At 40.0% G+C, this 128,553-nt stretch overlaps 2 protein-coding genes across 4 annotated transcripts; one reads left to right on the top strand and one right to left on the bottom strand.

The window, feature by feature from the left end:
• KLHL15 (kelch like family member 15) lies at positions 4,287–46,531 on the bottom strand. 2 transcript variants are annotated; one of them, XM_021080521.1, is made up of 4 exons: positions 46,001–46,531; positions 45,196–45,395; positions 30,712–31,423; positions 7,987–13,265 (listed from the first exon to the last, which is right to left on the bottom strand). In XM_021080521.1, exons 3-4 carry the CDS (start codon positions 31,414–31,416, stop codon positions 12,156–12,158), a joined length of 1,815 nt encoding a protein of 604 aa, XP_020936180.1. In that variant the 5' UTR covers positions 31,417–31,423; positions 45,196–45,395; positions 46,001–46,531; the 3' UTR covers positions 7,987–12,155. The 2 variants fall into 2 exon arrangements, with proteins under 2 accessions (XP_013841468.1, XP_020936180.1); XM_013986014.2 differs by lacking the exon at positions 46,001–46,531 and having other exon boundaries at positions 4,287–13,265; positions 45,196–45,669.
• On the top strand, positions 45,787–78,960 carry EIF2S3 (eukaryotic translation initiation factor 2 subunit gamma). Of its 2 annotated transcripts, XM_021080522.1 has the most exons (14): positions 45,815–45,884; positions 62,136–62,235; positions 62,642–63,093; positions 63,639–63,702; positions 64,946–65,073; positions 65,164–65,285; positions 67,693–67,787; positions 69,220–69,378; positions 70,440–70,574; positions 72,139–72,233; positions 72,648–72,792; positions 75,803–75,972; positions 76,352–76,524; positions 78,363–78,960. In XM_021080522.1, the coding sequence occupies exons 3-14, from the start codon at positions 63,025–63,027 to the stop codon at positions 78,424–78,426; spliced, it is 1,419 nt and encodes a 472-aa protein (XP_020936181.1). In that variant the 5' UTR covers positions 45,815–45,884; positions 62,136–62,235; positions 62,642–63,024; the 3' UTR covers positions 78,427–78,960. The 2 variants fall into 2 exon arrangements, with proteins under 2 accessions (XP_003135028.3, XP_020936181.1); XM_003134980.6 differs by lacking the exon at positions 62,136–62,235 and having other exon boundaries at positions 45,787–45,884.

The raw sequence follows: 128,553 nt of genomic DNA on the forward strand, positions 1-128,553 counted from the left end.
TCAACGGGTGAATTTTCTATAACATCCTTTCTATTCTTTACTGACTTAATATGGATTTTAATTCTCCTGTAGCCTTTAGAATTTTCTTACAATCTTTGAGTCAACTTACCTTTTCAACTTTTGCTTTTCATCTACCTATGACCTTTTGCTTCTCATGCACAGAAGTTATTATTATTTGCAGTCTTTTGAAGATACCAAATAATTTGACTTTTTTCTTCTGAATCTGAAAGCAAATAATATCCCACAAGTGTTTCTCAATGTGAAAATGTAAAGACAGTGGGTAGACTGAGGGGTGGGGATGGGGGCTGGAGGTGTCAGAGGACACAGGGGTTTGGGGTGAGGGCTTTCAAGGCAAGGGGCAAAACTCAGGAACAAAACTGCCTATCTTACAATGTAGCTCCTTGGAATCAAGAGAGTAGCAAAGGCCCAAATCTCTGAGTTTGGACACGGTTGGTAAAGCAACAACAATACACATTTTTAAAAAATATCTTTCTCCACTTGCCCTTGTTCATGAATGGAAGCCTGAGTATTTCATAAGGTAAGGTATGGATCTGTTTTTCTCAGTCTAACTGCATTTGCCTTAAAATTATTTTCAAGGCTGCTCACAATTTTATATCATGTTGTCTTTCAATCATCTTAATGGTTTTTTATTCTTTTCTGTAAGGTCATGGGATATTTTAGTGAAAAGTTGTGAGAGGAGTTTCACTGGAGGGTGATAATATCCAATTTTTCTCTTATCCTCTTTCAACAAAGAACTCTGCAGATCTGCAGAATATTCAAGAATATGATTTTTTTTTTTTTTTTTGCTTAACATCTGCTCCCATAGTTCTGTCAGTGAGGAATTCATCATTCCCAAAGCATTCCATATGCTTTTCTACTCTGCATTTACCCATGCAATTTCCCCTGGCACAAATCCTCTTCATTTTTTGGCCTCTAGCAATCCAAGAACAGGATGTTTCGATCCTATTCTTGCTGAGCCTGAGGACACTGTGACTCCATGTTTGTGAGTACAAACATTCTAATCAGAATCATGCCAACATTGATGAAATTTAATGAAGAACATATTTTCTTGAACAAACTCAAATCATTTTAATTCCTTGATATCATTTTTCTGCATAATGTAGGTAAAATGTTTCTAGTATATATTTTTAATTTTTTATTTGCTTTTATTTTACTTATTTTCATCGAGAAGATTCTTATTCATAAAAATGTCATCATGGGGAGTTCTCTGGTGGTTCAGCAGATTAAGGATCCATCATTGTCACTGCTGTGGCTCTGGTTACTGCTGTGGCACAGGTTCGATCCCTGGCCAGGGAACTTCCACATGCCTCGGGTGTAGCCAAAAAAAAAAAAAAAAAAAAAAAAAGTCACCATGAAGATTTGTTTTAAAATTTGTCCCACTAAAAATATTTGGAAATCCCACTGTGGCTCCTGTTGTTTCAAAGGTTCTGGTTTGATCCCTGGCCAGGTGCAGTGGGTTAAAAGATCCAGCGTTGCCACACTGCAGCATAGGTTGCAGATGCGTCTCGGATTCAATCCCTGGCCTGGGAACTTGCACATGCTATGGTGTGGCCATAAAAAAAATTTTAACTTTAGCCTCGTACAAGTTAGTATACTTGTAAGGCAATAAGTCCACCAATTTCCTGAGTTGCAAATTTTGTGGCCCTAGATTTTATCAAGAAGGTGTGATTCTTCTGATAGTCTTTTTTTTCCCCACTTTTGCTTTTTAGGGCTGCATCCACAGCATATGGAAGTTCCCAGGCTAGGGGTCAAATCGGAGCTGCCAGCCTACACCACAGCCACCACAATGCCAGATGCAAGCCAGGTCTGTGACCTATACCACAGTACATGGCAACGCCGGATCCTTAACCCACTGAGCAAGGCCAGGGATTGAACCCACATGCTTATGAATACTAGTAGGATTGCTTATCACTGAGTGGCAACTGGAACTCCCTCATTCTGATAGCTTTGAGTCAATAAATGTAGCAGATATTAGTGGTGGCCTTCTTCATTCCCTTTGCACTCAACCCTTCAGTACACCTGCAACTCCCCACCAGAGGGCCTACTCTCAGCTAGACACCCCAGGCCAGAAGTGCTGGGGAATTAATAATGTGTCTGGGAGTAACCTTAAGCCAATGACATATAGCAGTTGGAGGATAAATACCCCAACTTCCTTGTCTTCTGGGGGATGACTCAGGATTGTTCTACAGGATTTTTTCCCCAGTAACCCAGGGAAGAAGGTGGGATTGAACCCAATCACCTCAGTGAAAAACTGCCTGGTGATATGACCTTTCCTGGCTCATCCCCATCCGTCTCACTTCCCTTCTCACTGCTAGATGATTTCTGGAATGACCTTTCAGATAACATGTACTCTCATTCTTGTCTCAGATGGAGTTAGCTTCCAGGGAGCCCAACCTATAAAGTTTTTGCCATTGTCAGTTTTACTGTGTTGACTATGTCTAAATTTTCCATGGTGGGTTTTTTTTTTTTTTAATTCTGAGAGATAAAATAATTTTAATAGTTAAAATAAATAAGCCATTAAATTAAAGTGCGCCATTTTTTCATTATAACAAACTTTACTAGATGCTGTTCCATGTTGATTATTTTTACCAGTACTAGAATCCACTTGAATAGAAAACTGATGGGGAGTTCCCTTGTGGTGCAGCAGGTTAAGGATCAGGCATTGTTACTGCAGTGGCTCAGGTCCCTGGTGTGGCGCAGGTTCACCCTCTGGCTCGGGAACTTCTATATGCCACAGGTGAAGCCAAAAAAGAAAAAAAAAAAACAACAACCAAACACAAGAACAAAAATTAAACCAAAAATACCCCTGATAGATTGGATCTGGGTGTATGCTTGTGTCGAAACCTCCTGCCCAGTGCGACCTCCTGGGCTTTTTTGCATATCCTTGCTTAAAAACCCTCTTTCATATTCTCCACCTAGAAAAATCCAGCTTAATCTCTATGACCAGGTAGAAATGCCGACTCCTCCCTGAACCTTTTACTTATTCTCATCAGCAGTAACTTTCTGAGTTCCCACAGCATCCTGCTTTCTATTTAGCATCTTCACTTGCCTTAAGTGATCTTAAGTGTTTATGTTTCCTCATTAGATTGAAAGCAGAGTGGATCTTTTCTTTCACTCCCACTAGCACCCACATAGCAGGCATTCAAAAAAAGTTTGAATGTATTTTTCCATTACAGAAGATGGAGCTCTACAAAGGAAATTCTCATACCCCAGATCTAAGAAGAATGCAGTTTATTAACTTTTGAATAGGGTTTCTTTTGAATCTGTTAATGTATACCACTCCTTTCTTAGTATTTATATCAGCTTCTCTCTCTCAAATATATTTGATTCTTAATCATTTTGTTCCATCAGTATACTTTCCATCCTTTTGTTTTCTCTACATTGTTTTATTTGCTTTCCACATTTAATGAAGTTTTATTATATGATTTTTAATAATCACCAATAATTAAAGATACCTAGTCATCATTTGAAATAGTATATTCAAGTGTGACAGAGTTGACGAATCCTTCAAAATCCATAATAAAACACCAAAATACCACTGAAATTGCATAATTGACATGAACAGGAATTCACAAAACATAGGTGGCAAGTAGACATGTGAAAAATTACTCAACACTCACTATAATCAAAGAAATAGTAATTAGAATACAATTTTCACCTATTAGATTACTAATTTATTTATTTCTAAGTACAAGGTGTGGTACTAGAGAAACTCATGTTCATTGCCAATGTGGGTTTAATATTGTACAACTTTCCGGAAGCTTAATCTAGCAATATATGTCAGGGACTTCAGTTCATTTTTTTTATTCCATCTTACAAAACTACATTAAGGAAATAATCATGGATATGAAATATATAAAATAATCAAGTTCTCCTATGACACAGCAGGATAAGGATCCAGTGTTGTCACTGCAGCTGCTTGGGTCTCTGCTGTGTTGCAGGTTCGATCCCTGGCCCAGTAATTTCCACATGCCACAGGTGTGGCCAAAAAAAAAGAAAAATTTTAAATGTAGTATGGTCTCACAAAAGGGCATGGTTGGATAAATTACAGTATAGCCATATTATGGAACACTAATAAGAAATCACTACAAATATTATTTTCAAAGAAGTTTTAATGACTTGTGAAATCGTTTCTAATAAAATTTTATGTGAAATACAGGATACAAAACTAATCTCACTCATCTCTGTAACACTCTGATCCCTGAGACAGTTTTCTATTGACTCCTTGTTTTTCTGGGTATGGGTCATTTATTTTTGTTTTTTTGTCTCATAATTTTTCATTGGAAATGGCATTTTAGAGAATATATTGTAGCAACTCTGAATTCTGTGTGGTTGTTTTGCCGGTTTTTTTTTGTTGTTGTTGTTGTTGTTGTTGTTGTTTTTGGTTTTTGCTTTCTTGTATGTTTAGCGACTTGCCTGGAGGAATTCTGTGGAGGCTATCCCCAACCTTCTTCCCCTACCCCATCCACATGCAGCCACTGATGTCTCAGTTTTTTGTTGCTGTTGGTTTTTTTTTTTTTTTTTTTTTTTTGGTCTTTTTAGGGCCGCACTTGCGGCACATGTAAGTTCCCAGGCTAGGGGTCGAATTGGAGCTGCAGCTGCAGGCCTACACCACAGCCACAGCAACGCGGGATCCAAGCCGTGTCTGCGACCTACACCACAGCTCACAGCAATGCTGGATCCTTAACCCACTGAGCAGGGCCAGGGATCAAACCCGTGTGCTCATGGATACTAGTCGGGTTTGTTACTGCTGGCCACGGGAACTTGGCTATTTTTTTTTTTTTTTAAGCTTGGATTCCCAGAGGTCACCCAAGTCAGCATAGCTTCGTAGTCAGCCAATGACTGGTCGGAAGTTACTCTTAAATACCTTAAGCTAGGTAAGGCTTCCACCCTTTACTAAGCAATTTGTGTGTGGCCTGGGGAATGTATTCAAAGTCTGAGCAGTTTCCAGGTCTATTCTAGCTTTTATTGTCTGTGTTTGCACAGCCTCACATCCAGCCAGGGACAAGTAGCTTGCTAGGACCCTCTTAGGTGTCCTCTTAGGTACACGCACAGCCTTGTCCATGAACACAGCTTCCTGGATCACCAAGGTTAAAGTAGCTCTATCTCATTCCCAAGATCTCCTGGTCTGTCTGCTAGTCTATTTCTAAACCCAGTCACTACTTAGACCTCAGGTTAGCTGCTGTGTCATGGGATTCTCCACACTCCACTCCCAAGAAAGGTGGGCCTTTCTGATGGCCCAGTAGAACTTCCATGCCCCAGAGCTGGGGCAGGGGAGCTGGGATGGGAGCAGCCTCAGACTAAAACATCACAGACTCCCATTATTTTAGGTTCAGTATATTTTGTTGAATAAATGCTCCTCAAGTTGTTGTACATCTTTGGTCAATTTGAGTTTTTATATTTTTTAGACAAGTTTGTTCAGTTTTATCATTGCTTTTTAGGGAGAGGATTTGCTGAGCTCCTTACTTGGCCATTCTGGAAGTCCTGCTCCTTAAAGTATACAAGTTGTATAAATCAATTATACAAATTCATCCTACTCCTGGGAGGGGTTGGGGGAGAAGGTGGGACTTTCCTTGGGATGTGAAATTCCCAAGGTAATGTCGCCTTGGCAAAATGGTGACTTGAGCCTGGAAATTAACTGGAGCTGCAGGAAGAAGTCCTACTTTGTAGACCAGAGTGCCTGAATTAGTGGTCCTCTGTGCTTGTTTTCTTTGTTGCTCCTTAGCCAGGCTTTTTCAAGAGCATTCATGGATCATATATTCCATGCAAAAAAAACTCAGTGGTCAAATGTTCGATTTACACTGAGCTAAACAAAATCAAAATGAATTTCAGGACTTCTCAGAGCCTTTAATATGCTAATGTCTGAGATTCTCTTAAGAGAAATGATGTAGTGTTTCTCAAATTATCCTGACTACTCAACACTCCCCCCACAGAGCATTTCAGACAATTAAGCATCTGCAAAAAACCCTGTGGTCTTGTTTTACTTGAAATTTTCAGCCTGAGTCAGAAATACTGTATATTAAGCGAAGAACTGTTGACAGCTCCAATAGGTATATGCATAAGCCTTTTAGACATGGGAGCAGTGGTAGTGGAAACTGAATGGAAGGAAATTCCTCAGGGAGGTTAATTTTGGCAAACATTCAAGCTAATACAGCTGCCCTTCCTCACCAGTATTTCAGTGGTGACCTTCCAAGTTTCTGGGTTCTATTTTTATTATTGAAGACTTATCATGTGCCAGACATGAAGTCAGACTCTTGGAAAATAAAAAGACAGTATCTGTCCTCAAGGAAGAGAGTTAAAGGTGGAATACAGAAGAGCTATAATCAAGTGTCAGAGGAGATGGGGTCTAGGTATCCACAAGGCGCTATGGTGAGTGCAAGGTGACAGTTAAGATGACAAAGACCATGATGCCTAGGCTGGTTCTGGAAGGCCAAGAAAGGGTTAGCCAGGAAAGGAAGAGGGGAAGAGCATGTGCAAAGGCAGAGAGGCTAGAGAGAACATGGCTTGCATAGCTAGAGAAAAGGGCACAAGAGACTGAACAGGTACAAAGGGCATGCTAGGGAGTTTGGATCTTATTCTCATGGTGAAGGGGGGTTATTAAAGGCTGTTGGACCTCAGGATTTACCTCTTGAAAGCCCGCTGTGGCAGCAGTATAGAAAATGGATTGCAAAGGTAGAAGATCAAGAAAGATCCAGGAGGCCAGCAATGGATGGAGAGATGAGGGCAGTTGAGAGTTTAAAGTGATAAGAGTGGACTAACTAAGATGTTGGAATGAAGCAGAAGAGAAGCATTGGTAGAGCCACACAATACAGGGAATAGAGGACAAGGGGCAGATTTGGGGGGAGAAGATAATGTTTTCAGGTTTGTACTTGTTCAGTTTGAAATTCTGATAAAACATGTGAGATGTTCAGGAGATGGCTGGAACTCTAGGTTGAGAAATACAGATTTGACAGGTATCAGAATAAAAGTGGTAGGTGAAGCCATAGATGGCTGGTCAGGGAGTATGTAGACTGAGAAGAAAGCAGAACTCTTTCTGGGGAACTCTATTAATGTCCCACTTCCAAATGTCTACAGCATCTTTCTGTAACTCATATGCAATTTGTTACCTGCTGCAATAAACATTTAGCTCAGTGCCTATCACATACAAAAGTATTATGCTAGATATGAGGGTACAAAGGGGAATAACAAGGTTCCTTTATTCAAGGAGACTATGATCTAGTTGTGGAAGGAATTATACCCGACTAGTATGCGAAACAATGTAAGAGCTATAAGTGTGTTGAATATAGAAGAGACAACTCAATGGAAGAGGTAATAGGTTTCAGGAGGGGAGAAGAGCAATTGAGTTGGGCTTTGTAAAGTAAGTGGATTTTGCAAGTAGGAAGGGGAAAGAATAAAAGTGATTTGAGGCTGGAATTTAACATACAAAGATCACAACAGAATGGGGGGATGGAAGTGAAAAAAAGAAGCTGTAAAGGTGCAGGATCCAGGGAATCCTGCCCAAGTTTCTTAGGAATCCATCTTTAAAAAGGCACACACAAGCCTAAGAATATCCAAGTGTTCGTGTTGCAGCAGATTTTCTGCCTGTTCCCTAATTTCAGAAATGCCTTTAAGAACAATGAATCAAAAATGTTGAAGGAAATCTAAAAATCACAGAACTAAGGCTTGAAGGCTTATAAATGCTTTTTCTTAGTTCTCTGTTTCCATTCTGCAAAACTCTTGTTAGTGGAACTTTAATTACATGGCTTCATTATAAAATTTCCATTGCATCTAAGTGTAAATAATTTCACTCAAATGCTCTAATTTCAATCTGTGGCTAAAAGCATCGGTAGAAATCACATTTTTGTGGCACTTCCTTGGCACATTGAAGGAAAACAAAATACTGCTAATCAAGTCATGAGTGACTTTGAAAGTGATAGATTATATATAGTAAATAATAAGAGATAAAGAAGTATATTTTAAAGATTAAAAATATTTTATTTAAACTTTTCTTCATAAACACTTTTAACATTTTTTTCAATTTAAAAACAGGATGGATAGCATAAACATGTTCTGAATAGATTATATTCACGGCTTGGGAAAAATTACCTGACAAAAATGTAAAGGCTTTTAAAACAGGCATAAAAGGCAAACAAATTATTCTAAGATTTTTAAATTGGCCCTAGAATTATTTGACTTCTAGCCCAAAATGTACCTAAAGGTCAAAATATTTTTCTATAGACAAAGGATGCCCAAGAGGTATAGGGCATATACCAGTTAGGTAGAAAATAACCTCTCTGATCACCTTACTAGAACATTCCTTCAGAAAGCAAACACTTAATCCTTCCCGATATACTGATTAATAAGGTTTTTAATGTAGTTGTTCCCAAAGATGTAAAAAGAAAACCCAAGAATATTAAGGGGGAACAAACAAAGCTGATGGCGTTTTCTCAATGTTACTCGTGTAATATCGAAGTTATACTGGTATACTGAAAGGATAAGACTTTCATGAGTTTACCTATTCCTGCCTATGTCTATTGAATATTTGACTTCATAAACTCTTGATAAACTAATTTTTCAGGACTTTCATTTTAAGATAAATCTCTTTTTAGAAGATATTTATTCCCAAACCAACTCTAATCTGATAGAATGTATGATCCCTAAAAATGTTCAGAGTACAAAAAAAAAATAAAAAATGTACAATAGGCAAACAGGAAAAATGGCACTAGCAGTTTTACTGCCATATAGCCCTCATTTATATCTAATTTACACTATGTATCTATGTTGTGTTTTACTTCAGTCTAAAACTTTAAATTATGTATTCTCAAAAGAGCTAGTCTTTTCTGAGAGATAGCTTATAAACTGAAATAACAATTTATATTATAAACTGAAATGTTATGACCTACAACCACATATACATATATAAAAATAGTCCCACTGAACGTTTGACATGTTTAGATTATGCAGCTCAAATAATTTGTCATAAAGTATTTTAAAGCTTAGTTTCATGTAATTAAGACAAAATTCTCCATTTTTACCACTTCTCCCCACACAAATCTGTGTGTCCTTTACTATGACTCGAGCAGGCTTCCCAGAATGAGGTGTCCAAAGGTGCTGCTTTAGAAAAGATAAGTGAAGGGCTCAGTCAATATTTCACAAATTATAGCAACACTCACACAGAGCAGAGTAATGAGGACACAGAGAAAGCTGTCTCAAGAAAAGCTAATAATTCTATTAAGCTTTGCTTTTTAAAAACCAGTAGTATTTCTTCCAATACAAAACCTTCAATGTGAGAATCTTGAATTTTATGAAATGGTTGTAGTGCAAGGATTTTCTTTAAGCATATTAAAATAAAAACTTATTTATAAGGTTGAAGACATGGAGGAGAACAAACATTTCTAATTAGGATGCAATTAATAAAGATCAGCTATTTTTGTAAAGTCTGGCATTTAAAATGTAAAGTGAAAATTAACACACAAAGATTACAACAGTTATACTGTAAATTTTAAGTCTCTTACTGAATTTTAAAAAAACTATTATTTTGGGCACATACAATGTATATAAACAAAAATGGTTCCAAATGAAGCACACAAAAAATAAACTTGAAAAAAATTCTATGAAAAAAATTTCCATAGTTTAGTATAACAAAAATAAATCTCTTTCAGCAATTAAACTATAATTTTAAAAGGGAATGTAAATTAATCATGGATTTAAAATAACCTAAATTAGCACTACATATAAACAGAAGAGTTTTCTCATACATTCGGAACCCAAGCAACAACAACTATTCTTAAAGCTCAAAATAGATTACAGCTAACATCAGGTCAGACATGACTTAACGTGTGAAGCTGAACCCAAAGTTAAGTTCAAGTTAAGATTTCACGAATTTTCCAAGACATGAACTTTGACCTTGGCCTTGTGTTTTTACAATGGAAGACCAAGAATATTCAATTGTTTGCCCAGATCTTACCTTACCTAGGGCTATGAAGTCATATCTAAGCAATTAAAGAGACCCACCACTGGAGTATAAAAGCCTGTTAGGGGTACCCTGTCTCGGTCTTTTCCAGCAAAAGACAATGAGGAAAATAATGAAGACATTATTGTTATTTTCTTTAAAGAAAGACAGCACACATATAAAACTCTAAACCAACTAACATATCAGAAAAAGAATTAAATGGCTAACCTAATTCCTAGTTTTCAAAAGTAAAATGACTAAAAATGATTTTTAACATGTAGAAAAAGACTTTTGCCCATATTACCATGGGAAACAAGATAATCAATCTTCAATCTTCATTTTAGAAACTGAAAGTAAATTATAGGACCACTTAATAAACATTTAAGTCGCATATACAAAAGAATATTAACTTGATTTTTAAAACCAATCCCAATATTTGGCTTTCTAAAAAACTACTTATGTACCTGTTTTTTAAACTCAAATGCCTCCAGTTGTGGAGTTTTAAAATCAGGTTTTTGTCATAGTTGTCTACTTTAATTGCAAAAATGAAACAAGTCTTCACATTTCCATGACTTCAGTCTTTCATTTTATGTTCAGTGGTGGCAGCAGCAAAAAAAAAAAAAAAAAAAAAAAAAAAAAGTGAAACTAGAAAATTTATACAATAGCCATATAGAAGGCATTGCAATATTGCACCAATATCCTAAGGTCTGGCAAGTTTTGCCAGTGTAGATCTATTCTGTATCAGATATAGACTCTACGCAGGAGAAAATAGCATCAATTTGAATGATTCACTCCCTGGTTATTCTTGCTTAATTTTGACAACTTTATGTTTTTCCTTCGAGTTTCAAGAGTTGAAAGGTGCGGCTAATCCTAACATACTTAATTACAAATGCTTTTAAACAGTTACTCTTGATCCATTCTGAACTTTGAGGTTACTATCCTTCATGCTAGTAGCTTTCAGTAAATAAAACAAAAGCTGAGGGCTTACATCCCCAGTGCTGCTAAATCTTTTGTTTTAACTAATAAACAAGTAGATATGACCAACAAGATTATAATTCTATTCCTTACCTCTAAGTCAAAACTGAGCTCAAATTTTCCATAAGTTGCTACTTTCCATTCAATAACAGATGCAGCAGCCTTATTGAATGTAAAGAATGGGAGTTGCACTTACTTTTAAGGGGCCTTTATTTAGGAGTCTGGTATTAACTAAATTCTCTTTAAAAGTGCTTGTACGCTGCAGGGCCAGGGCTTGTCATAAACCACTCCGATTCTCACTAAAAACAGGGTTACATGAAACAGACTGCAAAGAAAAACATTTTCAAAAAGAAGACATACATTGATAAGGAACACTAAGGTTTACTTTTGAAAATAAAATGTTAGTTTTCATAAATCCATACATGTTTCACGAATATAAGGAATTCGAATATTACTGAATCAGTATGGACTGAAGATAGGCTACTCTGATACCAAACAAGGACTCCAGTTATTTTAACTTTCTAAAAATGTTAATACACGAAAAGACGTTACATCTAAAATACAACAAGTATGGCAAACCGTTGTGCAAGTGCACTAGCTTAAAAATATAGAATCCTAACCACACATAAAAGGGGGTGTGCCTTATATATTCATAGGATGTATGCAAGTATGGATATGCTTTCACTAACACAATGCAGATAAGAGAAGGCAGCTTAGAAATAGTGTTTTGAATATAAAAAAGTTAATCTTGTAGAAAATTTATATTTTTGCATTTTCAGCAAAAAAGCCATGCAAAAAGGTCAAAAATCAAAAATCCAAACAGACTGAAATACACTGAAATAAATGTTCAAAAAGATTTCAGAGAGAGATAGGAACTGAAATTACATCCAGTGACACTTATCAGGTCTTCTCTTAGAAGATGCATGACTCCTACACTGACATTTGAAAGAAATGTTTAAAGCATAAATTCAGCTTCCCAGATAAGTGGATTGTTCTATTAAACTGCTTCTGAAAGTAGTTTCAAGAGCTAGTGCTTAGAATTAACTTATTGCATGAGTTTGAGGCCACAAAAAAAAAAAGATGCTAGCACAGAATGAAAAAATTTTTACGATATTAGACCAATGGCTTTGATAGTAAAACTGGTGAGGTTTTTCTTTATGTGTTTTAATTAACTACTTTGCTGCAAACAAATTTTTTGTTTGGCTTTTCTGAAGGGAGAAAGACGTCATTAGTTGCAACGTCTGACCTCGTCCAGTATATATTCCGGAAAATGCAGGTTGCATACTTGTAAACCATCCAGCTTGCAGGGCATCCGTGGGTACTCATCTTCCTTCCATTTGTTTTCGTCTGGATCAAAAGTGAGAATGGAATCGCTGTAATGACCGTTGTAGCAAAGGCCTCCAAGAACCATTATTTGTTTGTCCAGCACAGTCACACCATGGCCACTTCTCCCAATTGGCATGGATGCCAAGATGGTCCACTGATCAGTCTCTGGGTTGTACACTTCGGTGGAAGGGCATCCCTGAGACTCAAAAGAGGCCCTCAAGATCACACAGACACCACCAAAGACATAAAGCTTGCCGTTGTAGGAAATCATCTTGTGAAAGCATCTTGCGTAATTCATCTTGCTCTTATTCTCCCAACAGTTGGTAACTACTTGCGTTCTTCTGGTCCGTTGTTCTATGGTCCCTTCTTTACTGGGGTCAAATACGCATACTTGTTTGGAGGTGGAAGATGAGGTGATTCCACCAGTGATAAACAGCTTGTTATTGAGCACTGTCCCCTCATGTCCATATTTGTTAACTGGATAAGGATCCACAAATTCCCATTTATCATTAGTGATGTCGTATCTCTCTGTTGAATAGAAAGTCTCATCTCTGGTTCTGCCTGCTACAGCGTAAATAAACTTCCCGATAACACCAACTGCAAATTCTGAACGTGGTACAGACATATCTGCCATCCGGAGCCAAGAGTTTTGTCTCGGGTCATATCTAAACACTTTGGAAGAAGCATGGAATTCGCCATCTGGCCCCAGTTCTTCCCCGCCCAACAAAAACACGAAGTTATTGACGATAGCAAGGCAGTCCGGGCGCAGAGGTACTTGTGGGCCCTCTAATTCCCACCACACTCTTGGTTTCTTTAGGAGAAGTATTTTACTGTTAACCATGCTATGTCCAATCATGCCTCGGAATACTGTAGTTTGGGGTTTGGCAGAGCGGATGCGGCTTGATTTCATGTCTAACAGAGGCTGCTGGTGAATGTTCTGAAAGTAATTCAATGCTTGGTCAACTTCATAGCGCAGTTGTCGCGAGTATCTATAAAATTCTGATGTCTTAACCTAAGAACATAAGTAAAAGAATTTAACAACAACAAAAATCAATGACAATATCAACGTCCGCTAAGATGATTAGCTTAAGATTTCAGACTTACTTTACTAAAACTGCTTTCCTATTAAGATGAATATGTTCTATTATATTTTTAACAGTTTTTATAATTTTTATTTGTAGTAATTTATGCACATTCCCAATCTTTTTAAACAAGTTATCTTCCAGGCACATGCTAAATTCCTCTAACAAAATGTATTAATCACCTATTATATGTCTGGCCCTGGGCTATAAGAGGTAGCTAATCACCTATTTTATGTTAGGCCCTGGGCTGTAAGTGGTGGCTATACAAGTAGAGGTTTCACAGTAGAAGAAACTTCAGCCATGATTTTCTTAACCAATGAGGAACACGGTAAGAACAACCATGACTGAATAATTTGGGGAATTAAGTTAGTGAGTTAGTAAAATTTAAGTACACACAAAATTCTCAGTTTTTGACACAAAAACTTGGTCTGAGATCATCAACTCCTACAGTAATAATTCAGTCGACAAGAAAAGGTCAAACTTTTTTTCCTTTTTGTTTTTGGAGGTGGAACTACTTAATTATAATGACTGCTACGATCTTATGAAGCACTTTTAAGTAGTATGCTAATTACTGTGGGGAGATTTTTAAAAATGTGGTCTGTTTCCTCAAAGAACTTAGAATACATGTGGGGAAATGAAAACAAATACACATTTACTAGTAAGTAAATGAGGCAACTGACAGCTAGGTATGAAGCTGTACGGCACATCTCTGAGTGCTATGGAACTTTAGATACAGAACATATTAAACTGACGTGGAATCTAATATATGGCACAAATGAACCTATCTACAAAACAGAAAGAGACTCACAAAGAGAAGAGATTTGTGGTCACCAAGGGGGAGGGAGTGGGATGGACTGGGAGCTTGAGATTAGTAGATACAAACTATTATTACATTTAGAATGGGTACACAATCAGGTCCTACTATGTAGCCAGTCTCTTGGGATAGACCATGATGGAAAATAATATAAAAAATAACATATATATGACTGGGTCACTTTACTATACAACAGAAACTGGCAAAACATTTAATAGAAAAATAAATTAAAAATTAAAAAAAAAAAAGAACATAGCAAACTGGCCCCAAACACTCAAGGGATACTTTGTCAAAGAGGTAGGAAGTTGGAGACCAAGCAGAAATGGCCTGTATCATAATGACAAGGATGAGATAAGAGGGTCTTAAATTTGGATAGTAGAATTAGATACTGTAGAGATAAAATTGACAGAAGTACGTAACTGATTTTAAGTAGGGATAGGGTGAAAAAATGAGAACTCAAATGTGATCTGGGGATTTAGAATTGAGGTGACAGGGAGAGTAGTATTAATAAGGCAAACAGAAGAGGCTGGGACAGGCATTCAGCTTCACAGATGACAGCTTGGGAGGGGGTCAAAACCAGGCAGATATATTTATGAGCTTGCTTCCTCCTTCTTCACGTCTCTCCTTTTTCTTCCCTTTTATCTTTCTCATTTGCTCCCCACCACAGTGCAAGAAAAAATGTATCTGAAATAGGAAGCACTGCAAAAGTATTTTAAGTATTTTGATAACTGTATTTCAATGTAATTGGCTTCCTTTGTAATCCTAAGTATTTTATTTTAAGCATTAAAATCATTATTCTGGAGTTCTAGTCCTGGCACAGCCGTTAATGAATCTAGCACCCATGAGGACGCAGGTTCGATCCCTGGCCTTTCTCAGTGGGTTAAGGATCTGGCGTTGCCAGTAAGCTGTGGTGTAGGTTGCTTACACAACTTGGATTCCGCGTTGCTATGGCTGTGGCATAGGCTGGTGATTGGACCCCTAGCCTGGGAATCTCCATATGCAGCCTTAAAAAGCAAAAAAAAAAAAAAAAAAATCATTATTCTGAGAGGGGGTCCTTCCGTGGGTATTGCCAGACTAGCCAAAGGGTAAACGGCACAAAAAAGGTTGAGAACCCCTTTTTTAACTATGTAAAACAGAGAAAATTGACATTATTGCTGCATTGGGTGCTTTATATGCGCATCTCATGTTAAATTATTCCTCCTGTGAGAGAGTAATAACCAGTTTCCTCATGAGAAAACTGAAGCTTAGACTGTTAAGTGACTTGCCCAAATTACTGACATGACTGAAACTAGTAGAGCTGGGATCTGAACCTTGAGTCAGGATAGTCTTGCTCCAAAGCTCCATCAGTTTCCAGTATGTTACCACACAGCTTCTATTACTCTTAGAAAATTCTTTAAATGACAGACTCATTTATTAAAACACTTAACGTGGAGTTCCCGCTGTGGTGAAACAGGGTCAGTGGTGTCTCTGAAGTGCCAGGACGCAGGTTCAGTCCCCAACCCAGCACAGTGGGTTAAGGATCCTGCATGGCCCCAGCTGCAGTATAGGTCAAAACTGTGGCTCAGATCTGATCCCTGGCCCAGGAACTCCATATGTTGAGGGATGGCAAAAAAAGAAGAAAAAACAAAACAAAACAAAAAGAAACCACTTAACACATTCAGTGAATTAGCCTAATTGCCCCTCTAAGTGAAAAGATAGTACAATTATTCTTTTTTTTTTTTTTTTTGTCTTTTGTCTTTTTGTTGTTGTTGTTGTTGTTGCTATTTCTTGGGCCGCTCCCGCGGCATATGGAGGTTCCCAGGCTAAGGGCTGAATCGGAGCTGTAGCCACCAGCCTACGCCAGAGCCACAGCAACGCGTGATCCGAGCCGCGTCTGCAACCTACACCACAGCTCACGGCAACACTGGATCCTTAACCCACTGAGCAAGGGCAGGGACCGAACCCGCAACCTCATGGTTCCTAGTCGGATTCGTTAACCACTGCGCCACGACGGGAACTCCACAATTATTCTTAATACAAAGAATCAGTCATATGGAACACAAAGACTGAGCATACAACGTAATTCTTCCTAGCAAGAAGAAAAGAACTGAAATAAGTCACAGTGAATAATGAATAGTAAACAATTTCAACAAAGAAATGTGTAAGATCTGAGGTCTTATCCTTTACTACTTTTACTTCACATATAAAAAGTTAAAAGTAAAACAGCTTCAATCTCTTATGAGAAACAGTAAAATATTACACAACTATTAAATGTAACATCAGTGAGTATTAACATGGAATGATGGTCACAATATATTCAGTTTTCAAAAAGCAATAGTGGAGTTCCCCTGTAGCTTTGCAGGTTAAGGATTCAGCATTGTCACTGCTGCAGCTCAGGCTGCTTCTGTGGTTTGGGTTTGATCCCAGGCCCAGGAACTTCTGCATGCCACTGGTACCCTCCCCCCAAAAAAGCAACAGTATTCTGGTATCTCAATTTAAAAAAAACAAAAAAACAAAAAAAAACCAACTGTGTATGCTGCCTCTTTTCATAGTGATTATTTCTGGAATTTTACATTTTTGCATTCTTTGTTTTTCATGTGTCACATTTTTAAATTTTTATTATAGCTGATTTACAGTGTTCTGCATGTGTCACATTTATAAACAGGTTTTCCATTCAAAAAATGGGTCTCCTAAAACCATCTCTTTTTTTGGCCACTCCCACAGCATGCAGAAGTTCCTGGGCCAGGGATCAAACCCATGCCACAGCAGCAACTTAAGCCACAGCAATGACAATGCTGGATCCTTAACTGCTGAACCCCTAGGAAACTCCAAAGCCATCTTAAAGAGGTTTGATTAATAAAAAATGAGCATCTTTTCATATCTTCATTTTCCATTCATTTCTTCTATGAGCTGCCTAATAGTGTGCCTCACCCATTTTTCTCATCTTTTTCTTATTGATTTGTTAAGAGCTAAAAGGCAATACCCTGGAAATCAACAAGAAACATAAACCTCAAATTAAATATTTAAGTGCCTACTGTGCACAGCCAGTGGTCTGACAGCTACACAGGTTCTGAAGTAACAGAATCTTGTCCAGCATGGTAATTAAGCACTGAGCCAAGAAGCCCAGTACTGTGATTAAAAATTTGATTTAGGAAATATCTGACTGTGTCACTCATAAGCTGCTGTGTGATTTTGGGCAAGTGACTCAACATCCTTAAGCCATTTTCTCATCTGTATTATTGGGACAATAAGGGCACCTACACCTCATAACCCTAAGGTAGGAGATAGGCAAGATAATTCTACATGGAAAGGACTTGGTATGGTGCCTGCCATGTGGCAGTGTACAAAAAAATAACAGCTGTTATTAGCTATTATTACCAACCAGGGGACATCTGTGGAAATGTCACACAATTTACCTCAATGCATCTGATGCTGTACTTTTGGTTTGTGTGAAAATTCAGTCTCCGAGAAAGTAGAGGAGAAATGAGAAAAACTGTTAGTCTGAACCTAATCCTCTCCAGTAAAACATGACTGGTGACATGTAAGTAGGAGGAAGCTTTAGAGAAAAGCAGCCGTGTTGTTTGGAAATCAAGAAAGGAAGGGGAAGGCTGCCCAAATTGGATAGGCAGATTTCAAGATTTTCAAAGGAAAATTAGGATCAATTCCAAGATCAGAAACTGTGTAAAGCTCGAGAAAGCTTGGAGGCTCTCAAAAGCATAATGCTGACTACATAATTGCAAAACACACTGATGAGGGGAAGAGAGGAGGAAAGTATCTAAAAAATCTGATGTGCTGCAGAGAGCTTTCTGGAATTCAGATGTTAATAAACCACTTACGACAGATGGTTAAAAAAAAAGGAAATAAAACAAGTTATTATAAAGAGTAAAAGCTAAAGCCTAAGGATAAACTGTGACTTTACAAAATGCCGGATAGTAAAGAAATACATTTTAGAGGTTAAAGTTAAAAAAAAAAAAAAAGTAGAGGAAAAAGTGAATTCCACCCTGGATGGGGTAGTTAACGTAATATTAAGAAAGACAAAAAGAAACAGCCTCCTATTCTATTTCCATTCTCAGCTAAGAATACTATATTCTTCCCAATCTGAAGGTCAAATACAATGAGTAAGAAGAAACTTAAATCCAAGATGGCTGAGGGAAAAAAAAAAAGAAAAACCGGCTAGATATTCTGAGTTCAAGTTATTTGATCTCACAAATGAGTTCAAGGGATCCTAGGAGGCTTCACAGGTAAGGCTGCTTAACTGCTTTCTATAATCTGTGTGGAATTATGAAGAATGAGGGAGAACTAGAAACCAGATAGATTTCTGAACTACAGACTGGTTAGCTGAGGGTGATCCTGGATTGCTAAAAAAAACAAAAACAAAAGCTAGCCTTTGCATGTAAAAATTCCCTACAAACTAGGAGGCAACACAGACTCACCAAGTAATGCCAAAAATAATCGTTCCTAGTTTAATTTTTCATGATGTAACAACATTGCTAGAGAATGAGAACCTATGACTTAAGTGAAATAATCAACAAAGCCTCGCCATCAAGAAAAGAAAAATTCTGGGGACCCGTGAACCACCTGACATTGAAACAATAATTGTGTTAAAGCATTTGGAAGGGTGAGGTGAGGTGAGGTGAGGTGATGAAAAGTCCACTGCTTTTATCAGATGCTACAGGGATCCACTCTCCAAATGTAAAGCTTTAAATGATTCTATCCTCACTAGGAACTAACAATGTGGTATGACATTCTTATGAGCTAATAAAATTGTGGACTAAATTAAAAGGACATACAATCCCACCCTTTCTGTTCAGGTGAAAGCACAACTAAGACAGTGCTCAGCCCCATCACCGTACTTCAGATGACAGAGCGGATCACGTTCAGAAGGCAGCAAAGCGATCCAAATCACAGGAAGAATGAGCAAAAAGATGAGGGATGTTTCAATCTAAAACTCAGGACCAGTTTTTAGGACCAATAAGTAGAAGGAGAAAGATTTTAGGCCAGTATAAGGAAAAGCTTTGTAATTAGGACTGTCAAGATAAGGGATGTTCACTGCATTATTTGTAAAGCACAAACACTGAGCACAACTCAAACATCTATTAACAAGACACTGGTTGAATAAATTCTGGTATATAATATATGCAAGTCATTAAAAAGAATGAGGTTAGGAGTTCCCGTCGTGGCGCAGTGGTTAACGAATCCGACTAGGAACCATGAGGTGGCGGGTTCGGTCCCTGCCCTTGCTCAGTGGGTTAATGATCCGGCGTTGCCGTGAGCTGTGGTGTAGATTGCAGACGCGGCTCGGATCCTGCGTTGCTGTGGCTCTGGCGTAGGCCGGTGGCTACAGCTCCGATTCGACCCCTAGCCTGGGAACCTCCATATGCCGCGGGAGCGGCCCAAGAAATAGCAACAACAACAACAAAAAAAGAAAAAAAAAAAAAAAAAAAAAGAATGAGGTTAATCCATACGCACTAACACAGGCATTCAAAATGTCAAATGGCAAAACCTGCGGAACTATACATACGATATTCTTGAAAAATAAAAATGGAATGTTTTACACAGTTGGCAGTATATGCAGGGGAAGAATGTATATAATATATGTACAACATATAGTTATCAGTAAGCCTTTGGGGAACCTGACATTTTTAGATTCTATATAGGTTTACAATTGGCTTTTCTATAGAGACTAGAGTAAAAAGGGTATGGGTACATGCTCCCAAATTTAAAAACTCTACCTTTGGAGTCTGAGCATTCTGCCACTCAAGGTAGTCCAGGTGTGACCTGCCATCAGTAATGCTATCAAACTGGGCCAACTTAATGGATTCCTAGACTTTTGTTTTATCCCCAACCTTCTGGTCCCTTCATCCTTTCCTTATTCATCGTATTGTGCTCCTTAGACATCTGGGTTCCAAGGGTCTACAAGAATGACTTCAACACCATGTTAAAGTCTCAATCAAAGCTATATTTATACCCAATTTGTTCTACCCCTCTACAATAATGGAAATTTTGCCTTTTGAGATAGCTATTGTATCACTAAAGATCTTCTACCCAAAGAAATTTAGTTCCTACTTCTCTCTGCCAAGGCTAGAAGTTCTAGATCTACCTTGCCCTTTTCCCAGGGCTACTTATAGCTACAATTTTTTTTCTAAAACCACACAGTATCAGTAAGCATAACTAGCTTCTCCTTCCAGTAGAGAAACAGGAAATTAATGCCTCTGATAATACTAGACAAAGTAATTACAGGTAATCTGCTTTAAAACAAAAAGCATAAGGCTGAAACCTTCATAAATGGAATCACTGAAAATGTGTTAATGAAGGAAGCTATCCAAAAAAGAAACATGTGTCTCATTTTTTCACAGAGAAAGCATTTCTCTCATCACTTGCTCTGCACATAGCAGTTAAACTATCTGTATATCAGGTGCTCTCAAAAAAAAAAAAAAGATATGGAATGATATTTCTTTCATGTTCTGAACTACTTTTCTTATCCTTTCTAGGATTTAAAAAGCTGTCTTGGAGTTCTCTGGTGGCTCAGTGGGTCAAGAATCTGGTGGTGTCACTGCTGTTGCGCAGGTTTGATCCCTGGTCCCAGAATTCCACATGCCATGGGCGTGGCCAAAAAAAAGCTATCTTGTTTTAAAGCTTGGAAAAAATTACTGCTTTGAGACTTTAAAAAACTATCACAAAAAGCATTTTGAGGAGTTCTCATTATGGCTCAGCGGTTAGCAAACCTGACTAGCATCCATGAGAATGCGGGTTTGATCCCTGGCCCTGGTGGGTTAGGATCTGGCGTTGCCGTGAGCTGTGACGTAGGTCAAAGATGCAACTTGGATCCCGAGTTGCTGAGGCTGTGGCTACAGCTCTGAATGGACCCCTAGCCTGGGAACCCCCATATGCTGAGGGTGCAGCCCTAAAAAGACAAAAAAAAAAAGGCATTTTGAAATGAAAGCATTTATTACCTTTTAAAAACTGTGATCTGAAAACTTTAAATTGGCCATTTTCTCCTCTAACAATCTTTTAGTTAATGCAATTGTGTGCATGCATATATGCATGTAAAGCAGAAAATGTGAGAAATTAATTCTGAATGTTCTCAATATATATAATCTGTATTTAGGGTTCTTCTAAATATAGATATATATATATATATATTCAAAGAAATAGCTAGCCATTACTACTGGGTAAGAATTCCATGATTTCTCCCTCAGTGTCAAAATGTTATCTAATCTACTGATTAAATTTTAATCTTTAAAGGTAATTTGGGGTTTTTTTGTTTATTTTTCTTTTACGGCTGCACCTGCAGCATATGGAAGTTCCTAGGCTAGGGGTTGAATCGGAGCCGCAGCTGCTGGCCTACACCACAGCCACAACAGATCTGGGCTGTGCCTGTGACCTACACCACAGCTCACCACAACACTGGATCATTAACCCACTGAGTGAGCCAGGATCGAACCGGCATCCTCATGGACACTGGTCAGGTTCTTAATCCACTAAACCACAACAGGAACTCCAAAGGTAATTTGTTTATATCACTCTTAATGTTGAAAGAATTAAAATGAAACTGGCAATATAATTGAAACAGGCATTTCCATAGAGCTTACTACTACCTTTATGTGATTAAAAATTTACAATTTAAAAAAATCTACAAAAATGGGCTATGGTCTAAAAAATCATTTCAGGCTTTCAGCCAGCCAATTTAAGGTACTATAAGCTGTTTCACCCTCAAGAGAATTTTTCACATGCCCAACGTTCTTAAACTAAACCAAAGAAACAATTTTAAAAAAGGCTAATTTCTTTCCAATTTCAGTACAATAATAATAAAGCACTGCTAGAAATTAGACTGCACAACCCTAAGAGGTAGAAACTAATGTAATTTTTAAAGATTTAAGACCATTTTATCACCTGATTATACTAATATTTAGACAGCACAACTAAGTTCTAGAATTCACAATTTTATTACAATTTTTCCTATTTATGGAAATACTCTCAACTGTGTAAATATTTTAATTTTATTTATAAATATGTAAGAGTAGAAGGAAAGGTTTAATTCTAAAACTAACTCCTGAATGAGCAAGTCTTACCTATGACACATATAACATTTTCTGGGTAAATATTAAATTTGAAAATTAAAACTTTAAAGCCTTAATATTCCCCCCTAGATCCTTTCCTGCCCCTAATCATTTCTCCAGCCATTTTCTCTTTCTTTCTCTTTTCTTCATCTCTTGCTCACGGTTGTGGAATGTGTAAATTCCCAGGCCATGGATTGAACATACGCCACACTTGTAGCCTGCACCTCAGATGCGGGAACTCGAGTCCTTAACCTGCTGTGCCACAAGGGTACTTCCTTTCTAGTCATTTTCTGACTTCTCTGATGTTTTTTGTTTCTCTCCCTCTCTTTATTGTTCCCAGTTCATTAAAAAGGTTTTCTCCTTTTACAAGTAAACCTAACTGTCCCCATTTCACGTCTTCCTTTCCTTTTACTTCAGTTAATTTCCAATTCTATGCTTTTGTTTTCATCTCATTTGTATTTAAAAGGAAAATCAGGAGTTCCTGTTGTGCCACAGTGGAAAGAATCCGACTAGGATCCATGAGGATGCAGCTTCAATCCCTTGCCTCACTCAGTCAGGGATCCAGCTTTGCTATGAGCTGTGGTGTAGGTCAGATGCTGGGACGGGGACGCAGCTCAGATCCTGTGTTGCTGTGGTGTAGGCCAGCAGCTGTAGCTCCAATTCGACCCCTAGCCTGGGAACTTCCACATGCTGCAGGTGTGGCCCTAAAAAAGGAAAAGATCTATCAGTTAATGGGTTTGCTTTCTGAATAGAAATTTTCAATCAGTCAAGTGCTAGATTAGTCTAAACATTGTTATAGTGCCTAAGTGAAGGAATCTTGAAGAGTACACAGCACCTAACTTTACACAGATGTGTCCTTGCTCAGATAATTTCATTACCAAGTGGGTTGTGCCTCATCACACAACCCAAGCATGACACATTAAGACTAAATTTCCTTCATTGTTAACACTATATAAACTAACTTTGCTGATAAAGAAATATTTGGAAGATTATCAGTGTTTTGTGAAGAACTGTTGCAACAACCACTATGTTCTTAGGAAGTTACTAAAGGTCTTATTTAGATATACTTGGATACTGAATTTGTAATTTGATTTGAATACTATCAGTTTCAAGGTGAGTCCACGATACATTATCCCCATTTTATTTTATATTTTTTTTGTCTTTTTGTTGTTGTTGTTGTTATTGTTGTTGTTGTTGTTGCTATTTCTTGGGCCGCTCCCGCGGCATATGGAAGTTCCCAGGCTAGGGGTTGAATCGGAGCTGTAGCCACCAGCCTACGCCACAGCCACAGCAACGCGGGATCCGAGCCGCATCTGCAACCTACTCCACAGCTCACGGCAACACTGGATCGTTAACCCACTGAGCAAGGGCAGGGACCGAACCAGCAACCTCATGGTTCTAGTCAGATTCGTTAACCACTGCGCCACGACAGGAACTCCCATTATCCCCATTTTAAACTGTAGCTTTTAAAGCCACAAATTCTGCTCCTTACATAAAAGACATTTTTTAAAAAGTATTAGGCCTTTCTGAAGCATTAATTTTCATTATAATCCTAGGATTAATATTCACTAGTAATGAATTTATCTTTTTAGGAGACTATCAAAATTATCTCAAAGCTGTAAATATCCTTACAACAACAAACTTATAAAATGCAGCTATGATTTGTTAAATCCAAATATATTCTCAGCAAAAGAGAACTAACATCTTTTATCATTAAAACATAAGCTTTGCTCTTTAAAAGTTATATAAACCCAATTTTGGGGGGATATGATGAATTACATTTAACAGATTGGGAGGGAAAGCACATAAGAATGTCTGAATATAATGAGCTAGTTTATAAAACAAAATATTTAGAATAAAACAGAATCCATCTATATAATCTGATTCCTTAAATAAAAGATTTTCTTTCCTTTTGAAAAATTTTAAGATTTTATGACTATGATTAATACAATTTCTAAGGGGATCATTGGTATGCTAAATCTTACCTTATACATATTTATGATACTGAAGATGCCCTGGGTTCAAAAATATTAAAATGTCACTTTACTAAAAAAACAACATATGGGTATTTTAATGAATAATTTAACAATTTTGCTAAAAAGCTATTTTCTGTACGAAAAAGTATAATATGCATTTTGCCAAATATACATTTACCTCATAAAATGTTTTCAATAAAGCAATAATTATTTAAAAAAAAAAAGAGCAAAAAGAGCAAAGTTTAAACTATTTAAATCTTCAAGTCACTGAAAGTCAGAATGACAAATGTCAGGCCTTATCTCTCTTAACAGATGCAAAGACCATTAGAGCAAATGCCACAGACATTTGCATTAAGTAAAAGCTAAAATTGATGTCTAGTTTTAAAACTGGAAATCCATTACAAAATGAATCATAAGAATACCTACATAACTATGTCAAAAGGACAAAATCCTTAAGTTCATTTTCAGCCTTCCTTGATTATACAGTGAAAAACCACAGAATCATGCTTTCACATCTTATATTTTTTTCAATGCCATTAAACTTCTTAGGCTGTTTCATTCATGCAAATGCATGAGAACTCAGAACTCTGCAACAACCTCCCAACCATGGCCACAGAGTTAACTACATGCTTCCTCACATCAGGGTCCTCGCTCTACCCAAGTGGCTTAGACTGAGAAGCAGGCAGACCCAAGCTCCTGTCTGGACAGTGCCACTTATTCTGGGATTAGAATAGATTCCTAACCTTTCTGAGCATGTTTTCTTATCTGTAAAATAGAGATAACCTGTAGATTCTACCTATGTGAACAGCACTCAGTGCATGGCCTGGCATAGACGTGAAAGGTGTTCAGAATCACTGCCTCTAAGGAACCTGGTGAGGAAATCTGAAAGTCTTGGTCTCCTGGGTGATGATCCTGTCCCACAGGGTATTCAGTACAAAAGTTAAGACAGTCTGTTTTCAGATGGGGAGAAAATCCAGTAGAGGACTAGGAGAGAAGATACCACAGAAGAATAAACCCAAAGATTTTAGCACAGCTGGAGGGCATTTTCCAGGTTCCTGGAATCAGTGAGGGCTATTCCTTGGGGAGAGGCAAAATGGCCCCTTTTGAAACTACTGCTTAGATCTGATCATTACTACTAAAGGAAGAATTAAAATCTCTAAAGGTTCCTTCACCAATCACTTTTGTTCAATCACTTTTTCTTTTCCTGAGACCAGGGAAAGGATCCTGACGAAGAGATGCTATACCCAAGTTATCTTCATCAGCTATTCCACAGAATAGTTAGGCAGGTAAGTTCACTTTAAACTGTACAGAGTATTTCTAAAGACTAGGAATCCCGGATTGCTGACTGTATGCCTATTTAGCAAGTTTCTACAGCACAACTTACTTCTTGAACTTCTAGAGTAGCGCTGTGCAACACAAACAGAATCTGAGCCAAAAACGTGAGCTGAAGATGTAATTTTACATGTACTAGTAGCCATATTTTAAAAAGTAAAAAGGTGAAATTGATTTTAGCATATTTTATTTAACCCAATATATCCAAAATATCATTTCAACACATAATCAATGTAAGTATGATGTAATTTATATCCTTTTTGTCATCCTAATCTTTGAGGTCTCAAATTAGACTTGTCACATTTCAAGTAGTCAAAAGCCACAAGCAGTGACCTTATTGAACAGCGCAATTCTAGAGTTATAGATATACACTACTTTTTTTAAGAAGAAAGAATAATCTTTTGACACTTTGATTTTTGTTTGCTTGCTTGCTTGCTTGTTTAGGGCCACACCCACGGCATATGGAGGTTCCCAGGCAAGGGGTCTAAATTGGAGCTGTAGCTGCCGCCCTATGCCAGAGCCACAGCAACGCCAGATCCAAGCCATGTCTGCAACCTACACCACAGCTCACGGCAACACCGGATCCTTAATCCATTGAGCAAAGCCAGGGATTGAACCCACAACCTCATGGTTCCTAGTCGGATTTGTTTCCTCTGCGCCACCAAGGGAACTCCCGACACTTTAGTTTTAATTCCAATAAATTGAATGGAAGGGCTCCAAATTTTTTTAAAAGGAGGGAAATTTTACGAATCTAAAAGAAATCTAACACAGAATAGTGTGAATAACTCTTGATTTTAGTCATAAGATTGGGTTACTTAGCCTAATACAAAAGAGAATGGCAAATGCTAAGCTTAATCAGAGTTGCTAAATGGTTTTCTAAGACTTTCTCTGGAATCACACCAATATTTTCCTGTGATTGTTTCTGAAAATACATGATGGTAAAAAGTAGATGTGTTAACAGGAAATATAAAGAAGAGAGAAACTAAATTAATACCAACACAAGGAAATCATCTGAGAGAAACTAAATTAATATCAACACAAAGAAATCATCTGATAAATCCAGAATGTGGGAATACACCAAGACCATGAGTAATCTGATTTTTCTCAAAACAAAAAGTGGGGGACTATTTTAGATTAGGAAAGATTAAACAGACATAATAGCCAAAAGCAAAGCATAAACCATGACTGGATTCTAAGGAATTTGAGGGACAAGTGGGAAATTTTGAACATGAGCTAGCTATTATATAGTATTAGGATTTTACTGTTAATCTACCTGGGTAGAAATGGTATTGAGCTTGGGTAGGAAAAAGTCTTCATTCTTAAAAGAGGCATGTTAAGTATTTAGGGATGAGGTGTCATGATGTTCTCTATTTTTAAAGGTTCAGCAAAGGGAAAAACATCTACATAAGCAAATATGGTAAAATGTTAACAGTTCCTGAATTTAGGTGATAGCTATGTAAGCTATTTATTATATATACTATTCTTTCAACTTTTTGTATGTTTGAGCATCCTCAACCAAAAACAGGAAAAAGAAGAGACAATTCTAGATTAAGAGAGACATAATAGGAGTTTCCGTTGTGACACACAGTGGAAACGAATCCAACTAGTAACCATGAGGTTGCGGTTTCAATCCCTGGCCTCACTCAGTGGGTGGTGTGAGCTATGGTGTACGGTCACAGACACCACTTGGATCCAGTGTTGCTGTGGTGCAGACTGGCAGCTGTAGCCCGAGTAGACCCCCTAGCCTGGGAACTTCCCTATGCTGCAGGTGTGGCCCTAAAAAGCAAAAAAAAAAAAAGAGAGAGAGAGAGAGAGACATAATAACCAAATGTACTATATGAACCTTGATTAAATCTTTAAAAAAAAAAAAGCTTCAAAAAGACATTTTTGGGACACCTGAGAAAATTAGAAAATGGAGTGGATATTACATGATATTAAGGAATGACTGTTACTTTCAATAACTGTATTATGGTTATGCAGAATTTCCTCACTCTTGGGAGATGAGATGCATGCTGAAGTAGTTAAGGAGAAAATGTCCTGTCTACAACTTTCTTGGAAATGGTTTGGCAAAAAACCAAAAATTTTACATAAAGGCACACACCCTCTTTAACCTACCTAGCTAGCTAAATCCAGTGTGGCAAAATGACAACTACTGACCTTCAAGATTTGTCTATGAGTGATCATTCTACTATTCTTCCAGCTTTTTTTTTTTTTTTTGTCTTTTTGCTATTTCTTGGGCCACTCCCGTGGCATATGGAGGTTCCCAGGCTAGGGGTCCAATCGGAGCCGTAGCCCCCAGCCTACGCCAGAGCCACAGCAACGCGGGATCCGAGCCGCGTCTGCAACCTACTCCACAGCTCATGGCAACGCCGGATCGTTAACCCACTGAACAAGGCCAGGGATCGAACCCGCAACCTCATGGTTCCTAGTCGGATTCGTTAACCACTGCGCTACGACGGGAACTACCCGGCTTTTTTAATATATTTAGAAAGTCATATAGTAGTTTTTAAAAATTTAAAGCTAAAAATAAAAAATGCATATCAATATTCCATTTTACTAAATTTCAACAAATAAGATAAAACCACAAATCAAAATTACCTATGCTCTTTTCCTCATACAGATCTTTGTAATTAAAAAGGACCAGCACAGATGTACTGTCTTCATTTCTGTGCCCCTTCTGGTTCCATGCATATATAATGGATATTAAAATGGCCTTGTTTGAGACCTGCAGAATGCTGAGTACAGGAAAAATAGATGGGCCCTATTTTCAAGGAGCTCAAAAGAGTATGGTGTAAAATAGTCCAAATTCTTATTTCTCAACCAAATTTTTCATTTTAGTTTAGTTTCTGAAGTTTAATTTCTAGAGATAAGGTCTCAAATCTGCCTAACTTAGGGTTTTTCAACATTTAGAAAGCAGCATGATAAATACCTCTCACATTCCACCAAGAATCACAGACTACCTTCTCTTTCATTTATCTTACCAATATCACCAATAAAATTTGGAGATTTATATTTTCAAAACTGGCAGGGTGTTCCCGTCGTGGCGCAGTGGTTAACGAATCCGACTAGGAACCATGAGGTTGCGGGTTCGGTCCCTGCCCTTGCTCAGTGGGTTAACGATCCGGCATTGCCGTGAGCTGTGGAGTAGGTTGCAGACGCGGCTCAGATCCCGCGTTGCTGTGGCTCTGGCGTAGACTGGTGGCTACAGCTCCGATTTGACCCCTAGCCTGGGAACCTCCATGCGCCATGGGAAGTGGCCCTAGAAAAGGCAAAAAGACAAAAACAAACAAAACAAAACAAAAAAAAACTTGCAGATTTCACTGTGGCCAGGGCCTTACTTGGTTTTCCTAAGAGATTATTTAACTCAAGATGGAGGCCTTAATGACATTTTTATTCTGATGAAATTCCCAATACCTGGCCAATAAGTAATAACCACCTCCTATGTTATATATGCAAACAGAATCCATCAGAAGATACAACTGATGCTTTATATGATTTACAAAATTACTCCAAGGTGTTAACTTTCAGCCACTGTCACTACTGACCACCCTGAACTGATAGTTGGAAAATAAAAAGGCTCTCTAACTCAGCCCTTAAAAAATCACTTGCTGCTAACAATTATCTATCACGTTGTCCTACAAGAGGGAAAATTTTATTTTCTACTGCACAAATACTTCCATCTAGACTAAAGTTGGGAGGGAGGTTTGTTTTAGTAGTGGGGAAGCACTTGCATCTAACATATAAAGACAAAACAGGATTTCCCACACAATGAGAGCAATAAAAACAATATTAAGGAAAAAAATCAAAACCTAAGAGACAAATGATTTACATAGTTGATGAGGGGCTGACTATCACTGAACCAAAAATAATTAAGAAATGTATTCGCAGACGTGGCTCAGATCCTATGCTGCCATGGCTGTGGCGTAGGCTGGTAGCGGCAGCTCTGATTCAACCCCTGGCCTGGGAACTTCCATATGCTGTGGGTGCGGCCCTAAAAAGACCAAAAATATATATATATATATATTCTTTAGCTTAAATTATTTCTGCTCTATCAGTACATTCTGAGAATAAAGGATAAAATCCCACAAAATTTAGTTATCCATTAAAAGTATAAGTTAATGCTATTTCACAGCATTTCAGGAGGAAAAAAAAAGACATGCCAGGCGGCTGTTATCTGAAGGTGCAAATCTGTTTATTTTTCAAATGGTGTAAACAAACCTCCTTTGCAAACACTGTATTTTTATCACCAGGTCTGGTAACTAAAGCTGAGGAACTACCTCACCTGAAGGGTGTCGACCAAAGCTGTAAGTATGCTTTCTAGAAAGAAGAAAAGATGCAAGAGGTAAACAGAGCCCCAGAAATAACCATGTGATTAGAAACCAATTAAGTTAAGCAATTACTGAAACTGCTTTCTCCTCTTTGGGCAAGAAATGATCACAAGTGAGAGTCTGATATAAAAATGAAAAATGCTTATACGCAAAAAGGTCAAGGCAGTTTTGGAGAAAGACAATTTTAAGATAGCAGAACTATTACACGGTAAAATGTGCAAGGGGATGTTTGATCAATGTAGATAGGATTTATAGTCTGTTAAGAAATGCCAAAACAACGGTTTTAGACATAAACATGTTTTCATGGTTAAACTTAGTTAGTATTCACAGTGAAATGGTGGGGGTGGGGTGGGGAGATGGGAGAACTAGGTAAGAGAAGGGAAGAAAATAACCACCAGAGCCTGCTGGTTTTCAAGAGCTATTTTACATTTCCTTACTACATTTTAGAGGAATACGAAACTGTGTTAATGTTTTTCATTCAGAACTACGAAACTTCTCTCAACTCTAATTTCAGCATGTATCACTTAAATTAAAATTAATTTTTAAAAAGAGAGCTAGACTGACCCAGTTCAGATTTAATTACTCTGTGAAAAGAAAGAAAAGTTAAAGCAAACTTATAATATTTTGAATTAAATAATTATGCTTCAACTTTAAAAGTGCTTTTAAAATGAAACTACTCTACCACCTACCTGGTTCATCTTTTACCCATAAAATGTTTTAAAAAAACGTAAATGCACAACAAATTAGACTTCTTACACATAAACTATTCTTAAAAACTATTCATTCTCTTTTTGGCTCCTGACCAAGCCTGGGAATCTTATCTATAAAGACACACTGCCTTATTACCTAAATTGTGAGTACTGTCTATTGCTTTCAAATGCACTAACCTTCTCAAAAACACTGGATGGGGTCATCAAACAAAACCTGATGTTCTGAATGATGGTATCGGTATGTCTCCAGCGTCTTCTATCATGCCGCAGCCAAGACTGCACAGCCTCGTACAGCTCTATCTCTGGGAACCTGCTCAGATGATCATTATCCAAGTAAGACATGAGCTTCTCAAAGCTCAGATAAGACAGGAAGTCAGGCCTGGACATGAGTGGTACAAAGTTGTCTAGCAGAAAGGCGTCCAACTTCTCCCTGACTCCCTCGATGTTTACACCGAAATCATCTAAGAGTCTCATAATTTCTGCACAATTTTCTAAGCAGATTTTCGCTAATAGAAAAGAGCAGCAGAACTTCACCACTTCTATAAGCTGAACATACATGGCAGCCTGAAGAATCTCATGAACAGTACTCATACTCAGTTCTATAGTTCCATAATACATAAACTGAAGGACGTGACTGAAACCTGTAGCAGTAAGACCTTTTAAATGAATTTTGTCCTGATCTCGCTCTCTCATGTCTGCAGTAAACATAATTCTGAAGTAATCACTCTGGGTGGCCAAGAGTGCTTTATGGGCTTGGAACTGATGATCTTCAATAACCAGAGTGACATCAAGAAGCAATCCCTCCTCATACAGTGCTCTGAACCCAGCAGAGACACTGGTGTCATGGATGGAGGAACAGAATCCTTCCACGTCCCCTGCCATGAATCACCTGGAAAAAAAAGTAATCAAAGAAAACTGTGTTAATCATTTCCATGCATTCTGAAGACATTATTAACTTAGAACTTAATTTTTATAATTATCTCAATTCCACTGCCTAGTTCCTACATGTATAAACTATTTGGGAGAAAACAACTTAAAGGTTTGCAGGCTAATATTTTTAGCTTCGCTACCTGGGGAAAAAAAATCTATTAAATATCTACACAATAATGGTAAATTCTTAGTTTACAAATATATGCCTATCCCAGTGACTTTACATTGTTTATCAAATACATTTAAATATGTCCCCAAATTATCAACCAAAATAGATTTCCCAAATACTAAATGATGAGAAAAAGAGACAAAAAAGAAATTAAACCAAAAAGTACACTGTTGTCCTTGAAAACTCCTAGAAACTTGCCCAAAGGAAACAATCAGATAAATCTGTCAACTTGCACACACAAGAGTTTTCTTTCTAGCCTTATTTATAACAAAAAACTGGAAACTATTCAGAAGCCCAGTGACAGAAATAAATATGGCGCAGTCTTATAATGGATTACTGTAACAACTAAAAATGATGGCAGCAATCTACCTGCTTTGACAAAGGATATTTATCAGGTATGGTTATGTGGAAAAAAAGCGGACAACTGTACCATACTCAGTATGTTTTTAAAACTTAAATACACACATATATACTTAGATGAGGAAAAAGTCTAGAGGAATATATACCAAAATGATGTCTGAGTAGTGGGATTTCAGGAAATTTTGTTTATTTTTCCCTATTTACTTACTTCATTAACATTATTTTAAAAAACAATGACCAGGAGTTCCCATCGTGGCATCAGAAACAACTCCAACTAGGAACCATGAGGTTGCTGGTTCGATCCCTGGCCTCGCTCAGTGGGTTAAGGATCTTGCGTTGCTGTGAGCTAAGGTTTGCAGCTGTGGCTCGGAGCCTGCATTGCTGTGGCTATAGCGTAGGCTGGCAGCTGTAGCTCCATTTAGACCCCTAGCCTGGGAACTTCATATGCCGAGTGTGCGGCCCTAAAAAGCAAAAAATAAATAAACAATGACCATATATTACTTATACATCTAAAATACAGGAGTTCCCGTCGTGGTGCAGTGGTTAATGAATCTGACTGGGAACCATGAGGCTGCAGGTTTGATCCTTGGCCTTGCTCGGTGGGTTAAGGATCCGGCGTTGCCTCGAGCTGTGGTGTAGGTCGCAGACACAGCTTGGATCCAGAGTTGCTGTGGCTCTGGAGTAGGCCAGCGGCTGCAGCTCCAATTAGAGCCCTAGCCTGGGAACCTCCGTATGCTATGGGAGCGGCCCTAGAAATGCAAAAAAAAAAAAGAAAAAAAAAAGACACAATAAATAAATAAATAAAATACAAATATGTAATTTTTAAAGGAACTGAAAAACGTACTTTTGCATATCAGAGAAATTAGGCCAAAATAGCGGAATTATAATACATCTCTTGGAGTTCCCGTCGTGGCTCAGCAGAAATGAATCTAACTAGTATCCATGAGGATGCAGGTTCGAGCCCTGGCCTTGCTCGGTGGGTTAAGGATCCGGCATTGCTGTGAGCTGTGGTGTAGGTTGCAGACTCGGCTCAGATTCCTGAATTGCTGTGGCTATGGCATAGGCCAGCAGCTATAGCTCCAATTTGACCCCTAGCCTGGGAACCTCCATATGCCACAGGTGCAGCCCTAAAACACAAAAATAATAATAATAATAGATCTCTTAAGCAGAATAAACTAATTCAGTCTATTAGACTGTTTATGAAGCAAAGTAATTTTCTTCTTTTCAACACCCCACCCCGGCTCAACTATCCATCCTCTCAACTCTCATCTTCACACAGCTCTGGGCATCCTCTCCACTGACCCATCCCTCCATCCAAGAATTCCCTCCCAACCCTTCCACTGTGCCCTGTGGAACCTCACTTTAGTGTAAACAAACTCCCCTATAGGCTCTTGACAGTCAAAGTTTTCTCTGCAGTCTAATTTAAAAAAGAACAAACAGGGAGTTTTCACTGTGGTTCAGCAAAACAAATCCAACTAGTATCCATGAGGATGAGGGTTTGATGCCTGGCCTTGTTCAGTGGGTTAAGGATCCGGCATTGCCATGAGATGTGGTATGTAGGTCACAGACACTGCTCAGATCCCACGTTGCTGTTGCTGTGGTGTGGGCCAGCAACTGCAGCTCTGATTCAACCCCTAGCCTGGGTACTTCCATATGCCGTGGGTTCAGCCCTAAAAAGCAAACAAACATACCTCTTCAATGTTGTTCTTAGAACAAACTGCTCTTCTATAGATTATAATCTATGTTCTAAGCCTTCTCTTAGCTTCCTACTGTCCTTTTTCTGAAATATGGCCTTTCTCTTAGATAAAAATCCATCTTCTGTTGCTCCTTATTACTTATCACATACACATATCCTGATCTCTCTCTCTTACCCTATGTTCACTTATGACGTTGGTACCTGGCTGAAAGTAATTTTCTTCACCTCTTCAATGTTCACATAAGATCACTCATCCAAAAACTTGATAGGCCAAGTTCCCTTACCACCTCAACTCCTACAACCACCCCCTTACTCCATTTTATGTTTTTCTTTTTTTTTTTTTTTGGCTACAGGCCAGGGATCGAACCCGTACCACAGCTGTAACCAGAGCCACAGCAGTGGCAACGTGGGATCTTCAACCAGCTGAGCCATGAGGGAACTCCCCCTTTATTCCACTTTAAAACCTATTCCCAAATCTGCTGGGCCTTGCCACAATTCAGAACTGATCCACATCTGAAATCTTAACTGTCAACTTTCCACTCTCTGGCTTGACCTCTCTTTTTATTTGGTTTATCATCTCCAAACCTTACCACTATCCTTTTCCAGCTTAGACCTTCTGGTATCAGACCCCAATTCCCAAGCTCTTTCCTTTCCCTGACTGAGTGTTTGAATGGTCCCGAAGCCCTCCAGCAAAGCAGCTGGCACCCGTCACTGCTGGCACCTGCTCTACCTCCTTCTTTAGAGAGGCCATCATTGCCATTCTCACCACTCTATCACCAGTGCCTTCCCCTTTACTTGCTAAACGAAGAGCACTTCTGCGTGCCAGACTTTATCTTATAGAGGTATGTGCAGTTGCCAAGAGTGAAAAGGCAGCTTCCATGGACATACTAAAATACATACTCTCCACTCTTGTGAGTAGGCTATCACTAGATTTTCCTACTTTGTTTGATACTCTAGTTTAACTTCTTGACATATTAACCCATTTATTCAGTCGTTATCCGAGTCCAAGGTTATCTCAAAAAAAAAAAAATCCAACCAAACACAGAAAAACTTTGTTAATAAACAAGAAAAGAGTCTGAAAGGGTAATACACCAAATGTTAAAAATGGTTATCTAGGGATGGTGGAAGAGCAGGCAGGTTTTTTTTTTTTGTTTGTTTGCTGATCTGTGTTTTCTAATCTATCTTCAATGAAAGTATATTATTGCTTTTATTTATTTATTTTGTGGCACATGGTAGTTTCCAGGCTATAGGTCTAACTGGAGCTGCAGCTGCCAGCCTACCCCACAGCCACGCCAGATCCTAGCCACACCACAGCTCATGGGAACGCCGGATCCTTAACCCGCTGAGCAAGGCCAGGGATCAAACCTACATCCTCATGGATACTAGCCGGGTTCATCACTGCTGAGCCACAACAGGAACTCCTATTATTGCTTTCAAAATGCTCATTAAAAAAAAAATCTAAAAAACCCTCTAACTGTCAAATCCAAAGGTAACATCCCAGTCCCTATTTCTCAGAATCCTTCTGCAGCATGACTTATTCCCTTGGCTCATCACTCTCTCAGCTTCATGACATTATTTTCCTAATCCTCTTCCTATTCTTGGGCTACTTATTTCTCACTCTCCTTCCTGGGCTTATTTTTCTTAAGCTATCTCTTAAACACTGGTGTTCCCCAGGATTCTGTTCTTGCACCTTTTCTCTCTCATCTGAACACTGTATTTCCCTCAATGATCTCCTCTAAACCCATGGTTTCTACTGATAACCTACCTTTACCAGTGCCTTGACCATCACTGTCCCAATCTCTATCCTTACACTAGTACTTACATAGCATATCTCCTATTAGATATCTCTAGGTCCCCCACAGGCATCTCAAAATCATCATGTCTGAACAGCATCATAATTCTACCCTCTTCCCAATCAATTCTTTCTTTTGTATTTTTCTTATCAAGAGGCATTCTAGGTGCCTCTTTCTCCCCATTTGTCCCTAACTTACCTCTAAGTCTTAATGATTATACCATATAACATGTTCACTTACCTAAGACAGCAAAGTATGCACAAGATGAAATTAATATCAAAATTTTTATTAGCACTCCATTAACCCAAAAGCTATATACTTTCATTTTGGAAAGGGAAAACACAAGAGGGCTGTCTACAATTTGGAAAATAGATATAAGATATTTTAGACACAACTACGTTTGGCAGAACTACTTTACTAACACATTCAAGATTAAAGTAAGCTATCAGATCTTATTTCCTGAATTATGTTTAAAGACAAAATTAATGAGCTTAGAATTTCCCAAGTGATACAAGGCATATGTACACAAATACATACTGGGAACAAAAGGAACATCACACAGTATGATATCTGAATAATCAAACATTCTGGTTAGTAGAGGGCTATCAACATCACACTATCAATTTTCAAAATAATTAGAATAAAAAACACAAATTAAAATGGAGGAAAAATTTTGATATTTCATTATCTTTCTCACAATCATTATGGAAACAAACTATTACTCTGGCTCATCAAGATTTTACTGGTCACATTAACGTAGATTTAATAATAGAAGGTTGTGCATCAGCATTCATATACTTGAGAGAGAACTGCTTTGTTTCACTAATCTATTATTTTGACAGTGCCTAAAAAACCATATTATTTCACTTCTTGTCGAAGTAACCCTCTCTCCAGGAGTTCCCTGGTGGCTTAGCAGTTAAGGATCCAGCATTGTTACTGCTGTGGCATGGATTTGATCCCTGCTGTGGGCATGGTCAAAACAATTATAAAATAAAAATATGGGGCGTTTCTGCTATGATACTATGGGCTAAGGATCCAACTGCAACAGCTCAGGTTGCTGCAGAGGCACAGGTTTGATCCCAGCCTGGAGCAGTGTTAAGGATTCAGTGTTGACGCAGCTGTGGCTTGGATTCAATCCCTGGCCCTCCCTACCTAACAGTTATCACTATCTGATAAGGCCTCAAACAGCTAATACTCACTTTTCCAAAAAAAAAAAAAAAAAGGTTCCATCTAAAGGAAACTTTTTAAAGGAGATACTATACTTTCTCCAAAAAAGTAATCTAGGTTCCAGATATTTAGCATGATGGAAATATCATAGGGCTAAGAAGCCAGGAGGGGAAAAAAAAGGAGGAGGATTGGTAAGATGTGAGGCAAAAGACCCTAAAGATACATAGTAAGGACAGCACCCACTTCCCTCTGGGCACCCAGCCCACCAAGGGGGATTCCTAGCAGGCAGGCTTCTACCCTGTGATTCTGTCCCCAGTCACATATGATCAGACTGGGGTGAGAAATATCAATCAAAATGAACAAGAACTTTTTAGAAAGGAGAGAAAGAGAAAAAGGGAATTTCCTGGTGGCCTGGGAATTGAGGATTCAGTGTTGTCACTACTGCAGCACAGGTTTGATCCCTGGGCCAGGAATTTCCACATGCTACAGAAGCGACCAAGAGAGAAAGAGAGAGAGAGAGAGGAAGAAAGAGGTGGGGGGAGGGAGACGGAGGGAGAGAGGGATGCACTGACTATGTATGACTGGAACTAGAACATGTCAAAGAGCAGCTGTGGCACCAACTTCTGCCTGCCACACAGGCTGAGGATCAGAGAAAGCCAGTCAACTGAGATAAAAGAGGAAAGCCAAGAGGAGAGGACAGGGCGTGCTCCCTGAAGCCTTCATTTTTCTAGTTCCTAGGTCCAGCTCTACTCCTGCCCTTGGGTTCTGAGAGAATCCTTACATGCTCAGAATAAATTCCCTCTTTCTACTCCCTTAGGTGGGGTTTTCCTACATATAACCAAGGTCCCTAACTAACACAGTTTTAGAACAGAAATAGCTATACTTTGAGTGAATTACTTTTTTTGGTCTTATCTATGCATCTGTAAAATAAAAGCATTCAACACGATGATCTCTAAAAATTTTTAGTCATAAAACTCATTTTTTCTACTTTTTATATGATTTTACAGATGTGTAAAGCACTATAAGTGCTATCTTTATAAAAGATATACAAAGTAAACAAATTAAAGCTATTTTTTAAATCTTAGCAATGCAATACTGAAGTTCATCTGATCTAAACTACTTCTAAAACTAATCTGTGATAGCTGGGAAATTTGCAGTGATTTTTTGTCTTTGTCTTTTTAGGGCCGCAGCTGTGGCACATGGAGGTCCCCAGGCTAGCGGTCAAATCAGAGCTGTAGATGCTGGCCTACACCACAGCCACAGCAACTTGTGATCTGAGCCATGTCTGCGACCTACACCACAGTTCACGGAAACACCGGATCCTTAACCCACTGAGCAAGGCTAGGGATCAAACCCGCATCCTCATGAATACTAGTCAGGTTCATTAACCACTAAGCCATGACGGGAACTCCTGCAGTAATTTTCTTTTCCTTGAAAAAGCTTGGCACATCTATCAATAAGACTAACAGCTTTAGAGCAGCAGCAGTATTTTATACTTTTATGGGAAACATGTATATAAGTAGAAAACAACTGTGATTAACCAACCAACATGATATAGCCTCTAAATGGTTAGCGAAGTAAGAGTACCAATCTGGAGTCAGATGCCTACATTTGAATCCTGGTTCTTATTAGCTCTGTGACCTTGGGCAAGCTACTTAGCTTCTCTGTGCTTTAATGTCCTCATCTGTAAAAAGGGGGATACTGATATTAATAGAACCTACCTCATGGTCTGCTGTGAGGATTAAACAAGTTAAGACATGTAAAGATTTAGAATGGCATAAGGCCCTTAAGTGTACCATAACATTAGGGCTTATTATTATGCCCCTTCATTTAGTGCTATTGGAACCAATAAAATAAACCTGACCCTTTGACAATCCTGTTAATTCTGGAGAAAATCCTTCTCCTTAGCAACAGCACCTCGAACCCTAGCCCATCTTCTCAGGAAAGTCTCTCAGGACCGAGGCCAGCTCAGCTTGATTGATGAAGATACTAATGCCCACAGGTGAAATTTTTCTTCAAGGTCATACAACTAGTTAAAAATAGAGTTAAGACTAGAATCTGATTTACTTACCATTAGTGTGACCTGGAGAAATTTAGTTAACTCCCTGACCTCAGTTCCCATCCATATATTAGGAATAATCATCATCCATTATTACTGAGTTGGGCTTGTGATGATAAAATAAATCAATACAAGTTAAATGTCCAGCCCACCGGAGGTCAATCAATGCTGCCTTCCCTGTTCAACTCTTACCTAATGTTCCATCACCCAAAAAACTATAGGAACTTAACACCCTTCAAATTCCCCTCAACAGACACCGCACCTCCCTAAGGTTAATCATAAAGCAAGTTTATAGGAGATCAGGAGGTGTACTGGTAGTCTAAACACTGGGCCCCATTTCCAATAGCATTGTTTTCCATTTTTCCTCATCACACGGGTATAATTTTCTAGGTCTGGGGGCTCCTTAGGCTTTTCTGACATAACAAGAGTAGCCAGTGACCCTTTATATCTGTGCTGTTCAATATGAAAGCCACTACTAATGGGGCTTTTGAATACCTGAAATGTGGCTAGACCAGAGAAGTGCTTTAAGTATAAAATGAACACCAGATTGTGAAGACTTAGTACAAATAAGGTAAAATATCTCATTATATAAAATTTTAATACTGATTACATGTTGAAATAATATTTTGGATATACTGAGTTAAATAAAACATCAAAATTAATCTCACCTGTTTTTTACTTTGTAAAACTGTGATTATGAGAAAATTTTAAATTGCATATGTGGCTTGCATTATATTCTATTGGACAGCACAGATCTATCACATCAATGTTTACGGCATCGAACACCACACTTACAAATGAACATATGAAACAAAACCAACTTGTTCACAATCCATACCCTGGAAGCAATAAAGAAAAGAAAAAAAAAAGTGAGGCTTAGATGAAAATAGAATAAAATAAAAATAGCACAAAAACACATATAAGCAAATAAAATAAAAAAGGTAATAGGAGTTCCCATTGTGGCTCAGCAGAAACAAATCTGACTAGCATCCATGAGGATGCAGGTTCGATCCCCTGGCCTTGCTCAGTGGGTTAAGGATCCAGCATTGCCCTGAGCTGTGGTGTAGGTTGCAGATGAGGCTCAGATCTGGCGTAGCTGTGGCTGTGGTGTAGGCCAGTGGCTACAGCTCTGATTCAACCCCTAGCCTGGGAACCTCCATATGCCGCGGGTGTAGCCCTAAAAATACAAAAAAGCAAAGAAAAGAGGTAAAAAACAAAGAAAAGGCTAAGCGTAAGAATACGAACAGAAAAATACATAAAATCTGTTAAGATGGGAGAATTATAGCAATTTAAGTAATAAATTAATAATTATAAGAACTAATCACTGTAGATGTAAACAAAATCAAGTAATTATAAATCAGTGAGGGCTGGGGGAAAATTCTGTTAAGGAGCTTTGAGAAAAGATATGTACTGACATTCAAAATGCTCAATGTACAAAAATTTTGTATCCTCACTTTTCAAAATAGATAATTAGATTAAGAGAAATCATGGTTTACAAACCTATATACTCTTGGCCTTTTCACTTCTGTATTTTATACTTAGCCTTCAGAATTTCAAATGGTAGTTTTTTTTCTAAAGGGGAGCCAATTTAAACTAAACGATAAGGCATACTCATACTACTAGGAAAGAAATACTGGAGTTTGTCCTGTTCCATAAACTTGGCACTGACTAAAGAAAAAAGAAAGCCTCACATTTTCTATGCATGAGAATGATCAGTATAGCAATTCTCAAAGTGTGGTCCGGGTAGAATTGGGGCCCTCATCTCCTAAGAGGACTTCACAAGGTCAAAACGATTTTCATAATAATAATTTAAAAAGTGATTTGTCTTTTTTACGTTCTTTCAGTGTTTTCTAGAGACTGCATGTGATATCATAAGATACTAAATGCAGAAGCCGATAAGAAGCCCATTGTCTTATCAAGACAGACTTTAGAGAGATTTGCAAAAATGTAAAACGATACCTCTTCTCACCAAGTTTTTTGTTTTGGGAAATAGTTATTTTTCATTAAAAATGTTATTTAAACTAACATGTAATGGGTTTTTGGAATGAATTATAAGTAAGCATTTTTTAAATGTCCCAGTTTTAATTTCTAATATGGTCAATATAAATAGACACAACCCACATGAACAAAAGCTCTTGAGATCCCAATAATTTTAAGAGTATAATGAGATCCTGAGATCAAAAGGTTGGAGTACCCTGATAACACACACATATACAAAACAACCTCTTCTTACCTCTGCTGTGAAAGACTATTACTGCTATTTATATCACAGAAATTTCTAACAGTTCAAACTCTCTAGTGACCAGTAAAGAAAAGTCTGGTGGGGGTAAAATTGGACAGGAAATTAAAGGCAAAGAAATTAAATACTTCCTTTTCAGTCAGAAGGCCGTCATTCTGATTGGAAGGCAAAATTCTAGGCAATTAAGAAGATGTTTCAAAATTAACTAACCTCCATGTTTATGCCATAAACAATAATTTAATGCTTTCACATTCCTCCCACAGCTGTTTGAGCATTCATACAAAACCCTCATTTATTCAGAACAAAAGCTAGATGTTCAGAGGTTGATATACTTATCTTCAATGAAAAATTTAAATTATTTCATACTACCTATCTTCCTCAAACTGTTAGTCTACCGATCAATGTTGATGCCTATGCAGAAAATGCCATACTTGCATACTAAAAAGAAAATGCAAGGTTTACTATGGGTAAAAATGTAACTAATTTCTGAGTCATAAAATTTCTCTCAATTTCTGTAACTTATAAAGTAAAAAGTCTTTTATTCAACAATCTCAAAGCAGCCAAATTCTCAATCTAAAAAGGAAGAAAAATTTGAAAACAGACTAACTTTATTAGCTTTATCAGCAGTCATTTTACCCTTAGATACACTACTCAAACTGACAAACAACTCAATCTAATATTTGAGGAAAGGCTGTCTAGGTTAACTTTAATTTGTTTAGTACTGGGAATTCTTTCTTTTCCATCAAAATGTTTTTATAACTCAGTACCAACTTGCAAATGACCATTTAACTAAGCTTTTAAGAAAGCTGAGTCCTCCAGCCTCCTGGTTGGCACCTATTATCTAAATTACTTCACTTTTCAGTTATGTTTAGCATTTAGTCATCCTATAATACAAGAAACCTTATTAGAAAAAGGAAAAAAATTGTTTCAATGCTATTTTTTCATCAGAAGGTTTTTAATTTAATGCTCCTCTGCTTATTCCTCACTACGAGTAGTAGTAGTCCAAGAGTGATGTCATGGAAAACAGCTTCCCTAGCCTTTAGAGACTGGATCCAGTGAGAATTCTAGGAAAAGCCTCTATTGGGGAATAAAACCAAAAATCTTCTAAGTCATATCCTAACATGAAATCATCAATACTATCTATGCTAACATCTTAGTTCTGCATGTACAACTAAACTAAACCTTTTGGGAGGTCTTGATGTTATGATATAGATTCCCTGCAAATCTTTAAATGATGCAGAATCATTAACTAAATTCAATGATCTTATCAGAGACAAAGAATAAGTCTTCTATCTATTTGTATTTGATTAGGCCTTCCACTTTCGGACTAGTAGCAGTACAACATATACCCATGGCAAAGATGAACTATGAGTTCCTCCAATGATTCCTAAAATGGCTATAATAATTATCTCCTAATTTCTCCCCCTTGTTCACCCTTTCCCAGATATACTGGCCTCTTCGATGATTATTGAAAAACAGCCACACACCCACCTTAAGGCCCTTGTACTTGCCATTCCCTTTGCCTGGACCACTAATTCCAATATACACGGCTCCCTTCATGTCTTTCCTTCAGCATCTTATCTCAGTGAGGCCTTCCCCCGAACCCTTTCTTTAAAATCTAAAATTCCCCCCTTTTCTGCTTTATTTCTCTCCATATTATATTAAATGGAAATATAGACTATTTTCTTTATTTAGTTTACTTTTTTTTGTTTTGTTTTTTGGTTCGTTGACTGTTGTATCCCCAGAATCTTTCTAGGAATGGTGCTTGGCACATAAGTGTTTAGTATACATTTGTGGGATGAATAGATAAATTTAAAACCCTCACAACCCTAACTATCCCTGATTTAGAGATGAGAAAACTCAAAACTCACAGAGGTTAAGTAACTTGCCCAAGACTATGATTCTTAGTAAGTGGTAGCATTGGGGTCAGCCTGACTTTGGAGCCTTGATTCTAACCACTATTCTGCAATGCTTCCCCAATAACTGCCTTTCATTTCTCTTCAATAAAAAACCTCACACCAGCTACAGCATTCCAATTCAGTGGAAATAAATGCTAACAAATTAATCCAACCCCTCAAAAGCTACATATTTATTCTCCTCACAGTTAATATTATTTACTCCCAAAATTTCTACAATGGGAAAGGGCAAGTTTGACATTAGGCCAGCTACATAATTTTCGGGGCCCAAGGCAAAAATGAAAATGTGGGGCCCCTTGTTCAAAAGCCCGGAAAAAAGTGTCATTAAAGGTACTAAAATACACTAAAAGATACGTCGCCTTTCTTCGGACGTATCTCTCAACTTGTGATTATTTTTTAATGTTATTTAATGCATTCTAAGTAAAGAAAAATTAAAAATTTAAATTATCATGAATTTTACTGTTCACCTTTATATTGTATAATGCCAGTTTTACGTGAAGAATATTAAAACAAGTTTGGGGCCCTTATGAACACCCAGGAAGGCATGCCAGCCCTGGTTCCAAGATTTTAGCCCCAAGCAACCCAACTCAAGGCAGAGAGAAGGCCAAACCCTGAAATTCCCAATAAAGCACTAATTTGCCAAAATTTTATCTTCAGGACAAGCGATAAGTCCAATGTATAAAAGCTAGCACATTAAAGTAGGCTCTTCCTTTTACTAATTTAATCTTGCCTGCCTTATATTATTCTGTCTTTTTACAAAATGCAAAAGCATATTCTGAAAGACAACCAGTATTAGATTATAAATTTAATAAAACATCTCAGGAACAAACTCAGAAAACCATTTGTTAGCTAAAAATAACAATATACTTTTAAAAAAGCTTCTCTTTCACTTTTTGTGGATAATCTTTAAAAGCCAAACTATACAACATTTCTGATGTGCCAAATAAGAATGATTCCACATTGATCTGTTACATGTATATATTATAAATTCTGACAAATCCGATTTTCAAACCACAAATATTTATGATTTATATATCCTATTATGCCCCCTCAAGTAAGTCGGCAATACAAAGTGCAAATTAACATCCTTTACCACTGAAAAACTGGTTCTAAGCATCTAATTGTCGTGTTGATTAAAAAAGGGAATTAAATTACATAAATATTGCATTAAGTGTCAAAAAGTTGAAATTTTCTACACATTTCTAGGTCTATTAAGATTTAAAGAAAACCGAATGAATTTATAAGCTCTCCAAAAACAATTTTCAAATTAGTAGCTATTCAGGCATCTTGTTCCCTAGATACGAAAAATAAGCATTAATATTATATGTATAACTGAATCAGTGTGCTGTACACCTGAAACTAACACGACATTGTAAATCAACTCTATTTCTATTTTAAAAAGAAAGAAAAATAGGCTTTAAAATTAGAGTATACATTTTAAAAGCATTTTCTAGATTACAATTTAATCAGATTAACAAAAGAAAATGTAAATTCAAAAAATATTAAGACTAAGCCAACGTAAGGTGTTTAATATTCCGAGTAAGGAAAAGGGCATAAGCGGCCTAGAAAAATGAAAAGCAAAGCACCACAGTAACGTTACATTTGAATTAAAGAATACCGTTATTTAAATAAGCAGTTAGCATTTCGTAGGAAGAAGGCCAGGCAACGTGACTATTATATATCTAGTCGAGTCACAGCACTGCTTCGCTATTCCGTACTTACTGCTTATACTTATAATATAGAAATAAAGAGGCAGCAACAGTTAGCCACTACAACATTAACCGCTCTGGCGAAGGTTACTTTAAAAATCGCCTTGCATTTTTACAACACTTTACAGCTATAGATTATTTTCACATATATGACCTCATACAGTCCTCACTATCCTGTGATGTGGCTATTACTGACTACATTTCATAGATAGGAAACCGAGGTTCGGTAAGCGATTTTCTGAGAGTCACCCAGTCGAACCCAGACCTTCTGATTCCGCGTTTTCTGCCTCGCATTTCGCATAGTTCTATTTCAGGCATAAACAGAATTTTTAAAGGGAAAGAATGGGTTAGGGAGAAAATAATCATGGTACCTGCAGCTGTGTGCTGCAAAAAATGGCTGAATTATGCTTCTTCCCTTTTTTTTTTTTTTTTTTTTTTTTTGGCCTGGAAAAAAATTAAATTTCAAACAATTTTAACTAAACTCAAAGATAAATTAGATCCCGGCGTTTACCAAATGTATGACTGAGGTCGGTGCAGAAAGGGCTACCGAATCCGTGCCTAGCGCGGGGCCGCGGACGAAGCCCGGGCTCCCGGAGGCCGGAGGGCCAGGGGCGGCTACGCACCTCGGGGGTCTGTCCAACCTCTAGTGGACGGCAGTCTGCATCAGGAAGAAGCGGGCCGGCTGGCCGGGCGATGGGCGGTCGGGCGCCGGGACGGCACTCGGCAGGCTTCTCGAACGTCTACAAGGGGCCGCTCCCGGGCCGGGCCGGGGCGCTCCGGCGGGGGGCGAGTCTGCGCGCCTGCGGCCCCCACGAAACCAGTCCTGGGAAAGAAGACAGCGCTGAGACGCTAGTCAAGACAGTCGGGCTCGGCGCGAGGCGGCGCGGCGTCGGGGCCGGGCCCGGCCTTGGCAACGCCAGGAGCCTCGCAGCGCCCTGCGGGGTTCGGCAGGAGGGCCGATTCGGCGCCTCGGGTGGAAAGAGGGGCTGGGGGGCCGCGGGCAGCGGCAGAAGCGCCGGCGGGCAGCGGCAGAAGCGCCGGCGGTGGCGGCGTCAACGACGGCGTCTCCGGGCTTCTGCCCCGAAGCGCGCGGAGCCTCAGGATCACCCACGCCGGGGGTGGAGGAAGGCGGGAAAGGGGCGGGAAAGGGGCGGGAAAGGGGCGGAGCGAGCGGGGCCACGAGCCAGGGGCCGCTCCGGGCCGCGCGCCCCCTGTGGGCCGCGGGAGCCGCCCGGGGCCCGCCCAGTGAGGCGGGGCCCGTCGGCAGGGGGCTCCATGCGCCGTCGTCGCAACGCGGAAGGCTGCCACGCGGGTAGGGAGGTCGAAGGGTGGGAATGCGAGAGTTGGAGCGCGGGCCCGTGAGGCGCCCTGGGCCCCAACTGGCGCCTCGAGGGGGCCCGCGAGGGCCGCGGCCCAGAGGGTGTTTACCTTCCCCCTGGTCGAGCGCCAATGCCGCCATCTTTCAGCCAACGCGCGTCACTTCCGGCGCCGCGGGAGCGGGAGCGGGTGTGGGAGTGAGGTGGGGGCAGGGCTGTCCCACGCCCACGGGGCCCCACGTTCTGCCGGCTATGCCGGCGGGCCTCACCGAGGGGAAGGCGGCGCAGCGTTGCGGACGCGGGCTCGGCCAGACGCGGTTTCCCCCGCGGCTTAGCCGTCGGGGCTGGAAACTCGGCAGTGCTAGTCCCCGCGCAGCGGTCCTTCTTCGCTTACGCGAGCGGTGGGCTCGAGCCACTGCGGTGTGCCCACCCTAGACAAGTTGAGGGTTAAGAAACCCGGAAAATGTCTTTTTGCATCTTCCACACGGTGGGGGTGGCGGAACAGGGACGACGTGGAGGGGGCTTTGGCGTATCTACCTGTGTTGTAAACGTGACTGCATCTGCGCCAAATGACATCATTTATTAAGGCAACTTGCAGGGGATTGTTGCGTCATAGGGTTCCACTTGGCTAGTTGCAGAACAATTACGCGTTTCAGAAATACATTTCCCAGAGGTGAGAAAATTCATAGAAAACGGCTTGTCTGCACCACACAGAAATGCCGGATCTGAAAACGCTGTTCTGTTTCTATTTGTGTCAAAATCAGATGGCAAGAACGAACATTCAGAAGGCAGTGGTTTTTTAGTTTTTTATTTTTAACAAATCGATTCTAGAATCGTAGCTAGTGCCTTTTACATACCGCGTTTTCTTGATTTAAGAATTTAAAATTACATCACAGGACTGTTTTGTAAATGTGTCGTTTTGAAATCTCTGTAGGAAAAGTGTAGATGACAGAAAAACACATTTGGAAGCCAATGGTTCTCCTGTTAACCTTAAATCATCCGTTGCCCATTTCTGATCCTAAACTGAGAAATTTCTCCTGCCCCCACTCACTGCCGCCATTTTCTCTCTAGACCTATATCCCAAAGAACTTACAGAGATGTGTGGCTGACAGCGATCATTATCTCTTTCTAGCAATCTTGAATATGTCACGTTTCCCAAGAGGCCAAAAAAGCACACGGTGGTACTGTTTTGCTGAAATACACTACTTCGTGTGAAGAAAAAAAAATAGAAAATCACTTTAATCTTCTGAAAATGGGGAAATTGCTGGTTTAAACTATAAAACAAGCTTTAAAAAACAAGCTTTAAAAAACTAAATAAGCCTTAAAATAACTTTAAAACGGTATGCATTCGGAGTTCCCGTCCTGGTTCAGCGGTTAACGAACCTGACTAGCACTCATGAGGACAAGGTTTCGATCCTAGCCTTGCTCGGAGGCTTAAAGATCCAGCGTTTCCCTGAGCTGTGGTGTAGGTCGCAGATGCAGCTGGGGTCTAGCATTGCTGTGGCTGTGGCACCTGCGGCTACAGCTCCAGTTGGACCTCTAGCCTGGGAACTGCCGTATGCCCCAGGCGCGGCCCTAAAAAGACAATATATATATATATATATATATATATATATACACACATTCAACTTTGAACATCTGAGTTTTCATATATTATTCTTGAACATCATCTTAAAGCACTGAATTTTTATTTTTGTACGTTAGCAAACATACATTTTGAACTATGCGTTATGTGTGGCACTGACCCGTCCAGAGAGAGACTTCAGTTCCTTTTTCAAGTGGGAACTGAAATGTGTCTGTGTTTTGAGTAGCAGGTGTATATATATCTACAGTGAGTGATGTCATGAGCCACTGTGATCAGCACATGCCTTATTATGTCTGCATGGTCTCATACGTGACATTTCATTAACTCCAAAATTGTGTGTATGTGTGTGTGTGTGTGTGTGTGTATTCGGTTTCTGAAACTGGGCTGTGTCTTTCCACCAATCTGTGTATTTACTATGTAGAGCAACCGCTCCCCGCCCCCCGCGAAAAAAAGTCATCTTTAATCACTGATGCCTTCTTCACTATCAGTTTTTTTTTTAATGGGTTAATTTAAAAAACAAATTTTAGGAGTTTTTGTCGGAGCGCAGCGGAAACGAATCCGACTAGGAACCATGAGGTTTTGGTTCCATCCCTGGCCTCGCTCAATGGGTTGGGGATCCGGTGTAGCCGAGAACTTTGGTGTAGGTCGAAGACGCGGCTTGGATCTGGCGTTGCTGTGGCTGTGGCATAGGCCGGCAGCTGTAGCTCCAGTTAGACCCCTAGCCTTGGAACCTCGATATGCCGCGGGTGCGGCCCTAAAAAGACAAAAGACAAAAATAAATAAATAAATAAATTTTAAAGAAATGAGTGTTTTATAGGAGGGTCTAGTGCAGTAAAAAGCATTCTGCTTCTCCGTGACCAAAGAAAACCACATCATTTAAATAAACTAACTCCTGGTAATTCCTGTCTTCAATTACTTTTCCCACCAATTACTGGAAAGTAATGGGAGTTCCTAAATGCCTTGAGGGCATCCTTTCACATTGATAGAGCCCCATGGGACAAAGGGAAGCTGTCTTTTCCTCGCCTAAGTGTTTGAGAATACAGTCCTCAAACCCGAGGTCTAGCAGTGAAGTCCGGAAGCAGCTAGAGGCTTGGGGCTGGGATTGGTCGTGGAGTTGGAAGGAAGTTCCTACCCAGGGGTTCTGAGCATTTAGGATACTGTATGCCCTCCCCCCACCTTTTTTTAAATAAGTTAAGGCTTTTCAGAAATTCAGAGTCTGGTAATTATTTTGGTAATCATTTTTCATGTAACTCGCCTCCACCGCAGTCTCAGGCAATCAAAGAGTTATACCCTCAGCAAACTAATATAGCTGCATGTGCATTTTCTTTCCTCTTGAAAACTTTAGCCAAGCGCTCTATAGCGCTTCAGGGTTTTTAAAAGCGTCTTGTAGGGTCCAATCCATCTCAATCCCTCACTGTCCACCAGCACCCCCCAAATCAGTACAGACTTCTTCTGTTTGTCCACACCAAGACCTGTACACTGACACATTCCAACAAGATGGTGGCTGTCATCCTAAGCATTGTTTCCTGGTTCCTATTCCAGATGGAGCCTTCAAAATACAACCTGAGGGTCCCCAAATTTTCTAGCTTTTAAAGTGTTTTTTTTTTTTTTTTTTTTCTGGCCATGCCCACGGCATGTGAAAGTTCTCGGGCCAGGGATGGAACCCGAGCCACAGGAGTGACCATGCAGGATCCTTAATCCAATGAACTCCCAGGAGACTCCCTAAAGTTTGTTGTTTTAATAGCCAAATTGAATAACTTGAGCCTTTATGTTGTATGGCTAGTAGGAAATCAATGTCTTCATAAATGTTGGAGGATTCCTGGTTAATGCTTACAACATTGTAAGTCAACTCTACTTACATAGAAATTTTTTAAAAAGCCAAAGGTCTTTATATGTTTTGGTCACTGATAGATCCACGGTGCTTAGGACAGGACTTGGCACATAGTAGGCAAACATAACTATTTATGGTATGAAAAAGTAAATTAGTATAGTAGACTATAAGTGAACAATTTATGGAATTAATAAGCAGGAGTAAAAAATGCAAGTGTGAAGATCATTTAATATGTAATCAGTATCATAAAATAATACAGTGGAAAGAGCATGGGCTAAGAGGCAACAGAGGAGGGGAGAAGCCCTGACTGCCAGCCTTCCTGATTTTTTGCTTCTTTTCCCTCTCCCCTTCGTGTCCTACTGAAACCCTACTAAATTTTCAGTGGTTCTCTAAATAAAGGTGCTTCGCTGCCTCTTCCAGGACTGGAATGCGCTGCCCTGTAGGAATGCCTTACTCTTCCTTTTCCCCTTTCCTTCTTCCCTTTGGACTGAACTTAGCAATCACTGCCTTCAAGAAGCCTTGCCTGACCTGCCAGATTACATCCCCACCTTTAGGCTTGCTCACAAAGCACGCTGTGTTGTCTAAACCTCTCACAATGTGTTGGTGACTCTCAAACCACTCCTGGTTGTTTTTGAACCCTTGTTGCCTGGCCGCAGGTGCAAAGCAGTTACTCTAACAACTGCTGGCAGAGAATTGTTTCCTAGAGTTTTAAGGATGGACGTGAAATTTGGTTCCTGGAAAAATGACTGTTGAGTCCCCTTGACCATAGAGCTATAAGTGACCACTTCATTTTCCTTAGAGTAGCTCCCCACATTGGTGAAATAACACAAATTTAAATATTTCAGACACACTCTGTTTCATGGGGGAAGTGCCCTTGGAAGGGCCTTTGCTCGTTTTTGCATCCACATCCCTTTTGGATGTTTAGGGATTTCATGTTCTCCTAGCTGGGGCCAGGGGATGGACTTGGGGGCTCGTAAGACTGGAGAAGAGAAAAGATGGGAGAAACAATTGATGTGCTTAAGAATGAGTTCTCGGAGTTCCCGTCATGGCGCAGTGGTTAACGAATCCGACTAGGAACCATGAGGTTGCGGGTTCGGTCCCTGCCCTTGCTCAGTGGGTTAACGATCCGGCGTTGCCATGAGCTGTGGTGTAGGTTGCAGACGCGGCTCGGATCCCCCGTTGCTGTGGCTCTGGTGTAGGCCGGTGGCTACAGCTCCGATTCGACCCCTAGCCTGGGAACCTCCATATGCCGCAGGAGCGGCCCAAGAAATAGCAAAAGGACAAAAAAGAAAAAAAAAATTAAAGAATGAGTTCTCACCGAATACTCAGATTTGATTTAGGGATGACCTGAGAGAACAGCCCTGTGTCAGGATCTCTAGAAGCCAAGACTTTTTTTTTTTTTACCTTTTATGGCCGCAACCGCAGCATATGGAAGTTCCCAGGCTAGGAGTCTAATCAGAGTTACAGCTGCCAGCCACAGCCACGCCAGATCCAAGCCAAATCTGCGACCTACACCACAGCTCACAGCAATGCCGGATCCTTAACCCACTGAGTGAGGCCAAGGATCAAACCCGAAACCTCATGGTTCCTAGTCGGATTTGTTTTTGCTGCACCATAACAGGAACTCTTAGAAGCCAAGACTTGTTTAAAGAGATTGAAGTTTCTTTGTGGTAGCTTTAGGTTTTTGCTTTGCTAGGAAGGTGGAGGGGGAATTAAGTTTGTGAGTCAGGAAGTACAAAGAGAGAGTTGGAGAAATGTGGAGAGGTGGTGACAGACCAGAAGGCCAGAGGTAATAGGGGAGATGCTAAGAAGAGCCATTCCAAGTGACCGATGACTAGTGATTCCCTTTTTTTGTGTGTGTGTGTGTGTCTTTTGTCTTTTTGTCTTTTGTTGTTGTTGTTGTTGTTGCTATTTCTTGGGCTGCTCCCGCGGCATATGGAGGTTCCCAGGCTAGGGGTCGAATCGGAGCTGTAGCCACCGGCCTACACCAGAGCCACAGCAACTCGGGATCCGAGCCGCGTCTGCAACCTACACCACAGCTCACGGCAATGCCGGATCGTTAACCCACTGAGCAAGGGCAGGGACCGAACCCGCGACCTCATGGTTCCTAGTCGAATTCGTTAACCACTGCGCCACGACGGGAACTCCTGATTCCCTTTCTTATATTCTTTTCCATCGTGGTCTATCCCAAGAGATTGGATAGAGTTTCCTGTGCTATACAGTAGGACCTCATTGCTTATCCATTCTAAATGTAATACTTTGCATCTACTAACCCCAAACTCTCAGTCCATCCCACCTTTGCCTTCTTTTTTTATTTTTTTATCTTTTTAGGGCCGCACCCGCGGCATATGGAGGTTCCCAGGCTAGGGGTCGAATTGGAGCTGTAGCTGCTGGCCTACACCACAGCCACAGCAACGCCAGATCCCAGCCATGCCTGTGACCTACACCACAGTTCAGGGCAACGCCGGATCCTCAACCCGCTGAGCGAGGCCAGGGATCAAACTTGTCTCCTCATGGATGCTAGTCAGATTTGTTTCTGCTGCACCCTACAGGAACTCCCCACCTTTGCTTTCATATAGACTACGTAAGTCAGGAAATAAACAAGCAAATTATGGAGTTTCTGTCATGGTGCAGCAGAAATGAGTCCGACTAGGAACCATGAGGTTTCAGGTTCGATCCCTGGCTTCGCTCAGTGGGCTAAGGATCCGGTGTTGGCGTGAGCTGTGGTGTAAGTGGCAGACCCGCCTCAGATCCCATATTGCTGTGGCTGTGGTGTAGGCCAGCAGCTGTAGCTCCTATTGGACCTATAGCCTGGGAACCTCCATATGCCACGGGTGCGGCCCTAAAAAAAAAAAAAAAAAAAAAAAGACAAAATAAATAAGCAACTTATATGGTCTCTTAGAATGTGACCAGTGCTTTGGATAAAGAGATTATCCAATGTGGATTAAAGAGTGTCAAGGGGGAGAGGTCTTCCAATTTTCAGTGGGATGATCAGGTAGTCATTTTAGCCTTGACTTGAAGGAGGTGAGGGACCAGACTGTGTAAAGTTTCATAGGCCATTGTAAGGTCTTTGGCCTTTGAGAAGTTGGGAACCATTGTAAAATTTTGAGGAGTAATATGATTAATACTCAGGTTTCTGTGTGAAAAATAAATTTAGACATAATGTAATATAGAACATGACGACTATACACTGGTTAACGCTGATGTGTGGCATATTTGCAAGTTGCTTAAAGAGTAGATCCTGGAGTTCTCTTGTGTCTCAGAGGGTTAAGAATCTGACGTTGTCACCACTGTGGCTCTGGTTACAGCTGTGGCGCAGTTTCGATCCCTGGTCCAAGAACTTCTGTATGCCATGGGCACAGCCAGAAAAAAAAAAAAAAAAAAAAGGTAGACCCTAAAAGTTTTCATCACAAGGAAAAAAATCATTTTTTCTTTTTGTTCCCCTTGTATCTGTATGAGATGGTGGATGTTAACTAGACTTATTGTGATGATTGTTTCACAGTATATGTAAGTCAAGTCATTATGCTGTACGCCTAAAACTTATTTAATGCTATATGTCAGATACATCTCAATAAAACTGAAGAGGGAGAAAAGCATTGAAAAGGTAACACACAAACATTAAAATGGGCTGTTCAAAAAAGAATTAGACAAGTATGGAAGCAGGGAGATGGGTAAGGAGACGGATTGTTCTAACGGTGGAGCGGAATGGAGGCTACAGTGGACACAGTGACATATCCTGAGATTGGAAGAGGGAGCAGGTTTGAAGGCAACAGGGAAGAAATAAGGTGCAAGGCCTGGGCCCTGGGGCGTGCCAAGGATAGGGAGCCATCCAGGAGAACTTAGGGAACTGGGTTGGGAGACTAGAGTGTAGAAGGCTGCAAGCCTAAAGAGACAGGTACTGTAAGTTGCTAAACATCCGCCATCAATAAAATATGCAGTGACGGAGTTCCCTTCATGGCGCAGTGTTTAGCGAATTCGACTAGGAACCATGAGGTTGTGGGTTCCATCCCTGCCCTTGCTCAGTGGGTTAACGATCCAGCGTTGCCGTGAGCTGTGGTGTAGGTTGCAGACACGGCTTGGATCCCGGGTTGCTGTGGTTCTGGCGTAGGCCGGTGGCTACAGCTCTGATTAGACCCCCAGCCTGGGAATCTCCATATGCCGCTGGAGCGGCCCAAGAAAAGACAAAACAAAACAAACAAACAAAAAAAAATGCAGTGAATGTCACTATTTTAGCTGAATATATTTACCTTGAACGTGGGCTTTTTTTTTTTTTTTTTTTTTTTTGGTCTTTTTAGGGCCACACCCACGGCTAGGGTCGCATCAGAGCTGCAGCTGCCAGCCATAGCCAACAGCCACAGCAATGCCAGATCCGAGCAGAGTCTGTAACTTAAAACACTGCAGCTCACGGCAACACTGGATCCTTAACCCACTGAGCAGGGCCAGGGATCAAACCCGCTTCCTCGTGGTTCCTAGTCCAGTTCATTAACCGCTGAGCCACAAGGGAAACTCCTTTAATGTCGCCATTTTACCTGAATATATTTACCTTGAAATACAGTGTATAAACAGCAAGTTCCTATTGTATTAACAGTGTACTATATTTAATATCCTGTGATAAACTATAATAGAAAAGAATATGTAAAATAATATATATACTATATTTCAATAAAATAAAAAATCCACCCTTTTTAAGTACATACACAGTTCAACAATTTGTAGTAAATTTACAAAGTTGTGCAACCATCACCACAATCCAGATTTTGAACATTTCCATCATCCCAAAGAGATTCCTCCTGTCAATCCCATTTGCAGTCAATCCCTGTTAACCATCTCTGGCGCCAGGCAACCACTAATGTTCTTTCTGTCTCTATGGACTTGCCTTTTCTGGACATTTTATATAAATGTAATCATACAGTATGTTGTCTTTTGCTTCTGGCCTCTCTCTTTTAGCATAATGGTATTGTGGTTCATCCATGTTGTAGCATCTATCAGTAGTAGTTAATTTCTTTCTATGGCTGAATATAATTCCATTTTATGGACATACCACTTTTGTTGACCCATTCTCCAGTTAATAGATATTGGGATTGTTTTCACTTTTTGGCTACTGCGAATAATACTGCTATGAACATTTGTGTATAAGGTTTTATGAAAACATGTGTTCATTTATCTTGGTAAATATCTAGTTGTGCAATTGCTGAGTCCTGTGGTAAGTCTATGTTTAACATTTTGAGGAACAGCCAAATTTTTCCAAAGTGGCTGCATCATTTTACATTCCCACCAGCAACATATGAAGGCTCCAGCTTCTCCATACCCTTACCAACTCTTGACATTGTCTCTTTTCTTTGTTATAGACATTCTACTAGATGGGGATTTTTTTTTCACGGCCACACCAGTGGCACAGGGAAGTTCCCATGCCAGTGATTGAATCTGAACCACAGCTGCAGCATATGGCATAGCTGCAGCGATGCTGGATCCTTAACACTGTGCTGGGTTGGAGAAGGAACCCGCACAGCCACAGAGACAATGCTAGATCCTTAACTAGCTGCACCACAGCAGGAGCTCCTTAGATGTGGGTTTATTTATTTATTTGCTTTTTTTTTAGGGGTGCACCTGTGACATATGGAAGTTCCCAAGCTAGTGATCCAATTGGATCTGTAGCTGCTGACCTATGCCACAGCCACAGCAAAGCCAGATCCAAGCTGCATCTTCGACCTATACCACAGTTCATGGCAACACTGGATCCTTAATCCACTGAGCAAAGCCAGGGATCAAACCCACATCCTCATGGATACTAGTCAGGTTCATAACCCGCTGAGCCACAAGGGGAAATCCCTAGATGCGAGTTTAATTTGCATTTTTCTCATGACTATGTTGAGCATCTTTTCATGTATTTATTAGCCATTCATATCTCTTCTTTGGTAAAATATCTATTCAAATCCATTTCATTTTTTTTTTCTTTTTCCATATGCTGCACCTGTGGCATATGGAAGTTCCCAGGTTAGGGGTCGAATCAGAGCTGCAGCTGAAGCTGCATGCCTAAGCCTCAGCCACAGCAATGCCAGATCTGAGCCTTGTCTTCGACCTAAGCAGCTTGTAGCAACACTGGATCCTTAACTCACTAAGTGAGGCCAGGGATGAAACCCGCCTCACTTGCGTTCTTAACCTGCTGACCCACAATAGGAACTCCTACTCAAACCTTTTTTTTTTTTTTTTTTTTTTTTTTTGCTTTTTAGGGCCGCATCTACGGCACATGGAGGTTCCCAGGCTAGGGGTCTAATCAGAGCTACAGCTGCCGACCTACACCACAGCTCACGGCAACACCGGATCCTTAACCCACTGAGCAAAGCCAGGGATCAAACTTGCAACCTCATGGTTCCTAGTTGAATTCGTTTCCGATGAGCCACCACAGGAACTCCTCAAACCTATTTTAATTTGGGGTGGCTTACTGAGTTGGGAGAGTTCTTCGTGTAGTCTGAATAGATTTGCAAATCTTTTCTCCCTGTCTGTAACTTCTCTTTTCATTTTCTTAATGGTGTCATTAAAGAATAAAAGTTTCTAACTTTGATGAAGTCCATTTTATTTCTTCTTTTATGTAACTTGCTGGGTCAAATTTAAGAACACTTTGTCTGGAGTTCCATCATGGTGCAGCGGAGACGAAGCTGAGTAGGAACCATGAGGTTGCGGGTTCGATCCCTGGCCTCGCCCAGTGGGTTAAGGATCCGGCGTTACCTTGAGCTGTGGTGTAGGTCGCAGACTCGGCTCGGATCTGGCATTGCTGTGGCTGTGGCTGTGGCCGGCAGCTGTAGCTCTGATTCAACCCCTAGCCTGGGAACCTCCATATGCCGCGGGTGCGGCCCTAAAAAGACAAAAGACCAAAAAAAAAAAAAAAAAAAAAAAAGAACACTTTGCCTAACCCCAAGGTCATGAGGACTTACTCTTACGGGTTTTTTTTTCAAAGGTTTATAGTTTCAGCTCTTACATTTTGGGTCTATAATCTATTTTGACTTAGTTTTTATTTAGAGTGTGAGGTAAGGGTTTAACTCCATATTTTTGCATTTGGATACCCAATTGTCCCAGCACTATTTGTTGAAAAAATAAATGGATGGATTGGGGGTTTGGGATTGTCATTGCACACTTTGTATACGGAATGGGTGGTCAACGGGACCTGACGCACAGGGAACTACTCAGTATTCTGTGATAACCTATACGGGGAAAGAATCTGAAAAAGAATGTGTATGTATATATGTATAACCAAATCACTTTGCTGTACAGCAGAAATTATCACAACATTGTAAATCAACTATACTTCAGTAAAACTTTAAAAAATGGAAAAAAAAATTTAAAAAAGAAAAGACAGTCCTTTCCCTATTGAATCGCCTTGGCACCTTTGTCAAAAATAAATTGACCAGGAGTTCCACTTGTGGTTCAGCAGATTAAGGACCCGCTGTTGTCTCTGTGAGGATGCAGGTTTGATCTCTAGCCTTGCTCAGTGGGTTAAGGATCCGGCATTGCCATGACTGGCATAGACCTCAGCTGCAGCTCCAATTCGACCCCTGGCCCGGAACTTCTATATGTCACAAGTGTTGCTGTTAAAAAAAAAAAAAGGAAAAGAAAAGAAAGATAAAATAAATAAAATAAAAATAAATTGACCCTGATTTCCCTTGTGGCACAGCAGGTTAAGGATCAGGCATTGTCACTGAAGCTGCTCTGTTCACTGATGTGGCGCCGGTTCGATCCCTGGCCCGGAGACTTCCACATGCCAAGGATGTGGCCAAAAAATAAAAATAAAAAGTAAATTGACCATAAAAGTGCTTATTTCTGGACTCTCAATTCTGTTCCATTTATCTTTATGTCTATCCTTGTTGCCAGTACCACAATGTCTGATTTCTGTAGCTTCATGGTACATTTCGAAATTAGAAAGTGTAAGTCTTCTAACCATGTGCTTTTTCAAAGCTCGTTAGGCTCTTCTAGAGCCTTTACAGTTCCATGTATATTTTAGGGTCAGCTTGTCAATTTCTGAGATAACAGCCTGCTAGGTATTTGAAAGGGATTGTTTTAAATCTGTAGATAAATTTGAAAAAATCACCGTCTTCACAATATTCCCAGAGGGCCATCCTGCCTGACCTGTGTTTAGCATTCCAATGCCCCTCCCGAGTCACCTCCCGCGACAGCGTGACGCTGAGCCATCCTTTCAGCCAGGCTTGGGCTCCAGTTATTCACATGTGCCTCCTGCTTCCAGTTCAGCTACCCCCCACCCCAGCACTGATTTACCAAAAGTCCCTCTCTGTCCTGTATTGACAAAGACATTTTGTCCCGAGAGAGCTATGTAATCACTGTTTTTTGGGGTTTTTTTTGTTTGTTTGTTTGTTTTAAGAACTTAGTTTTAGAACCAGTAAATAACCTCAGAGCTAGATTCAATCCCCTCTCTATCCTTAACCACAGTCTCCAAACCCAAAAGCTGTGCTTCTGGCAACAGTAATTTACTGGAGGCTTTTCTTCTTTCATCAGGCAAACACCATATAGCGGCTCTTCATTGCTCTCACTCACCTCAACTCTGGCGCTCACACTTAGGATGTGTGTGTGTTTGCACGCACATCTGCTGATGAATACATGGCTTGTATCTTGAGGTTTCCAAAGCATAGTGTTCTTTTTCATTGGTTCATAAAGAACTTAAAAATGATTAACTTTGGGGGAGAAGTCGTTCTTTTTAACATTTTCATTTACAAGGGGGCATTGTCTCCACTGTGTTTCAAAGTAAATATATTTCATTAAAATGATGACATTTGTTTAATCTTTGATTGATAGTGGATGTTTAACAACTTACAGTACTTTTCTGGCCAGCTTGGCATACCACACTCTTTGTTTTACTTTTATCGCACTGGCTACTCCTCTGTATACTTGACAGTTCTTGATCTTCTCTCGGATGACTCCCTAACACTGTAGCGCCCCAGAACGCAGCCCAGGCTTTTCCCACCCTCAGCCCCTTGGTAATCTCCCAAACAGCTCATGAATATGCGGCTTGCATGCTGCGGCTTCTGAAGCACAGTGTTGTGTTTCACTGGTTTGTCAGGAGCACAAACATGATTAATTTCTTTTAAAATGCTATTCTTTCTAATGTTTTCATTTCAAGGAGGCACTGTGTACACTGTATTTCACCTTTTTTCTAAATAATTATTGAAATATAGTGGATTTACAATGTTGTGTTAGTTTCAGGTGTACAACAAAGTGATTCAGTTGTTTTTCAAGTTTTCTTCCATTATAGGGCATTACAAAATATTGAATACAATTCCCTTGGCTATACAGTAAATCCTTGTTGCTTATCTATTTTATGTATAAGTAGTTTGTATCTGTGAATCCCATACTCCTAATTTGTCCCTCCTTCCCTCCCTCCCTCTCCCCTTGGGTAACCATAAGTTTGTTTTCTATGTCTGAGTCTGTTTCAGTTTTTTTGTACACAGATTAATTTTTTTTTCTTTTTAGGGCTGCACCTGTGGCTTATGAAAGTTCCCTAGATAGGGGTCGAATAGGAGCTGCAGCTGCCAGCCTGCACCACAGCCACAGCAATGCCAGATCCTTAACCCACTGAGTGAGGCCAGGGATTGAACCCACATCTTCATGGATATTAGTTGGGTTTCTAACCCGCTGAGCCACAATGGGAACTCCTCATCTGCATTTTTATTTAAAAATGTTTTTTAAATAATAGTCCAGGAGTTCCTGTTGTGGCCCAGTGGTTAATGAATCCAACGAGGAACCATGAGGTTGTGGGTTCGATCCCTGGCCTTGCTTAGTGGGTTAAGGATCTGGTGTTGCCATGAGCTTATGGTGTAGGTCGCAGATGCAGCTGGGATCTGGCGTTGCTGTAGCTGTGGTGTAGGCCGGCAGCTGCAGCTCCCATTCGACCCCTAGCCCAGGAACTTCCATATGTCACGGAAAGCGTCCCTAGAAAAGGCAAAAAGACAAAAATAAATAAATGAATAAATAAAATAAAATTATAGTCGATTTACAACATTGTGCCAATATCTGCTGTACAGCAAAGTGGCCCAGTCATATATACACACATTCCCTTTCTTATATTATCTTCCATCATGGTCTATCCCAGGAGAATGGATATAGTTGTGCTATACAGTAGGACCTCATTGCTTATCCATTTTAAATATAGTAGTTTGCAGCTACTAACCCCAAACTCCCAGTCCATCCCACTCCCTCCCCTTCTCCCTTGGCAACCACAAGTCTGTTCTCTATGTCTGGGAGTCTGTGTTTTGAGGATAAGTTTATTTGTGCCATATTTTAGATTCCACATGTAAGTGATATAATACAGTATTTGTCAATTGCTGACTTACTTCACTTAGTATGAGAATCTCTAGTCGTATACATGTTGCTGCAAATGGCATTATTTTGTTTTTTATGTCTGAGTAGCATTTCATTGTATATATGTACCACATCTTAATGCATTCATCTGTCTATGGACATTTAGTCTCTTTCTATGTCTTGGCTATTATAAATAATGCTGCTATGAACATAAGGGGTCCATGTTTCTTCTTGGATTATAGTTTTATCCAGATAAATGCCCAGGAGTGGGATTGCAGAATCATATGGTAGTTCCTTTTTTTTTTTTTTTTTTTTTCCGCTTTTTAGGGCCACACCCGAGGCATATGGAGGTTCCTAGGCTAGGGGTCTAATCAGAGCTACAGCTGCCAGCCTACACCACAGCCACAGCAATGAGGGATCCGAGCCACTTGTGCGACTGACACCACAGCTCACAGCAACGCCAGATACTTAATCCACTGAGCGAGGCCAGGGAATTGAACCCGAAACCTCATGGTTCCTAGTTAGATTTGTTTCCACTGTGCCACGACGGGAACTCCCAGTTTTAGTTTTTTGAGCAATCTCCATACTGTTTTCCACAATGGCTGGAACAATTTACATTCCTGCCAGCAGTGTAAGAATGTACAAAAAGGGTGAATTTGGAGTTCCCATCGTGGCTCAGTGGTTAACGAACCTGACTAGTATCCATGAGGACTCGGTTTCAATCCCTGGTCTTGCTCAGTGGGTTAAAGATCCAGTGTTGCCATGAGCTGTGGTATGTAGGTCAAAGACGTGGCCAGCAGTTACAGCTCCAACTGACTCCTAACCTGGGAACCTCCTTATGCCACAGGTGCAGCGGTAAGAAAACAACAACAAAAAATGGTGAATTTTATGATATGCAAATTTATCTCAGTAAAACTATTTACTTATTTATCTTTTTTTGGCTGCCCTGCAGCATATGGAGTTCCAAGCCCAGGGATCAGATCTGAGCCACATTTTGGGACCTCTGCTGCAGGAGCTGCTTTAACACCAGATCCTTAACCCACTGTGTCAGGCTGGGGATCGAACAGTCCTTTCATAACTCCAGAGATGCCACCTATCCCATTGCGCCACAGCAGGAATACCAAGTCAGTTTCTTAAAAAAGAGTACACTTGTATTTGCCTATGAATCCCAGCTCTGCTACTTATTAGCGGTGGAATTGTAAGCATGTTAGCTAATCTTTTTAAGACTCAGTTTCTTCACCTGTAAAATGGGAATAATAGTATATACCTCATTAGATTGTTGTGAGACTTAAATAAAAATTAATACTTGTTAAGTTCATGTCAATGTTAATATTATTCTTACTAATGGCATGATTTTCAGTGACATTTATACTCCCAATAAGTTTCCAACAGTAAAGCATATTATGTATTATTACCAACAAATTTTATATTTTTATTGATATAATTCGCATACCATAAGCCACCCTCTCCCCCCTTTTTTTCTCTTTGAAGCAGAGAAAGGACCAAGCAAGAACAACAGGTGGCACATGCTCAAAAACCCTGAGCTCCCCAATTGTTTGGGGGGGGGGAGAAATTTTTATAGGCAAAATATGGGTTGAAGGCTGCAAGGTATGTGACTACCATCAATCAGTGGTGAGGTAGTAGGGTGGTACTTTAGGAATCTTGTACTCAGCCATAAGTAAGTTGCCATCCTCTACCTAGGTGGGTGCCTTTGTTCTGAAGTTCAGGTTCTTTATGTCTTTATGTTTATGCCCAGAAAGAATTTGGCAAGAGGCAAAGTGATAAGTAAGAAGTAGATTTATTGAGAGAGATAGAGTGGGTGCCATCTCAGAAGGCAGGAGGTCAAGATTCTCACACACACACACACACACACACACACACACACCTTTTTATTTTTTGGCTGCCCAGCAGCATATAGAGTTTCTGTGCCAGGGAATCAGATCCTAGCAGCAGTTGGAATCTACACCAAAGCTGTGGAAATTCTGGATCCTTAAACCCACTGTGCCTGGCCGGGGATTGAACCTGCTGCATCCTAGCATTGCAGAAATGCCACTAATCCCATTGTGCCACAACAGGAACTTCAAGATTCACCCTTTTAAACAGTACAATTAAAAAAATTTTTTTAAATTACATTTGCAGTTGTGGAACTATCACCACTAATTCCACATCTTTATTCAACGGGTTTCCTGAATTGGCTGGTACCATCTAACTGTGTAGAATGTAAGATAAATTCTACACTTAGGAACTTAAAAATTTAGAAGTTATATTTCCATGGAGGCATTTAGTTTCTAAATTACCAATTATAAACTTAGGAACTACATGCCTCCACCCAAATGCAATATACTGTACAGTTTCTACCATCACTTAACTAATGAATTATTGAAATTTTACCTATTTCAGCTAAATTGCTGTACCTGAAACTTAGGGGATAGAAAACATATTAATTTCAACCTTACATAAGTATTCAATGACCACAGATAACCTAAATTCTTATTCATCTCTCCTTACGTTTTTTTTCCTGTCTAGAAATGAATACCTGTACATGATAGAAAATTTGCAAAGCGTAGAAATTTTCATGGGGAGAAACGAACCTTACTGGAATTCTTTTTAACAGGATTAAAAAAGGGTCAGTATCAAAAATTCAAAATTTTTAAAATACCGATTTATTGGTAACCTTTCCAGTTAAGAAGTGGGTTTGCTCGGTCGCCTCTTTAAGATACCCCTTTGGGCGCTCTCATGACATTCAGCTTCTTTGCCGTGCTAACTCCATTAGCGCCACCATGGACCACCTCCCTGGCTCTAGAAACCTCTCTGAGAACAAGTTAGACTTTGCTTTTCCCATCTCTGGGTTGAACGTCCGCGCGAGGGCGCCCTTCCTACCGCCCGCCAGCTCAGCGGGCCCCCACCTCCGGGCCCAGAGCCCCAATCACAGACCAGCAGGACCCAGAGCCGATCTCGGCTTACTCAATCATAGAATGTGTAAAGAAGGACTTTCCCACTGTCTATCCTCACACCCCCGATAAAATTCTCAGGTTCCGGGCAACTCTTTGGACCACCCCCACGAGAAACGGATATGGTTACACCCGCGTCCGCGCGCGCGCGTCGGTTGCATCACCCGCCAGCAAGGGGCCTCTCGTGCGGCTGCCCTCAGCGTTGCCTGCACAAATATCCAACAGGACGGCTACGAATAGATCCCGAAACTTCGCCTGGTGTTTTCTAGTCAGCCTGCTGGCAGGCACAATATAAATTCATCAAGATAGAAGTCTAAGCGGCAAGGCCTCCGCTGCGCCGACCATCCTCCTCTCCCAGGCCTGAGCCCTAGTCGGCCTTCCTGCCTCTGCGGCCCCGCCCCGCACGCGGGGGCCTGCTCACCGCCAGGCCGCCGTCAGGGCCACTTCCTTCCTCTCCGGGCAAGATGGCGGGGGGCGAGGCTGGTGTGACTTTAGGGCAGCCGCATCTTTCTCGGCAGGATCTCGCGACTTTGGTAAGGCATTGATCTGGGAGGATGTGGAGTGTGCCCGGGAGTGGGGATGACCAGGCCTCCCGGGAGGGTTTTGAGACAAGGCAGTGCCACGCTGTCGGAAGCGTGGATTTGGGAGGGAGCCCCGAAGCCCGGCGTGCTCGCGCCGCCCCGGGCGCCTCCACCAGCCTGCGAGCTGGGCATGGGGCTGTAAGGTCGTGGACCTGGAGCCCCCCCGAATGCTTGGGCTGGAAAGTCACGGTGTTTTTCACTTCGGAAGGTCTGGGAAGGGAGTGTCTGCATTGTCTTTAATGCAAATGCTCTCAAGGTTGGGGGGATCTCGAGCCTTCACATTTCCCATTGTCAGTGGAGGTGTAGTCTTGTGTAACAACGAAGGACTTTTAGGGCTTCCCAGTCGTCACTGTCGGAGATTGCTTGCACAGGAAAAGCGCTTTAGAAGTGGAAGAGGGCTATTCAAACGGTGGCGAGATGTAGGTAGCAAATGTAAATGTCAAAATTGTGATTCGTCCCATGTTCAGCGATTTAAAATGAAAAATGTTTGATTGCAGGATGTTACCAAGTTGACACCACTTTCACATGAAGTGATCAGCAGGCAAGCCACAATTAACATAGGTAAGCTAAGAATAACTTGGAGGCCTGACTGGATTAATCTCCGGCAAATAATTTTAATCTCTCTCTGTGTGTGATTATCTGAATTACGTGAAGATGCATATATTCAGGTAATACATGTTGAGTTGTTGTGAACAAAGTACCTGCTACATTTTTTGGGGAAGCCCATGTTGCCCGTGCCTAGCTTTCAGACTGGGCAAAGAAGAAAAGATAAAGACATGAAAATTTTAATAGCATAAAGCGATAGATAGTCATGTAGCAGTTTAAAGAAGAGAGAGAAATGTGACTGTACTTGCCACACAGGGTTATTGCAAGGGCAGAGTTTGCAAAAGTTTTGTTTGCTATATAAGCTGTTATTAACTAGAGTATTTTTTCCCTTAATTGGCACCTAGAACTTGAAAGGGGAAGTTAAGTTGACTGAGTGTAAATTTTGCGTATTTGAGAGTCTGTATAAACAACACAGTAAAATCTAGTTAAAAGTAAGGTTCTGCCATGAGGCTGTTAAAAAGTTACATGGTATGTGCTACTCTTTACCGCATTACTCTAATTAATGCTGAGTTTTCTTGTTGTCATGGATTCCTTTTTGCTGTGCCAGATTTACTTATACACATTTACTTTACCCTCACAATGCTGGAAAATTTTCTCGGTACCTAAGATTTCATGTGCTTTTTATCAAATGTTTATTTTAAATGGAGGTGTTCTTTTTTCTTTCTTCCTTCTCTCTCTCTCTCTCTCTTTTTTTTTTTTTTTTTTGCTTTTTAGGCCCGCATCTGCAGCGGCATATGGATATTCCCAGGCTAGGAGTTAAATTGGAGCTGCAGCGGCCTGCCACAGCAACTGTAGAACCCAAGCCCGGTCTGTGACCTACACCATAGCTCATTGGCAATGCCAGATCCTTAACCCACTGAGTGAGGCCAGGAATCGAGCCTGAATCCTCATGGATACTACTTGGGTTCATTACTGCTGAGCCACAACAGGAACTCTGAAGGCACTCTTTTCTGTGATTGAAAACAAGATGGATAGTGTTTATTATGCTGAATATAGATTTTAAACAAGGTAGTCAGTTACATAGAAAGTTCTCTTCAGTCCTGTATCAGATAGAATATAGAGGAGGACACTGAATTCACTTTTGGTTCTGTATCGATGTTTATAGTGAGTTACAGCTTTGAGTTTTCTCTCCTAAAACTGAAAAAATATGTGGTATAACTGAATGCATATGAATTAATTTTTTGTACTTTGTCTATAGGTACAATTGGTCATGTAGCTCATGGGAAATCTACAGTCGTAAAAGCTATTTCTGGAGTTCACACTGTCAGGTTCAAAAATGAACTAGAAAGAAATATTACAATCAAACTTGGCTATGCTAATGCTAAGGTAAGCTGTGTACAGTGAAATTAGAAATTGACTTTAATGTTGAATGTGCAGATAACAAATCCAGTTCTTTTTTTTCATTGAAACTTTTAGATTTATAAACTTGATGACCCAAGTTGTCCTCGGCCAGAATGTTACAGATCCTGTGGAAGTAGTACACCTGATGAGTTTCCTACAGACATTCCAGGGACCAAAGGGAACTTCAAATTAGTGAGGTGACCTCTTTTGTGCTAAAAACACTTTACACTTCATATTTTGTTGTCTTGTGATTTGTGCTTTTTGAAATATTTAGCTGAGATGTTAAACAGTGAACCAAATTGTTAAATGGCTTTCTTTTTCTATTATTTTGTTTTTATTCTTAGTAGTGACAATAAGTTGAAAAGTCAGGTATTTAAACCTACGTTAAATTACACACATGGAAGTTCACCAAAAGAAAAGTATCACATAAGCAGAGTAAAATAGAGGGAAACACATTTTATTGGATGTAAAGGATTCTTTTCACCAGGTTTTCTAAATTTTTCTGTTCCTTAGAGGAACAAAGCCATTCTCAGTCACCTCTCTTACATACCCAGGCTTGTTACCCATCTGTTTTCTGAATATGATTGCATGTAATTTTTTTTTCTTTTTGCCCGAGCCTGGGGCTTGTGGAAGTTCCCAGGCCAGGGATCAAACCTGTGCCACAAGAGAACTCCTGCATGTACTTACTCTTTATCAGAGGATACTGACATCCACCTAGAGATGTTTATGCGGGTTGGGGATGTTCCACAGGGAAATTTTAGATCTGGGCAAATCTGGGACTAGGGATAAGTAAATGAGACATAAAATTTAAAGGGAGGGAGAATCCTAATAAGCCTCAGTAATCAAGTCAAGTAACATTTTAATATGATTTTTGAAAGTAATGCAAAGAAATCATAAACAGTATCATTTAAAAAAATAAAGACAGGCTCAAATTACTTTTTTTTTTTCTCTCTTTCTGTGGGTTTTTTGGTTTGTTTTTGGCATGGCATTTTTGCTAATCCTGTTTTCATTTAAATTTTTGGTAGTTCTTCATGGATTTTTTTTGCAAGATTTTTTGTTTGTTTGTTTGTTTAAGTATTAAATTTAAATATTATTTGTCTTGATCACTGGGATTTTGGGGCACCCCTTTAAATTTTGCATCGGGAGTGAGTGCCTCACTTGCCTCACCCTAGTTGTAGCCCTTATCAAGGATCAGAAAACTTTTTCTGCAAAGGACCCAATAGTAAATACTTTCAGCTTTGCAGGCCATAGCTTCTCTTTGCAACTACTCATTTCTGCTCTTCAGTTATGAAAGTAGACGTGATTTACATGAGTGGTTATGGCAGTGAGCCAGTTTGCTGACCCCTATTTTAGATCGTAAGTGTGAGCATACAACTATTAAAAATAATATTTCTGAATGAGTAGCATAATTTTGGTAAAATTGTGCTGCCATCTCCACTTCAGATTGACAATTTCAGCTTTTCAAAATACTAGTGAAATATTTGGCAAATTTTTTTAGATAGCAGTGCCCATTCTTTTAATAGTGTTTGTGTTTTAGCTTTCACATCAGTGACATTCCCAGTATACACTGTACCACATTTACTTGTATTGGATTTGGGAGTTTCTGTCTCTTCAGGTATTTCTACACATAGCTAATTTCATTTGCTTTGTAATGATCTACAGTGATTTTACTCTCAGCCAGTAGGTAATCTTTTGTTATTCTTTTCATACTTTTTCTTCCAGTTTTATTGAGATATAATTGACATAGAACACTACATAAGTTTAAGTTATTCAGCATAATGATTTGACTTACATCATCAGGAAATGATTATCACAATAAGTTTAGTGAATATCCATCATCTCATATAGATGTAAAATTAAAGAAATAGAAAAAGAATTTTTACTTTTGATGAGAACTCTTAGGATTTACTCTGTTAATGACTTTTATGTATAATATACAGTGGTGTTAATTATATTTATTATATGTTACACCCTAGTACTTGTTTATGGTATAACTGAAAGTTGGTAACTTTTGACTGCTTTTATCCGATTCCTCCTCCCCCCAACCCCCACCTTTGGTAACTGCAAATCTGATCTCTCTTTTTTTTTTTTTTGTCTTTTTGCCATTTCTTGGACTGCTCCCGCAGCATTTGGAGGTTCCCAGGCTAGGGGTCGAATCGGAGCTGTAGCCACCAGCCTACGCCACAGCCACAGCAATGTGGGGATCCGAGCCGCGTCTGCAACCTACACCACAGCTCACAGCAACGCTAGTTCCCTAACCCACTGAGTAAGGCCAGGGATCGAACCCTCAACCTCATGGTTCCTAGTTGGATTCATTAACCATTGAGCCACAACGCGAACTCCAAATCTGATTTCTTTTTTTATGAGTTTTTTCTTTGGTTTTGAAGTATAATTGAGCCAGTAGATCATCTTAATTTCTAAGGTCTAGAAACACCAAGTCCTGCTACCACTTGACTTCATAGAAATAAGAATTATTTCCATATTCTTAGTGCATATTCGCATGTAATATTCGTATTCTATATTTAAAGGGATTTAATTTTAGGAAATCTTGAATATCGAAGCATTGATTAATTTTAGGACTGATTGTTATTTCTCAATTGTTAGACATGTTTCCTTTGTTGACTGTCCTGGCCACGATATTTTGATGGCTACAATGCTGAATGGTGCCGCAGTGATGGATGCAGCTCTTCTGTTGATAGGTAAACTCAGCAGAATTGGTTTGGATGTGGAGCAAGTCCAAGATGGACTATTTAGAGGGAAACTAAGGTCTTTATGGGCCATATCCAGTACCTACAGGTGGCACAAATGGGAACTAACATGTCATCTGGGATGACATTCTTTAATGCTGGCTATCACAAAATACTAAACAAGATAGACCTGGGGTTCATGTCTTGTGAGAATTCTTAATGGTGGTATATATTTGAAAAAGTCGGTAGTACATTTTCCCCCCTTAGATCACGTGAAATGATTTATTATTTTAGTTTGTATTTACATGTACATGTATTTATGTGTGTATCTGTGTCTGTCTTTGAGCTGTCTACTGCAGCATTGGTGTGTAATGGTTTTATTTAGATGCAAATGTGATTCATAATAAGTGCTGAAGTCTAGATGAATTGGGGTTTTCAAGACTGGGGTTGTGCTGCCTTCCTTACGTGAGCTGTCAAGGTTTTGTTGCTTTGGGATTTAATTTTTAAAAGTATGCCAAATGGATATAGTACAGGACACTTGAACATCACTAGTTGGGGATGATGGTTGTTGGAGTGCCCAATAACACACGCTTATTTCTTTATAATACCACCATTATTTTTAGTGTTTGTCCCTCCCTTTGTTAGGGAGTAATGTCTGATCAAAGTTGAAATTCCTGGTCTGTATTAAGTGTTGTCCCCCTTTGTTTGGTAAATGGCTGCACCAGCAGCCTATGGAAGTTCTGGGCCAGGGATCGAATCCAAGCCTTAGCTGCAGCCTATACTACAGCTGCAGCAGTGCCAGATCCTTTACCTGCTACACCATAGCGGGGACTCCCAAGGGTCTTCATTCTTAATTACTCTTCTGCCTCTTAGGAGCTTGACTGAGCAAGAACATAACTAAGACTGAATAGAGCCAGAGGGCTATACCTTATGCCTAAGCAAAAGCTGAGGGCAGACCCTGAGATGCCAGACTTGTTGATTCCAGACTTCTTGCTGAGGACCAGGAGTGAGAGCCAAATGAACAGGAGGAGCTAGTGAATGCAGGCACAGAAGGTGAAGCAGGAGCAAAAGGTGGATGCTTGGCAGTGATCCAGGACTTTGGCCTTGAATAGAGCTTAGGCATTCAAGCGTTTCCTTTATTAGATAGCAGCTAAATTTTTTGGTAGTTAAATACACATAAAATTTATCATCTTGTCTGTTTAAAGTATACAGTTGAGCGACATTAAGTACATTCACAGTTTTGTACAAGCATCACCACTATTTAGTTCTACAACATTTTCATCACCCCAAAAAGAAACCCTGTGCCCATTAAGCTATTACTCTAATCCCCCTCCTGTCAGCCCCTGGCAACCACTGATCTGCTTTCTGTCTCTTACGGATTTGCTTATTACAGCAAATATTTCTAGCTAATTCTCAAACATCTTTTTTATTCTTCATCATCTAGCTGGTAATGAGTCTTGTCCTCAACCTCAGACTTCTGAACACCTGGCTGCTATAGAAATCATGAAACTGAAGCATATTTTGATTCTACAAAATAAAATTGACTTGGTAAAAGAAAGCCAGGCTAAAGAGCAGTATGACCAAATCCTTGCATTTGTACAAGGTAAGAAGCCAAGAAGTCATAATATCTAATAAAAATCATCCGCAGTGACAGTAACATAAGTAAAAGCATTTTTTAAGAAAACTTAAGCCTTAAACTGTTTTTTACTAAACTATTTTTTTAGAGTAGCTACTTTCATAATTGGAACTGATAGTGATGATAGTGATTTATTTTATCTCTTAGTGTTCCTTTCTTTTTTTTTTCTTTTTTTTCTTTTTTTTTTCGCACTCTTTAGGGCCTCACCCATGACATATGGAGGTTCCCAGGCTAGGGGTCAAATTGGAGCTGTAGCCACCGGGCTACACCAGAGCCACAACAACGCAGGATCCAAGCCACGTCTGTGACCTATACCACAGCTCACAGCAACGCCAGATCCTTAACCCACTGAGCGAGGCCAGCGATCAAACCTGCAACCTCATGGTTCCTAGTCAGATTTGTTAACCACTGCGCCATGATGGGAACTCCGAAAACATTTTATTTTTGATACTGGTTTCTCTCTTAGCCTTTTTTTTTTTTTCTTGTTAGAAAGGTTGACTTCCTATGAACCCAGTTCTCTCATCACAAAAAAAAAAGAATAAATCATTTTGATTAAAATCTCATTATGTTTGGTCCCTTTCTTTGACCAGCCTGTTTGACATATAATTAATAAGGAGCAAATATTATGTGCCATTAGTTTTTGATTAGCACTCTGTAATTTTATCTTGACATTTATTGGGAGGTTAATTACATGTTACTAAAAATCTTTCAACTAGTAAATTGCTCTTTCCCAGGAGTGTTAGTGTTTTATTTCTTTAAAGTTTTATTATTTTGCTACATTAAATATATATATTAACATATTTTGACATTTTTTTTCCCTTAAACGCAGTAGTATTCATTTTTAGGAGTAAAAGCAAACAGAATACTGACATTTTTCTTAAAAGAGTTAGCATTTTCTACCTGTTGCTGGCATTTGTGTGGGGATGTTCAGGCATCTATTTTAATAATCTTAACTGTTCCCTGTAACATGTAAAGAAGAGGTTTTGTAAAACTGGAGAATTTTGATCTTTCTGAATTTTGTTGTATAGGTACAGTAGCAGAAGGAGCTCCTATTATTCCTATTTCTGCTCAGCTAAAATACAATATTGAAGTTGTCTGTGAGTACATAGTAAAGAAAATTCCAGTACCTCCAAGAGACTTTACTTCAGAACCCCGACTTATTGGTAAGTGATAGGATATGTGTGATCTTTTCCACATTGGTGATTCTTCTTTAAGGGTGTATAATAATATTTCTTCTTTCTGCAGAGATGATAATAAATTACAATCTCCATAAAAATTTTTTTTAAATCACTTAATTCTGAAATTGTATTGGCAATGCTAGATGAGAGAGAGTCTTGAATATAGAAAGAATTTTTAGCCTTTTTGTGCTCAGTCTGTGGTATATTACATGATTAGATGGGGTAATACAATATCTATGGAATTATGTTTTAGTTAGCAACAAGAACTCCCATACAAATAATTTCATTGTAATTAATGAAGATATTCACGTCTTTCATGCATTTAAGTTCATAATACCAGTGTTGCTCCAATTTGATCATCTAGGCTTGTTGTTTCTAGATAAATGTAGGAGCCTTTTCAGAACAGACGTTTGAACTCCTCTTGGCGTTCATCCAGGACATCTGTGTGTTGTGGGTGATTCTCACACTTTCTCTTGGGTGATTGTGATACGTACCCCTTGTTAATAGTCACTGCTCTCAGGACTGAAGTTCAGGTCACATAGTCCTAGGGTTGTTTTGAAGTTTTTGTTTTTGTTTTTTTGTCTTTTTGTCCTTTTAGAGCCACACCCACAGCATATGGAGGTTCCCAGGCTAAGGGTCTAATCTGAACTGTAGCCACCAGCCTATGCCAGAGCCACAGCAGCACCAGATCCGAGCTGCGTCTGTGACCTATACCACATCTCACAGCAACGCCAGATCCTGAACCCATGAGCGAGGCCAGGGATTGAACCCACAAGCTCATGGTTCCTAGTCGGATTCGTTTCCCCTGTGCCATGACGGGAACTCCTGTTTTGAAGTTTTAAAACTAAATTTTTATTGCAGGGGTCATATAGCATAGAGTTACATGGAAAAAGGTCCACAATTTCCCTGCTTGCCCCTTATCCCTGAAGTAACCAGAGGTAACAATTGGCAATTGGTGTGTATTATTCCCATACCTTTCTCTTTATTTATGTCATCGTGTCTAAACATATGTGTTTCTTGTTTTAGTTTTTGTTTGTGGAAGGGGGGCTCAAACTATGCTTTACTAGTTTTTTTCTTTTTTCCTTAACAGCATATGAAGGTTTTCTTTCTTCCTTTTTTTTTTTTTTTTTTTTTTTTTTTTTTGTTGCCACACCTGTGGCATGGGGAAGTTCCCTGGGCCAGGGATTGAACCTGTGCCCCAGCAGTGATCCAGGCCTCTGCAGTGACAACACCAGATCCTTAACCCACTGCACCATAAGAGAACTCCCTCAGATTCTTTTTTAATAGTTTCATGATACTCCATACAATGGATGTAACATAATATGTCTTTTATCAGTGAACTTTTTACGTTATTTCCATTTTTTCCATCATAATTCAGGCTGCAGTAAACTTAGTTGAAACAGTAGTATTAGATTTTGTCACAAAGTCACCCTTGTGTAAATCTTGTGTCTACTGTTTTAGAAAGGTTAACTTAGAAAATCAAGTTTTCCTGAAGATAAAGTGAGTAGAATTGATTTTAATTTGTTTTTGGTTTTTTTTTTTCTTTTAGTTATTAGATCCTTTGATGTCAACAAACCTGGCTGTGAAGTTGATGACCTCAAGGGAGGTGTAGCTGGTGGTAGTATTCTAAAAGGAGTATTAAAGGTAAACTGGTTTTGGATGTTGTGTTTTTGTTTTGTTTGTTTTTCCCTTGTTTTAGGAAAATAGTGTGGACATTCCAAATTGAAAAATAGTTTTTTCTTCATGGTGTCTAGTACTTGATACAGATTTCTTTTTTACTAACTATTATGTCTTTTGAGTTTGTCTAGTCTCTAACTTCATAAGCTCCTGTGAATATGGAGCACATTTTATATGGTGATAGGCTTGTATGGTAGATAGTTAGAAACAGTCGGATGGTTTTGGCTTTGAAGATCTCTTCCATATCTTTTTTTTTAATAGTGATCTTTTAAATAGAGAAATAATTGCTTTTCAATTTCATGGTCTTCCTGATAAGACTTTTTATATGTAATGGAAATGATATTTCACAGTAATGCTGATTACTCATTTATATTTTTACAGGTGGGCCAGGAGATAGAAGTCAGACCTGGTATTGTTTCCAAAGATAGTGAAGGAAAACTCATGTGTAAACCAATCTTTTCCAAAATTGTATCACTTTTCGCAGAGCATAATGATCTTCAGTATGCTGCTCCAGGAGGTCTTATTGGTAAGGATTTTCCTCTCATCCCTACTCTTAATTTGCGGATATTCGTGGAACATTTCATGATAAAAAGATTACTCATAAAGATAGATACCGATTTTTAATTTGATGTTTAATGATTGAATGAGGTAAGGGAACATATATGTGGTTCAGCTTTTGATTTTAGGTCATGAGATGGTTTCATGTGTTTGTAAAAATTATTTTTATATTTATTTATTTATTTATTATGGCTTCACTCATGGCATTGGAAGTTCCTGGGCCAGGGATTGAATCTAAGCCATAGCTATGGCAACACCGGCTACTTTAACCCACTGTGCTGGGCTAGGGATTGAGCCCGAGCCTCTGTAGCGACACCAGCCACTGCAGTCGGATTCTTAACCCACTGTGCACAGTTGGAACTCCCTGTAAAAATTCTTTTTAAACATAAAGGAAAGTACAGTTTGGGAGTTCCCTTGTGGCTTAGCAGGGTAAGGATCTGGCAGTTGACACTGCTGTGGCTGTCGTTATAGCTGTGGTGTGGATTCGATAAAAAGTAGCTCCTTTTTAGCAGTAACAAAAATGTTTTATGGCCTAAAATTTAAAATAAGTATATACATATATGCACATATGTATAATGTATATATTATATTATACTTCCATGGTTTTGGGGGCAGGGTGGGCTGTTCGTTGTTTTTTTTCCTTTTTAGGGCCCCACCCACGACATAGGGAGGTCCCCAGGCTAGGAGTCCAATTGGAGCTACAGCTGCCAGCCTACACCACAGCTACAGCAACATCAGATCTGAGCTGCATCTGTGACCTACACCACAGCTCACGGTAATGCCAGATCCTTAACCCACAGAGTGTGGCCAGGGATTGAACCTGCAACCTCATGGTTCCTAGTCAGATTCATTTCCTCTGCGTCATGACGGGAACTCCTTGTTTTCATGTATGTTTTGCAAATAGAAAGTTACCCACAAATTTTAGTGAGTCATGTCAGATCATAGTTACAATGATCTGACATGACTTTTTTTTTTTTTGGCCACCCTGTGGCATATAGGGTTCCCGGGTCAGGGATCAGATCTAAGCTGCAGCTACCGCAATGCCGGATCCTTATCCCATTGCACCACAATGAGAACTCTGAAGATAACTTCCGTTATGTAGGCATTACTGAGATAATTTGTGGATTTTCTGTTTTCATACAGTAGTGTATTAGATATCCAGAAAAAGGCAAACTACAGTGAGAATTATAGGTATTATAATTTCGAATTAAGGAAGAATATGTTTGGTGAAGGACTTTGTCTTTTTTTTTTTTTTTTTTTCTTTTCTTTTCTTTTTTTGTCCACACCTGAGGCATATGGAAGTTCCTGGGCCAGGGATCCAATCTGAGCCAGAGCTGCAACCTGCGCCACAGCTACAGCAATGCTGCATCCTTAACCCACTGTGCCAGGCCGGGGATTGAACCAGTGCCTCCATAGAGACAAGCCAGGTCATTAACACATTGTGCCACAGTGGGAACTCCTGGATTTTGTCTTTTTGTTCTCTGGTGTTTCGCTGTTTAATTCGTTATTCTCTTCTACAGTATTTTTTTGTATCCTATAATTAAGAGTTTACTATGTATAATTTTTTCTTTTTCTTTTTTCTTTTTAAAGATAAGGAAACTCTGGAAACTAAAAATTTAACTTATGGAACTTTTTATTATTTATTTATTTATGTATTTATTTTTTGTCTTTTTGCTGTTTCTAGGGCTGTTCCCGCGGCATATGGAGGTTCCTAGGCTAGGGGTCTAATTGGAGCTTCAGCTGCCGGCCTATGCCACAGCCACAGCAATGCTAGATCTAAGCTGCGTCTGTCACCTATGCCTCAGCTTATGGCAGTGCCAGATCCTTAACCCACTGAGTGAGGCCAGGGATCGATCCCACTCATCGAGGTAATAGATACTGGTCCAGATCTTAGTCTCCTGGGCCACAATGGGATCTCCTGCCTTTTTAGAATTGAAGTATATTTGCTTTACCATGTTGTATTTTAGGTGTATAGTAGAGTAACTGTTATTTATACATACATACATACACACACAGTATGTATGTATTCTTTTTTAGATATTTTTCCACTATAGGTTATTAAAGAAATTGAGTATAGATCCCTGTGCTATTAGGTCCTTTTTGTTTACCTATTTTGTATATAATAGTGTGTTTTTAAAATATCTTTTTGATCAGTCTTACAGGGGAGAAATGGCAGGCAAATATTCTGCAAACTACTCATTGTGAATATCATATGTCTTCAACCTTTTTTTTTTTTTTGGTCTTTTATGGAGGTTCCTAGGCTAGGGGTTGAATTGGAGCTGTAGCCGCCGGCCGACGCTGGAGACACAGCAATGCGGGACTTGAGCCGCGTCTGCAACCTACACCACAGCTCACGGCAACGCCGGATCCTTAACCCACTGAGCAAGGCCAGGGATCGAACCTGCAACCTCATGGTTCCTAGTCAGATTCGTTAACCACTGGGCCATGACAGGAACTCCTCTTTTCAACCTTTATTAAGGATATTCAGACTCATTTTTTATTTAGGCTGTTATCTCTGTTTGTCCTTTGCTTAAAATTTAAATCAAAGGAAGATTTCTGTTCTCAAATGACCAACTAACCTGTGAATCTGCAAATCTGTTTCTTCAGATAAAACAGATATTTTGGGAACTCCCCTGTAGCACAGTGGGTTAAGAATCTGACTGCAGTGGCTTGGGTTGCTTGTCCCAGCACAGTGGGTTAAAGGATCCAGTGTTGCCACTGCTGTGGTGTAGGTTGCAGCTGCAGCTCAGATTTGATCCCTGGCCTGGAACTTCCATATATGCCATGGGTGCAGCCATAAAAAGCAAAAAAACAAAAAACAGGTATTTTGTTGCATCTATGTACCTGTCACATGAGTATGAAAATGTAAGTGTATTTAAAGTGTATAGGTATGTGCTGTACTTGGTTGGCTAAATTTTTTGAGTAAACATCTTTATAGAAATAAAATGTTGGACTCTGTATATCTTATTCTGTATCAGGAGTTGGAACAAAAATTGACCCCACTTTGTGCCGGGCTGACAGAATGGTGGGACAGGTACTTGGTGCAGTTGGAGCTTTGCCTGAGATCTTCACAGAATTGGAAATTTCGTATTTCCTGCTTAGACGGCTTCTGGGTGTACGCACTGAAGGAGACAAGAAAGCAGCAAAGGTACGTGCTTTCTGTAATTCCTAGTCTAGAAAAAGTGGTAGTGATGTTAAGGCCAGTTTTGAGTGAGGTTCATTCTTTTCAGTTAACATGGGATTAAGGAAAAAGGTAAATAAATTTGACTTCCTGGAAATTGAAAACTACTATATGGCAGTCAGTTTAAAATAAAACAAAACACGAAACAGTATGTCACGTGTGACAGTGATATGATAATTTCTGTAATTTGTATGATTTTTTAAAAAAAGTCTTAGTGAGATTAGGCTGACCAAGGTGAAAAATTGCTGACATCTTTTGTTGGCAAGGTTGTAGGAAAATAAGCAGTCATTTTTGGAAAGCCTTTTCTTGATTTGGGGTGTTTTTTTCCCCCTCTTTGTTTCTCTAGGTGCAAAAGCTGTCTAAGAATGAAGTGCTTATGGTGAACATAGGATCCCTGTCAACAGGAGGAAGAGTTAGTGCAGTCAAGGCTGATTTGGGCAAAATTGTTTTGACTAATCCTGTGTGCACAGAAGTAGGAGAAAAAATTGCCCTTAGCCGAAGAGTTGAGAAACACTGGCGGTAAGTTTATTACCCTATGTCACTGTCTGGGAAAACAAACAAACAAACAGAATGATCAGTTTTCTTTCTTTTTTTTTTTTAAGGGCAGCACCCATGCCATATGGAAGTTCCTGGGCTAGGGATAGAATCAGAGCTGCAGCTGCCAGCCTATTCCACAGCTCACAGCAACACTGGATCCTTAACCCCCTGAGTGAGGCCAGGGATCGAACCTGCATCCTCATGGATACTAGTTGGCTTTGTTACTGCTGAGCCACAATGGGAACTCCCTGATTTTACTCTCTCATGTGATTATACTATTTGCTTTTAGAGACATACTAATTTCCATTGTATTTTAAACTAAGATTAAATAATAACCTTTTAAAAACTCTTTAACATGGATTATATTATTTTCAGAATGATGCATTTCCTAGATAAAATAAATTTTAAAAGAAATGGTTGATCTTTTTGTATCTGTCTAATCATAAGAGGATTCTCTCCAAATGAAATTGTAGATGTTGCTTAAAAATTAGCACATATGTTAAAATTGATAAAAGAAATTATAGCATTTGAATAATCCTTATATTCTTTAGATTTTGGGTGGTGTGTGTGTGTGTGCTGTACTCACAGCACGCAGAAGTTCCCAGGACAGGGATTGAACTTGTACCACAGCAGTGACCCAAGCAATAACAATGCCAGATCCTCAACGCGCTGAGCCACACAAGAACTAGATTTGTTTTTGACCCATGCTTAGGTAAGTTTTGTTCTAGAAGCTACAGTTGAAGCAACAATCTAGCCTGGCCATTGATTAGAACAGACATTGAAAGACAGAAAGGACAGAAATCCCTCTGCTCTTCAAAGTAACCTGTTTATAGACTCTCTAGTCCTCTAGGTTGTCTCTTAATTCCATTGCCACTTAAGGTCACGATAAAGCCATTTATCATGTGATCTGTTGAGGTGCTGTGAGTGGTTTAAAAAAAAATTTTTTTCCGGAGTTCCCATTGTGGCGCAGTGGTTAGTGAATCCGACTAGGAACTGTGAGGTTGGGGGTTCGATCCCTGGCCTCGCTCAGTGGGTTAAGGATCTGGCGTTGCTGTGAGCTGTGGTGTAGGTCGCGGACACGGTTTGGATCCCATGTTGCTGTGGCTCTGGTGTAGGCCAGCAGCTACAGCTCCAATTTGACCCCTAGCCTGGGAATCTCCATATGCTGTGGGAGCGGCCGAAGAAAAAGACCAAAAAAAAAAAAGACAAAAATTTTTTTTTCCAAGGAGGAAAAGGGAATGAAATTTAAAAAAAAAAAAAAAAAATCAGACTGCGGTGGTTTGTGTATTGACATGATTCCTTAGGCAGACTGGAAGGTCTTTCACAAGCGGTTCTGAAGGGCTAGGTATACTGTGATTGAGTGAAGATGAGCATATGTATAGTAGCAACCTTTTGTTTGCTTTTCCTGTTATTCATTGTGGCTGGAGCCCATCCCTTTAGGTCTAAGAAGATAGTGAGCTTTCTTTATGGAGGAGCAGGTTTGGGGAACAAAATCAGATTTAGCAGATAGGTGAGTAAAACTAGTTATGTCATGGAGTTCCCGTCGTGGCTCAGCGGTTAGCGAACCCCACTTAGCATCCATGTAGACGAGGGTTCAATCCCTAGCCTCGCTCAGTAGGTTAAGGATCTGGCGATGCCATGAGCTGTGGTGTAGGCAGACGAGGCTGGGATCCATTGTTGCTGTGACCCTAGCATAGGCTGGCGGCTACAGCCTTGGGCGTGGCTCTTTAAAAACAAAAACTAGTTATGTCATGTCATTGTGTAGTAATGATAATGAAGTGGATGTAAAATTCATGATTTATTTTATTTTCACTTTGCAGTTTAATTGGTTGGGGTCAAATAAGAAGAGGAGTGACAATCAAGCCAACAGTAGATGATGACTGAAGAGTTAAATAATGGATTTGGATGAAGTTGGAATTTCTCTTAACAACCTAGGGGTATATTTTCAAAGCAATAGTGGGGAATTAATTTCACAGCTCATTACCTTAGTAGTAGCTGTAAGGTTTTTCTCATTTTTTGGTGATGAAAATTTAACCTCTAGTACTAAAATACAGTCTGCAATAAATGTAAAAATTGGCATCATGTTGGATCAGTCTACATTTTACCAGAAATTAATCATTCCCAAATAATGTCTAATTTATATATCAGTGCAGGTTTGAAATGAAACTGTTTGCTACAATCAGCCTTTGCTGTAGCACACATGCCACTGAACCTACTCGAAAATAAAGTTCTTCTTCTTATTTTTCATGATTCATCTTTGAGTAGCTCCAGGCTTAAAGCATTATTGTGTCAGTAAAAACTTGAAGACAAATCCTTGAAGACCAGCTGCCCTCCGTTTGCCCCATATTTTGTTGCTTTTCCTGTTTAATTTTGAGTGAAAAAAATTAATAAGTTCAAATAAAATTATCCTTTAGGGCATGAGGGCTCATTCCCGTGAACACACTTTTCTTTCCCCTTCCTCTTTTCCTGAACTGGAACCTAGGAAACTAGAGCCTGAAGTTCTCATCCTCTTCCTTGCTGCCCTGCGATTGTTCCTGCACTGCTTTACACCTGAGACCTGACCGCCTTCCCCCATTGGAAAGTACTGTTAACACCAGATGATTTTAGTTAAGTAACAAAGATCTTTCTAGGTCTTATTTTATGTTTTCCTTAACTGCTTCATAGATTCTAATATTAGTGATCTTTGGAACTTTGGAGAGGTAAAAGATGTTGGAAAGCAAAGAGTGTCTTTAACTTACTCTCCATATTCCTACACTTTTCCCATGCTGTGCATTTTAATTTCTGTTTATTTTCTGTTTCCTAAAATTGTGTTAAAGCAGTGGTTCTTAACTGACCAATGTTGGAATTGTTGCAGAAGCTGTAAAAGAGAATAGATGCTCCTTATGCAATTCTGATTTAATTGGCTTTGGGTGGAGCCCCAGTGGTTTGTTTGTGGTTTTTTTTTTGTTTTTTGTTTTTTTTTTTCTTTTCTTTTCATTTTGGTGCCTGTGACATGCAAAAGTTCCCAGGCCAGAGATAAAACCCATGCTCCACAGCAGTGACAATGCCAAGATTCTCCTGCTATGCCACCAGGGAATTCCTTAGGTGTTATTTTTTAAAAACTTCATGTGGGAGTTCCCGTCGTGGCGCAGTGGTTAACGAATCTGACTAGGAACCATGAGGTTGCGGGTTCGGTCCCTGCCCCTTGCTCAGTGGGTTAACGATCCGGCGTTGCCGTGAGCTGTGGTGTAGGTTGCAGACGCGGCTCGGATCCCGCGTTGCTGTGGTTCTGGCGTAGGCCGGTGGCTAGAGCTCCGATTTGACCCCTAGCCTGGGAATCTCCATATGCCGCCGGAGCGGCCCAAGAAATAGCAACAACAACAACAAAAAAAGACAAAAGACAAAAAAAAAAAAAACTTCATGTGTTGAGAAATAAATTTAGGAAAGTCGAGAAGTTGGTGTATCAAATAACAATCTTACTGAGTTTTGGTAGTCTGATAATGTTTAGTGTGCTTTTCTTAAATTTGTGTTTAAAATGGGACTTGATGTCACAGTGGTAACATTGTGCTTTTTTAGGGCATTGAACCTGTGGGGCTTTACAGACATGTAGAAACTGTCGCCCTGAATTAAGTTTGTAAGTTTTGAGAGATCATATTACTGTTAGGCACATGCTTGCTTGACTTTGAAGTGTTATATAGCATGAGGAACACACTTAAATGAAGCAAAGTTTTAATCTAAGCATTAATTTTATGTTTAACATGTCCCCAGGTGTTTTGTAAACGCCTTCTACCAGACTGTTATTGATGGAAGTACACTCAATTTATAAATCCTGTTGGCACTCCTGTTGAGATATTTTTGGAATCTGACCAGTTCTGACCATCTCCACTGCTCCTGTCGTAGTCCAGGCTACCAGAGGCTTTCACCTAGAATAGTGACTGCCCCCACTGCAGTCTGTTCTCAGCACAGCCAGAGTTACCCTTTTTGTAAAAGAGAACATTATGTGCAACTCTGATAAATTGTGAAGTTTGTCTCACAGAAATAGGGGACATGAGGACAGTAGCTTTTGACATCATCCAAAATGATTTCCAGGTTGACCTAGAAAGCTTGCTTTACTATTCTACTCCTTGTATATAACCTCCAAAGATGTTGATGTGCATGTTTGGTTTTTGCAGAGCAAAAATAATTTTTCTTCTAATAAGAATGTGCAAATAGCTATACTCTATCATAAAACTTCTGAAATGCTATTTCTAGAAAATTTTAACATGGTGAAACTTCCAGTGAAATGGATTTTCTTTTCTGGAAATAATATAAAAATTTTTTCAATTGCCAGATATGAAGGCAGATACCCTTAAAATATCAACAGTCAAGACGCTAGAAGTTATTAAAAAGAGTCCATAAGCACAATACACATTCTTCCAAATTTTGAGGAATAGGTAATTCCTGCTATTTCAGTTATTCCAGCATGTAGGAAACAAAAAGACATCCTGATTTGTGTTCAAAATTATATCCTTTTTTTTTTCCTTCAAAATTACATCCTTGCTGAAGTTCCTAGCAGTAGTAAACCTGACTAGTATCCATGAGGATGCAGATTCAATCCCTGGCCTTGCTCAGTGGGTTAAGGATTGGGTATTGTCTCTGCAGCAGCTCAGGTTGCTACGGAGGTGCAGGTACAATCCCAAGCCCAGTTCTGGGTTAAGGATCTGGTGTTGCCACACCTGCAGCTCAAATTTGATCCCTGGCTCAGAAATTTCCGTATGCTTTGGGTGAAGCCAAAAAGACCACGAGTACTCGTCGTGGCACAGTGGAAACGAATCTTTTTGGGAACCATGAGGTGGCTGATTCCATCCCTGGCCTCACTCAGTGGGTTAAGGATCCAGCGTTGCCCTGAGCTGTGGTGTAGGTTGCAGACATGGCTCGGATCCTGCGTTGCTGTGGCTCTGGTGTAGGCTGGTGGCTACAGCTCTGATTCGACCCTTAACCTGGGAACCTCCATATGCTGTGGGTGCAGCCCTGAAAAGACAGAAAAAAAGACCACACAAAAAAACAAATTTTAAAAAATTAGTGAATTAAGTCTTACAGTATATTAAAGAGTAATGCATTGTTGTGTATGTATGGATGTTTTATAGGTGGAAAGAAAAAAGCGTGTCTTAAAGATGTATATGATACAGTGCAAAATAGTTTTTTTAAGAGAAGGAAACTTGATATGTAGTACTTAGAGAACTATCAGAATCATTGTTTTTAATGATGAAACATTGGAGCACAGTGACATGCTGTAGGTGAGATAAACTTTCAGTTGGGTAAAATGTGGGGTTGTGAGGTTAATAATAAGTGAAATTCAGAGGGTTGGAAGTAATAAACTGCATTGCACTGGAATTCATACTGTTTGGTTTCTCTGTATTTTCATTAGGGTCTGGAACAAGTCACGAATATCATCTACCAGTTGAATTCTACAACATTGTTCTCTGGGGCTTAGCAAATGAGATAGAAATATTGAGAATGGAAGCGACAGAACGTTACTTACAAGGTATAAGATTGTCTACCTAGAAAATACAACCCAGAAACTGAAAAACTTGAACTGCGAAGAGTTTAGTAAGGTGACAGTGCAGTATAAACATGCAAAAATTATTAGTTTACTAAATAATTTACAAATTAGTTTATAATACAAATCAAAGTGCAGTGTATAAACTTCCCAGGTATAAATTTAACAAGATTATACAAGGTATATATGACTAATATTCACTGAAAGACAAAAGAGGAAATACAAATAATGACAAAATAGTCAACATCCTTTTTTTTTTTTTTGTCTGTATAGGGCAGCACCTATGGCATATGGAGGTTCCCAGGCTAGGCATCCAATCAGAGCTGTAGCTGCTGGCCTATGCCATAGCTTACTGCAATGCTGGATCCTTAAACCACTGAGTGAGGCCAGGGATTGAACCTGTGTCCTCATGATACTAGTCAGGTTCGTTTTTGCTGAGCCAGGATGGGAACTCCTATACTAGGAATACTAATCTTTCACATTTAAGTATTTTTTCTCATCTATCATCTTTTAAATCTGTAAAATCTTTGGCCATAAGTTTTGAACTTTTTATGTATCTGATTTGCCAACTTCTTTCCACTTTCTGGGTTTGTTTTGCCTTCCGCATCTGAATCATTAATTTCCTATGGGAGTTCTCTGGTGGCCTAGTGGTTAAGGATTTGGAATTGTCAACTGCTGTGGCTCAGGTTTGTTCCCTGGCCCAGGAACTTTTGCAAGCCACAGGTACAACCGAAAAATAAATAAAATAATTTCCTATGTTTTGTTCCTAATTTTTCCTAAATAAAATTGAATCTTAAGATTTTAAATAAAAGATCTTTTATTCCCAAATGGCTAACAATCTGGACTAAAAAAAGCCTTTTCCTTGCTGACATAAAATGCTGCCTGTAGCGTATATTAAAATTTTAAGAGTTCCCTAGTAGCACTGTGGATTAAGGATCAGGTGTATGTCATGGGTTTGATCCCTGGCCTGGGAACTTCCACATGCTGTGGGCAAGATTTAAAAAAAAAAAAAGAAGAGATACTTCCCAAACAGCATCCATGAGGATGTGGGTTCGATACCTGGCCTTGCTCGGTGGGTTAAGGACCCAGCGTTGCCACAAGCTGCAGCATAGGTTTCAGATGTGGCTCGGATCCAGTGTTGCTGTGCTGTAGGTCAGCAGCTGAGGCTCCAATTTGACCCCTAGTCCGGGAACTTCCATATGCCACAGGTGTGGCTATAAAAAGAAAAAATACATGTTCCTAGTACAAATCAGTAAGATAGAAATAGGACAAGATACCTACCACATCATTTTAGGTGGGCTAAAAGCTAGTAGGAAGGCAGCTCCTGTTTCATGAACACACAGAATGTGGCTGATTTGATCTGGGCAAAGATGGAAGTTAGTGGTAGTGAAGTCCCTCAAGCAGGAGCGGACACCTCCATCTCATCTCCACAGTTTTCTTTGTGCCTCAGGCTCAACAACAGGAAGAGCTGTGTTGCTGCCAATGACTGTCTTCTAAGGTCAGGTCTTGCCAGGTCATAGAAAATTAGTTCTGTGCTAGGCCATTCTACTTTTATACGCAGATCATATCGCTGTTCAGGAAGGACTTAGACAAATATTCCTTTTAATGCTTGCATTTAGGGGAATGTTTACAAACATTGGGCAGCAGGGTAATCACACTGTATCCTGGAGGATAAAACACCGCTTTTTTTTTTTTTTTTTTTTTTAATTTTTTAAAAATAGCTGTACCCATGGCACACACTTGGAAGTTCCAGGGCCAGGACCTGAGCCATTGCGGAGACAATGCTGTTGCAGAGACAATACCATGTGGTTATGCCGTAGGCCGTAGGGAAAGTCCAATAAAGCACCATTATTGAACAATATGTCTGACTTCAGCTTTTTGGCAAGAGAGAAAATCTTCCGTCAGATATGTACAGGCTGTTTATAAAAGAAATGTAAGTACCCAGTATACATTTGTAAAGTGCTCAGCCTATCAGGTAATAAAAAAATGTGAAACCTAATAATGCAATTCATCTTCACTCAGTAAAATTGGCAAAAGTTAAAAAAATTCTAGCAGCCATGAAGTATAAACTGGTGCGTTTTTTGAAAAGGACAGTTATGATTACATCTGTTGAGATTTAAAATATCTCACCGTTTGACCCAGAATTCCGTATCTGGGAATGTATCATAACGGAATATTTGCTCATGTTCACGAAGATCTACTTAGAATGATGTTTATTCCAACATTGTTTAATGTAACAGCAACTGTATACTAACATATAACTAACCTAAATGTTAGTCAAAAAGGGATGATTGGGGTTCCCACTGTGACGCAGAGGGTTAAGATCTGGCATTGTCTCTGTGGTAGTACGGGTTCCATTCCCTGCCCAGTGCAGTGTTTTAAGAAAACAGTGTTGCTGCAGCTATGCTGCAGGTCGCAGATATGGCTCAGATTGGATCCCTGGTCTGGGAACTTCCATGTTCCTCGGGTGCAGCCAAAAAGGGATGATTAAATGCGTTTTGTGGTACATTTCTTCTGTTACGAAATAAAACTATAAGCTACCCTTGATTCAGCCCTAGTTAAAATTAAAGGTGAAAATATTGGTCCCAAAGGTATTTTATGACAATCCCCAAGAGGAAATAATCTCTTTGACCTAAAATGCTTTGAAAGGGCATTCCTATAGTGGCTCAGCGGTAATGAACCTGACTAGTATCTATGAGGATACAGCTTTGATCCCTGACCTGGCTCAGTGGGTTAAGGGTCTGGTGTGGCTGTGGCTGTGGCGTAGGCCAGCAGCTGCAGCTCTGATTCGACCCTTCGCCTGGGAACTTCCATATGCTTTGGGTGTGGCCCTAAAAAGACACACACAAAAATGCTTTGAGAATTTGTAATACAGAATTGTTACCTCAGCAAAAAGAATGGAAAGGAGTGTCAAAGGGACCAACTCCTTGTGGGTGTTAGCACTAAATCTGTTAGAATCACAGTATATTTTCTCAAACAAGTTTATGGGAGAAAGCCAAGACCAGGCAAGTGAATTTGTGCCACTTACATAATAGTAAAATTACACATTAAAGTTTATCACTATCAGACTGGTATATCCATTGCAATCTATATTCCTACAATAAATATTTTCTATCAAATACGATTTCTTTATTACAAGCATACAGTGATAAAATATTTCCTACAACAAACATAAAAAGCCTTAGCAGAAATCATAATTTAAGTATACTCCAAAAGAATTAAAAAATCAGCCCTGTCTAAATATTATGTCAAGAATATCACTCTAGGAGCTTCAGTTAACCAGGAACACGTTTAATGACGGCAAGATACAGATTACAGTTCAAACTTAAAGAAAACCTTTATTCTTTTCAATTTCTTTTAAGTCTTAGGGACTTTATGAAAAAAGTCATCTTCAACCTTCTCCAAAGGGTTGTAAAATACAACAAAACTCATTAGTCTAGTGCTTTGCACTCTTAAAAGCACCAATTCCAACAATCTTTTGTCTCAAAAGTTTCTCATTAACTTCTATTATGACTCATAGCCTATTTTAAAAAAATCTTATTAGCCTTTTCGAAGGACCAAGTTTTGGCTTTGTTGAGCCTCTGTTGTACTTTTTATTTCATTGATTTCTTATCTTTATTATTTCCTTTCTTCTACTTTCCTTGGGTTTATTGTGCTAATTTTTATTAAGTATTTAATTCGTTATTTTTCTTTTAGCTTTTCTTCTTTCTAATATAAACATTGAAGGACAAGCATTTCCCACTTGGGACTTTTATAGCAGAATCAAATTTTTATTTTGTGCACACATGTATCCATCATCCTGAACAAGATATGGAACATTTCCATCACCTCAGAAAATTTTCTCATGCTGCTGTAATATGTAGTCTTCTGACATCTGAATCCTTATAATTAGGATTATTTTGAGTTTCATCCGTGCTGTAGCATGCATCAATAGTTTGTTTCTTTTGGTTACTGAATAGTATTATACTATGAAGATAATACCACATTTTGTTTATTCATTCACCAATTGATTGACATTTGGTATGGTTTCACTTTTTGGCTGTTAAGGATCTCCTGGAGTTCCTGATATGGTGGAAAGTGATTGGTGACATCTTGGGAGCCCTGGGACACAGGTTCAATCTATGGCCCTGCACAGTGGCTTAAGGATGTGGTGTAGCCGCATCTGTGGTTTAGGTCGAAACTACGGCTTAGATCTGATCCCTGGCCCAGGAACTCCATATGCCCCAGGGGGGCCAAAAAAGATGGAGGGAAAAAAAAAAAATCCAACTGTAGCAGCTTGGGTTGCAGAGAGGCAGGTCCAACCCCCAGTCTGGCTCAGTGGATTAAAGGATCTGGCGGCGTTGCTGCTGCCTGGTCTGGGAACTTACACATACCCTGGGTGCAGCTGTTAAAAAAAAATCTCTTATGAACATTATTGTTCAAGTCAGTGTAGATATATGTTTTCGTTTCTCTTGAGTAGATTCCTAGGAATGGAATGTTAGGTTGTATGGTAAGTCTGTGTTCTGCTTTTTAAGAAACCACTACGCTGTTTTCCAAAGTGACTGTATCATTTATATCCCCATCAACAATATATGAGGGGTCCTGGTTTCTCCACATCTTTTCCAACACTTTGTATTATCTTTTATGATAGCAATTTTAGTGGATATACAGTAGCATCTCATTGTGGTTTTATTTTTTAATGATTTTTAATTTTTTCCATTATAGTTGGTTTACAGTGTTCTGTCAATTTCTACTGTACAGCAAAGTGACCCTGTCACACACATATAAATACACGTTCTTTTTCTCACATTGTCCTCCATCACGCTCCATCACAAGCGACTAGGTATAGTTCCCAGTGCTATACAGCTGGGTCTCATTGCTTATCCATTCCAAAGGCGATAGTTTGCATCTATTAACCCCAGATTCCCAGTCCATCCCACTCCTTCCCCCTCCCTTTCCCCCTTGGCAACCACAAGTCTATTCTTCAAGTCCATGATCTTCCTTTCTGTGGAAAGGTTCATTTGTGCCATATCTTAGATTCCAGATATGTGATAGCATCTGGTATTTCTCTTTCTCTTTCTAACTTACTTCATTTAGTGTGAGAGTCTCTAGTTCCATCCATGTTGCTGCTGCAAATGGCATTATTTTGTTCTTTTTATGGCTGATGAGTATTCCATTGTGTATATATATCATATCTTCTTAATCCATTCATCTATCGATGGACATTTAGGTTTCCATGTCTTGGCTATTGTGAATAGTGCTGCAATGAACATGCGGATGCATGTATCTTTTTCAAGAAAAGTTTTTCTCCTTCGTTCCTTTCTTTTTTGGGTTGGATGATTTCCATTTATTTTATGCTTGTGTGCTTTTCTTTTTAGTTTTTTTGAATATGATGTTTGGTTTTGATTTGTGGTTGCCTTGTTTTTTAAATATGTTAACCCCTTCCTCTTTCTGTTTGCTTTAGCCTGATGGTCACATAGGCTCAAACACATTATTAAAAAAAAAGTCTAGATTTTCTTACTTTCCTTCCCCTCATTGTGGTTTTAATTTGCATTTTCCTTGATGACTAATGATGTTTAACATTTTTTCATGGGCTTACTAGGGGTTTATATTTCTTTGGTGAAATGTGTATTCAAATCTTTTGAATCCAGCCCATTTTTTGGCTGGATTGTTTTATTACTGAGCTGTAAGAGCTCTTTGTGTGTGTGTGTGTGTGTGTGTGTGTGTGTGTGTGTGTGTGTGTGTGTGTGTGTGTGTGTGTGTGTGTCTGGCCATGCACATGACAATGTGGAAGTTCCCAGGCCAGGGATTGAACCCATACTTCAATTTTGACCTGCACTACAGCTGTGGCAACTATGGATCCTTAATTCTCTTTGCCACATAGGAACTTCCTGTATATTCTTGATGTAAATCCCTTATCAAATATATGATTTGCAGATATTTTCTCCACTTCTATAGCTTGTCTTTTCATTTTATCAGTGGTATCTCTTGAAGTGCAGGTTTTAATGTTGATGAATTCTAGTTTTTTTCTTTTACGGATTATGCGTTTGGTGTCATGTCTAAGAACTCTTTGTCTACCCCAAGCTCACAAAGATTTTTTTCTCCTATATTTTCTTCTAGAAGTTTCATAGTTTTAGCTGTTACATTTAAGTATAGGATCTTTTTTTTTTTTTTTTTTTAGGGCCACATCCACAGCATATGGAGGTTCCCAGGCTATAGGTCGAAGCAGAGCTGTAGCCGCCGACCTACACCACAGCCACAGCAATGCAGGATCTGAGCCGAGTCTGTGACCTACACCACAGCTCACAACGCCAGATCCTTAACCCTAGCATACTTGTGGATGCTAGTCAGATTCATTTCTGCTGAGTCATGAACTCCCCTTTATGATCTGTTTTGAGGTTTTTTCTTTTGTTGTTGTTTTTGTTTTTGTTTTGTAATGGTAAGAGGTAAAGGTCTAAGTCATTTTTTTCTATATGGATATCCAATTTACCCAAGCCATTTGTTGAATACACTATCCTTTCTCTAGTGGATTGTCTTGGCACCTTTATAGAAAATCAGTTGACATAGATATAAAGGTTGATTTCTGTTTATCTGTATGACACACTGTCTTTTTTTTTTTTTTTTTCTTTTCTTTTATGGCCACCCCTGCGGCGTATGGAAGTTCCTGGGCTAGGGGTGGAATCTGAATCACAGCTGCAATCTGGTGCAGCTTGTGGCAACACCAGATCCTTAACCCACTGAGTGAGTTCAGGGATCAAACCGGCATCCTCATGGACACTATGTCAGGTTCTTAACCCACTGAACCACAATGGGAACTCCACACTGTCTTAATTGCTGTGGCTTTACCGTAAGTTTTTAAATTGGGGAATAGAAATCCTCCAACTGTGTTCTTTTTTTCAAAATTGCTTTGACTGAGTCTTTTGAATTTCCATATAAACTTTAGGTTCATCTTTTCAATTTCTCCAAAAACCTTGCTGGAATTTTGATAGGGATTACATTAAATTTATAGATCTCGTTTGGAGCGAATTACTAATCTGACAATATTGAGTCTTCCAATTCATAAATATGGAATATCTCTCCGTTCATTTAGATTTTATTTAATTTCTTTCAGTAATTTTTGTTAGTTTTCACTGTACAAGTTTTGCACTTCTTTTGTTAATTTATTCCTATTTAGCTATTTTTAATGCTATTGTGAATAGAATTGTTTTCTTGATTTCTTTTTTGGATTGTTTGTTGCCATTTGTATGGTTGATTTTCTTTCTTTTTTTCTTTTGCAGCTGATATGATCTTATTTTTTTCTTCCAGGATTTTTTTTTTTTCCTTTTTAGGGCTGCACCCGAGGCATACGGAGGTTCCCAGGCTAAGGGTTGAATTGGAGCTGCAGCTGCCAGCCTACATCACAGCCACTGGAATGCAGGGTCTGAGCTGAGTCTGTGACCTACACCAGAACTCATGGCAACACTGGATCCTTAACCCACCGAGTGGGGTTAGGGATCAAATCTGCATCTTCATGGACACTAGTTGTGTTTGTTACCACTGAGCTACGACAGGAACTCTTCTTGCAGTTGTATTGAGAAATGATTGACATGACAGCTCTGTATAAATTTAAGGTGTTCAGCATAATGATCTGACTTACATACATTATGAAGTGATTATCACAGGAAGTTTAGTGAACATCCATCATCTCCTATAGATACAAAATTAAAGAAATAGAAAAAAATTTTTTCCTTGTGATGAGCACTCTTGGGATTTGTTTGCTTAACAATTTTCATATATAATATACAGCAATTTAATTATATTTATCATGTTGTACATTTTATTCCCTATGCCACAGCTGCTACAACTCTAGATCCTTAACCCACTGCATCGGGCCGCCAGAGAAATAACGCCAGATCTTTGGCACAGCAGGAACTCCTGTTTTGTTTTTTGGAGTCCAAATATAAATCATATAGTATTTATCTTTCTCTGACTTATTTTACTTAGCCCATAGGACCCTCTAGGTCCATCCATGTTGTTTCAAATAGCAAGAGTTTTTTTTTTTTTTAAGATTTATTTTTTCTACTATAGTTGATTTACAATGTTCTGTCAATTTCTGCTGTACAGCAATGTGACCCAGTCATTCATATAGATAGATAGGTAGATAGATAGATAGATATTCTTTTCGTCACATTATCCTCTATCATGTTCCATCACAAGTGACTAGATATAGTTCCCTGGGCTATACAGCAGGATCTCATTGATTATCCCCTAGAAATATAGTAGTTTCAAATAGCAAGATTTTATTCTTTTTTATGGCTAATATTCCATTACACACACACACACACACACACGTCTTTATCCATTCATCTGTCAGTGGGCATTGAGGTCACTTCCATTTCTTGGTTATTGTAAATAATGCTGCAGTGAACATAGGGTTTCAGGTATCTTTTCTTTTTTTCTTTTTTCTTTTGTCTTTTTAGGGCTGCACCTGCGGCATATGGAGGTTCCCAGGCTAGGGGTCGAATCAGAGCTGTAGCCACCAGCCTACGCCACAGCCACAGCAATGTGGGGTCTGAGCCTGTCTGCAACCTACACCACAGGTCACGGCAACGCCGGATCCTTAACGCACTGAGCAAGGGCAGGGATCAAACCTGCGTCCTCGTGGTTACTAGTTGGATTCGTTTCTGCTGAGCCAAAAGGTGAACTCCAATGCTGGATCTTTTAACCCACTGTGCCAGGCTGGAGATCAAACCTGCGTCCTGTCACTGCAAAGACACTACCGATTCTTTTGTACCGTAGCAGGAACTCCTATTTTCAATTTTTTTTTATAAGTTCATTTGTGCTATATTTTATTTTTTATTTTATTTTTGTCTTTCTGTCTTTTCTAGAGCCGCACTTGTGGCATGTGGAGGTTCCCAGGCTAGGGGTCTAATCCGAGCTGTAGCCAGTGGTCTACACCAGAGCCACAGCAACGCCAGATCCAAGCCACGTCTGCGACCTACACCTCAGCTCATGGCAATGCTGGATCCTTAACCTAACGAGTGAAGCCAGGGACTGAACCCACAACCTCATGGTTCCTAGTCAGATTCGTTAACCACTGAGCCATGACGGGAACTCCCTATTTTTAATTTTTTGAGTGATCTCCATACTGTTTTCCATAGTGGATTGACCAACTTACATTCACACCAACAATGCATAAGGATTCCCTTTTCTTCACATCTTTACCAACGCTTACTTGTTGTCTTTTTTTTTTTTTTTTTTTTTTAATGGCTGCATCTCCGGTACATGGAAATTCCTGGGCCAGGAATCAAATCCAAGCTGCAGCTGCTACCTACACCACAGCTGCAGTAACACTGGATCCTTTAACCCACTGTGCTGGACCAAGGATCCACTCAAGCCACTGCAGTTGGATTCTTTTTTTTGCTATTTCTTGGGCCACTCCCACGGCATATGGAGGTTCCCAGGCTAGGGGTTGAATCGGAGCTGTAGCCTCCAGCCTACACCACAGCCATAGCAACGTGGGATCTGTACCGTGTCTACGACGTATGCCACAGCTCACGGCAACACCAGATTCTTAACCCACTAAATAAGGCCAGGGAATGAACCTGTATCTTCATGGATACTAGTTAGGTTCATTACTGCTGAGCCATGACAGGAACTCCCTGTTGTCTTTTTGATAATAACTATTCTGACAGATGTGAGGTGATGTCTCGTTGTGGTTTTGGTTTGCATTTCCCTGATGATTAGTGATGTTGAGCATCTTATCCTGTGCCTGTTGGCCATCTGTATGCTCTTTGGAAAAATGAGTATTCAGCTCCTCTGCTTATTTTTAAGTCAGGCTATTTGATGTTTTAATTTTCATATATCGATCTTATATCCTGTGTCCTCAATAAAGGCATTTATTGGTTTTAATCTTTTTTGTGTGTGTGAATTCCTTGTAATTTTCTACAAATAGAATCATATCTTCTGCAAATAAAGGCAGTTTTACATCCTCCTTTCCAATTTAGTTACCATTAACTTTTTTCTTCTATATTTTACTGGATAGAATTTCCAGATCAATGTTGAATAGGAGTAGCAATAAGAGACATCTTTGTTTTATTCCTGATCTTAAGAGAGAAAGAGTTCATTCAGTATATCACCATTAAGTATGATGTTAGCTGTGGGTTTTGTAAGTTGAGGAAATTTCTTCTGATTCCTTGTTCGTTGATGGTTTTTATCATGGTTGAGTGATGGATTTTGTGAAATCTTTTTCTGCATCATTTGAGATGAACTTGTGTTTTCTGTCATTCTTTTTATTTATTTATTTATTTTAATTTTTTTTTTTTGATTTTTAGGGCCACACCCTTGGCATATGGAAGTTCCAGGCTAGGGGTCAAATCAGAGCTGTAGCTGCCGTTCTACACCACAGCTCACAGCAATGCCAGATCCTTAACCCACTGAGTGAGGCCAGAGATCAAACTGGCATCCTCATGGATACTAGTCAGATTCATTTCCACTGCACCACAAGGGAACTCCCCGTCGTTCATTTTAAACACAGTGTATTACATTAGTTAATTTTTGGATGTTATAGCAGTCTTGTATTCTCAGGATAAATCCCGTTTGTCATAGTGTATGATACTTTTTATATGTTGCTTAATTCAGTTGGTTTATGTTTTGTTGAGGATTCTTGCATTTATATTAATGAGGGATATTGATTTTTAGTTTTCTTTTCTTGTGATGGCTTTGTCTGGTCCATACCAGACAATGATAATGCTAGGCTTATAGAATTAATTGGTCAGTGTTCTAACCTCCTTTGTTTTCTGAAAGAATTTGTGAAGGATTAGTAATATTTCTTCTTTAAATATTTTATATAATCCCCCATTTTACCAATACAGCCACCTGGACCTGAGATGTTCTTTTGAGGAAAACTTAAAATTACTAATCAGTTTCTTGTTATAGGTATTTTCAGATTTTTCTATTGCTTATTGGGTTAATTTTGATAATTTATGTATTTTCAGGAATTTGTCCATTTCATCTACATTGTGTAATGTGGGCATAAAATTGTTCATATAATCACTTTTAATCCTTTTAATTTCTGTGCAGTGGGTAGTGATGTCTCCTCTTTCATTCCTGATTTTGGTAATTTGTGTCTTCTCTTTCTCATGGTCAATCTAGCTAATTTAAGTTTTGTCAATTTTATTGATCTTTTCAAATAACCAACTTTTAGCTTCTTTGATTTTCTCTATTGTTTTTCTGTTTTGCTTTGTTTGGCCGCAGTGTGCAACAGCTTAATGTGGGATCTCAGTTCCCAGACTGGAGATCAAACCCAGGCAGTTGTGCAAGTGCCAAATCCTAAACACTAGACCATCAGGGAACCCTGTGTTTCTGTTTTCAGTTTCATTGCTTTCAGTTCTGATTTTATTATTATTGCTTTGGGTGGGTGTAGTTTGCTCTTCTTTTTCTGATTGCATAAAGTAGAAGCATAGGTTATTGATTTGATACCTTCTTTTCTTATAGAGACATTTAAAGCTATAAATTTCCCTCTAAGCACCATTTTCTCTGTATCCCACCCTATTTATTTATTTATTTATTTATTTATTTATTGTCTTTAGTCTTTTTAGGGCTGCACCTGTGGCATATGGAAGTTCCCAGGCTAGGGGTTAATTTGGAGCTGTAGCTGCCAGCCTCTGCCACAGCCACAGCAACATGGGATCCGAGGCGAGTTTGTAACCACAGCTCATGGCATCACCAGATCCTTAACCCACTGAGCGAGGCCAGGGATCAAATCCACATCCTGATGGATACTAGTCAGGTTTGCTACCACTGAGCCACAACGGGAACTCCCTGAGATTTTTAAAATGAGGAATGGGTGTTGAGTTTTGCCCAGTGCTTTTTCTGCATCAATTGATATGATTATGTGCTTTTTCATCTTTAGCTTGTTGATGTGATTTTTGAATAGTAAATAAACTAGGTTGGCGTCCAGGGAATAAACCTCACTTGGTCATGGTATATGATTAATTTTTTTAATTATTATGGTGAAATACAAATAGCATGAAATTTACCATTTTAGCCATTTAAAACTGTACAGTTAGGAAGTTCCTATGTGGCACAGTGGTTTAAGGATCCAGCATTGCCACAGCTGTGGTGCAGGTTGCAACTGCAGTGTGCGTTTATCCACATGCTGAGGGTGCAGCCAAAAAAAAAAAAACAACAACTGTACAGTTAATTGTTGCTAAGTACATTCATGATGTTGTGCAACCATCACCACTGTCTAATTCCAAAACATTTTCATCACCTCAAAAGGAAATCTCATACTCATTAAGCAATCACTTCCCATTCCCATTTTCCTCAGCCCCGGCAACTACTAATTTGCTTTTTGTTTCTATGAATTTGCCAACTCTGCATATTTCATATAAATGGAATTATACAATACGTGGCCTTTTGTGTCTGGTTTCTTTCACTTAGCATAATGTTTTCAAGGTTCTTCCATGTCATAGCATGTGTCAGTACTTCATTCCTTTTTATGATTGGACAATATGCCATATTTTGTTTATCCATTCATCTGTTGATGGACATTTGGGTTGTTTCCATTTTGGCTATTGTGAGTAGTGGTGCTGTGAACTTTCATGTTCAAGTTTTTGTTCGAACACCTGTTTCCAATTCTTTTGGGTATATACCTAGAAGTGGAATTACTGGGTCATTAATTCAATGTTTTAACTTTTTGAGGAACTGCCAAACTCTTCCAAAGTGAGTATATCATTTTACATTCCCACCGCGAATGTGTGAGGAAGAGTTCAAGTTTCTTCACATCCTTATCAATACTCTTTGTTTTATTTTATTTATTTTTTTTAAGTTTATTTACTTAGTCTTTTTAGGGCCGCACCTGTGGTATATAGAGGTGTCCAGGCTAGGGGTCGTCAAATCCGCCTATGCCATAGCCACAGCAATGCCAGGTCTGAGCCACATCTTTGACCTACACTGCAGCTTGCAGCAACGCTGAATCCTTAACCCACTGAGCAAGGCCAGGGATCGAACCCACATCCTCATGGATACTAGTCAGGTTCTTAACCCGCTGAGCCACAACAGGAACTCCAGTTATTTTATTTTCCGCCATTGTTGTTATGGCTACCTGGTAGGTGTGAATGGTATTCCTGATTTGCATTTCCTAGTCAGTGATGTTGAGCATTTTGTCATATGCTTGTTAGCCATGTGTATATCTTTTTTGGAGAAATGCCTATTCAAGTCTTTTGCTCATTTTTTTTTTTTTTCTTTTTCAGCCACAGCCATGGCATATGGAAATTCCTGGGCCAGGAATTGAATCCAAGCCAGAGCTGAGACCTACACTAAAGCCGCACCAACTCCAATCCTTAACACACTGCATAGGGCCGAGGACAGAACCCATGCGTCCACAGAGGCAAGCCAAATCATTAACCCACTGTGCCATATAGGAACTCCATTTACTCATTTTTTTAAAAAGTGGGTCTTTTCGTTGTTGAGTTATAGAAGGTTTTTTAATATATTAATACTAGAACCTATGTAATTCTTTTTATATATTTCTGAATTCTATTGCTTCATATTGTTAATGACTTTACATCTATATTCATGAGGGATATTGGCAGTAGTTTTCATTTTTTGTATTGTCTCTCTGCTTTTGGTCAGGGAAATACTAGCTTCGTAACATGAATCGGGACGTATTCCCTGTTCTATTTTCTGGAAGAGATTCTATGTACTTGATGTTAAGTCTTTAAAAGTTTGGTATAATTCTCCACTGGAAGCCATCTGGGCCTGGAGATATCTTTTTTTTTGGAATTTTTAAGATTAAAAATTCGGTTTCTTTAAGAGTTATAGGACTATTAAAATTACATATTTCACATTGGATGTATTGTGTTTTTTTGAAGAATTGGTGCATTTCATCTTAGTCATCAAGTTTCAGTGTATAGAGTTGTTTGTAGCTTTCCCTTATTATCCTTTCCATGTCTGCGGGGTCTGTGGTGATATCCCCTTTCATTCCTGATACTAGAGTTTGTGTCCTCCTTCCCTTTCCCGTCTTTGGTCAATTTATAGAATGCTGAAATGGTAGTTTTAGTCGATTTTATCCAATGTTAAGATTACTTTTCTAGGAGAGTGTTTTCCTTCCCCTTTCTCTTCCCTACTATTGTCTTTTTTTTTTTTTTTAATAGCTTTCTTTTTCCAGGTTAAGGAAGTTTCCTTTTAATTCTAATTCTCTTAAGAGTTTTTTTTTTTTAATTATGGCTGATTTACAATGTTGTGCCAATTTCTGCTGTACAGCAATGTGACCCAGTCATACATATGTGTATGTATATATTCTTTTTTTTATATTGTTTTCCTTCATAGTCTGTCTCAGGAGACTGGATATAGTTTCCTGTGCTGTACAGTAGGACCTTGTTGCTTATCCATTCTAAATGTAGTAGTTTGCATCTACTAACCCCAAACTCCCAGTCCATCCCACTCCCTCCCCCTTCCCCCTTGGCAACCACCTTTATTTTGTTATATTTTAAATAACGAATAAATTTAAAACTTCTACTTTGTCATAGCACATTACTTTTTTAATGTACTGCTTAAATTTGGTTTGTTACTATTTTATTTGGAAGATTTGCATGCATATTAATAAGTGAGATTGACCTAAAATGTTATTTTCTTTTACTGTTTTGTGGATTTGATATCAAATTTATGTTAGCTGATAAAATGGGCTGAGTAATTTTTCCACTTCTTTGATGAATACATTATTTAATATAGAGAGATTATTTTTCCTTTGAAGGTTTGATAAAACTTTTTAGTAAAACTGTGTGGACTTGGTATTTCTTATCCTGGGAGACATTTCATTGTCACTTCCATTTTTTTTTTAATTTATATTTTCCTTGAAATCTCTCCATGTCTTCTTAGTTTTCAAATGTTCTGGAATAAAGTTGTTCATAGTATTCTCATCTATTTTTAAAAGTCTCTGCTGTTGGAGTTTCCTTGTGGCTTAGTGGGTTAAGGATCTGGTGTTGTCACTGCTGTGACTTTGGTTACAGCTGTGGCGTGAGTTTGATCCCTGGCCTGAGAACTTCCTCGAGCTGTGGGTACTGCCAAAAAAAAAAAAAAAAAAAAGCCGAAGTTTCTGCTGTCGTTCAGTGGGTTAATAATCCAACTGCAGCAGCTCCCGTCGTTGTGGAGGCCTGGGTTCAATCCCTGGTCTGGTGCAGTGGGTTAAAGGATCTGGTGTTTCCACAGCTGCAACTCAGATTTAATCCCTGGTCCAAGAATTTACACGTGCCATGGATGTGGCCATTACAAAAAGAATCTCTGCTGTCACCGCTTGTTGTATTTCTTCTCTCTCTCTCTCCCCTCTCTTTCTGATGAGCAGACTTCCTGGAGTTTTGTCTATTTTAATAGTTTTGTCAGAGAACAAGATTTTGGTTTTATTGATTACATTTTTTTTTCTGCCATTAATTTATTCTCATATATTTATTTATTTGTGGCCGCGCCCACGGCATATGGAGGCTCCCAGGCTAGGGGTCGAATGGGAGCTATAGCTTCCAGCCCACACCGCAGCCACAGCCAGGCCAGATCCAAGTCGCGTCTGCCACCTACACCACAGCTCAGGGCAACACCGGATCCTCAACCCACTGAGCAGGGCCAGGGATCAAACCTGCAACCTCATGGTTCCTAGTCAGATTTGTTTCCTCTGTGCCAGGATGGGAACTCCTGCAGTCAAATTCTTAACCCACTGTGCCACAGAGGGAACTCCTCTGCCCTTATGTTTTAATACTCTTCTTTCTACTTCTTTTGGGTGTACTTTCTTCACCCTAGGGTCCTAAACTGAATATGGAACTCATTTATTTTCAGACTTTACTATTTTTGCTTTTGCAGTTTTTTTTAAATCCAGCCCCTTCCCCAGGAGTGGCCACTGGACCTGTCCTTTTCCTTGAGGCTCAGGGTATTCATTTTATTTTATTTTTTTATTGAAATATAATTCATATATTGTTAAACTCACCGATTTATTTATTTATTTATTTAGGCTGTACCCTCAACATGTGGAAGTTCCCAGGCAAGAGTGGCAACACCGGATCCTTAAGGGAACTCCTAAACTCACCCATTTAAAGCATGCAGTTCAGGAGTTCCCGTTGCGGCGCAGTGGAAACAAATCCAACTGGTATCCATGAGGATGCAGGTTCAATCCCTGGCCTTACTCAGTGGGCTGGGGATCTGGTGTTGCCATCAGAACCTTCATATGCTGCAGGCGCGACCCTGAAAAGCAAATATAAATAAATAAGTTAATAAAGGACGCAATTCAGCGATTCTTAGTATATTCAGGAAGTTGCAGAACCATCACCACTGTCTCATTCCCAAACCTGAACCCCCATACCAATTGGCAGTCATTCCCAGCCCCAGCCCCTGGCAACCACTAATCTACTTTCTGTTTCTATATATTTGCCTTTTCTAGGCATTTTATATATGTGGATTCATATAATATATGGCCTTTTACACTTCCTCCATTTAGCATAATGTTTTCAGGATTCATTTATGTTGTAGCCTGTATCAGTACTTGTATTAGTTTCCTAGGGCTGGCATAACAAAGCACCACAAAATGGATGACTTAAACAATAGAAATTTATTGTCTCACACTCCTGGAGGCTAGAGGTCTGAGATTAAGGTGTTGGCAGGAATGGTTCCCCGAGAAGCCTGTGAGGGAGAGCCTGTTTCAGGCTTCTTGCTTAGCTTTTGATAATTGGGTGGCAATCTTTATGTTCCTTGGCTTGTAGGGTGAAAGCATTTAAATCTTTGTGCATCAAGTATATTGTTATCTGTGTATTTTTCGTAGATGCTGTCTGCTTGTCCCAGTTTTAATGGGCTAAAATTGGCTGTAGGATTCAGGTGTTCTCAGTGTGACCTTTCCATTATAAAATTCCTTTTTCACCTCTCATCTAGAGGTTTTAATCTCCACTGATAATTGTAACATAAATCCATAACTTCATTAGGAGTGGCAAAATGTAGATTTTTTAATTCTCTCATTCTTTCTGCCTTTTTTTTTTTTTTTTGACTAGAATTCTCCTAGCAAGAAATTTCCTAAAAAGATAATTAAAAAAAAGAAATTCCTCCTTTAACTATTTGGAAACCTTGGAGTCCTGCCTAGGGATGGGCATGCCAGGATAAATACTTGATTCTTTTCTCTTTATCAGTTTGCAAAATTAAGAAATATCACTTTAACATGGTGAAGTTTGTTAAAATTATCTCCATGGGCAAGTACATTATATATTTTATGTATTTCAATCAATTACAGTCATTTTTTGGAAATTATTATTTCTGATGCTCAAATTGTCCCTTGTTTGGTCAGTGGGGCCTGTTCAAGATGACTCCTGTGCCATTCTGGTAGCATCCTTGCAACTTTTCCCAGGCTTGCCTTGTACATTTCTTTCCCAGATTTGGAATCAGCCATTGTGGGGCTTTCTTTTCTTATTTATTGATTGATGTATTTATTTATTTGTCTTTTTAGAGCTGTACCTGCAGCATATGGAGCTTCCCAGGCTAGGGGTCGAATTGGAGCTACAGCTGCCAGCCTATGCCACAGCCACAGCAACGCGCGGGATCCGAGCCACGTCTGCGACCTACACCACAGCTCACAGCAACGCTAGATCCTTAACCCACTGAGCGAGGCCAGGGATCGAACCCATGTCCTCATGGATACTGTCAGGTTCGTTAACCACTGAGCCACAACAGGAACTCCTCCTTTTTTATTTAAAATCAATCCATTTAAAAATCAAAAAGTTACCTCAAAATACTGATTTTGCTGTACCTTATACATTTTGGTATGTAGTACATAAATTCCACTTCAGCTATAAATATTTTGTAATTTTTATTTACTCTTTTTAAAGAACAGCTTTATTGGGATATAGTTCACATACTATACAATTCACCCGAGCGAAAATGGATGTGTGTACATGTATGACGGAATCACTTTGTTGTACATCAGAAATCATCACAACCTTATAAATCAACTATACTTCAATAAAGCTTTAAAAAAATAAAATGTAGGAGTTCCCGTCGTGGCGCAGTGGTTAACGAATCCGACTAGGAACCATGAGGTTGCGGGTTCGGTCCCTGCCCCTTGCTCAGTGGGTTAACGATCCGGCGTTGCCGTGAGCTGTGGTGTAGGTTGCAGACCCAGCTCGGATCCCGCGTTGCTGTGGCTCTGGCGTAGGCCGGTGGCTACAGCTCCGATTCAACCCCTAGCCGGCAACCTCCATATGCCACGGGAGCGGCCCAAGAAATAGCAAAAAGACAATAAATAAATAAATAAAATAAAATGTACAATGCAATAGTTTATAGTATATTCATAGAAATATGCTATCCTCACCACAGTAAAGTTTAGAACATCTGAATCACCTCGAAAAGAAACCACATACTCTTTGGCTATCACCCCCCCACCCCCATTCCCTCATTCTTCAACTTTTCAGCTGTAATAACTGCTAATCTACTTTCTATTGCTATAGGTTTTTCTATTCTGGACTTTCATATGAATGGAATTATATGTGGTCTTTTGTGTCTGTCTTCTTTCACTTAGCATAATGTTCTTGAGATTAATCTATGTTGTAGCATGTATCATTACAGCATTCCTTTTTTAAAAACTGCTTTATTGAGATATAATTCTCATACCATATGATTCACGCATTTAGAGTGTACAATTCTGTGGTTTTTAGTATATCATAGATATATGCAGATAACACCACAGTAATTTTTAAAAACTTTCATCACTTCAGAAAGAACCCTCTACCCTCTAGTTGTCATCCCCCTCTCCCTGAAAGCCCCTTCCATGACACTAAGCAACCACTGATCTACTTTCTGTTCTATAGATTTCCATATTCTAAACCATCATATGACGAGAGTCATAGTATGTGGACTTTTGTGACTGACTTCTTCCACTTAGCATGTTTTCAAGGTTCATCCTTGTTGTAGCATCTGTCAGTACTTCATTCCTCTTTGTTGCTGAATAATATTCTATTGTATGGACATACCCCATTTTGTTTATTCATTCATCTGTTGATGGACATTTGGGTTTCTACCTTTTGGCTATCATGAATAATGTTGCTATTAATATTTGTGTACACGTTTTTGTGTGGACATATGTTTTCATTTCTTTTCAGTATATAACTAGGTTTGGAATTACTGGGTCATATTGTAACTATATTGAATCACGTGGAGAATTGCCAGGCTGTGTTCCAAAGTGGCTGCATCCTTTTGCATTCCTACCCAGCAGTGTGTGAGGGTTCCTATTTCTCTACATCTCACAAAACTTGTTATTATGACCTTTTTCTTTTCCTTTGGCTATATTCCTCTTATTTCCTCTACAGCAGGTTTTTTTTTTTTTAAACTAAAGTCCATGGTTTACATTAGGATTCACTTTTTGTGTTTTACATTCTGTGGGTTTTGACAATTGTATAATTATATCTGTCTGCCATTACTCTATCATATTAGTTTTACTACCCTAAAGTTCCCCTTGCTCCTCTACTCATACCTCCTTTTCTGCCTCTCCACTACCACCAGCAACCACTGATCTCTTTACACTCTCCATAGTTTTGTCTTTTCCAGAATGTCATATAGTTGGAATTCTACAGTCTGTAGCCTTTTTAGGTTATCTTTCACTCAGCATTATGCATTTAAAGTTCCTCCATGTCTTCCTGGCTCGCTAGCTCATTTCTTTTTAGCACCGAATAATATTCCATTGTGTGAGTGCACCACTCTTTGTCCACTTGTCTGTTGAAGGACATCTTGATTGTTTCCACATTTTGGTAATTATGAATAGAGCTGCTATAAACATTCATGTGCAGATTTTTTTGTGTGGACATAAGGTTTCAGTTCATTTAGGTAAATACCAAGGAGAGTGATTCCTGGATCATATAGTAAGAGTATATTTAGTTTTTTTATGAATCTGCTAAACTATCTTCCAAAGTGGCTGTTCGTTTTGCGTTCTTACTTGCAGTGAATGAGTGTTCCTATTGCTTATTATGGCTTTTTGATTCTAGCCATCCTAGTGGGTGTGAAGTGTGAAGTGGTATCCCATCGTCGTTTTGATTTGCATTCCCCGATGGCTGATGTTGTTGAACATTTTAAAGATTTTATTCTTTATTGAGGTAACATTGGTTTATGACACTATATGAGTTTCATGTGTACATTATATTTCTACTTCTGTGTACACTTTAATGTGCTAAAGTGTTTCCTTTCATCACCGTACAGTTGACCCCCTTTGCCCATTTCACTTACCCCTTCCCCTCTGGCAATCACTACTCTGTTTTCTGTATCTATGTGTTTGTTTTTGTTTGGTTTATTCATTTATTTATGGTTTTTTATTTGTATTTTTATTTTCCACATATGAGTGAAATCATACAATCACAGTATTTGTCTTTCTGTGACTTATTTTACTAAGCATAATACCCTCAAGGTCCATCCATGTTGTTGTCAATAACAAGATTTCATATTTTTTATGGCTAAGTAGTATTCTGTTGTATGTACATGGTGTGTGTATCATATCTTAGTTATCCGTTTGTCCATTGATAGGCACTTAGGCTATTTCTTTTTTTTATTGTCTTTTTTTTTTTTTTTTGCTATTTCTTGGGCCGCTCCCACGGCATATGGAGGTTCCCAGGCTAGGGGTCAAATCGGAGCTGTAGCCCCCGGCCTACGCCAGAGCCACAGCAACGGGGGATCCGAGCCGCGTCTGCAACCTATACCACAGCTCACGGCAATGCTGGATCGTTAACCCACTGAGCAAGGGCAGGGATTGAACCCGCAACCTCATGGTTCCTAGTCGGATTCGTTATTTCTATATCTTAGTTATTGTAGATAATGCTGTGATGAATACAGGGATTCTTATGTTTTTTCAAATTAATGTTTTTATATTCTTTGGATAAATACCCAGATGTGGGAGAGCTAGATCATGGAATAGTTCTATTCTTATTTTTTTTCTTTTTACAGCTGCACCTGCAGCATATGGAAGTTCCCAGGCTAGGGGTCAAATTGGAGCTGCAGCTGCAGACCTACACCACAGCCTCAGTAATGCCGGATCCTTAACCCACTGAGTGAGACCAGGGTCGAACCTGCATCCTCATGGAGACAACATTGGATTCTTAACCCACTGATTCACACAACATGAACTCCTATTCTTAATTTTTTGAGGAATCTCCATGCTGTTTTCTATAGTGGCTGCACAATTCCCATTCTTTTTTTTTTTTTTTTTTTTTTTTTTTTTGTCTTTTTGTCTTTTCTAGGGCTGCACCCGAGGCATATGGAGGTTCCCAGGCTAGGGGTCTAATTGGAGCCTTAGCCACCCGCCTACACTAGAGCCACAGCAACACAGGATCCGAGCCGTGTCTGCAACCTACACCACAGCTCAGGGCAACGCTGAATCCTCCACTCACTGAGCGAGGCCAGGGATGGAAACTGCAACCCCATGGTTCCTAGGTGGATTCGTTAACCTTTGAGCCACAACGGGAACTCCCCACAATTCCCATCCTTAACAACAGTGCATGAGCACTTGCTTTTCTCCACGCCCTCGCCAACATTGTTATTGCTTGCCTTTTTGATAATAGCCATTCTGACAAGTGTGAGGTGATATTTAATTTTGGTTTGATTTGCATTTTTTTTTTTTTTTTGCTTTCTTTTAGGGCTGCACCAGCGGCATATGGAGGTTCCCAGGCTAGGGTCCAACCAGAGCTACAGCTGCCAGTCTACGCCACAGCTACAGCAATGCCAGATCAGAGCCACGTCTGCAACCTACACCACAACTCACGGCAATGCCAGATCCTTAACCCACTGAGTGAGGCCAGGGATCAAACCTGCAACCTCATGGTTCCTAGTCCGATTTGTTTCCGCTGCACCATGAAGGGAAATCCTCTGCCCATTTTTTAATCCAGTTGTCTGTTTGTCGTTGAGTTTTATGTGTTCTTTATATATTTTGAATATTAACTCCTATTGGATATGTGATTTACAGATACCTCTCCCATTGGTAAGTTGTCTTTGTTTTGTTGATGATTTCCTTTCTTGTGCAGAAGCTTTTGAGTTTGATGTAGTCCCATTTGTTTACTTTGAACATCTTTTCATGTGCTTATTGGCTGTTTTTATATCTTCCTTGGAGACATGTGTATTTATTTATTTTAAAAAAAGTTTTTTTGGCCACACCCGTGGCAAATGGAAGTTCCTGGGCCAGGGATTGAATCTGAGCTGCAGCTATGACTTAGGCACAGCTGTGGCAATGCTGGCTCCTTAACCCACCGTGCCGAGTTGGGATTGAGCCCTTGCATCCACAGTGACCCAAGCCACTGCACAGACAACACTGGATCCTTAACCCACTGTGCCACAGTGGGAACTCCAAGAAATACCTTTTATTTTTTTTTTATTTTCCCACTGTACAGCAAGGGGATTAAGTTGTCCTTACATGTATACATTACAATTACATTTTCCCCCCACCCTTTGTTCTGTTGCAACATGAGTATCTAGACGAAGTTCTCAATTAAATTTTTTTTTTTTTTGTCTTTTTGCTATTTCTTGTCTTTTGTCTTTTTTGTTGTTGTTGTTGCTATTTCTTGGGCCGCTCCCGCGGCATGGGCAGGGATCGGTTCCTAGTCGGATTCGTTAACCACTGCGCCACGACGGGAACTCCCTTTTTGCTACTTCTTGGGCCGCTCCCGCAGCATATGGAGGTTCCCAGGCTAGGGGTCGAATCGGAGCTGTAGCCACTAGCCTACACCAGAGCCACAGCAACGCGGAATCCGAGCTGGGTCTGCAACCTACACCACAGCTCACGGCAACGCTGGATCGTTAACCCACTGAGCAAGGGCAGGGACCGATCCCGCAACCTCATGGTTCCTAGTCGGATTCGCTAACCACTGAGCCACGACGGGAACTCCTTGTAAGTCTATTCTAAGTTGTGTCTGATAAGCCCAGGCTCCCGATCCCTCCCACTCCCTCCCCCTCCCATCAGGCAGCCACAAGTCTTAATAAATACCTATTTAAATCTTTTACTCATTAGATTTCCCATTGTGGCTCAGTGAGTTAAGAACCAGACTGGTATCTATGAGGATGCATGTTCAATCCTTGGCCTCATTGAGTGGATTAAAGGATCCGGCATTGCTTGCCTTGAGCTGTGGTGTAGGTTACAGATGTGGCTTGGATCTGGTGTTGCTGTAGCAATGGTGTAGGCTGGCAGCTGCAGCTCTGATTCAACACCCCTAGCCTGGGAACTTACATATGCTGTGGGTGCAGCCATAAAAAGAAGAAAAATCCTTTACTCATTAAAAAAACGTGATTGTTAGGAGTTCCCATCATGGCTTAGCGGAAATGAATCTGACTAGCATCCATGAGGACACGGGTTCAATCCCTGGCCTCACTCAGTGAATTAAAGGGATCCAGTGTTGCTGTGAGCTGTGGTGTAGGTCTCGGACGCAGCTCGGATTGGCGTTCCTTTGGCTGTGGCATTGGCCGGCAGCTACAGCTCCTGGTTCAACCCCTAGCCTGGGAACCTCCATATGCTGTGGGTACAGCCCTAAAAAGACAAAAAAAAAAAAAAATTGGATTGCCTTTTTATTATTGCGTTATAGTAGTTCTTTATATAGTCTAGATTCAAATCTCTTATTAGATTTATGATTTACAAATATGTGCTTCCATTCTGTGGGTTTTCTCTGCATTTTTTTTCTTTTTTTAAAAAAAATGTTATAGCTGCATCTGTGGGATGTGAAAATTCTCAGGCCAGTGATTGAATCTGAGCCACAGCTGTGATCTGAGCTGAAATTGCTGCAGCTGTGTCAATGCTGGATCCCTTAACCCACTGCACCAGGCTGGGATGGCACCCACAACATTGCAGAGACAGCACTGGATTCTTAACCTGTTGTGCCACAGTGAGAACTCCTCTTTGCATTTTCTTTTTCTTTTTTTTCTTTCTTTTTTATTTTCTAGGGCTGCACCAGCGGCATATGGAAGTTCCTGGGCTAGGGGTCAAATGGGAGCTGCAGATGCCAGCCTACACCACAGCTATAGCAACGCCAGATCCGAGCTGCGTCTGTGACCTACACCACAGCTCATGGCAACGCAGGATCCTTAACCCACTGAGCAAGGCCAGGGGTCGAACCCACAACCTCATGGATACTACTTGGGTTCATTACCACTGAGCCACCACGGGAACTCCACATTTTCTTGATGGTGTTCTTTGAAGCACAAAAGTTTTTCATTTTGGTGAGGTCCAGTTTTATCTATGCTTTCTTTTGTTGCTCATGGTTTTGGTGTCATATCTAAGAATCCTTTGCCAAATCATGATTTACTTTTAAACCTATGAGTTATTTAGTAGCATTTCAGTGTTCTAAACTTTTTTTTCAGCTTTATTGAGGTATAATTGGCTAAACATTTATTTTTTTAATATTTCTTTTTGTAATTCTTTTCCATCAGTGAGTGAGGTCTGATTAATATTGATTCTTTGAAGTTTAAGACTTCATTCGCCATTTATATCTAGTCATCTTTTATAAATGCTTTATATGTAATAGAGAGGAATGAACAAAGTTTTTTTTTGTTGGTGAGTATCTTGTTGTGGATTTGCTGATCTTTATATATTTACGTCTTTCTCCAAATTTAAGGAATTTTCAGCTGTTATTTCTTCAAACATTTTTTTCTGTACTAGTCTCTTTCTGCTCTCCTGGGAGTCTAGTGGCACAAATGGTAGATCTTTTAATATTTTTTCACAAGTCTGAGGTTCTGTTACATTTCTTCAATTTTTTTTTTCCTCTGTGTGTGTGTGTGTGTGTGTGTGTGTGTGTCTTTTCTAGGGATGCACCCGAGGCATATGGAGGTTCCCAGGCTAGGGGTCTAATTGGAGCTGTAGCTGCTGGCTTATGCCAGTGCCGCAGCAATTCGGGATCCGAGCCACGTCTGCAACCTACACCACAGCTCGTGGCAACACCAGATCCTTAACCCACTGAGTGAGGCCAGGGATTGAACCCTCAACCTCATGGTTCCTAGTCGGATTCCTTAACCACTGAGCCACAATGGGAACTCCTCTCTCCATTTTTTGAAATGGTTAATTTCTATTGATCTCTCTTCAAGCTCACTCTTGCTTCTGTCACATGTAATAGTTAATTTTATGGGTCAGCTTGGCTAAGTTATGGTACCCAGTGTTTGGTCAAAAAACTGGTTTAGAGTTCATGCTGTGGCTCAATGGAATTGGTGGTGTCTCTGGAGCCCTGGGATGCAGCTTCCATCCCCGGCCAGGCACAGTGGGTTAAGGATCCAACACTGCAGCATAGGTCACAACTGTGGCTCAGATCTGATCCTTGTCCCGGGAACTCCATGTGCCATGGTGTGGCCAAAAAAGAAAAAAACAAGCAAAAAAAAATGGAGTTCCCTGCTGACCTCGTGGATAAGGATCTGGTGTTGTCACTGCCGTGGTGTAGGTTTGATCCCTGGCCCAGAAACTTCCGCATGTTATGGGTGTGGCCAAAAAAAAAAAAAACGTTCAAAATTCAAATAAAACCCATCTCTTTAAAAATGGGTTTAGGGGAATTCCCGTCGTGGCTCAGGAACCATGAGGTTTCGGGTTCGATCCCTGGCCTTGCTCAGTGGGTTGAGGATCCGGCGTTGCTGTGGCTCTGGCATAGGCCGGCGGCTACAGCTCAATTCGACCCCTAGCCTGGGAACTTCCATATGCCACGGGAGCGGCCCTAGAAAAGGCAAAAAGACAAAGAAAAAAAAATGGGTTTAGAAATTCCTGTCATGGCTCAACAGTAACGAACCCGACTAGGATCCACGAGGACGCGGGTTTGATCCCTGGCCTCGGTCCGTGGGTTAAGGATCCGGCATTGCCATGTGCTTTGGTGTAGGTCGACGACACGGCTCGAATACTGCGTTGCTGTGGCTATGGTGTAGGCTGGCAGCTGCAGCTCCCAGTTGACCCCTAGCATATGTGAACTTCCATGTGCTACAGGTGCAGCCCTAAAAAGCTTTTAAAAAAAAAAAAAGAAAGAAAAGAAAAAATGGTTTAGATATTGCTGTGAAGGTTATTTTTAATATGTGATTAACATTTAAGTAAATAGACTGAATAAAGCAGATCATTCTCTGCAATGTTGGCGGGCCTCTTCTAATCAGTTGAAGGCCTTAAAAGAAGACTGACCTCCCTAGAGGAAGAAAGAATTCTGCTTCTAGGCTGCCAAAAAAAAAAAAAACAAAAACAAAAACAAAAAACAAAAAACAAACCAAAAAACAAAAAAACCAAGTGGCCACACCTGTGGCATATGGAAGTTCCTGAGCCAGGGTTCGAGCCACGGTGACTGTAGAAGCAATGCCAAGTAGTTACGCTATGAGCCACAAGGGAAGTCCAAGACTGCTTTTGGAATCAAGACTGCAGCATTAGTTTCTCCTGCGTCTCCGACCTGCTCTCTTGCCTTAAAGATTTTGTGCTTGTCAGTCTCCACTATTGTGTTAGCCAATTCCTTACAAATCAGTCTGTCTGTCTCTCTCTCTCCATATAGATGTTTTTATCATTGATATTTTTCAGTTTGATTCCAGTGTATCAAGAAGAAGTGCCCACAGACTTCCAAAATTCTCCCTAGAGGGCAGTATTGCCCCTGTTGAGCCCATAGCACGTTTGAGATAACTGTGCCTTGACTGAGATTGTCCGACCAGAGATTGGTTGGATTGTGAGATCTGGGCTGTAGATCTCCAATTTCTCATGGTCTCAAGAGCTAGACTAACCCCCCCCCCTTTTTTTTTTGGTCTGTTTAGGGCAGCACCTGTGGCCTATGGAAGTTCACAGGCTAGGGGTCAAATTGGAGCTGTAGCTGCCATCCTATGCCACAGCAACATGGGATCCAAGCCACATCTGTGACCTATGCCACAGCTCAGGGCAATGCTGGATCCTTAACCCACTGAGGATCAAACCCACGTCCTCATGGGCACTAGTTGGATTTGTTTTCCCTTAGCCACAGCAGGAACTCTCTAGACTAATCCCATTTTTACAGAAAAAATGACATGGATTCCAAAATTTTGAAGTAGGGGTTCCACCTGTAGTCCACATAATCTTCAATTTATATAAATAAGGTCACTAGATGAACTCAATAAAGTAGATGTTTTATATATGTATGTATAAAATGAGGATTTTATACATATTACATATTTAATTTTTTAAAAATTGTATGGCCACACCCACAGCATATGGAAGTTTCTGGACCAGGGTTTGAATCCAAGTCGCAGCTGCAACTTACGCCACAGCTGTGGCAATGCTGAATCCTTTAACCTACTGGGCCAGGGCAAGGATTAAACTGGTGCCTCTGTAGCAACCTGTGCTGCTGCAGTTGGATTCTTAACCCACTATGCCACAGCAGGAACTCCTATATATTTACTTCTGTTGAGCTCATCTAAAGCATTTTTGCTTATGTATATTGTATTTTTATCATCTAAAATTTACACTTGGTTAGTTTTTATAGTTTCTTTTTACTCTGCTGAAAACTATCTTTTCATTTATTCAAAGGGTGTGTTTATCTCACAGGGCATAATTATAGCAGCTTTAAAGTCTTTGTCTTTTAACATCCAAGTCATCTTGCATTTGGTCTGTTGAATGTCTTTGCCCTTGGGAATTAGTTACATTTTCTTGATTCTTCGTATGTCAAGTAATTTTGGATTGTATACTGGATATTTTAAGCTTAGTGTAAGAATCTCTGTCCTGTTAAAGTCCTCCAATGGATGCAATTTTTTTTTTTTTTTTGTCTTTTGTCTTTATAGGGCCGCATCCGTGGCATATGGAGGTTCCCAGGCTAGGGGTCTAATCGGAGCTGTTGCTGCTGGCGAACGCCACAGCCACAGCAATACCAGATCCGAGCAGTGTCTCTGACCTCCACCACAGCTCACGGCAATGCTGGATGCTTAACCCACTGAGTGAGGCCAGGCATTGAACCCGCAACCTCATGGTTCCCAGTCAGATTTGTTTCCGCTGTGCCATGTTGAGAACTCTCCTGGATGCAATTTTTTTTTTTTTTTTTTTTTTTTTTTTTTTTTTTTTGTCTTTTTGCTATTTCTTGGGCCGCTCCCGCGGCATATGGAGGTTCCCAGGCTAGGGGTCTAATCGGAGCTGTAGCTGCCAGCCTATGCCAGAGCCACAGCAACGCGGGATCCGAGCCGTGTCTGCGACCTACACCACAGCTCACGGCAACGCCGGATCGTTAACCCACTGAGCACGGGCAGGGACCGAACCCGCAACCTCATGGTTCCTAGTCGGATTCGTTAACCACTGCGCCACGACGGGAACTCCTGCAATTTTTTTAAAAACAGGCAGTCAGCCTGGTTAGTTTCAGTCTACAAGGTCTAGCTCACTTTCTGTGTGCAGTGGTCCCCATGTCAGTTCAGTTTTCAAAGCCATTGTAGTGATGCCTTGGGCTTATCCTACATGTGCACTATTCAGGGGTTAGTTTGAGTGATGTTTCATTTCATTTTGTAGTTCATTTCTCAAAGTCTTTGCTATGTTGCTTTGGGTCTGTCTCATGCATGCTCAGCTCAGAGGTAAGCCTGGAATTTGTGCTGGTTCATACACAAAAGTAGTAAATCCCCTTCTCCAGCTCTCTCCTCTTTGTGATTCCTTCCACGCTTTCCAGCTTTGAGGGGCATGTTTTCTCAGACCTCTGGCCAGAAGTATGGGATTCCTTGGAGTTTTTTCTCCTTGTACTGCCTATAGCAGCTCTGTTAGAGACGTTTCCTCTCATCAATGCTGGGATATATCGATAAAAATTCAATAAATCGCCCCTGTACGAGTCACTTCTTTAAGTTTTGACTTCCCTTCTCAATTCACCTGCTTTGCTTACTTTTCATGATTCTCAAATTGTTTCTCTTTGTGTTCTGTTTTTTCCCCAGAGATTTTAATTGTTTGAAGTGGGAGAGATAGATTGTAGTGGGATTGATTACTCTATCTTGGCTGGCCCCAGAAATTGGTGTATTCACAATATTTCTTTTAATAAAAGTCTGCGAGTGGTAAATCACTTCTTTGTATATATGTAAATGTCTCTATTTTGCCTTTACTCTACAATGGTAATTTACCTAGGTATAAAATCCTATGTTTGCTAATAATTTCCCTTTTTCACTGTGAAAATATTCCACCGTTTTTTGGCATCGGTTGTTGGCTGATGCAAATTCTCCTGATATGCTTATTTTTATTTCCTAGTGGTGATGCCTTTTTTCTCTTGTGGCTTTTAAGATTCCCTTTATCATTAATATTTTGCAGCTTTACTCCAATGTGTCAAGAAAAAGTACTCACAAACTTCCAAAATCCTCCCTAGAGGGCAGTAGTGTCCCTGTTGTGCCCATAGCACTTTTGAGATAATTGTCTCTTGACTGAGGTCGTTTGGACAGAGATTGGCTGGATTGTGAGATCTGGGCTGTAGATCTCCAGTTGCTCATGATCTCAAAGGTTAGACTAGTTCCCTTTTAATAGACAAAATAGCATGAATTCCAAGATTTCAAAGTTGGAATTCTGTCTGCAACCACATAATCCTCATTTCTGGGTTTTTAGTTTATTAATCCCTATTTCTTTAATTAATTCATGGAAACCTGCAGCTTTCACTAAGGTTTTGGCTAACTTCATTCAGTCCTTAATTGCTTTGTATTTCTTTATTCCTTTTAAGGTATTTAAATATATTTCAGAGTAACTCAAAACTACTTAAAGCTGTATCATTGGATCATTTGCCTGCTTTCTTTCCTTTCTTCCATCCTTCTTTCCTCCAATTATCTATTTGTTTTTTTAACATTAGTTGAATTAATAGGCCAGTTTCTATGCTAGATCAGGGGACGGAGAGATAAATAAAACCCAGACCCTTTTCTCAAGGTTTCTTTAGTCTCTTTAATGCATTATTAATCCAGAGAAAAAGTTTCATGACTTAGAACAGAGTTTTAAGGAACATGTGAAGCTATTCCAGAAAAGTCTTTAATTTGAATAACTTTATTTCTGGTATTTTTGGTCAGGATAAACTTGATCCTCAAGCTTCTATAGTCAGTCCTGGGAGTTTCTTGGTGGCTCAGTGGGTTAAGGATCCAGCATTGTTACACTGTAGCACGGGTTTGGCCCCTGGCCCTGGAACTTCCATATGCCAAGAGCATGACCAAAAAAAAAAAAAAAAAAAAGCCAGTCCTGCTACTTTCTATAAAATACATTACAGGAGGTCCCGCCATGGTACAGTGGGTTAAGAATCAGACTGTGGTGGCTCAGATCACTGCAGAGGTGTGGTTTTGATCCCCGGCCTGCTGCAGTAGGTTAAAGGATCCAGTGTTGCTGCAACTGTGGCATAGGTTGCAGCTGTGGCCCGGCTTCAGTCCCCGGCCTGGGAACAGCCACAGGTGTGGCCATAACATTAAAAAAAATTACAGTAATATTTATTGATCCACGTGCAGGGTGGTTGTGAGATATTTTATAATATTTACTGTCAAATCTCCTTCAGTAGAGAAATTGTTATTCGAAATAGTATTTGGGAAATGTTACTTTGTCAGGCTGAATTATATGTTCTAAAACATCTTGTGTTGAACCTGAAAGTAATAGACATGTATTCAAAATGAGTCTAAGTATTTTTTCTTTCATTTTCAAGTGGACATTTGACAACATTTAATTTTTTTTTTTTTTTTTTTTGTCCATTCTCACAGCATGTGGAAGTTCCAGGGCCAAGGACTGAATGTGCACCACAGCAGCAACCTGAGCCACGGCTATGACAACACCAGATCCTTAACCTTCTGCACCATCAGAGAACTCTGACAATGTTTAATTTTTGAGCAGAAATAATAGAAATATAAATGTGCTCATATAATTTTTTTTTTTTTTTTTTTTTTTTTGTCTTTTGTCTTTGTTGTTGTTGTTATTGTTGCTATTTCTTGGGCCGCTCCCGCGGCATATGGAGGTTCCCAGGCTAGGGGTCGAATCGGAGCTGTAGCCACCGGCCTACGCCAGAGCCACAGCAACTCGGGATCCGAGCCGCGTCTGCAACCTACACCACAGCTCACGGCAACGCCGGATCGTTAACCCACTGAGCAAGGGCAGGGATCGAACCCGCAACCTCATGGTTCCTAGTCGGATTCGTTAACCACTGCGCCACGACGGGAACTCCTGCTCATATAATTTTTAAAAGTATTTGTTACTAAATATTCCAAAAAAAGAAGTGATTGATTTAAATTAGGGACATCTTTGTTCATTATAAGTGGTTGTTTAGAGCTTGGATTTTGAATTTTTATTTAATATGTTAATTAAAAATACTAAGAATCAAACTATGTATTTAACTGTTAAAGTTGTTTTTTTGAAGTATATTTTGTATCTCGCTTGGGGAAATAAGCATTGTTAGTGAGAAGCAAATAGTTTGTATGATAATTTTACCTAAAGCAAATTTCTTTTTTTCTTTTTTTTTTTTTTTTTTTGGCTTTTTAGGGCCGCACCCATGGCATATGGAGGTTCCCATGCTAGGAGTGGAATCAGAGCTATAGCTGTTGGCCTACATCACAGCCACAGCAATGCCAGATCCGAGTTGCATCTGCAGCCTCCACCATGGCTCATGGTAACACCGGATCCTTAACCCGCTGAGCTAGGACAGGGATCGAACCTGCGTCCTCATGGATGCTACTCAGATTCATTTCCACTGAGCCATGACAGAAACTCTTCAAATTTCTGTTAATTGAATGCTATTCCAAAATTTATTAGAGAAACTTAAATGTGAACAAATTTGTTTTAGACCATGAAGTACTATATTGACAGGAAACATTACAATCTGTAATAACAATTTTAAAGAACTCCTAGGGCTAAAAGTATTATGAAGTGATTTCATAGACTTAGTTTATTTAAATGAGCAAGACCATAAGAGAAAAAAATATAGATGAATAAATGTTCCCCTTCAAAGAGAGAATGGAAAATAGAAAGGAGAAAAGATCGCTCGTTTTCAGTTTTTTATTCACAATTTGGTGTGCAGTCCTTCAGGGGATAGGACCAGTAGTTCTATTATTGGTAAAAAAATATTAGGATAAAATCCAAAAAGTTGAAAACACTATAATATTAAAATGGAATTGAAAATATTCATATACCCTAAAAAAAAAAGCAAAACAAGCTCCCGTGGTGGCACAGCAGAAACTAATCCAACTAGGAACTATGAGGTTTTGGGTTCGATCCCTGGCCTTGCTCAGTGGGTTAAGGATCCGGCGTGACATAGGCCAGCAGCTGTAGCTCCAATTCAACCCCTAGCCTGGGAAACTCCATATGCCGCAAGCGTGGCCCTAAAAAGACAAAAAAGAAAATCTTCATATAAATACATGATTTAATATTGTACTAGTTATTATTGCTACATAGCAATATTTCTACAAACTTAGAGGCCTAACACAAGACACACTTATTATCTCACACTTTCTGTGGGTCCGGAGTCTGAGCATAGAACAAATAGGCCATAGCATAGCATAGGCCTTCAGTCGAGGTGTCGGCCAGGGCTGCAGTCACATCTGCGTCCAAGCTCACATGGTTGTTGGCAGCTTTTCATTCCTTGCCAGCTCCCAGACTGAAGGCCTCAAGGTTCTTGCTGGCTGTCAGCCAGAGGCTGCCCTTAGTTCCTTGCCAAGTGGCCTTCTCCATAGGCAACTCACCGCACATTGGCTGGCTTCTTCAAAGCCAGCAAGGGAGAGAGTCTCCTTGCAAGACTGGCATTAGTCATACATACTATAACCATATCTATATTATGTCTCTATCTATATCTGTGTAATCATGTGCATCTTGTCACGTTTATGGTATACTGCTGACTAGAAGCTGGTGATGGTTCTTCCCCCTTCTCAGGAGGAGTGTTGCACACAAAAGTACAAACACCCTAGAGTCTGTCTGCCACAATATGTGTATCTTCTCTAGCTCTGTCCATTGAAATGACCTAAAAGCACTGTCACCTTCGTAATATTGAACACCCCTTGCCCAAGTTGTGGCCTCTGAAAACCATTCCCCATTAAAGGAAAGCTGGGCCTTTTGGAGAAACGGCTTATTCCAGGGCTGGGACAGGGAAAGTACAAGGAGAGCTAGGGACATTTTGTTGTGCTATAAATCTATAAACTTCTCAAAGATCGTGGGGTTATGTTCCACTGGCCCCAGTCATGACATTTAGAGCATTATAAAGACTAATGGTGGCAATTAATTGAAGCAGATGGATTCTGTGAAAATCCATGAGTTAATAATGATGATCAAAATAGAGAATATCTGAAAATTTTTATTTGTCACTACTTGAGGCATCTATCAAATCTACTGCTTACTATGAAAATTGTTAATTAACAGTAAAGAATTAGCATTTTATCCTGCCTTTTCAGCAGAATCTATAGATCATGTAACCAAATATCCCCAGTAGATGAGGGAAGCTCTACTTCGCAGATGAATACCAATTAGTAAGTGTACGGAGTTCCCATTGTGGCTCAATGGTAATGAACCCAACTAGTCTCCATGAGGATGTGGGTTCAATCCCTGGCCTCGCTCAGTAGGTTAAGGATCCAGTGTTGCCATGAGTTGTGGTGTAGGTTGCAGATGAGGCTCGGATCTGGCGTTGCTGTGGCTCTGGTGTAGGTTGGTGGCTGCACGTCCAAATTGACCTTAGCCTGGGAACTTCCATATGCTACAGGTGCAGCCCTAAAAAAAGGCAAAAAAAAAAAAAAAAATAGTAAGTGTAGAAGAGATGATAGATTTTGAAAAATACCATTTTACAAACATTAATGAAATTATCATGATCATTATCATCTTCATTATGGTTATCAACTGATGTTAAAATGAATGGATGGGAGTTCCCATCGTGGCTCAGCGGAAACGAATCTGACTAACATCCATAAGGATGCAGGTTTGATCCCTGTCCTAGCTCAGTGGGTTAAGGATCCGGTGTTACCGTGAGCTGTGGTGTAGGTTGCAGACACAGCTCAGAACTGGTGCTGCTGTGGCTGTGGTGTAGGCCGGCAGCTACAGCTCTGATTTGACCCCTAGCCTGAGACGCTCCATATGCCATGGGTGCATCCTTAAAAAGACCAAAAAAAGAATAGATGGTGGAGTTCTCTTGTGGCACAGTGGGTTAAGGATCTGGTGTTTTACTGTAGCCGCTTGTGGCATTGCTGTGGCTCAGGTTTAGTCCCTGCCCGGGGAATCTCCCACACTCCCACATGCCACAGGTGCAGGCAAAAAAAAAAAAAAAAACCAACAACAACCAAAAAAAATCCCAAAAAAGTTTTTAAAAATGGATGAATGGCATTGAATGTTTTTTTTTAATGATTTTTATTTTTTTCCATTATAGCTGGTTTACAGTGTTCTGTCACTTTTCTACTGTACAGCAAGGTGACCCAGTCATACATGCACATATACATTCCTTTTTCTCACATTATCCTGATCCATCATAAGTGACTAGACATAGTTCCCAGTGCTGCACAGCAGGATCTCATTGCTAATCCATTCCAAAGGCAATAGTTTGCATCTATTATCCCCAAATTTCCTGTCCATCCCACTCCCTTCCCCTCCACCTTGGAAACCACAAGTCTGTTCTCCATGTCCATGATTTTCTTTTCTGTGGAAAGATTCATTTGTGCCAAATATTAGATTCCAGAAATGAGTGATATATGGTATTTGTCTTTCTCTTTCTGACTTACTTAATTATGAGAGTCTCGAGTTCCAACCATGTTGCTGCAATTGGCGTTATTTTGGTTTTTTTATGACTGAGTAGTATTCCATTGTGTATAAATACCACATCTTCTTAATCCATTCATCTGTTGATGGACATTTAGGTTGTTTCCATTGTCTTGGCTATTGTGAATAGTGCTGCAGTGAACATGCGGGTGCATGTGCCTTTTTCGTTTGTTTGTTTGTTTTGGCTTCTTAGGGCCGAACCTGTGGCATATGGAGGTTCCCAGGCTAGGGGTCAAATCAGAGTTACAACTGCTGACCTATGCCACAGCCACAGCAATGCAGGATCCAACCCTCATCTGCAACTTACACCACAGCTCAGGGCAACTCCAGATCCTTAACCCAAGGAGCAAGGCCAGGGATTGAACTCGCAATCTCATGGTTCCTAGTCACATTTCTTTCTGCTGCGCCACGATGGGAACTCCACATGTGTCTTTTTCAAGGAAAGTTTTGTCCAGATATATGCCCAAGAGTGGGATTTCTGGGTCATATGGTAGTTCTATATATAGTTTTCTAAGGTACCTCCATACTGTTTCCCACAGTGGTTGTACCAATTTACATTCCCACCAAGAGTGTAGGAGGGTTCCCTTTTCTCCACACCCTCTCCAGCATTTGTTATTTGTGGACTTATTAATGATGGCCATTCTGACTGGTGTGAGGTGGTTCCTCATAGTGGTTTTGATTTGCATTTCTCTAATAATCAGTGATGTTGAACATTTTTTCATGTGCTTGTTGCCCATCTGTATGTCTTCTTTGGAGAAATATCTATTCAGGTCTTTTGCCCATTTTTCCACTGGCTTGTTGGCTTTTTTGCTGTTGAGTTGTATAAGTTGTTTGTATATTTTAGGGATGAAGCCCTTGCCAGTTGCATCGTTTGAAACTATTTTCTCCCGTTCTGTAAGTTGTCGTTTTGGGTTTTTTTATGGTTTCCTTTGCTGTGCAAAAGCTTGTCAGTCTGATTAGATCCCATTGGTTTATTTTTGCTTTTATTTCTGTTGCCTTGGGAGACTGACCTGAGAAAACATTTGTAAGGTTGATGTCAGAGAATGTTTTGCCTATGTTTTCTAGGAGTTTGATAGTGTCTAGTCTTATGTTTAGGTCTTTAGGCCATTTTGAGTTTATTTTTGTGCATGGTGTGTGAATGTTTTTAAAATGTAGACGTAACAATAGTCATTTCCTAGTTTCAGGGCAAAAATATAACTTTAAAATGGAAGGATTGGAGTGCCAGTTGTGGCGCAGGGGAAACGAATCCAAAGCAACCATGAGGTTGTAAGTTCGGTCCCTGGCCTAGCTCAGTGGGTTAGGGATCCGGCGTTGCCGTGAGCTGTGATGTAGGTCATGGATGTGGCTCAGATCTGATGTTGCTGTGGCTGTGGTGTAGGACGGCAGCTGTAGCTCTCATTCAACCCCTAGCCTGGGAACGTCCACATGCCGTGGGTGTGGCCCTAAAAAGCAAAAAAGTAAAATAAAATAAAATAGAAGGATTAAGCAGTCATCACTTTAATTCAGTGATGTTAATCGATCTTAACATGAAGGGGTTAATCATATATTATGTATCTTCTGATGCAATTCAGCATGAATACTCATCACTTATAGAGCGTTCTACCCAAAAAATGTTTAATAAGACTGTTATGGGAAATAACAAATAGAAGAACAAACTAAATAACACCGAGAGGTAGCAATGAAACAAACCCAGAAAGTGGCACGTTCCTCAGCACAACTATAGGACCATCTCTTCAATAGTCAACATCGTAAGAAAAGGTACCTAATAATTGGTACCTATAGTTGATCCTTGAACAGATCATGATTTTAACAACTAATAAGGACATTTTTTGTTATTTGAGAAATTTTGAATATAGTCTGTGTGTTTGATGAAATGGAAAGATGGGAGTTGACTGAACGAAAGCAGGTTATAAAATAGCCTTTACACTGTGATCCATTTTTGCAAAAAGTACACACACACAGAGTTCCCTGGTGGTTCAGTGCGTTAAAGACCCAGCCGTGTCACTGCTGTGGCTTGGGTCACTGCTGTGGCTCAGGTTTGATCCCTGAGTTCCTAGTCTGGGAATTTCTGCATGCTTCGGGTGTGGCCAAAATAAAAGTTCCTAGTCTGGGAACTTCTGCATGCCTCAGAAATAAAAATTAAAAGTACACAAACGCAGGGGTTCCCGTCATGGCACAGAGGAAATGAATCTGACTAGGAACCATGAGGTTGCGGGTTCGATCCCTGACCTCGATCAGTGGGTTAAGGATCTGGAGGTGCCCTCAGCTGTGGTGTTAGGTCGCAGATGTGGCTCAGATCTGGCGGTGCTGTGGCTGTGGCTCTGGTGTAGACTTGCAGCAACAGCTCCAATTGGACCCCTAGCCTGGGAACCTCCGTATGCTGAGGATGCATCCCTAAAAAGACAAAAGACCAAAAAAAAAAAAAAAAAAAAGAACACACACACACACACACACAATCACAATAGTATAGGAAACGATCTGGAAGTACAGGTACTAAGGTATGAACAATGATGAATCTTTGTCATGGGAATGGGGGCTGTTTATGAATTTCCTATTTTTGCTGTAACAAATTACCACAAATTAGTAGTTTAAAACAATACAAATTTATTCTTTTACAGGTTTGTAGGCCAGAAGTATAAAATGAGTCTTATGGAACTAAAATCAAGGTGTCTACAGGGCTAGATCCTTTTGGAGTCTCAAGGGGAGAATCCATTCCTTGCCTCTCCCAGATTCTAGAGGCTGCTAGCACTCCTTGGCTGTGGCTGCATCACTCAGTATCTGCTTCTGTTATCACATCACCTTCTCTGCCTTCTGATATCTTCCTACCTCCCTTTTATAAAAACCCTTGTGATTCGTTGGGCCTGCATGTACCATCCAGGATAATCTCTCCATCTCAAGATCCTTTACTTCATCACATCTGCAAAATCCCTTTACTGTGTACCAGGTTCCAAGGATTAGGTAGTGGGTGTCTTTGAGGGGAGCCATTATTCTGTCTACTATAGAATACGGTATGTTTACTTTTTAAATATTTAATTATTTATTTATCTATTTATTTATTTTGCTTTTTAGAGCTGCACTCGCACCATATGGAAGTTCTCAGGCTAGGGGTCGAATCAGAGCTATAGCTGCCAGCCTACACCATAGCTCACAGCAACACCAGATCCTTAACCTACTGAGTGAGGCCAGGGATCGAACTCATATCCTTATGGTTACTAGTCAAATTCGTTTCCATTGAGCTGCAATGGGAACTCCGTTTACTTTTTATTTCTTGTACATATTTTTTGATTTTATGTAATGTGTATGTGTTACTTAAAATGTTTAAGTTAAAAGCAGAAAATATTACAGTTTAATATCAAGTGACATGAAATGTGTTTATTTATAAACTTTTATCTGGCTCCATGTGAAGCTTGAGCTTCACCTCCAGTTTTCTTAGTTTTTATTTTATTTTTTTTATTTTTTTAATTTTTTTTGTCTTTTTGCTATTTCTTTGGGCTGCTCCTGCGGCATATGGCGGTTCTCAGGCTAGGGGTCGAATCGGAGCTGTAGTCTCCGGCCTACGCCAGAGCCACAGCAACGCAGGATCCGAGCCGCGTCTGCAGCCTACACCACAGCTCACAGCAATGCCGGATCATTAACCCACTGAGCAAGGGCAGGGACCGAACCCGCAACCTCAAGATTCCTAGTCGGATTCGTTAACCACCGCGCCGCTACGGGAACTCCTTTCTTAGTTTTTATTTATACCAACTCATAAAATTCAAATTCACGATTATATGTTGCTAGAAATAGCAGCAAGTGTTTGGTAGCTGGATCAGCAACTTTGGTGTAGTGGATTGAACAAGGACTCATGAATTGAGAAGTCATTTCTTCCATTCGTTGTTGTCCCTAGCCACTAATGGGATGAAATATCCAAACTCATCCTCTGAGGGTGAATGTTTCACTTTAGGAGAGTGGGTCACTACCACTGGGGCGGTACCAGCAAAGGTATGCCTTGAAAACACATGGAGCTATTTTGGTTGTTACAGTGGTTGACAGGACTCCCCTAGCAGTTAGAGGGTAGGAGCCAAGGATGTCATATGTCCTTCAGTGCATGTGACATTCTTACAAGGACAGATTTTCCTACATCTGCATAATTTTCAAATGTCCTTCAGAGTTCCTGATGTGGCTCAGCAGGTTAAGAACCTGACATAGTGTCTGTGAGGATGCAGGTTCGATCCCTGGCCTCACTCAGTGGGCTAAGGATCCGACATTGCTGTGAGCTGTGGTGTAGGTCGCAGACACGGCTCAGATCCGATGTTGCCATGGCTGTGGTGTAGGCCAGCAACTGTAGCTCTGATTCGACCCCTAGCCTGGGGACTCCATGGGCCGAAAGTGTGGCTATAAACAGAAAAAAAAAAAAAATGTCCCTCTAGCCATTCATGTGTATGAAAAACCTATTTATGATTGTCTGAGCTTAAGCATAACCTCACTTTACACGTACACTCAAAGTAACTTTTTCTAAAATTTGCTTTTAAAAACATGGGATACCTTCACAAATGTGCATGTCGTTTTAGTGCAGGATCCATGCTTATCGTCTCTGTATAATTTCAATTTTAGTGTATTGCTGCTGAAGCGAGCATAACTCAGTCTTTTTTGAACAGTTTCAATATCCTGGAATTTTCCAGGAACGGAACTACTGTGTAAGTTGAAAGGAGTGTGTGTTGTTTTGTTTGGAACTTTACCAAGAATGGTTTAATGTTTTAGAAAAATCACGCCAACGACATCAATGCCATTTATGGACTGTGCTGGATATCTTCCATTTGCCCTCCCAGATTCACTCCACCCTCTGTACCTCCCCTGTGCCCTGGAAAGGGATTGTATCAACAGGTGTCTTTGCCCTCCAGCTTCTGGGTGGGTTCCCTCAATGGAAAGCACGGGAAGGTGGTCTGGAAGGTGAAAGGAGAGTGAGGTATGCCACTCAAAATGACCATTAGGAACTAGGTGTTATCAGATCCATGGAAACATCAAGTTGGATGTGACAAAGGTATTCTGTTGGAAAATGATAATGTTACATATACAACTGAGTCCAAGCTGGTCAGAAGGCACAAGTAAACTGCTTGAAGTGGTTTTAAACTCCCATGGTACTTGCTCCTACTGACTGACTTCTCGCTTAATCCACATTTATGGCTTCCCAAAGAGTTATCTATGACTGGTTAACAGAGAAAAGGCACAGGCCTGGCTTTGCACAGTTAGCTGGTACCAATTAAAGGCAGATGGTAGTTGCATTCTAGCCCCTGAAAGACAGTGGGGGAAGAAAATATTTCTAGGGGCCAAACTTTGGGCAGTACATCTTATTGTTCCCGTCGTGTGGATGGAGAGGTGGCCTAGTTTCTCTCCGGGCGTTATATTGTTGGCAGATACAATTTGTCACAGCCCAGACTGTCCCTGATTTTTCTTGTTTTATATGTCATAAAGGCAAGGCCCTGACCACTTTACCTGGGTCATTTCTCAGGGGTGTATTTGCAGGGAGCTGCCTTTGAAGGATGAGGTGGTATTTCTTTCTGTATTAAAGAGCAGGCTTACTATAAAAGATGTGAATTCCCCAAGGCCAATTTTCTTCAGCCATGATGCAAACATGCATTGTGTACATAGTGTAGCCACCTGGCCCCTCTTCATGGCCCCCTGTAGGACTCGGGGACATGGGGAACCCACACAAATATGCTGATGGTGCTCATACTGCTTCCTGTGCTGCTGGCATCCAGGAAATGGTGACAGGCTAACTTGTTAGCTTGTAAGTAGGAGGAAATCCCATACCCTAGCAAGTTTTTGTTATACACTTTGCAGTTAGTTAGTTTTACAAGACTTTTGTGTGTTACGTGACTTGTACTTGATTTTGCATTCAGGGGTGCAACTCAAAGTTCTTTCTCTGTAGTTTTGGTCCCTCAGGGAAAAATGTTGCCACTTTTATGTTTGAATGGCTTATTTTTTTTTCCTCTGTTCAGGCAAAACTCCTCTGGCAGAGGTGTCACTGCATATCTGTTGGAAAAAAACAGGTAAATTTTAAAGACTTCATGAAACTATTTGACAAAGTTTCATAGCAAACAATACTAAGGCTAGGGGATGAATGGACTGCCAGTATAATAAATCAGAAATTCAAATATTCAGAGCTCCTGTTGTGGTACAATGGAATCAGTGGTATATCTGCAGCACCAGGACACAGGTTTGATCCCCAGCCCAGCACGGTGGGTTAAAGGTTGCATCTGTGGCCTGGATCTGATCCCTGGCGCAGGAACTCCATATGCTGCAGGGCAGCCAAAAAAGAAAAAAAAAAAAGAAATTCAAATATTCATTGTTAGTTTTCTTCTATTTGCACTGTAGATAGGAAACATTTCATGCTCCTATTCCAATTGTTTGTAATTCTATTTTGCCGCTTTTCTTTCCATGGTAAGTTTTAATCTTACAAATGTTTTTATTTCTCACAGTTCTAAATAATGGAATTTCAGTATTCAATCTGAAAAACCACAGGCCCTCCTAACTGCTGGTTTAAGAAATTCCAGCAACAGAATAAGAAGATGATATTCTTGTTTCTTAAAATGTCCTTGAAAATGTTATTTCTAACAAAGAGGTCTTGTAAGACATCTGGAACTGAGGACTTATGGCTTGTTCTATGAACATAACCTTGACCTTAAAAAGCCTGCAATTCTTTTTGTTTGTATTATTTAATATGTTTCCCTGGTAATGATAATTAAATCAACATATACATGTCCTAAAAGCTATAAATACCCATGAGTTGTCTTTAATAGCCAAGTGAATCGAAAAGTTATGTGCATGTAAAAACTTGTTTCCAAATGTTTGTAGCAGCTTTATTCATCAAAAACGAAACAACCAGATAGCCTTCAAAGGTGAATAGACCAACAAACCGGTACATGTATAGAATGGAATACTAGTCAGTGATAAGAAGGAAAGATCTGTTGATTCACTCAACAACATGAATTAAGCTTTTTTTTAGTGGTAAAATATACATAACACAAGCATGGATGAATCTTTATTTTTTGCTAGAGCATGCAGCGGCTGAATGTGGGATCTCAGTTCCCAGACCAGGGGTCGAACCTAGGCCACCGTGGAGAAAGCACTGAATCCTAACCAGTAGACTGCCAGGGAACTCCCAAGGATGAATTTTTTTTTTTTTTGTCTTTTGTCGTTTGCCTTTTTAGGGCTGCACTGGCAGCATATGGAGCTTCCCAGGCTAGGGGTCCAATCAGAGCTATAGCTGCCAGCCTACACCACAGCCACAGCAACCCAGGATCTGAGCCACGTCTTCGACCTACACCACAGTTCACAGCAACACCGGATCCTTAACCCACTGAGTGAGGCCAGGGATCGAACCCGTGTCCTCATGGATCCTAGTTGGGTTCGTTAACCACTGAGCCATGACGGAAATGCCCAAAGCAAGGATTTTAAAATGCATTTTGCCAAGTGAAAAAATCCAGACTCCAAAGACCCCAAAATATTTTATGATTCAATTCATATGGCATTTTGAAAAAGGCAAAACTAAAGATATGTGTATTAGTTTCCTATTTCTGCTAGAAAAAAATTACCAAAAACTTGGTGTCTTACAACACAAATTTATTCTCTTACAGTTCTGGAGGCCAGAAATCTGAAAGCAGTTTCACTAGGCTAAATAAAGTCAGGGTATTGTAGGGCTTGTTTCTTCTTGAGGCTCTAGGGGAGAATTCATTTTCTAGCTTCTGGAGACCACTTGTATTCCTAAGCTTGTGGTTCCTTCCTTACATCACTGTAGCCTCTTGCTTGCGTCCTTGTGCCTCCTACTACCTTTTTTGACTCCTGTGCTGTCCTCTTTTAAAGATCCTTGTGATTATAGGGCCCACCTGGATAGTCCAGGATAATCTCCCAACCACTGAGATCCTTAATTTATTCACACCTGCACAATCCCCTCTGTCCTGTGATGTAATATTCACCCGTTGTGAGGATTAGGACATGGATATATCTTTTCAGATCACTATTTATTTTACAACAAGAAGGAAAGCAGATCAGTGGTGGCGAGGGATTGGGGGAGAGAGAAGGATTGAGTAAATAATGGGCTGCACCAGCATGGTAGTGGATATATGACTCTTAGTTGTCAAAACCTGTAGAATAGAACACCACCAAGAATGAACTTTACTGGAGTTCCTGTCGTGGCTCAGCGGAAATGAATCTGACTAGCATCCATGAGGACACAGGTTTGATCCCTGGCCCTGCTCAGTGGGTTAATGATCTGGTGTTGACATGAGCTGAGGTGTAGGTCGCAGATGCACCTTGGATCCGGTATTTCTGTGGCTGTGGTGTAGGCTGGTTTGTGTGCAGCTCTGATTCAACCACTAGCTGGGAACTTCCATATGCCGTGGGTGAGGCCCTAAAAAGATGAAAAAAAAAAAACTTTACTGCATGCAAATTTTAAAAAATCAACTTGTCAGTGATCTCAAGGTGGAATGCACAATGTGATGAAATAATTTAATTGCATTGAAAATGTATGACATAATTTCACTGACGAGGGTAGGGGGGAAAGTTGCTAAGGAGTTCTCTTGTGGCACAGTAGGTTGGGGATCTGGCATTGTCACTGTATCAGCTTGGGTTGCTGCTTCGTCATGGGTTCAGTCCCTGACCTAGGAGCTTCCACATGCTTCGTGCATGGCCAAAAAGACCAAAAAAAGTCGCTAAGAAACTGAAAAACTGTTTTAAAGCTTACAGATACAGAGAATAGATTGGTGGTTTCCAGAGGCGAGGGGTGGAGTATGGGTGAAATGGGTGAAAGGAGTCAAAAGGTACAAAGTTCCAGTTATAAATAAAGAAGTCCTGGGGATGAACTGTACAGCATGGTGACATTTTAAAAATTTCTCTCTCTCTCTTTTTTTTTTTTTTTTTTTTTTTTTTTTGCTTTTTAGGGCCGTACCTGCAGCATATGGAAGTTCCCAGGCTTGGGGTCGAAACGGAGCTGAAGCCGCCAACCTGTGCCACAGCAACACCAGATTTGGGCCATGTCTGTGACCTACACCATAGCTTATGGCAACATCAGCTCCATTAACCCACTGAGAAAGGACAGGAATCAAATCCGCATCCTCATGGATCCTAGTCAAGTTCGTTACTGCTGAGCCACAATGGGAACTCTCTCTTTTTGTTTCATTTAGTGTTTCATTTAAATAATATAAAATTGACGGAGTTCCTATGGTGGCACAGGGAAAACGATTCCAACTAGGAATCATGATGTTGTGGGTTTGATCCCTGGCCCGGCTCAGTGGGCCAAGGATCCAGCGTTGCCATGAGCTGTGATGTAGATTGCAGGTGCTGCTCGGATCCTGTGTTGCTGTGCCTGTGGTGTAGGCCAGCAGCTGTAGCTCCAATTCGACCCCTAGCCTGGGAACTTCCACATGCAGCAGGTGCAGCCCTAAAAAACAAAAATAAATAAATAGAATTTCAATCCAATTTGTGAATATTAATTTTAATAAGGGAGTAGATTCAATTTATATTTATCATCACTGATACATTTGTTTTATTATTCATGTCATATTTTTCTTGTCTTTTTTATTTGCTTCGTGATTTTTTTTTTTCCTTCTTTCAGTTGCACCTGTGGCACATAGAAGTTTCTGGCCAGGGATTGAATCTAGGCTGTGGCTGCAACCTATGCGACATCTATAGCAATAGTGGATCCTTAACCCACTGTGCCAGGCTGGGGATCAAACCTGTGTTGCCACAGAGACAGCACAGGATTATTAACCTGCTGTACCACAGTGGGAACTCCTGCTTTATGATTTTTTTAATTCATTTTTATCTGTTTAGTATTTGCTTTTATCTTCTTTGTTTCTTTGGAAGGTCTGTATACATTTTTTGGGCTGTGCCTGTGGCATACAGAAGTTCCTGAGCCAGGGATCAAACCTGAGGCACAGCAGTGACCCAAGCCACAGTAATGACAATGCCAGATCCTTAACTCACTGAGCCGCCAGGGAACTCCAAAGACCTATTTACCTTTGATTCTGGTAACTGTGACTTTTAAGTTTTTCAAAAGCATTCGGAGTCTGTGGAAGGTCATGTCAGTATTTGAATAGCAAGAAAGTTGTCAGTGACTGTTAGGGTTACATCAGAAGGACTCTGGAGGCAACTTAAAGAAGTTCCCACTACCCACAGTTGGGATAATTTGAACATCAATAAAAATAATCGCAATGGATTGAAACACATCAAATATGTTTGAATTATAGTGTATAATAATACCAAACGAATTTATTTTTCACCTTAAAAAAACCCTAAGTTGGAGACATTTTGTGGCACAGTGAGTTAAGGATCTGGTGTTGTCACTGCAGTGGCTTGGGTCACTGCCATGGCACGGGTTTCATCCCTGGCCAGGGAATGTCCACATACTGTGGATGTAGCCAAAAGAGTAAAACAAAACCTGATTGAGGGAGCAGACTTTCAAAACTGTGTGGTAAGGAGGTAGGGAGATATTCCTCCATTGTAACCATTTAACTGATGAAAATTATTTTTATTTTATTTTATTATTTTTGAGAAACTTTTTTCTTCTTTTTAGGGAAGTTCTCATGCTAGGGGTCAAATTGAAGCTGCAGCTGCTGGCCTACACCACAGCCACAGCAACGTGGGATCCGATCCCGATTTGTGACCTACACTACGGCTCACGGCAATGCCAGATCCTTACCCCACTGAGTGAGGCCGGGGATAGAACCCGAGTTCTCATGGATACTAGTTGGGTACGTTACCAGTGAGCCACAATGGGAACTTCCTGAAAATTATTTTTAAAATCCAATGATTTAAAGTCTCTGGAATTTGTCCTAAGGACATACAGTGAATAGAGGAATATTTTTTCAAGAAAATCTACTGCTAAAACCTTAGTAAGGACAATGGGAATCTGGCATTTGAGCCAGGAACTACTTCCCACCCCCCAGCTCAGTGTGGTGGAAGCTCTACTCTTGGGAGATACAGCCAAGAATATGGGGCACCCTGTCTTCACAGCTCCTGGTCTAGAACTATGGTTTCAGTCCAGGAAGAGCAAGCCATTAGCATCTCGCATCACAGCCAGCCCTGTGTTGAAGAAGCTGTACCCAGGCAGGTGCAGGGCAGAGGACCAGCGCTCTCTTCCCCTACTTGGCCTCCACTGTAGGACAGAAGCTCTGCTACACATGTGGCAGGCTCTGGTACTGGGCCCCATCACTCTTGCTCCAACTTGCTTACAGGGCAAAGGTTCCGTATCAGGAGGAGCAAAATGAGAAGACTAGGGGCTACTATCCCTGCCCAGTTACCCTCTTCTAGAGCAGATGAGTCACTGTGGGAGAAATAGCTACCATCCTTCTCTTCCCCCAGCTCTGATATAGTTGCCCAGAGGTCCCCTTAGAACTTAGAACAGTGCCTGTCACGCAGTGTGTGTTTAATATCTGTTACCTATTTTTGTGAAAGACAGTTTGACAGAGCACACAGCTTTTTCTCCAAAAAGTCTAGCCGTTGCTCCATTTTCTTCTGAGAGCCAGTGTTGCAGAGGGATCTGAAACCAAACTGACTTTTCTGCCTTGTAGCTTAGTGGTTAAGACCTCTGGTCAGACTGCCTTGGTTTGGGTCCTGGCTCTTCACCTTACCCTGCATGTGTGACCTTGACCTTGGGCAAGTTACTCGACCTCTCTAATCCTTCCTGTCATCATCTGTAAAGTGGGGCAGCTCACAGACGTCCCTGTCGTGGACCCTTTGCATGTGTCAGCCAAGCCTCCTTCCTCTCTTTTGTCCTTTTTTTCTCATGCCAACCTCTTCATTCTGGTGGGACTTCTAATCCTAGTACCCTCAGCCCCTGGCCACATGTCTTACTCCATCCTCCTGGCCACCAGGATGGATCCAAGGGTGAGGGCAGAACATGAAG

Source organism: Sus scrofa, chromosome X (assembly GCF_000003025.6).
Source record: "Sus scrofa isolate TJ Tabasco breed Duroc chromosome X, Sscrofa11.1, whole genome shotgun sequence".
NCBI lineage: Eukaryota > Metazoa > Chordata > Mammalia > Artiodactyla > Suidae > Sus > Sus scrofa.

Excerpts from the sequence above, each read along its gene's own strand:
- KLHL15 (XM_013986014.2), bottom strand. The coding sequence starts at position 31,416 with ATGGCAGGGGACGTGGAAGGATTCTGTTCCTCCATCCATGACACCAGT. Across the intron at positions 13,266-30,711 it reads CATCCAGTGTTTTTGAGAAG|GTTAAGACATCAGAATTTTA; the intron begins GTTAGTGCATTT and ends TTATGTTCTTAG.
- EIF2S3 (XM_003134980.6), top strand. The coding sequence starts at position 63,025 with ATGGCGGGGGGCGAGGCTGGTGTGACTTTAGGGCAGCCGCATCTTTCT. Across the intron at positions 65,074-65,163 it reads TTGGCTATGCTAATGCTAAG|ATTTATAAACTTGATGACCC; the intron begins GTAAGCTGTGTA and ends TGAAACTTTTAG. Across the intron at positions 76,525-78,362 it reads AGAGTTGAGAAACACTGGCG|TTTAATTGGTTGGGGTCAAA; the intron begins GTAAGTTTATTA and ends TTCACTTTGCAG.